General features: G+C 46.5%; 1 long non-coding RNA gene across 1 annotated transcript; it reads right to left on the reverse strand.

Annotated features, from left to right (window-relative positions):
* Positions 1-445: 445 nt before the first annotated feature.
* Positions 446-92,078, reverse strand: LOC138662729 (uncharacterized). Its single transcript, XR_011318064.1, has 3 exons — positions 91,950-92,078; positions 10,584-10,761; positions 446-762 (listed from the first exon to the last, which is right to left on the reverse strand). It is a non-coding gene; the product is annotated as an uncharacterized lncRNA (long non-coding RNA).
* Positions 92,079-144,179: the final 52,101 nt, after the last annotated feature.

Raw genomic sequence — 144,179 nt, forward strand, 5'->3', positions numbered from 1 at the left:
CAATAGAATATAATGCAGCCCCCTCATAGGGTATAATGCAGCCTCCCATAGAATATAATTACAGTCCCTTCATAGGTTATAATTCAGTCCCCCATAGAATATAATGCGGTCCACTCATAGGGTATAATGCAGTTCCCCTCATATCATAGGGTATAACGCAGCCCCCCGCATAGGGTATAATACAGCCCCCCATAGGGTATAATGCAGCCACATCACAGCATAATGCAGCCCCCTCACACACAGCATACTGCAGCTACCCCATAGAATATAATGCAGCCCCTCACACAGTATAAAGCAGCCCCTTCATAGGGTATAATGCAGCCACTCCATAGAGTATAATGCAGCCCGCCAAAGGAATATAATGCAGCACCCTCATAGGTTATAATGCAGCCTGTCACAGGTTCCTTCTCCTGTACCACACAATCAGCAGAGCCAGCAAAGAGTGAACAATCCCAAGACCTTTATTTAGGCAAAAGTACGAAAGGTCCATATACGATCCATCACACAAAGGATAAAATATTCCAGAACACGAATGCAGTTCAGTTACAGAATAAAAGTCCAACAATCCAGCACAGAGGATAACAGTCCATATTCCCTTCTTTTCTCTCTCTGATATGCTCTTCACATCATGGTTCCACACAGGATCTGATCTCTGTCTCACCTCCCTGATATTTTCAAGTCCCTCTCCTCATTCACAGGTTAGGGGGGTGGGTTGCAGGGGCTCATTGTTTCAACAAGCTAGGTCAACATGTCTCACTGACTCTGTGGAGAGGTAACAATACAGAACTGTGGGGAGAATATCAGATTGCAAATAACAACTCATCCTACAAGAGAACACCATGAAAATAAGTAAAATATAAATATACACAAAAATGATACCCACATAGCATATCACTCCATCACACAGCCCCCCATAGAAAATAATGCAGCCACCTCATAGGGTATAATGCAGCCCCATAGAGTATAATGCAGCCCCCACATAGAATATAATGCAACACCCTCATAGGGTATAGTTCAGCCCCCATAGAATAAAATGTAGCCCCCTCATAGGGAATAATTCAACCCACCATAGTGTAACTCTCTCCTCCGTCCCCCAGCACCTCCTCCCTCCCCACTCATCTCAGCTGAAGACTTTGCCTCATTTTTCAAGCAGAAGATTGAGAACATCAGAGACAGTTTAAGTTGACAACCCCCAGAGCCCTTCTTCCCAAATACCCAGCCCTCCACCTCCAAAACCAACTTCTCCACTATTACAGAAGATCGACTCTAGTCTCCACTCTAATCTCAAGATCGCATCTCACCACCTGTACACTTGACCTAATCTCTTCCAACTTCATCCCAAACCTCGCCACAGTCTTCATCCCAACTCTAACCCATCTCTTCAACCTATCACTAACAACTGGTGTTTTCCCCTCAAGCTTTAAACATGCCTCAATCACACCTATCCTCAAAAAGCCTTAAATCTACTAGAACAACACGTCCATCTTGAACTGTCCTCCCATCTATCTTCCTGCTCCCTTTTCGACCGCTTACAATCAGGCTTCCGGTCACACCACTCCACTGAAACTGCCCTAACTAAGGTCACCAATGACCTACTAACCGCCAAGAGCAAGCGACACTACTCTATCCTCCTCCTCCTGGACCTGTCCTCTGCCTTTGAAACAGTGGACCATTCCCTACTACTACAGATCCTCTCATTCCTTGGCATCACAGACTTGGCCCTATCCTGGATCTCGTCATACCTAACTGACCGAACATTCAGCGTCTCCCATTCACACACCACCTCCTCACCTCGCCCCCTATCTGACGGAGTCCCGCAAGGTTCAATTCTAGGGCCCCTGCTCTTCTCCATTTACACTTTTGGCCTGGAACAGCTCATAGAATCTCACGGTTTTCAGTATCATCTCTATGCTGATGACACAGAGATCTATATCTCTGGACCAGATATCACCACCCTACTAACCAGAATCCCTCAATGTCTATCCGCTATTTCATCCTTCTTCTCCGCTAGATTTCTAAAACTTAACATGGACAAAACAGAATTCATTGTCTTTCCCCCATCTCACCCGACCCACCCAATGAACCTATCCATTACAGTAAATGGTTGCTCACTCTCCCCAGTCCCACAAGCTCGCTGTCTCGGGGTAATCCTTGACACTGAACTCTCCTTCAAACCACATATCCAAGCCCTTTCCACTTCCTGCTGCTTTCAACTCAAAAATATTTCACGGATCCGTACATTCTTAAACCAAGAATCTGCAGAAACCCTAGTCCATGCCCTCATCATCTCCTGCCTCGATTACTGTAACCTCCTGCTCTATGGCCTCCCCTCGAACACTCTCGCACCCCTCCAATCTATTCTAAACTCAGCTGCCCGACTAATCCACCTGTCCCCCCGCTATTCCCCGGCCTCTCCCCTCTGTCAATCCCTTCACTGGCTCCCCATTACCCAGAGACTCCAGTACAACAGCCTAACCATGACATACAAAGCCATCCACAACCTGTCTCCTCCATACATCTGTGACCTTGTCTCCCGATTCTTTCCTGGACGCAACCTCTGATCCTCACAAGATCTCCTTCTCTACTCCCCTCATATCTCCTCTTCCCACAATCGCATACAAGAATTCTCTCGCGCATCACCCCTACTCTGGAACTCTCTACCACAACATATCAGACTCTCACCTACCATCGAAACCTTCAAAAAGAACCTGAAGACCTACCTCTTCCGGCAAGCCGACAACCTGCAGTAATCACCGATTGACCAAACCACTGGACGACCAGCTCCATCCTTACCTATTGTATCCTCACCCATCCCTTGTAGATTGTGAGCCCTCGCAGGCAGGGTCCTCTCTCCTCCTGTACTAGTTGTGACTTGTATTGTTCAAGATTATTGTACCTGTTTTTATTATGTATACCCCTCACATGAAAAGTGCCATGGAATAAATGGCGCTATAATAATAAATAATAATAATAATAGTGTATCCCCAATAGAATATAATGCAGCCCCCTTATAGGGTATAATGCAGCCTCCCATAGAATATAATACATTCCCTTCATAGGGTATAATTCAGTCACCCCATAGAATATAGTGCAGTCCCCTCATAGGGTATAATGCAGTTACCCTCATATCATAGGGTATAACGCAGCCCTCTCATAGGGTATAATACAGCCCCCAATAGGGTATAATGCAGCCTCATCATAGTATAATGCAGCCCCCTCACACACAGTATAATGCAGCTACCCCATAGATTATAATGCAGCCTCTCACAGAGTATAAAGCAGCCCCCTCACAGAGTGTAATGCAGCCCCCTCATAGGATATTATGCAGCCCCCTCATAGAGTATAATGCAACCCCCTGATAGTGTATCATGCAGCCCCCCATAGAATATAATGCAGGGCCTCATAGGGTATAATGCAGCCCCCTTACAATATAATGTAGCCCCCACATATAGTAAAATGCAGCCCCCCATAGAATATAATGCAGCCCCCTCATAGGGTATAATACAGCCCCCATAGGGTATAATGCAGCCTCATCATAGTATAAAGCAGCCCCTTCACACACAGTATAATGCAGCTACCCCATAGAATATAATGCAGCCTCTCACAGAGTATAATGCAGCCCCCTCACAGAGTGTAATGCAGCCCCCTCATAGGGTATTATGCAGCACCCTCATAGAGTATAATGCAGCCCCCTGATAGTGTATCGTGCAGCCCCCCATAGAATATAATGCAGGTCCTCATAGGGTGTAATGCAGCCCCCCTTACAATATAATGTAGCCCCTCATATATTAAAATGCAGCCCCCTATAGAATATAATGTAGCCCCCTCAGAGGATAAGGCAGCACCCTCATAGGGTATAGTGCAGCTTCCCATAGAATATAATGCAGTCCCCTCATAGGGTATAATGCAGCCCCATCATAGTATAATGCAGTCCCCTCACACACAGTATAACGCAGCTACTCCATAGAATATAATGCAGCCCTTCACAGAGTATAATGCATCCCCCTCACAGAGTGTAATGCAGCCCCCTAATAGGGTATAATGCAGCCCCCCATAGATTATAATGCTGGGCCTCATAGGGTATAATGCAGCCCCCCATACAATATAATGTAGCATCCTTAGAGTATAATGCAGCCCCTTCAAAGGGTATAATACAGCCCCCCATAGGGTATAATGCAGCCTCATCTTAGTATAAGCAATTATAAAGAACAGAGAGGCGGGCACCGCACAGAAAATATGCTAAGGAGATCAACCACGTGCATATATAAAGTCCACAGAACACAAAAGAAAAAAAGAATATGCACACAGTGGGATCAACTTAATGTAACAAATTTTATTATATATAACACCTCACCATGCACAAAGGCAAAGTAGGGAGAAACAGACATTTAAAAACAATTAAAAGCTAAACAGACCTATCCACATCCCCCCCAGTACAGTCACAAGAATCCATATAGTCATACACAACAAATGTGCAAATCATGAAACAGACATGAAAAAATATAGGCAGAATAACATAACAACAATACATATATTTGATATCCTGTACTGCCAAATAAAGGAGTCTTCATGAAACAATGTATCAATTGGATCCCAGATGTGACCAATATAACCCAGTCGCACAGAGGGCCTATGACAAATGCATAATGTTTGTCCTGAAAGAAGTCAGATACTGAACCAGACAAATAACTGGTGTAACCCGCTTATGACCTGCCCCTGTTCTGGCACCCCATATAATACATTACCAAGCACAGTTGAGCCTGTTATCGAGAAGTCAATCCCTCATAGATGTCAAGAGAGAGAAAATGGGTAAGCGTGCCCTTAAAGCAGGTATGAACGCAGCAGACATACAATTGCTAGTGCTTCTAAATAAGGCTGGAGTGTCCAGAAAATGGAGCTAGGATCAGGAGGATCCGAAAAAAAAAGGGGGGGGGGGGGGAGGAGGATAGGGACCCAACGCGTATCGACGCTGCTAAGGCGTCTTCGTCAGGGGAAGGTCCCTTTCCCTGACGAAGACGCCTTAGCAGCGTCGATACGCGTTGGGTCCCTATCCTCCTCCCCCCCCTTTTTTTTCGGATCCTCCTGACCTTTCCCTGACGAAGACGCCTTAGCAGCGTCGATACACGTTGGGTACCTATCCTCCTCCCCCCCCTTTTTTTCAGGATCCTCCTGATCCTAGCTCCATTTTCTGGACACTCCAGCCTTATTTGGAAGCACTAGCAATTGTATGTCTGCTGCGTTCATACCTGCTTTAAGGGCACGCTTACTCATTTTCTCTCTCTTGACATCTATGAGGGATTGACTTCTTGATAACAGGCTCAGCTGTGCTTGGTAATGTATTATATGGGGTGCCAGAACAGGGGCAGGTCATAAGCGGGTTACACCAGTTATTTGTCTGGTTCAGACTTCTTTCAGGACAAACATTGTGCATTTGTCATAGGCCCGCTGTGCGACTGGGTTATATTGGTCATATCTGGGATCCAATTGATACATTGTTTCATGAAGACTCCTTAATTTGGCAGTACAGGATATCAAATATATGTATTGTTATGTTATTCTGCCTATATTTTTTCATGTCTGTTTCATGATTTGCACATTTGTTGTGTATGACTATATGGATTCTTGTGACTGTACTGGGGGGGATGTGGATAGGTCTGTTTAGCTTTTAATTGTTTTTAAATGTCTGTTTCTCCCTACTTTGCCTTTGTGCATGGTGAGGTGTTATATATAATAAAATTTGTTACATTAAGTTGATCCCACTGTGTGCATATTCTTTTTTTCTTTTGTGTTCTCATCTTAGTATATGGCAGCCCCCTCACACACAGTATAATGCAGCTACCCCATAGAATATAATGCAGCCTCTCACAGAGTATAATGCATCCCACTCATTGGGTATTATGCAGCCCCCTCATAGAATTTAATGCAGCCCACTCAGAGTATAATGCAGCCCCCTGAAAGTGTATCATGCAGCCCCCATATAATATAATGCAGGGCCCTCATAGGGTATAATGCAGCTCCCCATACAATATAATGTAGCCAGCCCCCTCATATAGTAAAATGCAGCCCCCCATACAATATAATGCAGCCCCCATAAAATATAATGCAGCCCCCTCATAGGGTATAATGCAGCCCCTATAGAATATAATGTAGCCTCCTCAGAGTATAATGTAGCCCCCGCATATGGTATAATGCAGCCCCCCATATAATACAATGTAGCCCCATAGCGTATAATGCTGCCTCCCCATAGAATATAATGCAGCCCCCTCAGAGCCGCTCATAGGGTATAATGTAACCCCCCATAGAATATAATGTAGCCTCCTCATAGAGTATAAAGCAGCCCCCCATAGAATATAATATAGCCCCCTAATAGGAGGATAATGCAGTATCTTCATAAGGTATAATGCAGTTTCCCATAGAATATCATGCAGTCCCCTCATAGGGTATAATGCAGCCCCATCATAGTATAATGCAGCCCACTCACACACAGTATAATGCAGCTACCCTGGAGAATATAATGCAGCCCCTCACAGAGTATAATGCAGCCCCCTCACAGAGTGTAATGCAGCCCCCTGATAGTGTATCATGCAGCCCCCCCCATAGAATATAATGCAGGGCCTCATAGGGTATAATGCAGCCCCCATACAATATAATGTAGCCCCCTTAGAGTATAATGCAGCACCCTCATTTGGCATAATGCAGCCTCCCATAGGATATAATGCAGTCCCCTCATAGGGTATAACGCAGCCCCCTCATAGTGCATAATGCAGCCCCCTCCTAGGGTATAATATAGCCCCCCATCGGGTATAATGCAGCCCCATCATATTATCATGCAGCACCATCACACACAGTATAATGCAGCTACCCCATAGAATATAATGCAGCCCCCACACAGAGTATAATGCAGCCCCCACACAGAGTATAATGCAGCCCCATCACAGAGTATAATGTAGCCCCCTCATAGGGTATAATGCAGCCCACTCAGAGTATAATGCAGCCCCCTGAAAGTGTATCATGCAGCACCTCATATAATATAATGCAGGGCCCTCATAGGGTATATTGCAGCCCCCATACAATATAATGTAGCCCCCTCATATAGTAAAATGCAGCCATCCATACAATATAATACAGCTCCCATAAAATATAATGCAGCCCCCGCATATGGTATAATGCAGCCACCCATAGAATACAATGTAGCCCCCATAGGGTATAATGCTGCCTCCCCATAGAATATAATGCAGCCCCTCAGAGCATAATGCAGCCCCCTCATAGGGTATAATGCAACCCCCCATAGAATATAATGTAGCCTCCTCATAGGTTATAATGCAGCCCACTTCTTTAGTGTCATGCAGCCCCTATAGAATATAATATAAATCCTCATAGATTAAAATGCAGCCCTTATATAGTATTTTGCAGCGTCCCTCCATAGAATATACTGTACCACCTCCATAGAATATAATGTAGCCCCCTCATATAGTATAATGCAGCTCCCCCACAGAATATGGTACAGCCCCCTCATAGGCTATAATGCAGCCACCTTAAAGGGTATAATGCAGTCCTCCCATAGAATATAATGTAGCTCCTTCAGAGTATAATACAGCTCCCTCATAGGGTATAATGCAACCACACCGTAGAATACAATATAGCCCCCGAGGGTATAATTCTGCCCACTATAGAATATAATGGGGCCCTGTCAGAGTATAATGCAGCCCCCTCATAGGGTATAATGCAGTATCCAATAGGGTATAATGCAGCCCCCATAGAATATTATGTAGCCCCCATAGGGTATAATGCAGGCCTCCTCATATAGTTTCATGCAGCCCCCTTATATAGTATAATGTAGCCCTGTCATGGAATATAATGCAGACCCTCACAGAGTATAATGCAGCCCCACACAAAATATTATGTAGCCCCCTCATGGGTATAATGCAGCCCCCCATAGAATATAATACATACTCCTCATAGTGTATAATGTAGCTTCCCTCATATTGACTCATGCAGCCCCAGAATATAGTATAATACAGCTCGAGCATAGAATAGAAAGTAGACCATCATAGAGTATAATGCAGCCCCACATAGAATATAATATAGCCCCACAGTATTATGGCCACCAGTACCCACATACTTATATATGTTTTAAAAAATACCTCTCCTCCTCGCTCCTCCGCTGATTCCAGCTTTGCTCTGGTCTCAACAGCTACACTGCCGTCTGCCCAGCACACAACTCCCGCTGTGTTTTCTGATGCCCTCTCCTCCATTATTGCTTTCAACTGTATCGGCATCTATGATGCTGATACAGTTGAATGCGGTGCACAGGGGGGCGGTGCTGGTGCTGGGTGGGCCCCCTGACTCACGGCCCCTATAGTGGCCACATGGTGGGGGCCTCTGAGGGAGCTGGGGCCCTAGTCTGCCTGCCTCTAACACCAGCCCTGATAGCAGGCAGCTGATGCAGAAACTAGCAGCTGTGGCTAACACTGTCCGCTATTAAAGTGAAATGAATATTCACTGCTCTCCACACCCATGGGCTTGGGGAGCAGTGAATATTCATTTCTCTTTAGCAATGGGGATAGGCTTTAGCTGTAGCAGCTAGCTACTGCCTTCTGTCACCTGCTGCTCCATCACTACTGCTCTGCTGGTGCCGGGTGGGTCCCCCGATTCACGGGCCCCATAGAAGCTGTGTATTGTGCCGCTTTTAGCAACACATCAAAGGCTGGGGGCTCCTGGGACAGGGGGGCCCTAGGCAGCTGCCGTCCCTATTTGCCAGAAGATGTCATTGACTGTGCCCACTGGTTCTCCGGTGGGCCAGTCCGACCCTATTTGGTACATGTGCACAGTTGTGGACATCAAAATAATCCAGGTTGTCCAGGACTGTTTTTTATTTATTTTTTATTTTTTTTACTATGGGCCTAAAACCTAACAGGCAAGTAGTTGCTAAAACAGACAACTACCTACCTGTTTACCTTGTGCCAGCACAAACCATTCATCGACTGCTGCTGCCTGAGATTTGGCGGCTCCACATCAAAAGAGCAACTCTTCTTCTTCTGGGATGCTTTGCTGCCAGGGCGTGACTGCTGATGTCATGCTGATTGACAGCTGGCTCCCTGCAGCCCAACTGCAGGGAGCCGGATGTCAATCAGCATGATGTCGGCAGTCACACCCAGTCAATAGAGCAGAGCGAGTGAGAAGACGCCAGATGTCACCAGAAACCACTGTGACCACTCTGTGCCAGCGGAGAGCGCACCAGTCACAATCGGCAGGTAGCTACCGCTGTTAGCAACAACCTACCTGTTAGTTCTTAGGTACATAGGCACAATCACTGAGATAATAGAAATATGTTGAGCATAATGAACACTGACTATTGGGTGGTGTAAGCAATAAAAATGTGTTAAGGAATGATGGGGTGAAAACGTGTGCCAACTGCAAATATTAATGTGAGTAGAGTGACTGCCCGTGAGGCAATGATTATCAGCAATAAGTCATTTTCATGCAAAAATTAATGTGTCAGGTGGTAATAGCGTAATTATGGTAATGATTGCAATATATGAAAAATGGATGGTACCAGGGAGGAAAAATGTAAAGAATGTAGAAAAAGGAGGAGACGAGGAGGACTAAAAATAGAGTGAATAATGAGAGGTGTGCACCGAATACAAACATTGATGTGTGTGTTTATAATGAATATCCATAAGAAAATGGTCAATGGCAATTTGTCACAGAAAAGACAGGAGAGAAGTTGTGGTGTGATGTACAGAATGTGTGTGATTCGAGTTCAGTGAAATGTCAAAGTGCATAAGAGAAGGAAAAAATACAATGTCAGGCCAGAATCCTAGAAATGTCCTCTAATTATGATATCCTCTACATGTTGACCATCTGCTTCTAGATCATCGTTTGATGGATGAAACCTACGTAGAGTGGGAGGATAATGTGATGGACAAATTAAAGAAAAAAGTAAATAAAATTAAACACAGGAAAGCCGGCAGAAGGGAAAGTAGCAAAACTGAGGGTCTCATTCAGGCCTCTTTTGGATTCCCATTGTACCAAATGGTGTGAAGCATGAGCCCCACAGATCCCAATACTGATGCAGCCTATCCCACAAACTTTGACTAATAATGAGTCACATATATGGCATATCTTAAAGGGAATCGGCTACGTCCTTTTGTGATATTAAACTGCTCCTAATATCTTGCTAGTAATGCAATGTGCATCACTAACATGGTCTTCTCAAGCAGAACTTCCCACTATTTATCTAAAAAAAAGACCTTTTTATCCCTGGGTGATTGCATCACATACCGTACCTTCTCTTTCAGCCATAGGGGTGGAGCTGTCTGTCCTTTAAGTCAAGGTCAGTCACGGTCCTCTTCAAATTATTCACTCCCATCGCAACCTGATTGATTGCCTCGACTGCCCCAACGTAGCGACAATCGCCCAGTAAATGCTGAGCTTCCGCACTGACTATCAGGTCCCCGTGCATGCAGCACATATAGACACAAAAAACCTTACCTCTAATTATCAACTAGCCAGAAGAGATTAGGAAAACCAAAGGTGATATATACAGACGGGATGCAAAATAGAAAATGGAACTATCTCACCATAGGTCCCGGTGGGGACTTAATTATTCATCCAGGTCAGATGATCCCTTTTGTAGGATAGAGATAGGTGGTGGGTGGAGCGCCATCACAGGGAAGCCACAAAATTCCCCACAGTATTTCCTCAAGGATCAAAAATATAAGTGCTCCATGGTACTCCCGACATATTTCATCTACGAATCTGCAGGGGAGACAGAGTCTGGATCAGAGATAAAATGTCAGCCGTGATGGCTGAAATGTACTGAACCCACAGCAAAGTGGAACAAAATGGTTGGTATACCAGGTTTATGTGGTGCTCTGCTTACATATTCATAGTTATGGCTTATGACAGGTCAGGTTCTGATCCTTCACTGGCCTTCCACCTATATTACGTATTGTATATCTTATTGTTTGAAAAAAAGAAAAAAATTACATTCATCATGCACCATGCGCCATCTTGGTGGAGACAATCTTTTTTCTCTAACAAAATGGCGCCAGTGGTGACGCCTGGGCAGTTGCATCTGTCACGTTACGAATTATGCTACTGCGCAGGTGCTTCCGGTTTCATTTTGAGGAAGATTTTTATTCTCAAGCAATTTATATCACTAAATAAAATACAAATATGGATATTATAGATCCGAACACTCAGGTTACTGAGCACAATCCTCCTGACAGGTTCACCTTAATGGGTCTGAATTTTGGGTCTGGGTTTTAGGAATGGCTAGAAGAGCTGGGCGAGTCTGGACATTCCAATTCTCCATTCTAGGGGGTGCAGCTGGTATAAAAGGGCAGTTGAACAGCTCCTAAATGGTCTGTGTGTGGAGGTGGAAAGGCTGGTCAGTCTCTGCTGGAGGCTGACTAAAACTGGACATAACTTTGAGGGGGTGCACAGCTCTGCTACACTGTACAGTAGGGTTGAGCGACTTGACTTTTTTAGAGTCGAGACGGGTTTCACGAAACCCGACTATCTCAAAAGTCGAGTCGAGTGGAATCGGCCGATTATCGCTAAAAGTCGGGGATCGACCGAAACACGAAACCCAATGCAAGTCAATGGGGGAGCATAGTCGGCAGTGAGTGGAGGCCAGGAAAACACCTACAGTGCCCATTTTAATGGCAAAAAACATACATTCTTGTTACTGAAGCTTGTCAATCTAAATTTACCTTATATTAATAGTAAGGCATTGGAAATTGGGGGTCATTTGGCTAAAGTTGTGGGGGGTAGGGCTGGTTCAAGTAATTAGTGGGCCCAGGAAATCTGGACCACGTCACGGCAGTGGAGCAGGGAGAGGTAAGTATTTCAACTTTGCAAGTGCTGTGAACCTGAACAAGAAGGGGGGGCCCAATCGTTGGCATTGGCACTGGCACAGGGCCCCTCAAAGTACGGCGGTGTGTTTGCACGGCAGGGGCGCCTCCCACCGGCAGCGACACTTTTGTATACTATGAGGGGCCCTGTGCCAGTGACGTCGCCAACGAGTATTCCTCCCCCCACCTGATGAAGGAACCTGCACCTTCCTCTTTGTCCCCGTGTAATGTGGTATGGTATGCGGGAAGGGGGACCTGACTTTCAGCAGGGTCACAATCTTGCAGTGTAGCGTGCACGGGGAATGTTGCGTTATGGGTCAATGTACCAGCAGACTCATCTATCACTGGCTGGGCAATGGGCAGGATGAGGGGGAAACAGATATGGGCCCAAAGAATAAAGTGGGCTAAATGCAGTTCAAAATTGGTAACAGGACTAACCAGGGGGCATTGCTTTGTTCGGTGGAGGACAACTGGAATGAGAGGCTGACACAGAGAGTAGGCCCAAATAAGTAAGTAGTCTAAATGCAGTTCAAAATTGGCAACAGTAGTAAACAGGCGGCACAGCTTTGTTCACTGGAGGAGAACAGCAAGGAGCGGCAGACACCGATAGAAGGCCCCAACCCAACTAGTAGGCCCACTGCAGTTTTACAATTCCAATAGGCTGAAAACCAGATAATTGTAGGTCATTTTTTGTAAAGAGGACAGCTGTATTGAGTGGCGCAGCCAGACACTACAAGTAGGCCTTACACCACAAAGTTGGCTCGACGCAGGTTTAAAAAAGGTTACATGGGTACACGGTCTGCATTGGTGTGCTCAGTGGAGGACAATTGGAAGGAGGGACCGCAGAAAGACTTAGTAGGCGTAAAATAACAAAATAGGCTCTATGCAGCTTCGATTATGTGGCAACCTGGAGAACACCTTGGAGCGGCAGACACCGTCTCTACGACCCAGACCCAACTTGTAGGCCTAATGTAGTGGTGTTTCAACAACTACTTAAGACGAGCATGAAGATTGAAGCAATGGAGAGGCAACCTGGAGAACACCTTGGAGCAGCAGACACCATCTCTACGACCCAGACCCAACTTGTAGGCCTAATGTAGTGTTGTTTCAACAACTACTTAAGACGAGCATGAAAATTGAAGCAATAGAGAGGCAACCTGTAGAACACCTTGGAGCGGAAGACACCGTCTCTACAACCCAGACCCAACTTGTAGGCCTAATGCAGTGTTGTTTTCAACAACTACTAAACAAGAGCTAGAAGATCGAAGCTATGGAGAGGCAACCTGGAGAACACCTTGGAGCGGAAGACGCCGTCTCTACAACCCAGACCCAACTTGTAGGCCTAATGCAGTGTTGTTTTCAACAACTACTAAACGAGAGCTAGAAAATCGAAGCTATGGAGAGGCAACCTGGAGAACACCTTGGAGCGGCAGACACCGTCTCTACAACCCAGACCCAACTTGTAGGCCTAATGCAGTGTTGTTTTCAACAACTACTAAACGAGAGCTAGAAGATCGAAGCAATGGAGAGGCAACCTGGAGAACACCTTGGAGCGGAAGACACCGTCTCTACAACCCAGACCCAACTTGTAGGCCTAATGCAGTGTTGTGTTCAACAACTACTAAACGAGAGCTAGAAGATCGAAGCTATTGAGAGGCAACCTGGAGAACACCTTGGAGCGGAAGACACCGTCTCTACAACCCAGACCCAACTTGTAGGCCTAATGCAGTGTTTTTTTCAACAACTACTAAACGAGAGCTAGAAGATCGAAGCTATGGAGAGGCAACCTGGAGAACACCTTGGAGCGGAAGACACCGTCTCTACAACCCAGACCCAACTTGTAGGCCTAATGCAGTGTTGTTTTCAACAACTACTAAATGAGAGCTAGAAGATTGAAGCAATGGAGAGGCAACCTGTAGAACACCTTGGAGCGGAAAACACCGTCTCTACAACCCAGACCCAACTTGTAGGCCTAATGCAGTGTTGTGTTCAACAACTAGTAAACGAGAGCTAGAAGATCGAAGCTATGGAGAGGCAACCTGGAGAACACCTTGGAGCGGAAGACACCGTCTCTACAACCCAGACCCAACTTGTAGGCCTAATGCAGTGTTGTTTTCAACAACTACTAAACGAGAGCTAGAAAATCGAAGCAATGGAGAGGCAACCTGTAGAACACCTTGGAGTGGAAGACACCGTCTCTACAACCCAGACCCAACTTGTAGGCCTAATGCAGTGTTGTTTTCAACAACTACTAAACGAGAGCTAGAAGATTGAAGCAATGGAGAGGCAACCTGTAGAACACCTTGGAGCGGAAGACACCGTCTCTACAACCCAGACCCAACTTGGAGGCCTAATGCAGTGTTGTGTTCAACAACTACTAAACGAGAGCTAGAAGATCGAAGCTATGGAGAGGCAACCTGGAGAACACCTTGGAGCGGAAGACACCGTCTCTACAACCTAGACCCAACTTGTAGGCCTAATGCAGTGTTGTTTTCAACAACTACTAAACGAGAGCTAGAAGATTGAAGCAATGGAGAGGCAACCTGTAAAACACTTTGGAGCGGAAGACACCGTCTCTACAACCCAGACCCAACTTGTAGGCCTAATGCAGTGTTGTGTTCAACAACTACTAAATGAGAGCTAGATGATCGAAGCTATGGAGAGGCAACCTGGAGAACACCTTGGAGCGGAAGACACCTGTTATGACCTGGTGGTCAGGACAATAATGGACCTGGTGGTTAAGAGCACACAGAATGACCTGATAGTTACTGATAATAAAGGACGAGCTCTGGGACGTGGGAACTCTGCTGACCGCAATCCCTAATCCTATCACACACACTAGAAATAGCCGTGGATTGCTCCTAACGCTCCCTATGCAACTCGGCACAGCCTAAGGAACTAGCTAGCCCTGAAGATAGAAAAATAAAGCCTACCTTGCCTCAGAGAAATTCCCCAAAGGAAAAGGCAGCCCCCCACATATAATGACTGTGAGTAAAGATGAAAATACAAACACAGAGATGAAATAGATTTAGCAAAGTGAGGCCCGACTTACTGAACAGACTGAGGATAGGAAAGGTTGCTTTGCGGTCAGCACAAAAACCTACAAAAAGACCACGCAGAGGGCGCAAAAAGACCCTCCGCACCGACTCACGGTGCGGAGGCGCTCCCTCTGCGTCCCAGAGCTTCCAGCAAGCAAGACAACAATAAAAATAGCAAGCTGGACAGAAAAATAGCAAACCAAAGAAAATAGAAGCAGGAACTTAGCTTCTGCTGGGAAGACAGGTCACAAGAACGATCCAGGAGTGAACTAGACCAATACTGGAACATTGACAGGTGGCATGGAGCAAAGATCTAAGTGGAGATAAATAAAGCAGCCAGCTAACGAATTAACCTCGTCACCTGTGGAAGGAAACTCAGAAACACCCACCAGAGGACGTCCATGGACAGAACCAGCCAAAGTACCATTCATGACCACAGGAGGGAGCCCGACAACAGAATTCACAACAGTACCCCCCCCTTGAGGAGGGGTCACCGAACCCTCACCAGAGCCCCCAGGCCGACCAGGATGAGCCAAATGAAAGGCACGAACCAGATCGGCAGCATGAACATCAGAGGCAAAAACCCAGGAATTATCTTCCTGACCATAACCCTTCCACTTGACCAGGTACTGGAGTTTCCGTCTCGAAATACGAGAATCCAAAATCTTCTCCACCACATACTCCAACTCTCCCTCAACCAACACCGGGGCAGGATGATCAACGGATGGAACCACAGGCGCCACGTATCACCGCAATAACGACCTATGGAACACATTATGGATGGCAAAAGAAGCAGGAAGGGCCAAACGAAATGACACAGGATTGATAACCTCAGAAATCTTATACGGACCAATGAAACGAGGCTTAAACTTAGGAGAGGAAACCTTCATAGGAACATAACGAGACGACAACCAAACCAAATCCCCAACACGAAGTCGGGGACCCACACAGCGCCGGCGGTTAGCGAAGCCGTGGATTGCTCCTAACGCTCCCTATGCAACTCGGCACAGCCTAAGGAACTAGCTAGCCCTGAAGATAGAAAAATAAAGCCTACCTTGCCTCAGAGAAATTCCCCAAAGGAAAAGGCAGCCCCCCACATATAATGACTGTGAGTAAAGATGAAAATACAAACACAGAGATGAAATAGATTTAGCAAAGTGAGGCCCGACTTACTGAACAGACTGAGGATAGGAAAGGTTGCTTTGCGGTCAGCACAAAAACCTACAAAAAGACCACGCAGAGGGCGCAAAAAGACCCTCCGCACCGACTCACGGTGCGGAGGCGCTCCCTCTGCGTCCCAGAGCTTCCAGCAAGCAAGACAACAATAAAAATAGCAAGCTGGACAGAAAAATAGCTAACCAAAGAAAATAGAAGCAGGAACTTAGCTTCTGCTGGGAAGACAGGTCACAAGAACGATCCAGGAGTGAACTAGACCAATACTGGAACATTGACAGGTGGCTGTCATGATCCCAATGGCAGGGAATCACAAAAAGGACAAGCACAGATACAAACAAGCTCTAGGGCGATGGAACCTGAGCTGACCGCGACCCTGAACCTAACACACAAATAAAAGTAGCCGGGGAACGTGCCTACGATGATCCTAGACGTCTCGCTCCAGCCGAAGATCTAACTTCCCCTATCAGAAGAAACACAGACCTCTCTTGCCTCCAGAGAAATACCCCACAGCAAATAGCAGCCCCCCACATATAATGACGGTGAAATGAGAGGAAAGCACATACGTAGTATGAAAACAGTTTCAGCAAAATGAGGCCCGCTAAAGCTAGATAGCAGAGGATACAAAAGTGAACTGCGCGGTCAGCGAAAAACCCTTCAAAAAACCATCCTGAAATTACTTGAACTCATGTGCCAACTCATGGTACATGAAAAGCAATTTCAGCCCACTAGAGCAACCAGCAGCAGAGAATCACATATCTGCAGGCTGGACTAAAAACCAAATTAAGCAAAACACAAAACAGGAAAATCCAAACTTAGCTTGTCCAGAAGGTTCTAGGAGCAGGGAGCAGAGGTAACAAGACACACTGGATACATTGATAACCGGCGAGGAAATGCCAGCAAAGCCAGGTTAAATAGGAAACTCCCATATGCTGATGGAACAGGTGGAACCCAGAAACCCAGGAAAGACAAGTCACCCAGTACCATCAGTAACCACCAGAGGGAGCCCAAAAACAGAACTCACAACAGTACCCCCCCCTTGAGGAGGGGTCACCGAACCCTCACGAGAACCACCAGGGCGACCAGGATGAGCCCTATGAAAAGCGCGAACCAAATCATCAGCATGAACATCCGAGGCAACCACCCAAGAATTATCCTCCTGACCATAACCCTTCCACTTGACCAAATACTGGAGTTTCCGTCTGGAAACACGAGAATCCAAGATCTTCTCCACAACATACTCCAATTCTCCCTCCACCAGCACTGGAGCAGGAGGCTCAAGAGAAGGAACAACAGGTACCTCATACTTCCGCAACAACGACCGATGAAACACATTATGAATAGCAAACGATGCCGGGAGATCCAAACGAAACGACACAGGGTTAAGAATTTCCAAGATCCTATAGGGACCGATGAACCGAGGCTTGAACTTAGGAGAAGAGACCTTCATAGGAACAAAACGAGAAGACAACCACACCAAGTCACCAACAAGAAGTCGAGGACCCACGCGGCGACGGCGATTAGCAAACTGCTGAGCCTTCTCCTGGGACAACTTCAAATTGTCCACCACATGACTCCAAATCCGATGCAACCTATCCACCACCATGTCCACTCCAGGACAATCAGAAGGTTCCACCTGACCAGAGGAAAAACGAGGATGAAACCCCGAATTACAAAAGAAAGGAGAAACCAAGGTAGCAGAACTAGCCCGATTATTAAGCGCAAACTCGGCCAGCGGCAAAAACGTAACCCAGTCATCCTGATCAGCAGAAACAAAACACCTTAAATAAGTTTCCAAGGTCTGATTAGTTCGTTCAGTCTGGCCATTCGTCTGAGGATGGAATGCAGACGAAAAGGACAAATCAATGCCCATCTTAGCACAGAAAGTCCGCCAAAATCTAGACACAAACTGGGATCCCCTGTCAGAAACGATGTTCTCAGGAATCCCATGCAAACGAACCACATTCTGAAAAAACAGAGGGACCAACTCAGAGGAGGAAGGCAACTTAGGCAAGGGTACCAGATGAACCATTTTAGAAAAGCGATCACACACAACCCAGATGACGGACATTTTTTGAGAGACAGGGAGATCCGAAATAAAGTCCATGGAAATGTGCGTCCAAGGCCTCTTCGGGATAGGCAAAGGTGACAACAATCCACTGGCCCGAGAGCAGCAAGGCTTAGCCCGAGCACAAACCTCACAAGACTGCACAAAAGAACGCACATCCCTCGACAAGGAAGGCCACCAAAAAGACCTGGCCACCAAGTCTCTAGTACCAAATATTCCAGGATGACCTGCCAACGCAGAAGAATGGACCTCGGAGATGACTCTACTGGTCCAATTATCCGGAACAAACAGTCTCTCAGGCGGACAACGATCAGGTTTAGGCTCCTGAAACTCCTGCAAAGCACGTCGCAAGTCTGGGGAGACAGCAGACAAAATCACCCCATGCCTAAGGATACCAGAGGGCTCAGAATTTCCAAGGGAGTCAGGCACAAAACTCCTAGAAAGAGCATCCGCCTTCACATTCTTTGAACCTGGCAGGTATGAAACCACAAAATTGAAACGAGAGAAAAACAGTGACCAACGAGCCTGTCTAGGATTCAGACGCCTGGCAGACTCAAGGTAAATCAAATTTTTGTGATCAGTCAAGACCACCACACGATGTCTAGCACCCTCTAGCCAATGACGCCACTCCTCAAATGCCCACTTCATGGCCAAAAGTTCCCGATTACCAACATCATAATTCCGCTCAGCCGGCGAAAACTTTCTAGAAAAAGACGCGCATGGCTTCATCACTGAGCCATCGGAGCTTCTCTGTGACAAAACCGCCCCCGCTCCAATCTCGGAAGCATCAACCTCAACCTGAAAAGGGAGCGAAACATCTGGCTGACGCAACACAGGAGCAGAAGAAAACCGGCGCTTAAGTTCCTGAAAGGCCTCCACAGCCGCAGGAGACCAATTAGCAACATCAGCACCCTTCTTAGTCAAATCCGTCAAAGGCTTAACAACACTAGAAAAATTAGTTATAAAACGACGATAGAAATTAGCAAAGCCCAAGAACTTCTGTAGACTCTTAAGAGATGTAGGCTGCGTCCAGTCACAAATAGCCTGAACCTTGACGGGATCCATCTCAATAGTAGAAGGGGAAAAAATATACCCCAAGAAAGAAATCTTCTGGACTCCAAAGAGACACTTTGAGCCTTTTACAAACAAGGAATTGGCCCGCAGGACCTGAAACACCTTCCTGACCTGCTGAACATGAGACTCCCAGTCATCAGAAAAAACCAAAATATCATCCAAATACACAATCATAAATTTATCCAGATATTCACGGAAAATATCGTGCATAAAGGACTGGAAGACTGAAGGAGCATTAGAAAGTCCAAAAGGCATTACCAAATACTCAAAATGGCCCTCAGGCGTATTAAATGCGGTTTTCCACTCATCACCTTGCTTTATTCGTATAAGATTATACGCACCCCGAAGATCAATCTTAGTGAACCATTTAGCCCACTTAATGCGAGCAAACAAATCAGTCAACAATGGCAAAGGATACTGATATTTTACGGTAATCTTATTCAAAAGACGATAATCTATACAAGGCCTCAAGGAACCATCTTTCTTGGCCACGAAAAAAAAACCTGCTCCCAAAGGGGACAAAGATGGACGGATATGTCCCTTTTCCAAGGACTCCTTAACATAATCCCGCATAGCAGTATGCTCTGGCACTGACAGATTGAACAAACGACCCTTAGGAAATTTACTGCCCGGAATTAAATTTATAGCACAATCGCAATCCCTGTGAGGAGGAAGCGAACTGAGCTTAGGCTCCTCAAAAACATCCCGATAGTCAGACAAAAACACAGGAATCTCAGAAGGAGTAGATGAAGCGATAGAAATCGGAGGTGCATCATCATGAACCCCCTGACAACCCCAGCTTAACACAGACATTGATTTCCAGTCAAGGACTGGATTATGAGTTTGTAACCATGGCAGACCAAGTACTAGAACATCATGCAAATTATACAGTACCAGGAAGCGAATCACCTCCTGATGAACGGGAGTCATACGCATGGTCACTTGTGTCCAGTACTGAGGTTTATTCATAGCCAAAGGTGTAGAGTCAATTCCCTTCAAAGGAATAGGGACTTCCAGAGGCTCCAGACTAAACCCACAGCGATTGGCAAATGACCAATCCATAAGACTCAGGGCAGCGCCTGAATCCACATAGGCATCGACGGAAATGGATGATAATGAACAAATCAGAGTCACAGACAGAATGAACTTAGACTGTAAAGTACTAATGGCAACAGACTTATCAACCTTTTTTGTGCGTTTAGAGCATGCTGATATAACATGAGCTGAATCACCACAATAAAAGCACAACCCTTTTTTCCTCCTATACTTTTGCCGTTCACTTCTGGACTGAATTCTATCACATTGCATTATCTCAGGTGACGGTTCAGACGACACCGCCAAATGATGCACAGGTTTGCGCTCCCGTAAACGCCGATCAATCTGAACAGCCATAGTCATAGACTCATTCAGACCAGCAGGCGCAGGGAACCCCACCATAACATCTTTAATGGCCTCAGAAAGGCCATCTCTAAACTTTGCAGCCAGAGCGCACTCATTCCACTGAGTAAGTACCGACCACTTCCGAAATTTTTGACAATAAATTTCTGCTTCATCTTGCCCCTGAGAGAGAGCCAACAAAGCTTTTTCAACCTGAATCTCTTGGTTAGGTTCCTCATAGAGCAAACCCAATGCCAGAAAAAACGCATCTGCATTAAGCAACGCAGGGTGCCCTGGTGCCAATGCAAATGCCCAATCCTGAGGGTCACCCCGCAGGAAAGATATAATTATCTTGACTTGCTGAGCAGGGTCTCCAGAGGAGCGAGATTTCAAAGAAAGAAACAACTTGCAATTGTTCCTAAAATTCAGAAAACGAGATCTATCTCCAGAAAAAAACTCTGGGACAGGAATTCTAGGTTCAGACATAGGAGCATGTACAACAAAATCCTGTATATTTTGAACCTTAGTGGCAAGATTATTCAGGCTGGAAGCCAAACTCTTGACGTCCATGATAAACAGCTGAGATCAGAGCCATTCAAAGATTAAGAGGAGGAGGAAGTAGCCAGGCTGCAATAAGGCTAGGCAGCAAACTCTGAGGGATAAAAAAAAAAAACTTCCTCAGACTACTTATCCTCCTACTTCAGCCAATACAATTAACACTTTGTGGCCGGTTATACTGTCATGATCCCAATGGCAGGGAATCACAAAAAGGACAAGCACAGATACAAACAAGCTCTAGGGCGATGGAACCTGAGCTGACCGCGACCCCGGACCTAAAACACAAATAAAAGTAGCCGGGGAACGTGCCTACGATGATCCTAGACGTCTCGCTCCAGCCGAAGATCTAACTTCCCCTATCAGAAGAAACACAGACCTCTCTTGCCTCTAGAGAAATACCCCACAGCAAATAGCAGCCCCCCACATATAATGACGGTGAAATGAGAGGAAAGCACATACGTAGTATGAAAACAGTTTCAGCAAAATGAGGCCCGCTAAAGCTAGATAGCAGAGGATACAAAAGTGAACTGCGCGGTCAGCGAAAAACCCTTCAAAAAACCATCCTGAAATTACTTGAACTCATGTGCCAACTCATGGTACATGAAAAGCAATTTCAGCCCACTAGAGCAACCAGCAGCAGAGAATCACATATCTGCAGGCTGGACTAAAAACCAAATTAAGCAAAACACAAAACAGGAAAATCCAAACTTAGCTTGTCCAGAAGGTTCTAGGAGCAGGGAGCAGAGGTAACAAGACACACTGGATACATTGATAACCGGCGAGGAAATGCCAGCAAAGCCAGGTTAAATAGGAAACTCCCATATGCTGATGGAACAGGTGGAACCCAGAAACCCAGGAAAGACAAGTCACCCAGTACCATCAGTAACCACCAGAGGGAGCCCAAAAACAGAACTCACAACAGGTGGCATGGAGCAAAGATCTAAGTGGAGATAAATAGAGCAGCCAGCTAACGAATTAACCACATCACCTGTGGAAGGAAACTCAGAAACACCCACCAGAGGAAGTCCATGGACAGAACCAGCCGATGTACCATTCATGACCACAGGAGGGAGCCCGACAACAGAATTCACAACAGACACCGTCTCTACAACTCAGACCCAACTTGTAGGCCTAATGCAGTGTTGTTTTCAACAACTACTAAACGAGAGCTAGAAGATCGAAGCTATGGAGAGGCAACCTTGAGAACACCTTGGAGCGGAAGACACCGTCTCTACAACCCAGACCCAACTTGTAGGCCTAATGCAGTGTTGTGTTCAACAACTACTAAACGAGAGTTAGAAGATCTAAGCTATGGAGAGGCAACCTGGAGAATACCTTGCAGCGGAAGACACCGTCTGTCATGATCCCAATGGCAGGGGATCACAAAAGGACAAGCACACAAAAAACAGAACAAGCTCTAGGGTGATGGAAACTGAGCTGACCGCGATCCTGAACCTAATTCACAACACTAGCAGTAGCCGGGGAACGTGCCTACGATGATTCTAGACGTCTCGCGCCAGCCGAAGGACTAGCTTCCCCTATTAGAAGAAACAAAGACCTCTCTTGCCTCCAGAGAAACACCCCACAGAAATAGCAGCCCCCCACATGTAATGACGGTGAAATGAGAGGAAAGCACATACGTAGTAATGAAAACAGATTCAGCGAAATGAGGCCCGCTAAAACTAGATAGCAGAGGATACAAAAGTGAACTGCGCGGTCAGCGAAAAACCCTACAAAAAACCATCCTGAAATTACCTGAACTCATGTGCCAACTCATGGAACATGAGGAGTAATATCAGCCCACTAGAGCAACCAGCAGCAAGGAATCACATAACTGCAAGCTGGACTAAAACAAAAATAAAACAAAGCGTGGAACAGGAAAATCAAAAACTTAGCTTGTCCTGAAGATTACAGAAGCGGGAAGCAGAGGTAACAAGACACACTGATAACATTGATCGCCGGCGAGGAAATGACAAGAAAGCCAGGTTAAATAGGAAACTCCCATATCCTGATAGAACAGGTGGACACCAGAGACCGCAGAGAACACAAGTCACACAGTACCATCTCTAACCACCAGAGGGAGCCCAAAAACAGAATCCACAACAACCTTCTCTACAACCCAGACCCAAATTGTAGGCCTAATGCAGTGTTGTTTTCAACAACTACTAAACGAGAGCTAGAAGATCGAAGCTATGGAGAGGCAACCTGGAGAACACCTTGGAGCGGAAGACACCGTCTCTACAACCCAGACCCAACTTGTAGGCCTAATGCAGTGTTGTTTTCAACAACTACTAAACGAGAGCTAGAAGATCGAAGCTATGGAGAGGCAACCTGGAGAACACCTTGGAGCGGAAGACACCTGTTATGATACGGTGGTCTAGGAGCAACATGGAACGAGCTCTGAAGGACGTGGTAACTGTACTGACCGCAGTCCCTAAGCTCAACAACACACTAGAAGTAGCCGTGGAATGCTCCTAACTCTCCCTAGGCATCTCGTCACAGCCTAAGAGCTAACTACCCCTTAAGAAAGAAGCAGGAAAACTATCTTGCCTCAGAGAAAATCCCCAAAGGATAGATTAGCCCCCCACAAATAATGACTGTGAGTGGAGAGGGAAAAGACATACACAGAATGAAACCAGGATGAGCACAGGAGGCCAGTCTAGCTAAATAGATAGGACAGGATGGAATACTGTGCGGTCAGTATAAAACACTACAACAATCCACGCAGAGTTTACAAAAAAAAACTCCACACCTGACTAAAGGTGTGGAGGGCAAATCTGCCTCCCAGAGCTTCCAGCAAGACAGAATTAATACACACTGATAAGCTGGACAAACATAGAAAGCACAGAATGGACAGAAAAGAGCAAGCAAAAACTTAGCTTAGCTGAACTGGTCAGGATAACAGGGAACTCCAAAGAGATGTGAATCCAACCAGGAACCATTTACAAGTGGCACTGGCTGAAGACAGAGCCAGACCTAAATAGCCGAGCAGAAGAGAAGATAAGTGGAGGCAGCTGATGACAGCTAACTCCAAGGAGCAGCCATACCACTAGAAACCACAAGAGGGAGCCCAAGAGCAGAACTCACAAAAGTGCCACTTACAACCACCGGAGGGAGCCCAAGAGCGGAATTCACAACAGTACCCCCCTTGAGGAGGGGTCACCGAACCCTCACCAGAGCCCCCAGGCCGATCAGGACGAGCCAAGTGAAAAGCACGAACCAAATCGGTGGCATGGACATCGGAGGCAACAACCCAAGAATTACCCTCCTTGCCATAACCCTTCCACTTGACAAGATACTGAAGCCTCCACCTCGAAAAACGAGAATCCAAAATCTTCTCAACCTCATATTCCAACTCTCCCTCAACCAACACCGGGGCAGGAGGGTCAACCGAGGGAACAACGGGCACCACATATCTCCGCAACAAAGATCTATGGAAAACATTATGAATGGCAAAAGAGGCAGGAAGAGCCAAACGAAAAGACACCGGATGAATAATTTCAGAAATTTTATAGGGACCAATAAACCGAGGCTTAAACTTAGGAGAAGAAACCTTCATAGGAACATGACGAGAAGACAACAAAACCAAATCCCCCACACGAAGCCGGGGACCAACACACCGACGGCGGTTAGCAAAACGTTGAGCCCTTTCCAGAGACAACGTCAAATTGTCCACCACATGAGTCCAAATCTGCTGCAGCCTGTCCACCACAGAATTAACACCAGGACAATCAGAAGGCTCAACCTGCCCAGAAGAAAAACGAGGATGAAAACCAAAATTACAAAAGAAATGTGAAACCAAAGTAGCCGAACTAGCCCGATTATTAAGGGCAAACTCGGCCAACGGCAAGAAAGACACCCAATCATCCTGATCAGCAGACACAAAGCATCTCAAATAGGTCTCCAAGGTCTGATTAGTTCGCTCAGTTTGGCCATTAGTCTGAGGATAAAACGCCGAAGAAAAAGACAAATCAATGCCCATCCTAGCACAAAAGACCCGCCAAAATCTAGAGACAAACTGAGAACCTCTGTCAGACACAATATTCTCCGGAATGCCATGCAAACGAACCACATGCTGAAAAAATAATGGAACCAGATCTGAGGAGGAAGGCAACTTAGGCAAAGGTACCAGATGGACCATTTTAGAGAAACGGTCACAAACAACCCAGATAACAGACATCTTCTGGGAAACAGGAAGATCCGAAATAAAATCCATGGAAATATGCGTCCAGGGCCTCTCAGGGACCGGCAAAGGCAAAAGCAACCCACTAGCGCGGGAACAGCAAGGCTTGGCCTGGGCGAAAATCCCACAGGACTGCACAAAAGCACGCACATCGCGCGACAAGGAAGGCCTCCAAAAGGACCTAGCAACCAAATCTCTGGTGCCAAAAATCCCAGGATGACCAGCCAACACTGAACAATGAACCTCAGAAATTACCTTACTTGTCCAGCTATCAGGAACAAACAGCTTCCCCACTGGACAGCGGTCAGGCCTATCAGCCTGAAATTCCTGAAGCACCTGCCGCAAATCAGGGGAGATAGCAGAAAGAATCACCCCCTCCTTAAGAATGCCAACCGGCTCAAGGACTCCAGGAGAATCAGGCGAAAAACTCCTAGAGAGGGTGTCACGATATGGTATGAAATATCATATAAGTAGCTTCTCTTGCTCAAGGCTGTGGGCTAACAAGCCCCCTTCCCTTTCACTCAGCCAAGAGCTGCTTTGCCAATGTAGATGGGGGAAGAAGAGTTTATTACCTCTAGCTCGGAGAGCAGAAGTATTTACGACCGGCATTTCCTGTGTAAGCTCTTGTCCAGCTATAAGTGAACTATAAACTTCGAGGATCCATGAAAGATTCTTTGTTTAGTTTTTGTAAGATATTAGGCAAACGATTTAAGCTAGAAATAGGAAAAATATATATTCCTTAACGTCACTCGGTGGAGCTGTCAACCGCTGTAAACATGAACTTCTAACTCCATCTGGTAAAGAAGTAGGGATTTCTCTGTAAATATGTATCCCAGATAGGACATATTTGATCTCATTAGAATGCCCACGTTAATCCGAGATGAATGATGGGTTTGTTATGACTATGACATGTTTTGTAGCGAAGTTATAGAAATTAGAGAGAATAGTTTTAAGTTTAGTCAGAATGTAGAGTGGAGGGTCTGGATAAACCAGCCTTTCTGTGATGTCACAGCCTTAAGGTTTTAAGTGTCTGGAAGGCTCTGAGGAGTCCCTTCTTCTTCCTGCTTGCTTGCTTCTTCTTTTCCTGGAAGAGCTGAGCACTAGCCTGGGTGCCTGCCATGCTTTGAACATGTGAGTGTTACTTTTTCTCATTTAATCCCTGTTTATTTCATAATTACCCTTGTACATATTTGCAATTGTCTCAGTTGTAACATCTTTATAAAATATTTTGGATAAAGCACTGCCTAATTTTTTATGGGATATACTATTATATGTTAGTTCATTCTCCATGCTCTAACAACCGTACCCTGTCTCTTGAAGAGAATTACGCTACTGTGTTGGGTTAGCTTCGGACCTGTTTAATCGAAGCTGGTGGCAACGATAGTGTGCAGACTGTTGAGTGATGCTGTAGCGACTGCGGCGTTGATAATTATTGTTCCTGCCTGAGTGGGAGTAGTTATCGCGTCGCTGCAGCGTGCCCAATAGCCAGTACATAGCAGGCAGCCTTTCTGGCGACTAATTACCCAGGGTGCAGTACCTAATCTGACCTGAGAGTAAGGGGGGCGCCAGAGAGCTGCAAGTGTTAAGTGGAACTGTAAGCGGGATATACATAAATCCCTGCAGTTTATGGTATATTGAAAGCAGTGGGATACCTAGAATAAGCCCCTGCTGTAAACTAAGAGGTCAATAGCCTTGTGTGTGTTTTTTCATCACATTGTTAGCAGTGGAGGGATAACTAAGATAAGCCCCCCTGCACATGTGATAGCCGTCTGTTGGCCTAAGGTCACCCCAACCCGTGACGTAGGGGTGACGGTCACGGTGTGAATCGTGACAAATTGGTGACAGCGGTCAGGGGAATCCTGACATTTGGTGGCAAGGCGGTGGGATATATTAGAGCATTAGTGATTTGGTTTGAGCAATCATTCCTCTCACTAAAAACTTGCAGAAAGTTCTTGCGAGGACTCTGCGCAAATAAGTTTGGAGAACGAACTCAGTGTTTTATTAGTCTTGAGACAATTGCGTACTGGTAATTATCCCCTCCCTTCCTCTTCGTTTTTCTATCCTATCTTTTATTTGGCAACCATGGCTGCGAAAGGGGAAGCCTGGTACAACCACCAGAAGAAGGACTTTCTTGCTGGGATATGCACGTGCCATGGCCTGAACCCCCAGGGTAAGACCAAGACTCAAATGGTCGCTGAACTGGTGCAATTTGAAGCAGACCAAGCCAGGCCACAGAGCCCAGAGGCCGCAGAAGCCAGCACAAGGGAACATGGTGCTGCAGCAGAGGTCCAACCACTGAATACGGGCCCTACTGTCAACGAGGGGGGTGCAGACCTCCTCCTGCAGCTGGCTCTGCAACAATGCGCCGCAGATGACCTAGAGGGACGTTGGCAGCTGATTCAGCAATACCATGAGCGAGCCGAGCAAGAGGCCGAGCGAGCCAAGCGAGAGGCCCAGCGAGCCGAGCGGCAAGCGGAGCGGGAGTACCAGCTGCAGTTAGCCCAACTGCAAATGCAGGGGTCGTCCCAGTCCAGCCGTGAGCCCAGCAGCGCTCAGATACCTAAGCCCCGGCCCAATCACTTCCCTTTTATGGAGATGGACGGAGACTTGGACACGTTTCTGCGGGCCTTTGAGAAAGCCTGCAGACAGTACCGGCTGCCTACAGATGAATGGGCACGATACCTGACACCAGGGCTGAGAGGCAAAGCTCTGGAGGCGTTTGCTGCCCTCCCTCAAGAACAAGATGGTGACTATGAGGCCATCAAGCAGGCTCTGATAGCCAAGTACCAGCTTACACCCGAGGTGTACCGTAGAAAGTTCCGGACCCTCCAACGTGGCCCACACGACAGTTACAGTGATGTGGTGCATGGACTGGGGACCGATTTTGACCAGTGGACCAAAGGACTGTCAGTGACCACCTTTGCACAGCTGCGAGACCTGATGATCAAAGACCAGTTCTTTCATCTTTGCCCAGCTGAGGTGCGACAGTTCGTGATGGACAGAGAACCCAAAGACGTGACGAAAGCAGCGCAGATTGCCGATGCCTATGAGGCCAACCGTAGATCGGAAGTGCGGAAGCCAGTCACCACCAGCTGGAGAGGGGGTAAGCCTGCACCCAACGCCAGTATCCCTGCCAGGCAACACACCAGAGGTCCTGGCCCCGTGGCCAACAGCACCAGACCTACCACCGAACCTTGCAAGTGTTACACCTGCCATCAGACTGGACATCTCTGTCCCTCCTGCCCAACCAAGCAGAAGAACACCCCAGCCACGGCCCCAGGGCCTAATGCAGCAGTTCTTTTGGTGGGTGGTGTGGTTGGGAGGGTGTGTGACAACGTACAGCACGTCACTATGGGAGGCCATGTTGCTACAGGCCTCAAAGACACCGGGGCTGAACGAACCCTCATCCGACCCGAACTGGCGGCCCCTGAAGAAATCATTCCGGGGAAAACCCTAACTGTCACTGGGATTGGGGGCATCAGCTGTCCCTTACCGATGGCCCGGGTTTTTATTGATTGGGGTGCCGGGAGCGGGGTGAAGGAAGTGGGGCTGTCTGATAATTTGCCCACTGATGTTTTGTTGGGGACTGATTTGGGGAGGTTGGTTGCATACTACGTCCCTGACACCCCTCCCCAATCTACTAATAAGGGTAACGTTAACCCTGATGATGATGATGATGATGATGATGATGATGGGAAATCGCATGTGTTACCTGACCATGCTTTATCTTGTAATGATGCATCTAATAACCATTTTTTTCATAGGATTGATGGTGAAAATGTTGTACCTGTGCCAGCTGAACCTGATAATGATTTTTCTGTGAAGGTTAATGTGTCCATAGGTACAGGCGTGCCCAGCCACGTCGCTCTGCGGAGTGAGACGGCTGAGGAACCCCTAACAGGGGCAAGTGTTGGTGCTACAGGAAGTGGGGAGCAGCATGGGAACCGTGAGAAAGGTGACGCCATGAGAGTGACCAGTGCCAATGAGGAAGGTAACTGGCCCATAAGTAGCACTGCCCCTGGAGTGTTGGGGGTGGATGGGGAGGTAGAGCCCATAGCAGCGCCGGCTGAGGGGTCTGTAGAAACCCCCGGGGAGACAGCCTACGTAGCTGCTGTCACCCACAATCAGAGTGCCCGAAACGCAGATAACTGTCTGCCTTCCGGACCCTCCTCAGTCATCACTGTGACTGAACCAGAGGTGGACCCAGAGCAGGTCCAAGAGGGTTCCCGTGGGGAAGGGACCCTGACATCGCGTCTGGCTTCCCCTAGCCAAGAGTTTCAGGCCGCTCTGCACACAGATGCGAGCCTAGAGAGTTTGAGACAACTCGCCGGGACGCGCTGCTCCGAGACTGATAAGGAGAAGGTGTTCTGGGAACAAGGAAGGTTGTACCGGGAAACAGTACCCGGAGAATCACAAAAGGAGTGGTTGAGGGAAAGACAGCTGGTCGTCCCGCAGCAATTCCGGGGTGAGTTGTTGCGGACTGCCCATGAGATCCCGCTAGCTGGACACTTGGGGATCAGCAAAACTAAGGCCCGGCTGTCTCAACACTTCTATTGGCCTAAGATGGGGACAGATGTGTCAAACTACTGCCGCTCCTGTGTCACCTGTCAAAGGGTGGGGAAAGCGGGGCCTGCTATTAAGGCTCCCCTGATCCCTCTGCCAGTGATAGAGGAGCCTTTCCAGAGGATCGCGGTGGACATTGTAGGCCCGCTGGCCGTCCCCAGCAGCTCTGGAAAGCAATACATCCTTACGGTGGTAGACTACGCTACCCGGTACCCAGAGGCAGTAGCTCTGTCGTCAACTAGGGCAGATAAGGTGGCGGATGCCCTGTTGGCCATCTTTTCACGTGTAGGGTTTCCCAGGGAAATGCTTACTGATCAAGGGACCCAATTTATGTCTCGCCTAATGGAGGCTCTCTGTAAGAGAATGCAGGTGAAGCAACTGGTATCGAGTGCGTATCACCCACAGACCAATGGCTTGTGTGAACGCTTCAATGGTACCCTCAAACAGATGCTACGCATGCTGGTTGAGACTCATGGGCGCGATTGGGAGCGGTACCTCCCACACCTGCTGTTCGCTTACCGAGAGGTTCCGCAGGCCTCGACGGGGTTCTCCCCCTTCGAGCTCCTGTACGGCAGGCGAGTCCGGGGACCCCTTGGGTTGGTAAGAGAATCCTGGGAAGAGGAGCCGAACCCTTCTGAAGTGTCCATAGTGGAGTATGTCATGCGCTTCCGTGACAAGATGCAGACCTTGACGCAGTTGGTGCATGACAACATGACGCAGGCTCAGGCTGATCAAAAGCACTGGTACAACCAGAACGCCCGGGAGCGGACCTGCCACGTGGGTCAAAAGGTGTGGGTGTTGGTCCCCGTACCAACGGATAAGCTTCAGGCAGCCTGGGAGGGCACGTACGTCGTCCACCAACAGCTCAACCCGGTCACGTACGTGGTCACGCTTGACCACGCTCAGGGTAGGCGAAAGGCCTTTCACGTCAACATGATGAAGGCTCATCACGAACGTGAACCTTTCGTCCTACCGGTCTGCAGCTTGCCCGAAGACGGGGAGGAAGACACCCTCCTGGACATGCTGGCCCAAGCCAAGGCCAATGGGTCCATCGAGGACGTGGAGGTAAGCGCCTCGTTAACTGAACCCCAGCGGTTGCAGTTGCAAACCACACTGGAACCCTTCCGGGTCATGTTCTCCAACCGACCTGGGAGGACTGAGTTAGCCGTCCACGAGGTGGACACCGGGAATCACGCCCCAGTACGGCGAACGCCCTATCGAATCTCTTCTGAGCAGGTGCAGCAGATTATGCGCCAAGAGATCGATGAGATGTTACAGCTGGGGGTGATTCGATGGTCAAAGAGCGCGTGGGCATCACCTGTAGTTCTCGTGCCAAAGAAGGACCGGACCACCCGGTTCTGCGTGGACTACAGGGGGCTCAACGCCATCACAGCCTCCGACGCGCACCCAATGCCGTGCATCGAGGAGCTGCTGGATAAGTTAGCTGGCACAGATTACCTAACAATAATGGATCTGAGTCGAGGATACTGGCAGATTCCCCTGAGCCCCGCGGCGCAGGAGAAGTCCGCCTTTATCACACCCTTTGGACTGTACGAGTCCACGGTCATGCCCTTCGGCATGAAGAATGCCCCTGCCACTTTCCAGCGGATGGTCAACCTCCTGCTTCAGGGACTGGAGAAGTACGCCATGGCGTACTTGGATGACATTGCCATCTTCAGTTCCTCCTGGGAGGAACACCTGCAGCATCTCGAGGAGGTGCTCAGGCGAATTCACCAAGCAGGACTGACCATCAAGCCCGGAAAGTGCCAGTTGGGCATGAGGGAGGTTCACTACCTGGGGCACCGGGTAGGCGGAAACACCCTGAAGCCAGAGCCGGAGAAAGTGGGCGCGATCGTGAACTGGCCCACTCCCGTGACCAAGAAACAGGTGATGTCCTTCCTGGGCACTGCAGGGTACTATAGGCGCTTAGTACAGCACTATAGTAGCCTGGCAATACCTTTAACGGACCTCACCAGGGAGAAGCTACCCCACATTGTCAACTGGACAGAGGGCTGTGAGGGGGCCTTCCAGGCGTTGAAAACTGCACTGTGCAACGCCCCTGTGTTGAAAGCAGTCGACAGCAGTCGACCGTTCTTGGTGCAGACCGACACCAGCGAGTTTGGCCTTGGTGCTCTACTCAGCCAGGTTGACTCGGAGGACCAAGAGCACCCCGTGTTATACCTGAGCCGGAAACTTTTGCCGAGGGAAATGGCCTACTCCACCATCGAGAAGGAGTGCCTGGCCATAGTCTGGGCACTGCAGCGCTTGCAGCCCTACTTGTACGGTCGCCCCTTCACTGTGGTGACCGACCACAACCCTCTGCGCTGGCTAAACGCCATGTGTGGTACCAACGGCAGGTTGCTATGCTGGAGCCTTGCCCTTCAGCAGTTTGACTTCACCATTGAACACAAAACGGGCAAAGAGCATGGGAATGCAGATGGACTCTCCCGCCAGGGTGAACCTACTGAGGTGCCCATGGAGGCATACCGTGGGGTACTGCCTCCCTAGCGCACACCAAAAGGGGGAGGTGTCACGATATGGTATGAAATATCATATAAGTAGCTTCTCTTGCTCAAGGCTGTGGGCTAACAAGCCCCCTTCCCTTTCACTCAGCCAAGAGCTGCTTTGCCAATGTAGATGGGGGAAGAAGAGTTTATTACCTCTAGCTCGGAGAGCAGAAGTATTTACGATCAGCATTTCCTGTGTAAGCTCTTGTCCAGCTATAAGTGAACTAGAAACTTCGAGGATCCATGAAAGATTCTTTGTTTAGTTTTTGTAAGATATTAGGCAAACGATTTAAGCTAGAAATAGGAAAAATATATATTCCTTAACGTCACTCGGCGGAGCTGTCAACTGCTGTAAACATGAACTTCTAACTCCATCTGGTAAAGAAGTAGGGATTTCTCTGTAAATATGTATCCCAGATAGGACATATTTGATCTCATTAGAATGTCCACGTTAATCCGAGATGAATGATGGGTTTGTTATGACTATGACATGTTTTGTAGCGAAGTTATAGAAATTAGAGAGAATAGTTTTAAGTTTAGTCAGAATGTAGAGAGAGGAGGGTCTGGATAAACCAGCCTTTCTGTGATGTCACAGCCTTAAGGTTTTAAGTGTCTGGAAGGCTCTGAGGAGTCCCTTCTTCTTCCTGCTTGCTTGCTTGCTTCTTCTTTTCCTGGAAGAGCTGAGCACGTCCCATGAACTGGGACGTATGGAAAACTGCACTAGCCTGGGTGCCTGCCATGCTTTGAACATGTGAGTGTTACTTTTTCTCATTTAATCCCTGTTTATTTCATAATTACCCTTGTACATATTTGCAATTGTCTCATTTGTAACATCTTTATAAAATATTTTTGATAAAGCACTGCCTAACTTTTTATGGGATATACTATTATATGTTAGTTCATTCTCCATGCTCTAACAACCGTACCCTGTCTCTTGAAGAGAATTACGCTACTGTGTTGGGTTAGCTTCGGACCCGTTTAATCGAAGCTGGTGGCAGCGATAGTGTGCAGACTGTTGAGTGATGCTGTAGCGACTGAGGCGTTGATAATTATTGTTCCTGCCTGAGTGGGAGTAGTTATCGCGTCGCTGCAGCGTGCCCAATAGCCAGTACATAGCAGGCAGCCTTTCTGGCGACTAATTACCCAGGGTGCAGTACCTAATCTGACTTGAGAGTAAGGGGGGGGGGCGCCAGAGAGCTGCAAGTGTTAAGTGGAACTGTAAGCGGGATATACATAAATCCCTGCAGTTTGTGGTATATTGAAAGCAGTGGGATACCTAGAATAAGCCCCTGCTGTAAACTAAGAGGTCAATAGCCTTGTGTGTGTTTTCTCATCACATTGTTAGCAGTGGAGGGATAACTAAGATGAGCCCCCCTGCACATGTGATAGCCGTCTATTGGCCTAAGGTCACCCCAACCCGTGACGTAGGGGTGACGGTCACGGTGTGAATAGTGACAAACTGGTGGCAGCGGTCAGGGGAATCCTGACAGAGGGCATCAGCCTTAACATTCTTAGATCCCGGAAGATACGAGACCACAAAATCAAAACGGGAGAAAAACAGGGACCATCGAGCCTGTCTAGGATTCAGCCGCTTGGCCGACTCGAGGTAAATCAGATTCTTATGATCGGTCAGGACCACAACATGGTGTTTAGCTCCCTCAAGCCAATGTCGCCACTCCTCAAACGCCCACTTCATAGCCAACAACTCCCGATTGCCGACATCATAATTGCGTTCCACAGGCGAAAACTTTCTGGGAAAAAAAAGCACACGGTTTCATCAAAGAACGATCAGACTCCCTCTGAGACAAAACGGCCCCTGCCCCAATCTCAGAAGCGTCGACCTCAACCTGAAAAGGAAGAGAAACATCCGGTTGACGCAACACAGGGGCAGAAGTAAATCGGCGTTTAAGCTCCTGAAAGGCCTCAACAGCCTCAGAGGACCAATTAGTCACATCAGCGCCTTTCTTCGTCAAATCAGTAAGGGGCTTAACCACACTGGAAAAATTGGCAATGAAACGGCGATAGAAATTAGCAAAGCCCAAAAATTTTTGAAGACCCTTCACAGAGGTGGGTTGGATCCAGTCATGAATAGCTTGGACCTTAACAGGATCCATTTCTATAGACGAGGGAGAAAAAATAAAACCCAAAAAAGAGACCTTCTGAACTCCGAATAGGCACTTAGATCACTTCACAAATAAAGCATTATCACGAAGGATCTGGAACACCATCCTGACCTGCTTCACATGAGACTCCCAATCATCGGAAAAAATCAAAATATCATCCAAATATACGACCATGAATTTATCAAGATAATTGCGGAAAATATCATGCATGAAAGACTGGAACACAGATGGAGCATTAGAGAGCCCAAATGGCATCACAAGGTATTCAAAATGGCCTTCGGACGTATTAAATGCAGTTTTCCATTCGTCACCCTGTTTAATACGAACAAGATTATATGCCCCTCGGAGGTCAATCTTAGTAAACCAACTAGCCCCCTTAATCTGAGCAAAGAAATCAGTAAGCAAAGGCAAGGGGTATTGGAATTTGACCGTGATCTTATTAAGAAGACGATAATCAATACAAGGTCTCAAGGAGCCATCCTTCTTAGCAACAAAAAAGAAACCCGCTCCCAATGGTGACGAAGAGGGCTGAATATGCCCTTTCTCCAAAGATTCCTTAACATAGCTCCGCATGGCGGCATGCTCTGGCACAGACAGATTGAAAAGTCGGCCCTTAGGGAACTTACAACCAGGAATCAAGTTAATAGCACAATCACAGTCCCTATGTGGAGGAAGGGAACTGGACTTGGGCTCATCAAATACATCCTGGAAATCCGACAAAAACTCAGGGACCTCAGAAGAGGGGGAAGAGGAAATTGACATCAAAGGAACGTCACTATGTACTCCTCGACAACCCCAACTAGTCACCGACATAGTTTTACAATCCAGCAACGGATTATGTTCCTGTAACCATGGAAATCCCAGTACAACAACATCATGCAGGTTATGCAACACCAGAAAACGGCAATCTTCCTGATGTGCAGGAGCCATGTACATAGTCATCTGTGTCCAGTGCTGAGGTTTATCCTTGGCCAAGGGTGTAGCATCAATACCCCTCAAAGGAATAGGGCTCTGCAAAGGCTGCAAGGAAAAACCACAGCCCCTGGCGAATTCTAAGTCCATTAAGTTCAGGGCAGCGCCTGAATCCACAAATGCCATGACAGAAAAGGACGACAATGAGCAAATCAGGGTCACAGATAAGAGAAATTTAGGCTGTATAGTACTAATGGTAACAGACCTAGCGACTCTCTTAGTACGCTTAGGGCAATCAGAGATAACATGAGCCGAATCACCACAGTAAAAACACAGCCTATTCTGACGTCTGAATTCCTGCCGTTCTATTCTAGTCAAAATCTTATCACATTGCATAGGTTCAGGACTTTGCTCAGAGGATACTGCCATATGGTGCACAGCTTTGCGCTCGCGCAGACGCCGATCAATCTGAATGGCTAGAGACATAGATTCGCTCAAACCGGCAGGCGTAGGAAAGCCCACCATAACATCTTTAAGGGTTTCAGAAAGACCTTTTCTGAAAATAGCAGCCAGAGCCTCTTCATTCCATTTAGTGAGCACAGACCATTTTCTAAATTTCTGGCAGTATAACTCTGCCGCTTCCTGACCTTGACACAAGGCCAACAGGTTTTTTTCTGCATGATCCACAGAATCAGGTTCGTCATACAATAATCCGAGCGCTTGAAAAAATGCATCTACATTCAATAATGCCGGATCCCCTGTTTCAAGAGAAAAAGCCCAGTCTTGAGGGTCACCACGCAGCAAGGATATGATGATTTTCACCTGCTGAATGGGATCACCAGAAGAACGGGGTTTCAAAGCAAAAAACAATTTGCAGTTATTTTTAAAGTTCAAAAACTTGGATCTGTCCCCAAAAAACAAATCAGGAGTAGGAATTCTGGGCTCTAAAGCCGGAGTCTGGACAACATAGTCCTGGATACTCTGTACTCTTGCAGCAAGTTGATCCACACGAGAAAACAAACCATGAACATCCATGCCAAAGCATATATCCAGCACCACCCAGATATCAAGAGGAAAATAAAAGACAAACCAAAGCACAGAAAAAAAAATGGTTCAGAACTTTCTTTTCCTTCTTTTGAGATGCATTTAATTCATTTTTGGCCACTTGTACTGTTATGATACGGTGGTCTAGGAGCAACATGGAACGAGCTCTGAAGGACGTGGTAACTGTACTGACCGCAGCCCCTAAGCTTAACAACACACTAGAAGTAGCCGTGGAATGCTCCTAACTCTCCCTAGGCATCTCGTCACAGCCTAAGAGCTAACTACCCCTAAAGAAAGAAGCAGGAAAACAATCTTGCCTCAGAGAAAATCCCCAAAGGATAGATTAGCCCCCCACAAATAATGACTGTGAGTGGAGAGGGAAAAGACATACACAGAATGAAACCAGGATGAGCACAGGAGGCCAGTCTAGCTAAATAGATGGGACAGGATGGAATACTGTGCGGTCAGTATGAAACACTACAAAAATCCACGCAGAGTTTACAAAAAAAAAACTCCACACCTGACTAAAGGTGTGGAGGGCAAATCTGCCTCCCAGAGCTTCCAGCAAGACAGAATTAATACACACTGATAAGCTGGAGAAACATAGAAAGCACAGAATGGATAAGTCCACAATCTATGGACAGAAAAGAGCAAGCAAAAACTTAGCTTAGCTGAACTGGTCAGGATAACAGGGAATTCCAAAGAGATGTGAATCCAACCAGGAACCATTTACAAGTGGCACTGGCTGAAGACATAGCCAGACCTAAATAGCCGAGCAGAAGAGAAGATAAGTGGAGGCAGCTGATGACACAGCTAACTCCAAGGAGCAGCCATACCACTAGAAACCACAAGAGGGAGCCCAAGAGCAGAACTCACAAAAGTGCCACTTACAACCACCGGAGGGAGCCCAAGAGCGGAATTCATAACAGACACCGTCTCTACAACCCAGACCCAACTTGTAGGCCTAATGCAGTGTTGTGTTCAACAACTACTAAATGAGAGGTAGAAGATCGAAGCTATGGAGAGGCAACCTGGAGAACACCTTGGAGCGGAAGACACCGTCTCTACAACCCAGACCCAACTTGTAGGCCTAATGCAGTGTTGTTTTCAACAACTACTAAACGAGAGCTAGAAGATCGAAGCTATGGAGAGGCAACCTGTAGAACACCTTGGAGCGGAAGACACCCTCTTTACAACCCAGACCCAACTTGTAGGCCTAATGCAGTGTTGTTTTCAACAACTACTAAACGAGAGCTAGAAGATCGAAGCTATGGAGAGGCAACCTGGAGAACACCTTGGAGCGGAAGACACCGTCTCTGCAACCCAGACCCAACTTGTAGGCCTAATGCAGTGTTGTTTCAACAACTACTGAACGAGAGCTAGAAGATCGAAGCTATGGAGAGGCAACCAGGAGAACACCTTGGAGTGGCAGACACCTTTAGTAGGCCATACCGAAGTAGTAGCCCCAATGCAGTTTTCAAATTCCTATAGGCTGAAAACCAGACTATTGACGCTCAGCTTTGTTCAGAGGAGAACAGCTGTATTGAGTGGCGCAGACAGACACAGGTAGTAGGCCTTAAACAAACAATTTGGCTCAATGCAGTTTAAAAAAGGTTACAGGGGTTCACAGGCAGCATTGCTCTGGTCAGTGGAGGACAATTTCAATTATGGACCGCAGACAGACTTAGTACGCCAACAATTAAAAAAAGGATGCTCTATGCAATTTAAAATAGGTTCCAGGGGTACACGGGCAGCAGTGGTGTGGTCAGTGGAGGACTATTGGAAGGAGGGACCGCAGACAGGCTTAGTAGGCCTAACATAACAAAAGTTGGCTGTAGGCACTTTAAAATAGGTTCCAGGGGTACACGGGCAGCAGTGGTGTGGTCAGTGGAGGACTATTGGAAGGAGGGACCGCAGACAGGCTTAGTAGGCCTAACATAACAAAAGTTGGCTGTAGGCACTTTAAAATAGGTTCCAGGGGTACACGGGCAGCAGTGGTGTGGTCAGTGGAGGACTAGTGGAAGGAGGGACCGCAGATAGGCTTAGTAGACCTAACATAACAAAAGTAGGCTGTAGGCACTTTCAAAAAGGTTCCAGGGGTACACGGGCAGCAGTGGTGTGGTCAGTGAAGGACAATTTCTATAATGGACAGCAGACAGGCTTAGTAGGCCTAACATAACAAAAGTTGGCTGTAGGCACTTTAAAAAAGGTTCCAGGGGTACACGGGTAGCAGTGGTCTGGTCAGTGGAGGACTAGTGGAAGGAGGGACCGCAGACAGGATTAGTAGGCCTAGCATAACAAAAGTTGGCTGTAGGCACTTTAAAATAGGTTCCAGGGGTACACGGGCAGCAGTGGTCTGGTCAGTGGAGGACAATTTCTATAATGGACCGCAGACAGGCTTTGTAGGCCTAACATAACAAAAGTAGGCTGTAGGCACTTTAAAAAAGGTTCCAGGGGTACACGGGCAGCAGTGGTCTGGTCAGTGGAGTACTAGTGGAAGGAGGGACCGCAGACAGGCTTAGTAGACCTAACATAACAAAAGTAGGCTGTAGGCACTTTAAAAAAGGTTCCAGGGGTACACGGGCAGCAGTGGTGTGGTCAGTGAAGGACAATTTCTATAATGGACCGCAGACAGGCTTAGTAGGCCTAACATAACAAAAGTTGGCTGTAGGCACTTTAAAAAAGGTTCCAGGGGTACACGGGCAGCAGTGGTCTGGTCAGTGGAGGACAATTCCTATAATGGACCGCAGACAGGCTTAGTAGGCCTAACATAACAAAAGTTGGCTGTAGGCACTTTAAAATAGGTTCCAGTGGTACACGGGCAGCAGTGGTCTGGTCAGTGGAGGACTAGTGGAAGGAGGGACCGCAGACAGGCTTAGTAGGCCTAACATAACAAAAGTTGGCTGTAGGCACTTTAAAAAAGGTTCCAGGGGTACACGGGTAGCAGTGGTCTGGTCAGTGGAAGACTAATGGAAGGAGGGACCGCAGACAGGATTAGTAGGCCTAGCATAACAAAAGTTGGCTGTAGGCACTTTAAAAAAGGTTCCAGGGGTACACGGGCAGCAGTGGTCTGGTCAGTGGAGGACAATTTCTATAATGGACCGCAGACAGGCTTTGTAGGCCTAACATAACAAAAGTAGGCTGTAGGCACTTTAAAAAAGGTTCCAGGGGTACACGGGCAGCAGTTGTGTGGTCAGTGAAGGACAATTTCTATAATGGACCGCAGACAGGCTTAGTAGGCCTAACATAACAAAAGTTGGCTGTAGGCACTTTAAAAAAGGTTCCAGGGGTACACGGGCAGCAGTGGTTTGGTCAGTGGAGGACTAGTGGAAGGAGGGACCGCAGACAGGCTTAGTAGGCCTAACATAACAAAAGTTGGCTGTAGGCACTTTAAAAAAGGTTCCAGGGGTACACGGGCAGCAGTGGTCTGGTCAGTGGAGGACTAGTGGAAGGAGGGACCGCAGACAGGCTTAGTAGGCCTAACATAACAAAAGTAGGCTGTAGGCACTTTAAAATAGGTTCCAGGGGTACACGGGCAGCAGTGGTGTGGTCAGTGGAGGACTATTGGAAGGAGGGACCGCAGACAGGCTTAGTAGGCCTAACATAACAAAAGTTGGCTGTAGGCACTTTAAGAAAGGTTCCAGGGGTACACGGGCAGCAGTGGTCTGGTCAGTGGAGGACTAGTGGAAGGAGGGACCACAGACAGGCTTAGTAGACCTAACATAACAAAAGTAGGCTGTAGGCACTTTAAAAAAGGTTCCAGGGGTACACGGGCAGCAGTGGTGTGGTCAGTGAAGGACAATTTCTATAATGGACCGCAGACAGGCTTAGTAGGCCTAACATAACAAAAGTAGGCTGTAGACACTTGGAATTATCTTGCAGGGGTACACAGGCAGCATTGGTGTTGTCAGTGGAGGCCGATTGTAATGAGTGTCTGACAGTTAGTACTCACCAAAAATAAATAGATGTTAATGTCTCGCAATACAACGAAACCAAAAGACAAAAGGGTGGCATACTTTGGTTCAGGGGTGGGCTCCTCTGCTGAGTTTCAGACCTAGTAATTTGGCGCAAAGTATTTACTGGTGTAAATATAGGACACTGCCACTGACTATTTTAAGTAGCATCATACATGTCAACACATTGGTATTGTCAGTGCCAGGCATTGAAGGATGTCAGCGCATAGACTAAACATTGGTGGAGCTGTGAGAGATAATTTTGCAAGTGGTAGAGCACTGTTTGAGCTGGGGGGGGAACTCTCTTGTGGCCGGCGGTACAGGCCCAGGGCCCCTCATGTTACAACGGTGTGTCTGACGTTGGGTGCGCACCACCACCGCCAAAGACACTTTATTGTACTATGAGGGACCCAGTGGCAGTGCCATCGACCAAAAGCGTGCACACCCACCTCTTCAGACAAACGGCATTCTCACGGGTGCTTGTGCCAAATGGCGAGACCACGGCCCCGTGGGGGGAGTTTGGCCATTTTGGGAGGTGTAAACATGTCATATGCTGGACAAACAGCTGCTGCAAATTATGAGATTGGAAAAGTCAGTCAGAGCAGTCCACAAGCAAGACCTTTTCATAGGAAAGCTAGGTGCCAGCCGGGAAAGGTGGGGCAAAAGAATTTGAAATAAAGTTGTGGTTCATTTTAATGAAGGTTAGATCATCAACATTTTGGGTAGCCAGACGAGTCCTTTTTTCGGTTAAAATTGAACCTGCAGCACTGAATACTCTTTCTGATAAGACACTAGCTGCTGGGCAAGCAAGCTCCTGCAATGCATATTCTGCCAATTCTGGCCAGGTGTCTAATTTGGATGCCCAGTAATCAAATGGGAATGATGGTTGAGGGAGAACGTCGATAAGGGATGAAAAATAGTTAGTAACCATACTGGACAAATGTTGTCTCCTGTCATTTTGAATTGATGCTGCAGTACCTGTCCTGTTTGCGGTCATAGCAAAATCACTCCACAACCTGGTCAGAAAACCCCTCTGTCCAACGCCACTTCTGATTTGTGCACCTCTAACACCTCTGGCCTGCTGCCCCCTGCAGCTCGTGTGATAACGCTCACCGTCGCTGTGTGCTGGGAATGCCTGAATCAAACGGTCAACAAGAGTTGATTGTTTGGTTGCTAATATTTGTTCCAGGTTCTCATGTGGCATAATATTTTGCAATTTGCCTTTATAGCGAGGATCAAGGAGGCAGGCCAACCAGTAATCGTCATCAGTCATCATTTTAATAATGCGTGGGTCCCTTTTGAGGATACGTAAGGCATAATCCGCCATGTGGGCCAAAGTTCCAGTTGTCAAATCTGCGGTCGTGCTGGGTTGAGGGGCAGTTTCAGGCAAATCTACGTCACTTGTCTCCGTAAAAAAACCTGAACCCGGCCTTGCAACGCCACCAGTTTCTATTGGCCCCGGAGAAGCTTCCTCATTAAAAAAATACTCGTCCCCATCATCCTCCTAGTCCTCCTCCTCCTCCTCCTGTTCGCCCGCTACCTCATCCTGTACACTGCCCTGACCAGACAATGGCTGACTGTCATCAAGGCTTTCCTCTTCCTCTGCTGCAGACGCCTGCTCCTTTATGTGTGTCAAACTTTGCATCAGCAGACGCATTAGGGGGATGCTCATGCTTATTATGGCGTTGTCTGCACTAACCAGCCGTGTGCATTCCTCAAAACACTGAAGGACTTGACACATGTCTTGTACCTTCGACCACTGCACACCTGACAACTCCATGTCTGCCATCCTACTGCCTGCCCGTGTATATATATCCTCCCACAAAAACATAACAGCACGCCTCTGTTCGCACAGTCTCTGAAGCATGTGCAGTGTTGAGTTCCACCTTGTTGCAACGTCGATGATTAGGCGATGTTGGGGAAGGTTCAAAGAACGCTGATAGGTCTGCATACGGCTGGAGTGTACGGGCGAATGGCGGATATGCGAGCAAAGTCCGCGCACTTTGAGGAGCAGGTCGGATAACCCCGGATAACTTTTCAGGAAGCACTGCACCACCAGGTTTAAGGTGTGAGCCAGGCAAGGAATGTGTTTCAGTTGGGAAAGGGAGATGGCAGCCATGAAATTCCTTCCGTTATCACTCACTACCTTGCCTGCCTCAAGATCTACAGTGCCCAGCCACGACTGCGTTTCTTTCTGCAAGAACTCGGACAGAACTTCCGCGGTGTGTCTGTTGTCGCCCAAACACTTCATAGCCAATACAGCCTGCTGACGCTTGCCAGTAGCTGCCCCATAATGGGACACCTGGTGTGCAACAGTGGCAGCTGCGGATGGAGTGGTTGTGCGACTGCGTTCTGTGGACGAGCTCTCGTTTCTGCAGGAGGACAAGGAGGAGGGGGTGCGAACGGCTACAGCCAACTGTTTCCTAGACCGTGGGCTAGGCACAACTGTCCCAAAATTGCTGTCCCCTGTGGACCCTGCATCAACCACATTCACCCAGTGTGCCGTGATGGACACGTAACGTCCCTGGCTATGCCTACTAGTCCATGCATCTGTTGTCAGGTGCACCTTTGTACTCACAGATTGCCTGAGTGCATGGACGATGTGCTCTTTAACATGCTGTTGGAGGGCTGGGATGGCTTTTCTCGAAAAGAAGTGTCAACTGGGTAGCTCGTAGCGTGGTACAGCGTAGTCCATCAGGGCTTTGAAAGCTTCGCTTTCAACTAACCGGTAGGGCATCATCTCTAACGAGATTAGTCTAGCTATGTGGACGTTCAAACCCTGTGTACGCGGATGCGAGGCTAAGTACTTCCTTTTTCTAATGAGAGTCTCATGTAGGGTGAGCTGGTCAGGAGAGCTGGAGATCGTGGAACTAGCGGGGGTGCCGGTGGACATGGCAGACTGAGAGACGGTTGGAGACGGTATTCTTGCCGATGCCCTAGATGCAGTGTTTCCTACTACTACTACGAAACTGGTGATTCCCTGACCCTGACTGCTTTGGCCTGGCAACGAAACCTACACAGATACTGCAGGTGGTGCGGAAAATGGTGGCCTTGCAGTGACGGAAGGGATGTAGCGTTGCTGACTAGCTTCATTGGCCGAGGGTGCTACAACCTTAAGGGACGTTTGGTAGTTAGTCCAGGCTTGCAAATGCATGGTGGTTAAATGTCTATGCATGCAACTGGTATTTAGAATTTTCAGATTCTGACCTCTGCTTAAGGTAGTTGAACATTTTTGACAGATGACTTTGCGCTGATCAATTGGATGTTGTTTAAAAAAATGCCAGACTGCACTCTTTCTAGCATCGGATACCTTTTCAGGCATTGCAGACTGAGCTTTAACCGGATGGCCACGCTGTCCTCCAACAGGTTTTGGCTTTGCCACGTGTTTTGGGCCAGATACGGGCCCGGCAGATGGAACCTGTTGCGATGTTGATGCCTGCTGCAACCCCTCCTCCTCCGCTTCAGAACTACTGCCGCCTGCACCCTGTTCCCCCAATGGCTGCCAATCGGGGTCAACAACTGGGTCATCTATGACCTCCTCTTCTATCTCGTGTGCAACTTCGTCTGTGTCACCGTGTAAGCCGGTGGTATAGCGTTCGTGACGGGGCACCATAGTCTCATCAGGGTCTGATTCTGGATCAGTACACTGCGAGGGCAATGTTGTGGTCTGAGTCAAAGGAATAGCATAGTAATCTGGCTGTGGCTGTGCATCTGTGCACTCCTTGTCCGATTCAACTTGTAATGGGCATGGCCTGTTAACTGTTTCACTTTCTAACCCAGGAACGGTATGTGTAAAGAGCTCCATGGAGTAACCCGTTGTGTCGCCTGACGCATCCTTCTCTGTTGTTGTTTTTGCTGAACAGGACAATGGAGCGACTTGTCCCTGAGCGTGAACATCCACTAACGACGCGCTGCTTTTACATTTACCAGTTTCAGAAGAGAAGGCAAAAGAGCTAGAGGCTGAGTCAGCAAGGAAAGCCAAAACTTGCTCTTGCTGCTCCGGCTTTAAAAGCGGTTTTCCTACTCCCAGAAAAGGGAGCCTTGTGTAGACAGACGACGAACCTGGCTCCACAGCTCGAGACTTAGGTGCTATATTGTTTTTCCCACGACCACCTGATGCTCCACCAGTGCCACCACCACTACCATCATTACCAGCTGGCAATGAACGCCCACGGCCATGACCTCTTCCACCAGACTTCCTCATTGTTTTAAAAATGTAACCAAAGTAACGGTATTTGTTACTGTTAAACAACTTACAAGGTGAACTCAAAATTCTGTAGGATTTAGATATCCCTTTATAGGTGGGTGAGACTGCAAGGAAAATCAGGCACAATGTTACACACTCGGTTTTCTGTGGCACAAAATGAGAGAGATGCCACACACGCAGGACTGTCACTGAAGCACAAATGCCAATATTAATCTCCCACTATTTCTTTTTTTTTTTTTTCAGCAAAAATTTAAAAACCAAAATAAAAAAAACAGACACTAGGCTTTCTGTGGCCCACAATTTGAGAGAGATGGCACAGACAGGACGGGCACAGAAGCACAAAGGCCAATATTAATCTCCCACTATTTTTTTTTTTTTCAGGGAGAATTTAAAAACCAAAATAAAAAAAACAGACACTAGGCTTTCTGTGGCCCACAATTTGAGAGAGATGGCACAGACAGGACGGGCACAGAAGCACAAAGGCCAATATTAATCTCCCACTAATTATTTTTTTTTCAGGGAGAATTTAAAAACCAAAAAAAAAAAACAGACACTAGGCTTTCTGTGGCCCACAATTTGAGAGAGATGGCACAGACAGGCCGGGCACAGAAGCACAAAGGCCAATATTAATCTCCCACTATTTATTTTTTTTTCAGGGAGAATTTAAATACCAAATAAAGAAACAGACACTAGACTTTCTGTGGCCCACAATTTGAGAGAGATGGCACAGACAGGACAGGCACAGAAGCACAAAGGCCAATATTAATCGCCCACTATTTTTTTTTTTTTTCAGGGAGAATTTAAAAACCAAAATAAAAAAAACAGACACTAGGCTTTCTGTGCCCCAAAATTGGAGAGAGATGGCACACACAGGACTGGCACTCTAGCAGAAATGCCAATCTTAATCTCCCACTACTTTTTTGGTTAGGGAGAATTGCCAAGAAATCAGGGCCAGTATTACACACTAGGCTTTCTGTGCCCCAAAATTGGAGAGAGATGGCACACACAGGACTGGCACTCTAGCAGAAATGCCAATCTTAATCTCCCACTGTTTTTTTTTGTTAGGGAGAATTGCCAAGAAATCAGGGCCAGTATTACACACTAGGCTTTCTGTGCCCCAAAATTGGAGAGAGATGGCACACACAGGACTGGCACCCTAGCAGAAATGCCAATCTTAATCTCCCACTATTTTTTTTATTAGGGAGAATTAAAAAAAATAAAATAAAGGATTATAGACACTAGGCTTTCTGTGCCCCAAAATTGGAGAGAGATGGCACACACAGGACTGGCACTCTAGCAGAAATGCCAATCTTAATCTCCCACTATTTTTTTTATTAGGGAGAATTAAAAAAAAAAATAAAAAAATAAAGGATTATAGACACTAGGCTTTCTGTGCCCCAAAATTGGAGAGAGATAGCACACACAGGACTGGCACTCAAGCACAAATGCCAAGATTAATCTCCCACTATTTTTTTTTTCAGGGAAAAATTAAAAAAAAAAAAAAAACAGGGACTGTCCTACAATTACTATGTCCCTGCAGTAATCTCAGCCAGGTATGGCAGGCAGCAATAACAAGGAGTGGACTGCTGCACAAATTACATCAAGTATGGACAAACAAACAAGATAGCTGTGCAGAAAGGAAGGAACAGCAGGATTTTTGCTTTGAAAAAAAGCAGTTGGTTTGCACAGCGGCGTACACACAGCAATGCAGCTATCAGGGAGCCTTCTAGGGCAGCCCAATGAGCTACAGCGCTGAGGAAAAAAATGTAGCTTCCACTGTCCCTGCAAACAAAAGGTGGTGTTGGACAGTGGAAATCGCTACAGCACAAGCGGTTTGGGGGTTAATGGACCCTGCCTAACGCTATCCCTGCTTCTGACGAAGCGGCAGCAACCTCTCCCTATGCTCAAATCAGCAGCAGTAACATGGCGGTCGGCGGGAACGCCCCTTTATAGCCCCTGTGACGCCGCAGACAGCAAGCCAATCACTGCAATGCCCTTCTCTAAGATGGTGGGGACCAGGACCTATGTCATCACGCTGCCCACACTCTGCGTCTACCTTCATTGGCTGAGAAATGGCGCTTTTCGCGTCATTGAAACGCGACTTTGGCGCGAAAGTCGCGTACCGCATGGCCGACCCCACACAGGGATCGGATCGGGTTTCATGAAACCCGACTGTGCCAAAAGTCGGCGACTTTTGAAAATGAATGATCCGTTTCGCTCAACCCTAGTGATGACATTTAACCCCTTAGCGACCGCCGATACGCCTTTTAACGGCGGCCGCTAAGGGTACTTAAACCACAGCGCCGTTAATTGACGGCGCTGTGGAAAAAGTAAATAGCGCCCCCCAGAGTCGGATTTTCTCCGGGGTCTCGGCTGCCGGTGGTAGCCGAGACCCCAGAGAACATGATTCGGGGTTTTTTTTACCCACCCCGCATTTGCGATCGCCAGTAATTAACCGTTTACCGGCGATCGCAAAAAAAAAAAAAAACTCGATCTCTTTTTAATTTCTCTGTCCTCCGATGTGATCGCACATCGGAGGACAGAGAAAAGGGGTCCCAGGCAGCCCCCCAATACTTACCTGTCTCCCCCGGTGCTCCTCGTGGCTCCCGGTGGGCGCCGCCATCTTCAAAATGGCGGGCGCATGCGCAGTGCGCCCGCCGGCCGGCCCCGCGACAATCTTTGGGGTCTCGGCTGCCGGGGGTAGCCGAGACCCCAAAGAGCATGATCGGGGTCGGTTTTACCGACCCCTGTTTTGCGATCGCCGGTAATTAACTGTTTACCGGCGACCGCAAAAAAAAAAAAAAAAATGTAAAGTGTAATTCTCTGTCCTCTGATGTGATCGCACATCAGAGGACAGAGAAATAGGGGGATTCGGGGACCCTATCATACTCACCTGTGTCCCTGGATCCTCCTGCTGCTCCTCCTGGCCGCCGGCAAAAGAAAATGGTGGGCGCATGCGCAGTGCGCCCGCCATCTGTCTCCATCTGCTGGTCGGCAGGAGAACAGCAGTTGGGGCTAAAATTAGGGTTAGGGCTAGGGCTAGGGTTAGGGTTAGGGCTAGGGTTAGGGTTAGGGCTATGGTTAGGGCTAGGGTTAGGGTTAGGGCTAGGGTTAGGGCTAGGATTAGGGCTAGGGTTAGGGTAAGGGTTAGGGTTAGGGTTAGGGCTAGGGTTAGGGCTAGGGTTAGGGCTAGGGTTAGGGTTAGGGCTAGGGCTAGGGTTAGGGTTAGGGCTAGGGTTAGGGCTAGGGTTAGGGCTAGGGTTAGGGCTAGGGTTAGGGTTAGGGCTAGGGTTGGGGCTAAATTTAGGGTTAGGGATGGGGCTAAATTTAGGGTTAGGGTTGGGGCTAAATTTAGGGTTAGGCTTCTTTCACACTTACGTCGGTACGGGGCCGTCGCAATGCGTCGGCCCGACATACCGACGCACGTTGTGAAAATTGTGCACAACGTGGGCAGCGGCTGTAGTTTTTCAACGCATCCGCTGCCCAATCTATGTCCTGGGGAGGAGGGGGCGGAGTTACAGCCACGCATGCGCGGTCAGAAATGGCGGATGCGACGTACAAAAAAACGTTTCATTGAACTTTTTTTGTGCCGACAGTCCGCCAAAACACAACTGATCCAGTGCACGACGGACGCGACGTGTGGCCATCCCTCACGATCCGTCGGCAATACAAGTCTATGGGCAAAAAACGCATCCTGCGGGCACATTTGCAGGATCCGTTTCTTGTCCAAAATGACGGATTGCGACGGAATGCCAAACGACGCAAGTGTGAAAGTAGCCTTAGGGCTAGGGTTAGGGTTGGGGCTAAAGATAGGGCTAGGGTTGGGGCTAAAGTTAGGGTTAGAGTTGGGATTAGGGTTAGGGTTTGGATTAGGGTTAGGGTTGGCATTAGGGTTACGCTTGGGATTAGGGTTAGGTTTGGGATTAGGGTTAAGGTTAGGGTTGTGATTAGGGGTGTATTGGGATTAGGGTTAGGTTTGAGGTTAGGGTTGAGATTAGGATTAGGGGCAGGGCCGGCTCCAGGTTTTAGAGGGCCCCGGGCGAAAGAGTCTCAGTGGGCCCCCCCTTTAACACATAGCAGAGAAATATAGCATAGCCACATAGCATATAACACAGCCCACGTAGCATATAGCACAGCCACATAGTGTATAACACAGCCCACGCAGTATATAACAGCCCACGTAGCGTATAGCACAGCCATGTAGTATATAACATAGCCACGTAGTATATTGCACAGCCCACATAGCATATAACACAGCCACGTAGTATATAACACAGCCATGTAGTATATTGCACAGCCCACGTAGTATATTGCCCAGCCACGTAGTATATTGCCCAGCCACGTAGTATATTGCCCAGTGACGGAGTATACAGCACAGAGTCATGTAGTATACAGACTTAAAATAAAAAATAAACATATACTCACCCTCCGTTGAAGTTCTGGCCCTGTACCGCATGCGGCAGCTTCCGGTCCCAGGGCTGGTATGAGTGCAGGACCTGTGATGACGTTGCGGTCACATGACCGTGACATCATGGCAGGTCCTTCTCGCATACCATCCTTGGCACCGGAAGCTGCAGCTTGCATGGTGCGGTCACCGGAGCGTCGTGAAGAGCGGGAAAGGCAACAGATGGTGAGTATAGCAGGTTTTTTGTTTTTTATTATTTTTAACATGACATATTTTTACTATTGATGCTGCGTAGGCAGCATCAATAGTAAATAGTTGGGGACACACAGGGTTAATAGCAGCAGTAACGGAGTGCGTTACACCGCGGGCCGCTACCGCTGCCATTAACCCTGTGTGAGCGGTGACTGGAGGGGATTATGGAGCGGGCACAGACTTCGGGGAGTATAGAGCGGGCACCGGGCACTGACTGCAGGGGAGCGACTAATCGGACTGTGCCCGTCGCTGATTGGTCGCGGCAGCCATGACAGGCAGTTTCCGAGACCAATCAGCGACGACAGACAGAGGCCTCGACCAATGAATATCTGTGACAGAAAGAAAGACAGAAGGACAGACAGAAAGACGGAAGTGTGACCTATCTATTATATATATATAATTGTCTAAGGGTTTTTCCGTCTGTCTGTCTGTCTTTCTGTCTGTCCTGGAAATCCCACGTCTCTGATTGGTCAAGGCCGCCAGGCCTCGACCAATCAGCGACGGGATTTCCAGGACAGACAGACAGACAGACAGAAAGACAGACAGACAGAAAGACAGGGTTTTTCCGTCTGTCTGTCTGTCTTTCTGTCTGTCTGTCCTGGAAATCCCACGTCTCTGATTGGTCAAGGCCGCCAGGCCTCGACCAATCAGCGATGGGCACAGTATCGACGTAGAAACCCGCGTCTCTGATTGGTCGAGACCGCCAGGCCTCGACCAATCAGCGACGGGCACAGTATCGACGTAGAAACCCGCGTCTCTGATTGGTCAAGACCGCCAGGCCTCGACCAATCAGCGACGGGCACAGCGACAATGATGTCATAAAGGACGTAGACATCCCGCGTCTGATTGGTCGAAGCCGCCAGGCCTCGACCAATCAGCAACGGGCACAGCAACGATGATGTCATAAAGGACGTAGAAATCCCACGTTTCTGATTCAGCGACGGGCACAGTATCGACGTAGATGTCATAATGGTTGCCATGGCGACGATGATGTCATAAAGGTTGCCTCGACCAATCAGCGACGGGCACAGTCTGCCGCAAATTCTGGAATCATCATTGTCCATATACTACGGGGACATGCATATTCTAGAATACCCGATGCGTTAGAATCGGGCCACAATCTAGTATATATATATATATATATATATATATATATATATATATATATATATATATATACTTCTCACCTGTGTCTTGCCTCACTGTTGTGTTTTCTGTCTCTCTTCTTACATCTTTTCTCTCTCCCGCTCTGATTTTTATATTTCCTTCTGCCTTCTTCTCCCTGCTTGTCTGTGGCTCCACCCCCGACATTTAGCCCCGCCCCTCCATGGCTCTTCACAGTGTGGGAGCTGTGACGCTGCTGCAGGGGAGGGATCCGATGCTTCTGCTGCAGGTGCGGTGAGTAGTGTCACAGCGTGTGTGACTGTGCGCCCCTGCTACACTGCAGCCAGCAACTCTCTGCACGGCCGCGCGCACTGCCAGCGCTCTGCTCCAGTCCTCACTATGCAGAGAGGAAGGAGCAGAGAATGAGTGCACGCAGCCGCGCTGATACCCGGTGTTCCAGCACGCCGGCTGTACCAGGAGACCAGAAGTGAGGGGCCGCTCTCTGCTCACCGGGTGGGCACCATACGCCAGTGCAGCCCTGCAGGGAGGGATGACGTCCGGCTTCGGGGCCCCCCCAGGAGCGCATGATGCGCATTAGTGTCGGCATCAGTGTCTTACCGTTATGGGCCCCCTCCGTCTCTTCAGGGCCCCGGCATTTGCCCGGGTACGCCGGGTGCTGACGCCGGCCCTGATTAGGGGTGTGTTGGATTTAGGGTTTTGATTAGGGTTATGGTTAGGGTTGTCCTTAGGGTTGTTTTGGGGTAAGGGTTGTGATTATGGTTAGGGTTAGTGATTAGGATTATGGATCAGGTTGGGATTAGGCTTAGGGGTGTGTTGGGGTAAGGGTTGGAGCTAGAATTGGGGGGTTTCCACTGTTTAGGTACATCAGGGGGTCTCCAAACACGACAGCCAATTTTGCGCTCAAAAAGTCAAATGGTGCTCCCTCCCTTCTGAGCTCTGCCGTGCGCCCAAACAGTGGGTTACCCCCACATATGGGGCATCAGCGTACTCGGGATAAATTGGACAACAAATTCTGGGGTTCAATTTCTCTTGTTACCCTTGTGAAAATAAAAACTTGGGGGCTACAAAATCTTTTTTGTGGAAAAATATATATATATATTTTTTTATGACTCTGCATTATAAACTTCTGTGAAGCACTTGGGCATTCAAAGTTCTCACCACACATCTATATAAGTTCATTGGGGGGTCTAGTTTCCAAAACAGGGTCACTTGTGGTGGGTTACTACTGTTTAGGTACATCAGGGGCTCTGCAAACGCAACATAACGCCCAGAGACCATTCTATCTAAGTCTGCATTCCAAAACGGCGCTCCTTCCCTTCCGAGCTCTGCCATGCGCCCAAACAGTGGTTTACCCCCACATATGGGGCATCAGCATACTCAGGATAAACTGGACAACAACTTTAGTGGTCCAATTTCTCCTGTTACCCTTGTGAAAATAAAAACTTGGGGGCTACAATATCTTTTTTGTGGAAAAAAAAATATTTTTTATTTTCACGACTCTGCATTCTTCACTTCTGTGAAGCACTTGGGCATTCAAAGTTCTCACCACACATCTAGATAAGTTCCTTGGGGGGTCTAGTCTCCATAATGGGGTCACTTGTGGAGGGTTTCCTCTGGTTAGGTACATCAGGGGCTCTGCAAACGCAACATAATGCCCGCAGACCATTCTATCAAAGTCTGCATTCCAAAACGGCGCTCCTTCCTTCCCAGCTCTGCCGTGCGCCCAAACAGTGGTTTACCCCCACATATGGGGTACCAGCAAACTCAGGACAAATTGGACAACAACTTTTGGGGTCCAATTTCTCTTGTTACCCTTGTGAAAATAAAAACTTGGGTGCTAAAAATCTTTTTTGTTGAAAAAAAAAATATTTTTTATTTTCACGACTCTGCATTATAAACTTCTGTGAAGCACTTGGGCATTCAAAGTTCTCACCACACATCTAGATAAGTTCCATGGGGGGTCTAGTTTCCAAAATGGGGTCACTTGTGGGGGATTTCTACTGTTTAGGCACATTAGGGGCTCTCCAAACACGACATGGCGTCCGATCTCAATTCCAGCCAATTCTACATTGAAAAAGTAAAACGGCACTCTTTCTCTTCCAAGCTCTGCAGTGCGCCCAAACAGTGGTTTACCCCCACATATTGGGTATCGACGTACTCAGGAGAAATTGCACAACAACTTTATTAGTCTAATTTCTCCTGTTATCCTTGTGAAAATAAAAATTTGTGGGCAAAAATATCATTTTTGTAGAAAAAATGCGATTTTTTTTTTTCACGGCTCTACGTTATAAACTTCTGTAAAGCACATGGGGGTTCAAAGTGCTCACCACACATCTAGATAAGTTCCTTAAGGGGTCTAGTTTCCAAAATAGTGTCACTTGTGGGGGGTTTCCACTGTTTAGGCACATCAGGGGCTCTCCAAACGCGACATGGCGTCCAATCTCAATTCCAGCCAATTCTACATTGAAAAAGTAAAACGGCACTCCTTCTCTTCCAAGCTCTGCGGTGCGCCCTAACAGTGGTTTATCCCCACATATTGGGTATCAGCGTACTCAGGAGAAATTGCACAACAATGTTTGTGGTCTAATTTCTCCTGTTACTCTTGTGAAAATAAAAATTTGTGGGCAAAAAGATCATTTTTGTAGAAAAAATGCGATTTTTTTTTTTCACGGCTCTACATTATAAACTTCTGTGAAGCACATGGGGGTTCAAAGTGCTCACCACACATCTAGATAAGTTCCTTAAGGGGTCTAGTTTCCAAAATGGGGTCACTTGTGGGGGTTTTCCACTGTTTAGGCACATCAGGGGCTCTCCAAACGCGACATGGCGTCCAATCTCAATTCCAGCCAATTCTACATTGAAAAAGTAAAACGGCGCTCCTTCACTTCCAAGCTCTGCGGTGCGCCCAAACAGTGGTTTACCCCCACATTTGGGGTATCGACGTATTCAGGAGAAATCGCACAACAACTTTTGTGGTCTAATTTCTCCTGTTACCCTTGTGAAAATAAGAATTTGTGGGCGAAAAGATCATTTTTGTGTAAACAAATGCGATTTTTTATTTTCACGGCTCTACGTTATAAACTTCTGTGAAGCACTTGGGGGTTCAAAGTGCTCACCACACATCTAGATAAGTTCCTTAAGGGGTCTAGTTTCCAAAATGGTGTCACTTGTGGGGAGTTTCCACTGTTTAGGCACATCAGGGGCTCTCTAAACGTGACATGGCGTCCGATCTCAATTCCAGCCAATTCTGCATTGAAAAAGTCAAACGGCGCTCCTTCACTTCTAAGTTCTGCGGTGCGCCCAAAAAGTGGTTTACCCCCACATATGGGGTATTGGCATATTCAGGAGAAATTGCATAACAAAATTTATGGTTACATTTCTGTTTTTACACTTGTGAAAATAAAAAAAATTCTTATGAATTAAGATGTTTGCAAAAAAAAGTTAAATGTTCATTTTTTCCTTCCACATTGTTTCAGTTCCTGTGAAGCACCTAAAGGGTTAATAAACTTCTTGAATGTGGTTTTGAGAACCTTGAGGGGTGTAGTTTTTAGAATGGTGTCACACTTCATTATTTTCTATCATATAGACCCCTCAAAATGACTTCAAATGTGATGTGGTCCCTAAAAAAAAATGGTGTTGTAAAAATGAGAAATTGCTGGTCAACTTTTAACCCTTATAACTCCCTAACAAAAAAAAATTTTGTTTCCAAAATTGTGCTGATGTAAAGTAGACATGTGGGAAATGTTATTTATTAACTATTTTTTGTGACATATCTCTCTGATTTAAGGGCATAAAAATACAAAGTTTGAAAATTGCAAAATTTTAAAAATTTTCGCCATATTTCCATTTTTTTCATAAATAATCGCAAGTAATATCGAAGAAATGTTACCATTAACATGAAGTACAATATGTCATGAAAAAACAATCTCAGAATCAGCAGGATCCGTTGAAGCGTTCCAGAGTTATAACCTCATAAAGTGACAGTGGTCAGAATTGCAAAAATTGGCTCGGTCATTAAGTACCAAATTGGCTCTGTCACTAAGGGGTTAATCTTAATTTTCCTAACATAAATTCAGTAGGCCAGGAGACATACTATGTTATCTTTATGTTGACTTTTGAGTTTATGTGCTTTTATTTGGTTGGCAGAAAGCACAGAATATTGGTCATATGAGCCTGGATGTTGACTTTTGAGATGATGTTTGTTGTAACTAGTGATGGGCGAGCACTAAAATGCTCGGGTGTTCGTTACTCAGGTCAAACAAATTGGAATACTCGGGTACTCGGACAGAACAACGAACCCAATATAAGTCTATGGGAGACCGAGCATTTTTACCATGATTCCCCCCGGGGGTCCTTTTAAGGTCTGAAAAACATCTGAAAATGATGGAAACACTGCTCAAATGACATGGGAACATCATGGCAAATGTCCCTGGAAGCATTCCTGACTCCTAGATCACAGCTGTAAACAATGTTGTCAGAGATTCAAGCCATTTTTACAGGGGCACCAAAAAACATACAAAACCGAAACCAAAATGGATTTTGCCGGAAAACATGTTAAGGTACATCCTTTCCAGGGTAATGACTTGTATGTAAGGCAAAATAATTAAGCCCAGACCAAAATGTTCCTCCACCACTTGGGCTCTGTTCAAACGCAGCGTTTTTGATGCGTTTTTCAACTTTAACATTGCTTTCAACCAATACAAATGCATTCACTGGGAAATGTCATTGTAATATGTAACACCCCTAGCTGGCCATGTGGGGTGTGACACATAAGAAGACCCATCTTGTTTCTTTTATGAAGGAGGGACTCTTAAAGTCACAAAGCCTATTTTTAGAGGGGAATCAGGCGGCATTAATATTCTTTAAGTGCCATTATTAAACAGTGGGTCTCCTATGCTGTTATTCCCTATGCAGTGAATGGCTGGGCTGCCAAGAATTGCGACGCACCCCAATACCCATTTTACGAGAGGTACAGGAGGGCTTCCTGAAAAAATATTGCATTGACTGCAAGGCCTGCCCTGCTACCAAGTCATATGCACCCCAATAAGCCTTTGAACTCAGGCTCTGGATGGCCACAGGAAACCCACTTCACATTATTCAGTTGGTCCTACCATACTGTTTCCTTATGCATTGAATGCAAGGGATGCCTTGATCCAAATTTGCACGCACCCCAATCCCCCCTGGAAGAAACATGGAGGAGGGCTTCATAAAAAAACTGTCCCATTACAAAGGAGCGGGTCTCCAAGACTCGTAATACACATACACTAAGTGTAGGGGCGGACAAACATTTTCTCCTGGGGGGTACACATCAAAATACTGTGTAAATATTTTTATTACGGGCATCATAAACATCCTTGCAAAAAACTAGAGTAGATGTAGCAGCACGGAACACGTTAACCCTGGTGATCTAGTGGCGGTGGATGAGGAGACGTGGAGGAAGGCCTCATTAAAAAATAGCCCAATTTAAAGGCGCTGGTCTCCTAGACTTGGACTGACCATACACTAAGTGTATGGGCTGACAAACATTTCCCCATGGGGGATCAATTTTTTTTTTTAATTGTTTACGGGCATCATAAACACCCTTGCAAAAAAACTACAGTGGCTGTAGCAGCACGGAACACTTTAACCTGGTGATCTAATGGCGGTGGATGATGAGATGTGGAGGAAGGCCTCATTAAAAAATAGGCCAAATTTAAAGGAGCTGGTCTAGACTTGGAATGCCCATACACAAGTGCATGGGCTGAAAAAACATTTGCCCATGGGGGGTACATTTTTAAAAAATTTTTTTATGGGGATCATAGACACCCCTCCCTAAAAATTGACTGGCTATAGCAGCATAGAACACGTTCAACATGGTTCACCCTGGAGTTCTAGTGGTGGTGGATGATGAGGATGAGGACAAGGAGGAGGAGTACACCAAATAGCCAAAATCAGGAAGCGTATACCCATGTGTGGGTGTGAAGAGGTGCATGGGAATACACCTCCCCAAAAGACACTGTATTGGAGGTTATGTTTTGCTGTCATTTGGTGGTGTAGAGAAGTCTGGCCCAATCCAGCCCTTGTTAATTTTTATAAGAGTTAGCCTGTCTGCATTTTCCGTTAACAGTCGAATGAGCTTATTTGTTATATTTCCACCAGCGACACTAAAAACCCGCTCTGACAAAACGATAGCGGCAGGCCAGGCTAGGACCACTAAGGCGTAGAGTTCATGCCACGTGTCCAGCTTGGATACCCAATAATCAAAAGGCACAGGGCAATCATGGAGGACGTTGATTCTCCCTCAGCATCTTAGAAAACATTCCATTCCTTGTGACATTACCCCGTGCCTCAGTGCCAGGGCGATGAGAAAACTGTCCCAGAACTTTGCCAGTGTTTGCATCTGCTGGATTGGAGTTGTGTGTCTCTCTTGCCTGTATTCCTTGGTTGTCCAACGAAATGTTATGTCTGCCACCAGCGTTTTGGGATGGGAGTTTTTCACTAATTCTGCAAAAATGGCCCTCTGGTAATGCAGCATTTTCGTACACCTGTCTGCCTCTAGAAGAAGCGATTGAAAGTCCTCCTTGTAGCGTGGGTCCAAAAGTGTCACTACCCTTTAATGACTTTCATTTCAAAAAACCTGATCTGCACATCCAAACATAGACACAGTGTGAACAGGTGCTGAACCCAGAGTCGCCAACTCGTATATATTTAAGTAAATAGGGCAGCACACTGCAGCGCCAAAACATGCAAACTTGAAAACACAAAATTTGAACTGCATTACTGCACTGAAAATATGAAAAATGAGAGCTTTTAGCGCATAAAAATGGCCAATTTTATGTGTACCTCGTAGCCACGATAAGGCATCTCTCTTATACGAGGCCCTACGCTTGACCTACCTCTCTGAGAATAAACGTCTCCATCTGAATGGGTACATGTGAAACCTCTCCTTGGACTCAAATTCTCTCTCACTGTGGAGGGGTATTGGACCTATTATAATTAAAACACCTGAAGCTAGGAGGCGGGGAGTGCACGATCAGAAGGCTAGAGAATACATTTCAAAAAACCTGATCTGCACATCCAAACATAGACACAGTGTGAACAGGTGCTGAACCCAGAGTCGCCAACTCGTATATATTTAAGTAAATAGGGCAGCACACTGCAGCGCCAAAACATGCAAACTTGAAAACACAAAATTTGAACTGCATTACTGCACTGAAAATATGAAAAATGAGAGCTTTTAGCGCATAAAAATGGCCAATTTTATGTGTACCTCGTAGCCACGATAAGGCATCTCTCTTATACGAGGCCCTACGCTTGACCTACCTCTCTGAGAATAAACGTCTCCATCTGAATGGGTACATGTGAAACCTCTCCTTGGACTCAAATTCTCTCTCACTGTGGAGGGGTATTGGACCTATTATAATTAAAACACCTGAAGCTAGGAGGCGGGGAGTGCACGATCAGAAGGCTAGAGAATACATTTCAAAAAACCTGATCTGCACATCCAAACATAGACACAGTGTGAACAGGTGCTGAACCCAGAGTCGCCAACTCGTATATATTTAAGTAAATAGGGCAGCACACTGCAGCGCCAAAACATGCAAACTTGAAAACACAAAATTTGAACTGCATTACTGCACTGAAAATATGAAAAATGAGAGCTTTTAGCGCATAAAAATGGCCAATTTTATGTGTACCTCGTAGCCACGATAAGGCATCTCTCTTATACGAGGCCCTACGCTTGACCTACCTCTCTGAGAATAAACGTCTCCATCTGAATGGGTACATGTGAAACCTCTCCTTGGACTCAAATTCTCTCTCACTGTGGAGGGGTATTGGACCTATTATAATTAAAACACCTGAAGCTAGGAGGCGGGGAGTGCACGATCAGAAGGCTAGAGAATACATTTCAAAAAACCTGATCTGCACATCCAAACATAGACACAGTGTGAACAGGTGCTGAACCCAGAGTCGCCAACTCGTATATATTTAAGTAAATAGGGCAGCACACTGCAGCGCCAAAACATGCAAACTTGAAAACACAAAATTTGAACTGCATTACTGCACTGAAAATATGAAAAATGAGAGCTTTTAGCGCATAAAAATGGCCAATTTTATGTGTACCTCGTAGCCACGATAAGGCATCTCTCTTATACGAGGCCCTACGCTTGACCTACCTCTCTGAGAATAAACGTCTCCATCTGAATGGGTACATGTGAAACCTCTCCTTGGACTCAAATTCTCTCTCACTGTGGAGGGGTATTGGACCTATTATAATTAAAACACCTGAAGCTAGGAGGCGGGGAGTGCACGATCAGAAGGCTAGAGAATACATTTCAAAAAACCTGATCTGCACATCCAAACATAGACACAGTGTGAACAGGTGCTGAACCCAGAGTCGCCAACTCGTATATATTTAAGTAAATAGGGCAGCACACTGCAGCGCCAAAACATGCAAACTTGAAAACACAAAATTTGAACTGCATTACTGCACTGAAAATATGAAAAATGAGAGCTTTTAGCGCATAAAAATGGCCAATTTTATGTGTACCTCGTAGCCACGATAAGGCATCTCTCTTATACGAGGCCCTACGCTTGACCTACCTCTCTGAGAATAAACGTCTCCATCTGAATGGGTACATGTGAAACCTCTCCTTGGACTCAAATTCTCTCTCACTGTGGAGGGGTATTGGACCTATTATAATTAAAACACCTGAAGCTAGGAGGCGGGGAGTGCACGATCAGAAGGCTAGAGAATACATTTCAAAAAACCTGATCTGCACATCCAAACATAGACACAGTGTGAACAGGTGCTGAACCCAGAGTCGCCAACTCGTATATATTTAAGTAAATAGGGCAGCACACTGCAGCGCCAAAACATGCAAACTTGAAAACACAAAATTTGAACTGCATTACTGCACTGAAAATATGAAAAATGAGAGCTTTTAGCGCATAAAAATGGCCAATTTTATGTGTACCTCGTAGCCACGATAAGGCATCTCTCTTATACGAGGCCCTACGCTTGACCTACCTCTCTGAGAATAAACGTCTCCATCTGAATGGGTACATGTGAAACCTCTCCTTGGACTCAAATTCTCTCTCACTGTGGAGGGGTATTGGACCTATTATAATTAAAACACCTGAAGCTAGCCCTATTTACTTAAATATATACGAGTTGGCGACTCTGGGTTCAGCACCTGTTCACACTGTGTCTATGTTTGGATGTGCAGATCAGGTTTTTTGAAATGTATTCTCTAGCCTTCTGATCGTGCACTCCCCGCCTCCTAGCTTCAGGTGTTTTAATTATAATAGGTCCAATACCCCTCCACAGTGAGAGAGAATTTGAGTCCAAGGAGAGGTTTCACATGTACCCATTCAGATGGAGACGTTTATTCTCAGAGAGGTAGGTCAAGCGTAGGGCCTCGTATAAGAGAGATGCCTTATCGTGGCTACGAGGTACACATAAAATTGGCCATTTTTATGCGCTAAAAGCTCTCATTTTTCATATTTTCAGTGCAGTAATGCAGTTCAAATTTTGTGTTTTCAAGTTTGCATGTTTTGGCGCTGCAGTGTGCTGCCCTATTTACTTAAATATATACGAGTTGGCGACTCTGGGTTCAGCACCTGTTCACACTGTGTCTATGTTTGGATGTGCAGATCAGGTTTTTTGAAATGTATTCTCTAGCCTTCTGATCGTGCACTCCCCGCCTCCTAGCTTCAGGTGTTTTAATTATAATAGGTCCAATACCCCTCCACAGTGAGAGAGAATTTGAGTCCAAGGAGAGGTTTCACATGTACCCATTCAGATGGAGACGTTTATTCTCAGAGAGGTAGGTCAAGCGTAGGGCCTCGTATAAGAGAGATGCCTTATCGTGGCTACGAGGTACACATAAAATTGGCCATTTTTATGCGCTAAAAGCTCTCATTTTTCATATTTTCAGTGCAGTAATGCAGTTCAAATTTTGTGTTTTCAAGTTTGCATGTTTTGGCGCTGCAGTGTGCTGCCCTATTTACTTAAATATATACGAGTTGGCGACTCTGGGTTCAGCACCTGTTCACACTGTGTCTATGTTTGGATGTGCAGATCAGGTTTTTTGAAATGTATTCTCTAGCCTTCTGATCGTGCACTCCCCGCCTCCTAGCTTCAGGTGTTTTAATTATAATAGGTCCAATACCCCTCCACAGTGAGAGAGAATTTGAGTCCAAGGAGAGGTTTCACATGTACCCATTCAGATGGAGACGTTTATTCTCAGAGAGGTAGGTCAAGCGTAGGGCCTCGTATAAGAGAGATGCCTTATCGTGGCTACGAGGTACACATAAAATTGGCCATTTTTATGCGCTAAAAGCTCTCATTTTTCATATTTTCAGTGCAGTAATGCAGTTCAAATTTTGTGTTTTCAAGTTTGCATGTTTTGGCGCTGCAGTGTGCTGCCCTATTTACTTAAATATATACGAGTTGGCGACTCTGGGTTCAGCACCTGTTCACACTGTGTCTATGTTTGGATGTGCAGATCAGGTTTTTTGAAATGTATTCTCTAGCCTTCTGATCGTGCACTCCCCGCCTCCTAGCTTCAGGTGTTTTAATTATAATAGGTCCAATACCCCTCCACAGTGAGAGAGAATTTGAGTCCAAGGAGAGGTTTCTCATGTACCCATTCAGATGGAGACGTTTATTCTCAGAGAGGTAGGTCAAGCGTAGGGCCTCGTATAAGAGAGATGCCTTATCGTGGCTACGAGGTACACATAAAATTGGCCATTTTTATGCGCTAAAAGCTCTCATTTTTCATATTTTCAGTGCAGTAATGCAGTTCAAATTTTGTGTTTTCAAGTTTGCATGTTTTGGCGCTGCAGTGTGCTGCCCTATTTACTTAAATATATACGAGTTGGCGACTCTGGGTTCAGCACCTGTTCACACTGTGTCTATGTTTGGATGTGCAGATCAGGTTTTTTGAAATGTATTCTCTAGCCTTCTGATCGTGCACTCCCCGCCTCCTAGCTTCAGGTGTTTTAATTATAATAGGTCCAATACCCCTCCACAGTGAGAGAGAATTTGAGTCCAAGGAGAGGTTTCACATGTACCCATTCAGATGGAGACGTTTATTCTCAGAGAGGTAGGTCAAGCGTAGGGCCTCGTATAAGAGAGATGCCTTATCGTGGCTACGAGGTACACATAAAATTGGCCATTTTTATGCGCTAAAAGCTCTCATTTTTCATATTTTCAGTGCAGTAATGCAGTTCAAATTTTGTGTTTTCAAGTTTGCATGTTTTGGCGCTGCAGTGTGCTGCCCTATTTACTTAAATATATACGAGTTGGCGACTCTGGGTTCAGCACCTGTTCACACTGTGTCTATGTTTGGATGTGCAGATCAGGTTTTTTGAAATGTATTCTCTAGCCTTCTGATCGTGCACTCCCCGCCTCCTAGCTTCAGGTGTTTTAATTATAATAGGTCCAATACCCCTCCACAGTGAGAGAGAATTTGAGTCCAAGGAGAGGTTTCACATGTACCCATTCAGATGGAGACGTTTATTCTCAGAGAGGTAGGTCAAGCGTAGGGCCTCGTATAAGAGAGATGCCTTATCGTGGCTACGAGGTACACATAAAATTGGCCATTTTTATGCGCTAAAAGCTCTCATTTTTCATATTTTCAGTGCAGTAATGCAGTTCAAATTTTGTGTTTTCAAGTTTGCATGTTTTGGCGCTGCAGTGTGCTGCCCTATTTACTTAAATTCCCTTTAATGACTGTCACACAAAATTTTTACAATACGAGGGTCACGGGAAAGGCAGAGTAACATAAAGTTAGCCATGCGTGCCAGACTGGTAACAGGCAAGCCTTCTGTGTCCTCACCAACAGGACGACTGACCAATGTATCCTCCTACTCCTCCTCCTCTTCCTCCCTGCACTCAGGCCATCCATGCTGAACAGACGGTATGACAGTTGTGCTTGTAGTACCATCTACAGCGCATGAAATTAGCTCCTGTCTTCCTTCTCTTCCTTATTGTCAAATAATCCACGTTGGGATGACATGAGGCTGGACTGTGTGTAATCACCCTGTATGATTCCGTGCTCCATGTAATCCTGCTCCGCCCGCAATGCCTCTTCTTTCATTGTGAGCAGAGAGCTTTTCAGAATGCAGAGAAGTGGGATGGTGACGCTAATTAGGGCATCATTGCCGCTCACCATCTTGGTGCAGTCCTCAAAGTTTTGGAGGATGTTAAATATGTCTGACATCCATGTCCACTCCTGAGGTCTTATGTGTGGAGTTTGACCTGTATTCAACAACTGCCCTCTTCTGCTCACAAATCCTTTCCAACATCTGCAGTGCAGAGTTCCTACTCGTGGGGACATCACACACCAATTAGTGAGCCAGAAGCTGCAATCGCTACTGAAGTAAGGCAAGGGTGGCTGAAGCTGTAGCTGACTATCTAAAATGGGCACACAGGCAGCTTTCACAAGCAGATCTGGTAGCTTTTTAGAAACCGTTGATCAACGAGGTTAAGCACATGGGCCAGGCATGGTACATGTGTCAGTTTGCCTCGCCTCAGTGCCGCTACCAGGTTCCTGCCATTGTCACACACAACTATGGAGGTTCAGCGGTGTCAGCCACAGATCTGCCTGCTCTTTCAAAGCTGTCCACATCTCTTCAGTATTACATATAGAAAAAAACAGCATATGAGGTTTATAACAAAATACTAACTCAATTATAATATGTTAAATATAGGAGGACTAGAGTTTTTAGTATTAAAAATATCATTTATTAAATACAAAAAATATAAAAATACAAAGAACTATAAAATATCACAAACAATAATAAAGCATGGAAATATAACGGCTGGTGTGATCCCAGTTGTGCGAAAACGCAAAGGGGTCGTGATCCTGGACTAAAAAGGGTAGCAATGCACAGTATAACAATGCAATGAATGGCATGGAATTAGTACTGCACAAATCCCGATAGCGGAGATAGTCTCCTTCCTCATACAGTTACAAATGATTCCAGCCATGCATGATTACCCCGTATATCATAAAAGGCAATTGCTGCTCAGAAACAAACAGTGCATAATAAAGGGTTAATTACCCATGGTATTTGTAGTACCGTCCAGGACCTGACCTCTCTCCCCGACGCGCGTTTCGCGAGAATGGATCTCGCTTCCTCAAGGGGGCGCCACGAGTTATGGAACATTCATATCTCCCGTAGCTTCAGGATGCAACCTCATATAGCAATCACAGAACTACCCTTCTTCCGGGCATGAGCTGGGTGTTAAATTGAACCCAAATACGACTTGGTTATGAGCCCCTGTTAAGCAGCAATCCGTTTCTCTTTATCCGCTAGGCGCTGCACCTAGAAAATGCACTGTGGGATGGCCCGGCCGATGCACATACCAAATATATAACTTCCATATCTCTGTCACTAATTGGGGTCAAGTTATGCCTTAAGGTACCGTCACACTCAGCGACGCTGCAGCGATATAGACAACGAGCCGATCACTGGAGCGTCGCTGTTTAGGTCGCTGTAGAGACGTCAAACACAGCAACTCCAGAACGATGCAGGAGCGATCCAGTGACGTAACGGCGACTCACTTCTCGTTCTCGCTGGTTGTTAGCTCCATGTAAAACATTGCTGGCATCGTTGCTTTTGATGTCAAACATGATGATACACGCCGACCTGACGACGAAATAAAGTTCTGGATTTCTAGCTCCGACCAGCGATGGCACAGCGGGATCCAGATCGCTGCTGTATGTCAAACACAACGAGATCGCTAGCCAGGACGCTGCAACTTCACGGATCGTTGTCGTTCTCGTTGAAAAGTTGCTGAGTGTAACGGTACCTTTACTATTAAGGTTGTACATGAGCATGAGAGCGCATGGCTTTCAGACAAAAGATTTCTACACACTCTTGCATTCGAGAGGGAGGGGGGTCCCACATTGGAGTTTCAAGTTACAGCTGTATTCAAGGGGAGGGAGTTGCCTGCAGGCCAAGACCAAGAAGAAAACCTTCCTAGGCAGTGTGTCGGGAACCATGGTATCTTCTGAAAAAATCCCTTAGACCTTGGAATTTTTTAACATTATCGTGACATGATACGTGTGCGGGAAAACCACATTTTAAACTATCTGGACTGTAGTTAAAAATGTTTTTTTGGTTATCAAATTGGTGTCAATAAGTAAGGTAACACAGCAAAAACACTAGGAAATGTAGGCCTAAAATGGCCAAATTTTTTGCACAAATAGATGAGTCCTTTCACAGAGATACCACACTGCCAAATATGTGGCCTGTATTTTTTATTTTTTTTAATGCTGTACATACAGTACAGACCAATAGTTTGGACACACCTTCTCATTTAAAGATTTTTCTGTATTTTCATGACTATGAAAATTGTGCATTCACACTGAAGGCATCAAAACTATGAATTAACACAAGTGGAATTATATACTTAACAAAAAAGTGTGAAACAACTGAAATCATGTCTTATATTCTAGGTTCTATAAAGTAGCCACCTTTTGCTTTGATGACTGCTTTGCACACTCTTGGCATTCTCTTGATGAACTTCAAGAGGTGGACATACCAAAAGTTTGGACACACCTCTCATTTAAAGATTTTTCTGTATTTTCATGACTGAAACTGTGGATATGTTTGGGGAAGCCAATATTGGTACTGACTGGTCACAAAGGAACCCCATGGATACACAAATACAATAGAATGCTGAGAATAAGGAGCTGGCATTCTATCTGTTCTCCAGGCCGACTTTTATTTTCATAAATAGGTTTAGAGCAAGACCAAATGCTACTTATGATAGACACCTCAGGTCGCCACGTAAGGCGAGATATTTCTCTTGACTCATGGTAGAAGCCCCCATGGGTCACTACTACAATTTATTTTATAGGTCCTATGCATTATGCAGCTGTTTGTAGTATTTCTTTATTGATATTGAAAACCTTTCTGCTGACAGCTAGAGAATTAAATTTAGTATTTAGCTTTTAACTGCAAACATCTGCAGGAATTGAAAGAAAACAGTCAAGATTATAAAAAATATAAATATTATGTTAAAAATGATCTATTAGAAGGGTTTGAGAAGAGATTTGCGGATTAGAGGTTTGAATGTTGAAGTATTAAATCCCATTTCGGTGTGTCATTGTCAATTAAACTTTGTTGGAGGGACATTTTTAGTAGTCTCAGCCACAGGCCAGTAAGCTCTTTACTTGAGGATTAAGATATGCCTGCAGAAGCTTTAAGGTACCGTCACACTAAGTGACGCTGCAGCGATACCGACAACGATGTCGATCGCTGCAGCGTCGCTGTTTGGTCGCTGGAGAGCTGTCACACAGACAGCTCTCCAGCGACCAACGATGCCGGTAACCAGGGTAAACATCGGGTTACTAAGCGCAAGGCCGCGCTTAGTAACCCGATGTTTACCCTGGTTACCATCGTAAAAGTAAAAAAAACAAACACTACATACTTACCTTCCGCTGTCTGTCCGCGGCGCTATGCTTTCCTGCACTGGCTGTGAGCGCAGCGGCCGGAAAGCAGAGCGGTGACGTCACCGCTCTGCTTTCCGGCTGGCCGGCGCTCACAGCCAGTGCAGAGAAGCACAGCGGAGGACAGACAGCAGAAGGTAAGTATGAAGCGTTTGTTTCTTTTACTTTTATAATGGTAACCAGGGTAAACATCGGGTTACTAAGCGCGGCCCTGCGCTTAGTAACCCGATGTTTACCCTGGTTACCGGCATCGTTGGTCGCTGGAGAGCTGTCTGTGTGACAGCTCTCCAGCGACCAAACAGCGACGCTGCAGCGATCGACATCGTTGTCGGTATCGCTGCAGCGTCGCTTAGTGTGACGGTACCTTAAAGCTTCTGCAGGCATATCTTAATCCTCAAGTAAAGAGCTTACTGGCCTGTGGCCCTGCGCTTAGTAACCCGATGTTTACCCTGGTTACCAGTGAAGACATCGCTGAATCGGCGTCACACATGCCGATTCAGCGATGTCTGCAGGGAGTCCAGTGACGAAATAAAGTGCTGGACTTTCTGCAGCGACCAACGACATCACAGCAGGATCCTGATCGCTGCTGGGTGTCAAACTGAACGATATCGCTAGCCAGGACGCTGCAACGTCACGGATCGCTAGCGATATCGTTCACTGTGACGGTACCTTTAACCCATTGCTTCCGCAGTCAAATTTTGTTTTTACTTTTGCATTTTTCCTGTCCCATTCTTTTGAGAACCCCAACCTCTGTGTTTTTCCATCAACTTAGCCACATTGAGGCTTTGACAGAATAAGTTGTAATTTTGAATGACATCGTCCATTTTACAATATAATGTACTTAAAAATATGAAAACATTCCAAGATGAATGAAATGGTGAAAAAAAATAAAATTCCGCCATTGTTTTTTTAAATTTTTTATATGGTTTCATGGTATGGTAAAAATGACACAGAAATGTAATTCTGCAGGTTACTACAATTATGGTGATACCAAAATCATGTTTGTAAAAAAATATTGGGTTAGGTTCACCATTTTCCAAGACCCATAACATTTTTATTTCTCCATCAATAGAGTTGTGTGACAGCTTGTATTTGTACGCTGAGGTGAAGGTTTTTTTTACACCAATTTGAAGTGCATATGACATTTTGACTTTATTTTTTTAGGGAATGGAACACTATAACTCTGACATTTTGACTTTTTTTTGTCTGCTTCCAATCTGTGGCCTACTGGAGGGTTGCACATCAGGGCACATCAGGTGGTTTGATGATATCACTGCATTGCATCGCCTGTGCTGGACAGCAGCCTTTCTCATTACAGAGCTCATATGAGGAAGCAGCAGTGTGCATGTTTGCTGGTAAGTGATGTGATGTATTGCAGAATGGGGCTGTATATACATGGGTAAAAAATACTATGCTGCAGGATGGGGCGTATACAGGAGACTCATCTTTGTACAGGGGTCTGAGAAGAGTGATATACTGCAGGATGGTACTGAAATGTGCTGCCGCAAGTGCAGTATAGAGCAACCTCCACCAGGGGGTGCTGGTTAAGGAAAAGAGGTTGTACACAGCGCAGCAACACTGAGCAACAACATAGGTGTCAAAGGTAATGAAAGAGACGTCAGACAAGCCAAGGTCATACACGGAGATAGCAGCGCGGTACAGAAGGGGCGAGCAGAGAATAGTCGGGGACAAGCAAGAAGTCAGAACCTACCGGGAACGTGGTAACCAAAATGTGAGATGTAATACGGAGTCAGGGTACAAGCCAGAGGTCAGAACAAGTCATAAATGGGTGCAGGCATTCAGAGGCAAAAGGAATACTAGTACAAGTATCCAGGTCAGGTGCTCAAACCGTGCAGCATGAACTATAGCTGACACTGGCCCACAGGCTGCAGAGGACTTTCAAAAACAGGCGCGGAAAGGACCTCCTGACATCCAATGTCGGAGCTCCTGGAAATAATAATAATTAAATTAATACGAAATTCCTTCAAATTTGAGTACAATTTGAATAAAAAAAATGTGGGGGGGGGGAGAGAGAACACATTCTTCAAAATTGATTTGTATTGGAAAAAATTGGATAAAAAAAATTTAAAAAATAAACTAACATTCTTCCCCCCTTCCCCCCTTCCCCCCCACAATTTTTTTTTGTTCTTTTCAAACCTGAAAATGAATATAATATTTATTAGGCTGATTAAGAATTTCTGTATGTACTCAATTTGAAAGAATTTCATATTAATTTAATTATTATTGTTTCCAGGAGCTCCGACATTGGATGTCACATGTCAGGAGGTCCTTTTCGCGCCTGTTTTTGAAATTTGAATGTATTTAAACAGTGTAACGTCAATAGTTCTGTATGTCTTTGTGGCATTTTCCTGATGAAGAGGTCAGATAGACCTTGAAACTCGTTGAATAAACCACCAGAGCTTTTCATTACATTTGAATCTGTATTATTGTGGCAGCGCGGACTTAATCCACAAACTATCCTGCACAACGTCTCTGAGAAGGTCGCGTGGGCGACCCGTGGATCGGCAGCAGCCGATACGCACATGCTTTTGCTTTACACCATCAGGTGAGCAGCTCCTATATGACCCTATATGCGCTTTTTGTCTCCCTAATCTACTAGTAAGCTCTATGTAGAAACAAGAGGTCAATTTTCTCTGCACAAGTCATGAGTCACTACAAAAGTCTATGGCAGGGGGAGGGAGCAGCTGGGTCAGGATATCAGAGGGGGATAATAAATGCAGAGACAAGAGACTTCCTGTTTCTACAAAGAGGAGAGAAAAGAGAATTAAATGGGTAGAAGGACAAAATGAGCAATTGTAAGTACACAGTGCTGTAAAATGTGAAGAGGTTAAGAGGATTAAAACTTTGATAGGAGAAGGAGTGCTTTAACCACACAAGAGGTTGGTACACAAAATGAGAATGCTTGGTCTGGGTGAAAATGTGTGTAAATGGGTTAGTAACTGGCTTAGTGATAGAAAGCAGAGGGTGGTTATAATTGGTATAGTCTCTAACTGGGTCGCTGTGACCAGTGGGGTACCGCAGGGGTCAGTATTGGGACCTGTTCTCTTCAACATATTCATTAATGATCTGGTAGAAGGTTTACACAGTAAAATATCGATATTTGCAGATGATATAAAACTATGTAAAGCAGTTAATACAAGAGAAGATAGTATTCTGCTACAGATGGATCTGGATAAGTTGGAAACTTGGGCTGAAAGGTGGCAGATGAGGTTTAACAATGATAAATGTAAGGTTATACACATGGGAAGAAGGAATCAATGTCACCATTACACACTGAATGGGAAACCACTGGGTAAATCTGACAGGGAGAAGGACTTGGGGATCCTAGTTAATGATAAACTTACCTGGAGCAGCCAGTGCCAGGCAGCAGCTGCCAAGGCAAACAGGATCATGGGGTGCATTAAAAGAGGTCTGGATACACATGATGAGAGCATTATACTGCCTCTGTACAAATCCCTAGTTAGACCGCACATGGAGTACTGTGTCCAGTTTTGGGCACCGGTGCTCAGGAAGGATATAATGGAACTAGAGAGAGTACAAAGGAGGGCAACAAAATTAATAAAGGGGATGGGAGAACTACAATACCCAGATAGATTAGCGAAATTAGGATTATTTAGTCTAGAAAAAAGACGACTGAGGGGCGATCTAATAACCATGTATAAGTATATAAGGGGACAATACAAATATCTCGCTGAGGATCTGTTTATACCAAGGAAGGTGACGGGCACAAGGGGGCATTCTTTGCGTCTGGAGGAGAGAAGGTTTTTCCACCAACATAGAAGAGGATTCTTTACTGTTAGGGCAGTGAGAATCTGGAATTGCTTGCCTGAGGAGGTGGTGATGGCGAACTCAGTCGAGGGGTTCAAGAGAGGCCTGGATGTCTTCCTGGAGCAGAACAATATTGTATCATACAATTAGGTTCTGTAGAAGGACGTAGATCTGGGGATTTATTATGATGGAATATAGGCTGAACTGGATGGACAAATGTCTTTTTTCGGCCTTACTAACTATGTTACTATGTTACTATGTAACTGTCATTTTCATTTTTGTCATAATTTTTGTTATAATAATAATAAGGTGACATGAAAATATGCAACTTTGTAATGTGTATTATCTGCTTCTTTATCCTTCTGGATTGATCTGTCACTCTCAATTCATGGGAAAAATCTGTAAAATCTGAATTCAGTGAATTCAGATTTTCCTAGGCTTGGACTGGCAATCACTGCTTCTACCTTGGCTACTTGTAGCCGCAGCACTAGCGCACATAGGGCAGCATTAATTCTGCAGTGAGTAGAGAAGGGTCTCCTGGTCAGACATGGGGTCAGCAGGTGCCTGCGCATCAAAATCTTTGCCAGGCAGGTAGCATAGCTCCTTGCATTATGTCAATTTTGACTCCTCTTCGGAAGCCAGAAAAAGATACTCCATTTTCCTCTTATATCAAAGGATTAAACACACGGCTAAGCAATAGCTTAGTAGTTAACCTTAGGCTTGATGCTTGTCAGTCCACAAGTAATCAATCATATGGCAAATGGAGGACCCCGTTGGTTCAATTTCCAATACCCCGCTGTGGTGGCTGGTAATTGTAAACAACACTGTCGACATAATCATCAATTTTACACTGTCAATTTCATCCCCTTCCTGTGCCAAAGGTAACTCAATGTACCATTCCTTACATACCAACTGTTGCTTCTCCTCCTTCACCTCCTCTACATCTCACTGCATGTAACAGGGCCGGACTGGCCATCTAGCAATTCTGGCAAATGCCAGTATGGCCTGTCTGGTCGTAGGCCGCCTTGTCTTCTTTGTTGTTAAGAGAATCGGTGTTCTCAAGACCCCCATACTGTTAAGATCTGTGATGAAGCACAAAGTTGCTGACTCCGTCACTTACCCCAGCAGGCCACTGGTATCATTGGAAATATTGGTCTTGTAGTAAATCTTCCTTTCCTCCATCCAGGGTAATATTAGTAATATATCCCATCTGGTGCTTGGGGAGGGGGGACAACATGGGCCTGTGTGATTTCAAATGACAGGACTGAATTTCAGTCCCAGTCCGTACCTGGCATGTAACATTGACCTTGAGGGTCACCAACAGCCCCAATGAGGCGCTGGACATGCAGAAGTTGCTGTTCTTCCTCCATCCTTTGTTGCATCCTTGAGTGTTTTTTCCACTACAAACATAAGGAGAAAACAAGGCACAGACTTTGACCCAAAGGGGCTAAAAGAAGGGCCCCCCATGACTGGGATGTATGCCAGGACTTTTTCTATTTAATATTCCGTTTTGGGGCATACGTTTAGTATGGTGTTTTGCAAGAGGCAACAGGCAGGATTACTTGGTAGAAAGAGGAAGGGGGCATATATCAGGGGAGTGGATTTACTCATGTCTATACCTGACTGGTAGCAGGAACTGGGGTATATAGAGCTCCCTGGCGCTGCAGGGGCAGTCTGTTGATTGATCAATGCTCAAGTTCAAGCTTTCCTGCTGCATGATATAATCCTTCACTATTTTGCACTGCCAATAAAGATGCTCCAACATATTTTGTAATGTTGCAACCTTGCAAATCAGGTGGTGCTCAGGCAGACCATTTTGTTTTGCACAGCCTGCAAAGTTGCTTTGCTATGAAATAATGGTTGAACTGCCCAGATGCTCACCTGGCCATATCCACCACCTTCTACAAGTAGGTATATTTCACCAAGAAGTTTTACACAATTAAATTTAGATGCTGTGATATATTTTCCCATTGCTAAGGCCACTTTTTCCGTACTTTTTTTAATTCACTTTTGTTATTGTTTTCAGCACCAATTATTTCCCCCTTCTCAAAAAGGACAGAACATGAAAAGCTGACTACACGTCCAAAAGGCCAGCCGCGGCAATGGGCGGCAATGGGCGGCAATATTGCTCAGGTATGTCCAGTTGGCAAATTTGACTACTAAAACAGGTATGAAAAAAACAGTAGTTTGTGATAAGCACACAAATGTTGAAAGGTAGACGGTCGCAGTTAGATGTCTGGATTTTTTACAATCTTTTTTTTTAAACAGAATTATTTCCCCTGCTATTTCTTACTACTAAAACAAGTGTACAACAAACTGTACTTTATGAAGTAAGCAGTTGCCATTAAGGCTATGTGCACACGTTGAGGATTTGCCGCGGATTTACTGTGGTTTTTGTGCCGTTTTTGTGCGGATTCCTATTATGCAGCAGGTGTAAACCGCTGCGGAATCCGCACAAAGAATTGACATGCTGAGGAAAAAACACCGCTGCATTTCCACGCGTTTTTTTCCACAGCAAGTGCACTGCGGATTTTGTTTTCCATACGTTTACATGGTACTGTACAATGCATGGAAAACTGCTGCAGATTTGCAGCGTAAAATCCGCAACGTGTGCACACAGCCCTAATGTTTGGATTTTTGTTAATTTTTATTTTTGTTTATTAACACACTTATTCCCTCCTTCCGTAAATGACTGAATAACAGGTGCAGAACCTAGGTAGAGTAGCTTGTGGCACACTCACTAAATCTCTGTGTGTTATCAATCACTGGCACTGCTGCAGCCAACCCTCCCCTCCACTGGATTGTATTGCAGTATTTGCACTCCACTACAATATTCTTTTTCACTGCTGCTTTTGTACAACACACAATATCTGTAATCTTTTCCCAATGTTTTTTGTTTTTCCTCCCTATTCTTACAGCAAAGCTGTGAGATGTGACCTCCTTTCACAATCCAGATTTACACTAAAATGACTGCTGCATTCCCTGTCTCGGTTTTTATACAGGCTGACAGTCCTGCCTAATTAGCTGTGCTATACCATGTGATGTGATAGCTACAAGGCATTATGGGGAAGCCTGCCCCACTGTTCTCGAGGTCATATGAGCCTTCTCTTGCTGATGCAATCATCTGCATAGGGTTAAATTGTATTTTTGACAACTCATGCAAATTAAATCGAAAATATTGGGTTCAACAAATTAAAAAAATGACACCTATTTGATTAGCATTGAATTGATTTGCACATCAATAGTAAATGACTTTATTTTTGGGAAATTAGTGGGTCTTTCATATGTGAGTACCACATGTGGCATGAGTTTCTCATGGGCGGTGCATATGTTAGTGGCATCTGTGTAACATTTGACTAATGTCTTAGGGTATGTTTCCATCTCCACATTCAGTTGTATCCTAGTCCTTAGGAGGGGCTCATTACTAAAAATGATTAGGATAACTTTTCACTAGATTTGCGAATGTGAATATGCCGAAAACAGCATTGTGTAAATCCTTGAAAAAGTGCTCAAAGCCATAGAGACTTCAATTTTTTCTCTTTTTTTGGCGCAGTGGTTAGCACAGCAGCCTTGCAGGGCTGGAGTCCTGGGTTCAAACCCCACCAAGGACAACATCAAGGAGTTTGTATGTCTTCCCTGTGTTTGTGTGGGTTTCCTCCGGGTTCTCCGGTTTCCTCCCACATTCCAAAGAAATAGTGATAGGGAATTTAGATTGTGAGCCCCATCGGGGACAGCCGTGATAAAGTATGCAAACTGTAAAGCGCTGCGGAATGTGTTAGGCTACGTTCACATTAGCGTTCCGCTAATGTGCGTCGCTGTTGCGTCGGCGACGCAGCGGCGACGCAGCGGCGACGCGCCCCTATGTTTAACATAGGGGACGCGTGCGTTTTTTTGGGTAGCGTTTTTCGACACGTGCGTCGTTTCCGACGCTAGCGTCGGACGCAAGAAAATGCAACAAGTTGCATTTTTCGTGCGTCCGATTTTCGTCAAAAAACGACGCACACGTCGCAAAACGCAGCATTTTTGCGCGCGTTTTGCGCGCGTTTTTTGTGCGTCGTGCGTTGCGTCGCCGACGCACCGGCGCGCAACGCTAATGTGAACGTAGCCTTAGCGCTATATAAAAATAAAGATTATTATTATTGTTGTAGTTACCGGTCATGATGTATCTATATTCATACATTAATTTTATGGCACTAGGTGTAATATAGCTGTGCGCATTTTATGTAGCTGAATGCTTCATACTGTGTGCGTACACATTGCGCATGGTTATTAATTGTAACTGATTATGTGTGCGGTCATCACTTGCTACATTTATTGAACCTTGGTTATTGTTAGATGAATTGCTGTGAGGAAAGATCCTCGGAACTGATAGTGCTGCCATTTCTCTTTAGGTATTACATTTCGATCAGTCTGAGAATAAGAATACTTTGGTGTAGAGGTATAAATATGTGACTCAAACACTCATGTGAATGGGATTGTTGTAAATCACAATTTTGGGGGAAAAAACAATTTTAGCTGTAGCTGCCTCTTTCTTGGACTTGGTGATTGTAATGGTGTAGGTCGATCACTCATTAATGGCGCAACTTCTTAATAAGTAAAAAAAAAAGTTCATGGTGGGAACACCATAGGCAAGTTAACCATAACCCCATCCAAACGCTCTCTTGCTGCTTTGTGTTCCTCGTACTGTTCATTCTCTTAGTAACGATGGATCCTACACAAAATATCTGACAGATGAAAGAATAGATTACTGACAGTTGTGGAGGCAGTTTTTCTGCGGTTTGGTAGAGCCAGAAGTTGGTTCAGTTTCAATAAAAGGCTCTGTGCGTGAATCATACAGTCAATATTAGGTGCGCAGGGGCCGGACTGTGCAGTGGGTTTTTGGCTCCTGCCCAGTCCCTCTGCCCGCCTCTGGTGTTTCAATGACAGCTCACTGCTTTGTGGGTGACTTGTCTCCAGTTTGATATTTTGGGCTGGTGCTGTACTTGCCTTGCACATAGATTGATTTCTTGGCAGTATACAATGAAATGGTTCTAGTGGCAGCGCATGTGCAGACTGAGATCTTGGCTTTATTACATCTAAAGGACGTCATTTATCCGAGATCTCAATTTGTGCATGCACAGCCACCGACGCCATGCTATTGAACAGTTCTGGGAAATCAATCTGTGCATGCACCGCCCGCAGCAAGGTTGGGGCAGGAGTGAAATTTCGAAGAGGAGGCAGGTCTCGCCCAAATCAGGGACCAGTCATTCAGACACCAGTGGCAGGCGGAGGGGCAGGAGCTGAAACCCCACTGCACAGTGTCACCCCTGTGCACCTAAATCATATTACAAGAAAACGTCAAATGCAGATTAAAGAAGCAGGCAGCAAAAAAAAAAGAAAAAAAAAGAAAAAAAATTAGATTTTAGATTTTAGATTAAAGAAGAACTCTCTGACTGGAGTAAGATTTCTGGAGTAAGAAACACCACTGAACGTCTTGACTCAGATGCAGGAAAGATATACAGTTAGGGCCAGAAATATTTGGACAGTGACACAATTTTCACGAGTTGGGCTCTGCATGCCACCACATTGGATTTGAAATGAAACCTCTACAACAGAATTCAAGTGCAGATTGTAACGTTTAATTTGAAGGGTTGAACAAAAATATCTGATAGAAAATGTAGGAATTGTACACATTTCTTTACAAACACTCCACATTTTAGGAGGTCAAAAGTAATTGGACAAATAAACATAACCCAAACAAAATATTTTTATTTTCAATATTTTGTTGCAAATCCTTTGGAGGCAATCACTGCCTTAGGTCTGGAACCCATGGACATCACCAAACGCTGGGTTTCCTCCTTCTTAATGCTTTGCCAGGCCTTTACAGCCGCAGCCTTCAGGTCTTGCTTGTTTGTGGGTCTTTCCGTCTTAAGTCTGGATTTGAGCAAGTGAAATGCATGCTCAATTGGGTTTAGATCTGGAGATTGACTTGGCCATTGCAGAATGTTCCACTTTTTGGCACTCATGAACTCCTGGGTAGCTTTGGCTGTATGCTTGGGGTCATTGTCCATCTGTACTATGAAGCGCCGTCCAATCAACTTTGCAGCATTTGGCTGAATCTGGGCTAAAAGTATATCCCGGTACACTTCAGAATTCATCCGGCTACTCTTGTCTGCTCTTATGTCATCAATAAACACAAGTGACCCAGTGCCATTGAAAGCCATGCATGCCCATGCCATCACGTTGCCTCCACCATGTTTTACAGAGGATGTGGTGTGCCTTGGATCATGTGCCGTTCCCTTTCTTCTCCAAACTTTTTTCTTCCCATCATTCTGGTACAGGTTGATCTTTGTCTCATCTGTCCATAGAATACTTTTCCAGAACTGAGCTGGCTTCTTGAGGTGTTTTTCTGCAAATTTAACTCTGGCCTGTCTATTTTTGGTATTGATGAATGGTTTGCATCTAGATGTGAACCCTTTATATTTACTGTCATGGAGTCTTCTCTTTACTGTTGACTTAGAGACAGATACACCTACTTCACTGAGAGTGTTCTGGACTTCAGTTGATGTTGTGAACGGGTTCTTCTTCACCAAATTAAGTATGCGGCGATCATCCACCACTGTTGTCATCCGTGGACGCCCAGGCCTTTTTGAGTTCCCAAGCTCACCAGTCAATTCCTTTTTTCTCAGAATGTACCCAACTGTTGATTTTGCTACTCCAAGCATGTCTGCTATCTCTCTGATGGATTTTTTCTTTTTTTTCAGCCTCAGGATGTTCTGCTTCACCTCAATTGAGAGTTCCTTTGACCGCATGTTGTCTGCTCACAGCAACAGCTTCCAAATGCAAAACCACACACCTGGAATCCACCCCTGACCTTTTAACTACTTCATTGATTACAGGTTAACGAGGGAGACGCCTTCAGAGTTAATTGCAGCCCTTAGAGTCCATTGTCCAATTACTTTTGGTCCCTTGAAAAAGAGGACGCTATGCATTACAGAGCTATGATTCCTAAACCCTTTCTCCGATTTGGATGTGGAAACTATCATATTGCAGCTGGGAGTGTGCACTTTCAGCCCATATTATATATATAATTGTATTTCTGAACATGTTTTTGTAAACAGCTAAAATAACAAAACTTGTGTCACTGTCCAAATATTTCTGGCCCTAACTGTATATCTTGGTACCGTGTTAGCCAGTGCATCGAAAATATTTAGAATTGAGAGTCCTCAGTGGTTGATACCTTTTAATGGCTAACTGAAAAGATGGTAACAAATTGCAAGCTTTCGAGATTACTCAGGTTTCTTCATCAGGCTTAGACTAACAGAAATTCTGAAAAATCACATATTTATGCACAACAGAGCACAGAAATAATGCCATAGATAAGACAGGTGACTAGTGATGAGTGAATATACTCATTACTCGAGACTTCTCGAGCATGCTCGGGGGTCCTCGGGGGTTGCTCAGGGGTTGCCTGGTTGCTAGGGAATCCCCACATGTATTTATGCTGGCTAACAGATGTAAATCATTCAGCTGCGGCAAGAAAAACTAAATCTCCGAGCACTAAAAAATACTTGGAGGACCTCCAAGCATGCTCGGAAAATCTCGAGTAACGAGTATATTCCCTCATTACTATAGGTGACGTGAAGCAGAACTACTATTATGTGAGTGATAAACAGTTATGTCCATAAATAATGGAACAGTTCATAGGTAAGGAGTGTGAATGGATCTACCTGTGGCAATACATTTTTGTCTCCCGATCACAGAATTATGGACATGAAATTACTTGTATTAAAAGGTAACTTCAAATCTCAGAGAGACAGGAGAGTCTGGGAATATAAGCTGATGATGACCTTTGACACACTCAGTGCAGGAATGAATGTGTCGCATGGATTTATGTCTTTTTACATCAACTAAGGAATTTTCTCCTCAGACCGTGTGGGGGCATCACAACACAGAACCAGACCCCAATCAGAGGACAATAAAACATTCACTCTCCTTATCTATGAACTGTTCCAATATTTATAGACATAAACATTTTAGCACTCTCACATAATGGTAGTTCTGTTTCACGTCACCTGTATTATCTAATGCTTTATTTCTGTACTGTGTTGTGCATAAATATGTGATTCTTCAGAATTTCTATTAGTCTATGCCTGATAAAGGGACCTGAGTAGTCTCGAAAGCTTGCAATTTGTTACCGTCTTTTCAGTTCGCCATTAAAAGGTATCAACCACTGAGGACTCGCAATTCTAAATATTTGACTCAGATGAGCAGTGGCATCCTGACCTAGTCCTGCCCCAGTTCTGCCCACACCAACATTTTGTTACCTTTTAAAGCAATTTAGGCAAGAATTCTGGCAAAATTCCTTTGATGAATGAGGCCAAATATATACTGTTAATGTGCACTCTTTTGAAGGAGTAGATGACCCAAAACTGGTTGCTTAAATGGTAGAAAACTGGTTGGAGCTGCCTTTTGTATAAGCAGAATCTTGGAATTTGGATGTTGGCATGCTGATAGGGAATTTGGCAGTGAGCACGAGAGATTTAGTTTGCTCAAAATCAGTGAGCTACGAAATTCATTATTCTCAAAAGCCTGGAGAAACAGAGGCCAGAGACTTGTTCTGGCAGGGTTGATATGACTCTTTCTGTTCTGCACTGCTCATCCAATGACTGGAACATGCAATTCTCCATTGTGTTCACCCATTATCATTATTATGATTTCAAAAAATAAAACTTTTTCACTCTGTATACGAGTGGAGCAAATGCTGCATTATCTACAATGAACAGGTTGGTCGGTGATTGTTTACATGAAACGGCAAAACTGTTTTAATCATTTTTCCTCCACTTCTTCCCAGAGCCATAACTTTTTCATTTTTCCGTCCCCATAGTGGTGTGAGGCTTGTTTTCGGGACGAGTTGTACTTTTGAATGACACAATTCATTTTACCATATAGTGAATTGCAAAACGGGAGCACAATATGGTAAAACTAACTGGGCAATATGATTCTCCAGGTCGGTACATGTACACAGATACCAAAAATGTATAGTTTTGTGGTGAAAACAAAAATCAGAAATATTCATGAAAAAATGTTGCTGTTGTCGCCATTTTCTGAAACTCAGGATGTATGTCGCCAACCGAAGCCCTTTGAAGAGGTGACAAAATTTGCCAGTAGGAACACGTGTGTAATTAGCAATCCCACTAATATTTTTCCTAGAAAATACACCAGCATGCAAGAGGGAATGTACGGCCTTAGGGTACAAATCTGCAGTCACTCTGTCATTGCGGGGTCAAGGTTCCCCGGTGTTGGTGCCAGGAGAGGTGATAGCGAGACCACAAGTTTGTGAATTGCATACATGAATACAGTTGAATGCAATAGTGGAACAGAGAGCCATTGTGATGTGTTTGCAGGCTAATCTGTCAATTAATCAGTGGAGAGAAGAAATGAGAGGCCATGGAAGGCAGAGTGCGGCCATGACCGGAGAGCCTATAGTTTAATGAAGCTTGTATATATCATAGCTGGAGTGAGGTTCCTGCCCAACCTTCACTTTTCAGATTTTGGCATAGTCAGCAGCATAAAAGCCTAGCACTATTGAGATGCGGACCTCAAGTATTTCACTCACTGGAATCATCATGGAAGAAGGCCAGGATGGTGCACTGAGCAGGTTGAGAGGTTATCACCCGCAGGTCGACTGTATCATGTTTCTCATGAACTTCGGGCTGATCTGACCCCGAAGTTTACTACAAGAACATAAGAGCTGAATCCTCAGCTTTAAGGTCCTCTAATGTTAGTGTCTAAGCCGTGGAGAGCAATCGCTCAAGTGCAACAACGGCCTCAACATAAAGCACTCACCACCCGCATTATAGCAACAGTCAACTGGTTTAATGTTCAGCACGGTTATGGTTTCATCTACCGCAGTGATAAAAAGGAAGAAGTCTTTGTACATTACACAGCCATTAAAAGAAACAAACCAAGTCCTACGCAGTATGAGTGTTGGAGAGATAATGGAATTTAATGTGGTGAAAGTAGCCAAGAGTGCTGCAGCTACAAAGGTGAGGAGCCCTGGTGGCTTACCAGTGAATGAATGCCAGTATGCATCAGATAAGGGGAGTGTGCATGGACATCACTGTCAAGACAATAAAGTAAGTGAAGAAGGCATGAGAGCCATGAAAACAATCTCACCACAGCAGCTCACTGAAAGAGATTTCCTTTTCCAGTTCCATCAGGATCGCCACGAGTGGTGAATTCCCGGGCCCCTCACTCCTGGCCAGTTCTGATGAATCCCAGGACTGTTTTGTGTATGTGCACCCAATGTCATGGCATATATCATGATGTCGTAATCTTCCGAGCACTTTCTCAGAACCATTTTGGGCCTTATCAGAACCAGAAGTCAAAGTTTAGTGTTACTTTTCTGTTCTGTCTCCGCCATCTAATATTGTTACCCTGATTATCTGTTTGCGTAATTACAGGTTTCTCAGTATGGATGTTCATATCTTTATTTGTTTTTAGTGCTTTGGCTCCCTCTAGCGGTCAGAGTTATGTTGACAGTTCAATCTTCTGTGTTTGTATTATCCATGTCTGATTCTCCTCCTCCTTTGCAATGCATTATGGTAGCTCAGCCTGCATTTCCCTCCATTTTTCCTTTCACTTTCTTCAGTCTGCCTTCAGGAAAGACGCTTCACTTCATCCCCCTTGCGATTGCATTGCCGGTATGTCTTTATGCTTTCCGTAGATATTTCTGCTCCATATTAGCCTAGCCTAGCCAGTTGTACTCCCAGTTTAGTCACTAGCTTTCTAAATGTTATGCATAATGTATATCATGTGTATTATGTATCTGTTCTATGCCATGCACTGATTCTATGTATATCATTGTTCACAGTTTCACCGCATCAATATACCACTACATTTAATAAAGCACAGACTCAACCACAGTCTCCTTATTGGACCCCGGTATAGCGGTTTAGCTGACTGTATAGCTACGTATGAGCCTGCCTCAGCTAGTGAGGACAGAACAGTGAAACGGCAGCCATCCAACTAGTGGGATTCAAGTCACCGGCTACACAGAGACTGAATACAGCTGCAGCAATCTCTGCACAGCCAAGCACTTTCCCAAGACACCATGTCTCACAAATCACATAGGACAAGATCTGTTACTTCCGTCTCCTCAAAGACAACATTCATCAGCAGCGCGGTCGCCATTGCCCGCGCAAATGCTGAAGCCGCCAAAATACGAGCGAGCTTTGCTGACCAAGAGATGCAACTTAAATTAGAAAAAGCACGCCTAGATGACGAAGAGAGAAGGTTGCGCTTAGAGAGAGACGAGCAAGAGAGAAGGTCACGCTTAGAGAGAGACGAGCAAGAGAGAAGAATGCAGTTAGAGAGAGCCGACCAAGAGAGAAGAATGCAGTTAGAGAGAGCCGACCAAGAGAGAAGAACGCAGTTAGAGAAGGCACGTGTGGATGCCGCCTTAGAAAGCCTAGCAGCAAAAAGGGAAGCTGCCGCAGCCCTCGCCGAAGCAGAATCGCTGGAAGCCGCGCAAAATCCCAAGCTGCATAGCCAAAGCAGTATGTCGAGTCTGGAGTTTCCACTGCAAGACTCACCACAACGCACATCTCAGTATGTTAATGAACTTCCTGATCCAAACTATAACCCTGAACCAGTACCAAAACCAGAATACGACGTCTCCAGCGAAGTAACCAACATGAATCACCCTGCTGACACACCGTACGTCAGACCGAAGCAATACAACCCCGGCTGGTGCCACCCTGAGGACACTATCAGGTACGAACACACCTCACATCATTATCAGGGCGACCCATCACCAGTATACTCTGCTGACAACCGGTTCATGACAGAATTTGCCAAGTTCTTCACACGACGTGAACTGGTTGCCAAGGGACTCATGAAATTCACTGACCGAGCTGAAGGTTACAGAGCTTGGAAAGCTTCCAAAATGTCTTTAGAAACTTAGGGCTAAAACACAGGGAAGAGATAGACCTGTTAGTCAAATACCTGGGAGAAGAGTCAGTCAAACACGCAGTAAGGATCAGAGACATTAATATAAACCGCCCTGAGACTGGCCTCAAAGAGATCTGGAAAAGGCTGGATGAGTGTTACGGCTCAGCAGAAGTAATAGAAAGAGCCTTGTTCAAAAGAATCGATGACTTTCCTAAAATATCTAACAAAGGTCTCCAGAAACTTAGAGAGCTAAGCGACTTGCTAAAGGAAGTCCAAGTTGCCAAATACGGGGACGACCTACAGCGACTTGCATTTCTCGACACAGCCAGAGGTGTTAATCCTATAGTCCAGAAGTTGCCCTACAGTCTACAGGAGAGGTGGCTCACACATGGTTCCACATACAAATACAAACACAGCGTTCCATTCTCTCCCTTCTCCGTTTTTGTAGACTTCATACACCAACAAGCAAGAATTCGAAACGATCCCAGCTTTGACTTTGCAATACCATATGCCACACCATCACCACCTGCAAATCCACGCAAAACATCTGTGGCAGTACACAAGACTTATGTTTCTTCTTCAGATTCTAATTACAGGTCTGCTGGCTGCTCCCAATCAGAGACAAAGGTGCAGGACCCTGACAAGCAGTGCCCACTTCATCAGAAGCCTCATCCTCTCCTGAAATGCAGAGCCTTCAGAGGAAAATCTATGCCAGATCGCAGAAGCTTCCTGAAAGAAAACGGTATCTGCTACAAGTGCTGCTCATCCACAACTCATCTCGCCAAGGATTGCAAGGTCAGTGTAAAATGCACAGAATGTGGTACAACAGATCATAACACCGCTCTACACCCTGGCCCAGCTCCATGGAGTGCACAAAACACACCAGCTGACAGTGAGCATGGCGGGGAGGAAAGGAACACTGATACAGCTACGCCGGAGATCACTTCACAATGTACCGAGGTCTGCAAAGGGACAATAGACAGTAGGTCCTGTTCAAAAATATGCCTCGTCAGAGTATACCCGAAGGGCCATAGAGACCAAGCTGTAAGACTGTAAGCTATCTTGGATGATCAAAGTAATCGATCCTTGGCTAGATCAACGTTCTTTGACCTATTCAACATCAAAGGGCCAAGCACTCCCTACTCCTTAAAGACGTGTGCAGGTACTGTGACAACAGCAGGCAGGAAAGCTACTGACTACCAGATTGAGTCTTTAGATGGACAATTCTGCCTACCGCTACCTACGATCATCGAATGTAACCAGATCCCAGACAACAGATCTGAAATTCCTACACCAGATGTAGCAATCCATCACGCTCACTTAAAACGAATAGCACACCTTATACCGTAACTCGACCATCAGGCCCAGATAATTCTGCTGTTGGGGAGAGATATCCTGCAGGTTCATAAAGTGAGAAGTCATATCAATGGACTCCACAATGCTCCCTATGCCCAAAGGCTAGACCTAGGATGGGTCATAATTGGCAACGTATGCTTGGGACGCATGCACGCCCCATCTTCTGTGACAAGCATGCTGACAAATACATTGGAGAAAGGACGTCCATCTCTGTTTCAACCTTGTAACAATGAGTTCCATGTCAGGGAACTGCCACACAGCATCCAACTGCCCAACCATTTAATAGACTTTACTCACGACAGCAGTATAGTGTCGGGAAGCTATGAGGATCAGTTAGGGTGCACAGTCTTCCAGAGAACTAAGCAGGACAACCAAGTGGCAATGTCGGTAGAGGACAAGTTGTTCTTAGAGGTAATGGACAAGGGACTTGTTAAAGATGAGACCAACAGCTGGGTCGCACCTCTTCCCTTCAAAACCAACAGACCACGTCTACCGAACAACAGAAATCAGGCATTACAACGTTTCTCCTCTCTCATTCGTAATCTGCAAAAGAAACCAGAGATGAAAGATCACTTTTTCTCCTTCATGTCAAAGATTTTTGAAAACTGTCACGCAGAACTAGCTCCCACTCTCAAAGACTCTGAAGAATGCTGGTTCCTACCCATGTTCGGAGTATACCACCCTAAGAAACCAGGCCAGATCAGAGTCGTGTTTGATTCCAGTGCTAAATTTAATGATGTCTCCTTGAATGACGTTCTACTGACAGGACCAGACCTCAATAACAAACTATTGGGTGTACTTATGCGCTTCCGTAAGGATTCCATTGCCTTCATCGCTGACATCCAGCAAATGTTTCATTGTTTCCTTGTGAGAGAGAGAGACAGGAACTTCCTAAGATTCTTCTGGTACAGAGACAATGATCCTACTAAAGAAGTCACAGAGTATCGCATGAGAGTGCACATCTTTGGCAACAGTCCTTCACCTGCAGTCGCCATTTACGGACTCAAAAGGTCGGCTCAGGAAGGAGAACCAGAATACAGAGCAGATGTCAGACAATTCATAGAAAAGGACTTTTATGTCGACGACTGTCTAAAAGCCATGCCTTCAAATGAGACTGCCATCAGTCTTCTCAGGAGAGCCCAGGACATGCTTGCCTGCTCAAACCTTAGGCTTCATAAAATAGCCTCAAACAGCCAAGAACTCATGGAAGCGTTCCCTTCTCAGGACCTATGTAATGGTCTCAGAGACCTGGACCTGGGGTCAGACCCCGCACCAATGCAACGCAGCCTTGGGCTTCTCTGGAATCTACAATCAGACACTTTCACCTTTCAGGTCAGCCAGGAAGAAAGGCCTTTCACACGTAGAGGCGTCCTGTCTACCATCAACAGTCTGTACGATCCCTTGGGTTTCCCAGCTCCTGTTACTATACAAGGCAAGGCCCTACTAAGAGACTTAACTAGGGAAACATCTGACTGGGATGCACCTCTGCCACCTGATAAGAGGATCCAGTGGGAAGAGTGGAAGAACTCGTTAGCGGCACTCTCCAACCTGCATGTCTCAAGACCATACACCCCTGTGCCATCTACTGAGATACAGAGCCAAAGACTGTACGTATTTGCAGATGCTTCTGTCAAAGCAATTGCCGCTGTTGCCTACCTCAAAACTGTAGACTGCAAATGTCAGTGACACATTGGTTTCGTCATGGGAAAGGCCAAACTCGCACCACAACCAGAGCACACTATACCCAGGTTAGAGCTTTGTGCCGCAGCCTTAGCCGTTGAGTTAGCGGAGTTCATCTCATCCGAAATGGATATCGACCTGACACAGGCCAAGTTCTACTCAGACAGCAAAGTAGTCCTGGGATATATCCACAACGAAACCAGGCGATTCTACGTTTATGTCAATAACAGAGTGCTACGAATCAGGAAATCAGTTCATCCAAAGCAGTGGCATTACATACCCACAGACCAGAATCCCGCAGATCATGCAACTAGAGCAGTTGACGCAAGTCAACTAGGAAGCACAACGTGGCTCTCAGGACCAAAACTATTGTACATTGAGGAATGTTTTCCAGACACCTTTGAACTAGTAGGAGAGGACTCAGATGCTGAAATCCGCCCTCAGGTGTCTACACTACATACAATGACCTCTGTTATCCAGCTTGGATCTTGCAGGTTCGACAGATTCTCAAGTTGGGAGTCACTTACTCGAGCCATTACCTGCCTGACTCATATAGCTCGCTCATTCAGGACCACCAGAACTTGTGGCACAGAAAAATGTAAAGGTTGGCATCTTTGTAAAAATACCTACGTTACCTCCGACTTAGAGTTCTCTAGAAATCACATCATCCTCACTGTTCAAAGAGAAACCTACTTTGCAGAAATCCAATGTCTTATTAACAAAGCTCCAATACCAGCGAGCAGCGTATTGAGAAAACTCAACCCATTCATCGACAACAGCGGCCTACTGAGAGTAGGAGGCCGACTCAAAGAAGCTGAGATGGAGTTTGTGGAGAAATTCCCTCTTATGCTTCCCGGAAAATGTCACGTTGCCTACCTAATCGTGCAACATTACCACAATCTGGACAAGCGCCAATGGAGACAGGTACAAAGTCTTGCAAATACTTTCTGGGACAGGTGGCGCAAGCAATATTTGTCTACACTGCAGCCACGTACGAAGTGGCAATCTACTAAACCTAATCTGAACATAGGTGACCTTGTTCTTGTGAAAGACTGTCAAATTCATCGGAACCAGTGGCCACTTGGCCTAGTTACCGCAACGTTCCCGAGCAAGAATGGCAACGTCCGCAAAGTTGAGCTAAGGATGACCAAAGGGAATGAACCTAAGACATTTTCCAGACCGGTATCTGAACTGGTCCTATTGTTGCCTTCGGAAGAAAGGAGTAGTGACATCCGTTGATGCCAGACGGGGAGTGTTCTGTCTCCGCCATCTAATATTGTTACCCTGATTATCTGTTTGCGTAATTACAGGTTTCTCAGTATGGATGTTCATATCTTTATTTGTTTTTAGTGCTTTGGCTCCCTCTAGCGGTCAGAGTTATGTTGACAGTTCAATCTTCTGTGTTTGTATTATCCATGTCTGATTCTCCTCCTCCTTTGCAATGCTTTATGGTAGCTCAGCCTCCATTTCCCTCCATTTTTCCTTTCACTTTCTTCAGTCTGCCTTCAGGAAAGACGCTTCACTTCATCCCCCTTGCGATTGCATTGCCGGTATGTCTTTATGCTTTCCGTAGATATTTCTGCTCCATATTAGCCTAGCCTAGCCAGTTGTACTCCCAGTTTAGTCACTAGCTTTCTAAATGTTATGCATAATGTATATCATGTGTATTATGTATCTGTTCTATGCCATGCACTGATTCTATGTATATCATTGTTCACAGTTTCACCACATCAATATACCACTACGTTTAATAAAGCACAGACTCAACCACAGTCTCCTTATTGGACCCCGGTATAGCGGTTCAGCTGACTGTATAGCTACGTATGAGCCTGCCTCAGCTAGTGAGGACAGAACATTTTCACATACAGTGCCTTGCGAAAGTATTTGGCCTCCTGGAACTTTTCAACCTTTTCCCACATATCATGCTGCAAACATAAAGATACCAAATGTAAATTTTTGGTGAACAATCAACAACAATTCAAAATTTGCCTAATCTTCTCATCACTATCCATAGCTGTTGTCAGTATTAAAGATGGCAGCTGCTAAAGGTACCTTCACACTGAACGATATCGTTAGCGATCTGTGACGTTGCAGCATCCTGGCTAGCGTTATCGTTCAGTTTGACACGCAGCAGCGATCTGGATCCTGCTGTGCCATTGTTGGTCGGTGCAGAAAGTCCAGAACTTTGTTTCGTCGCTGGACTCCCTGCAGACATCGCTGAATCGGCGTGTGTGACGCCGATTCAGCGATGTCTTCACTGGTAACCAGGGTAGACATCGGGTTACTAAGCGCAGGGCCGCGCTTAGTAACCCGATGTTTACCCTGGTTACTAGCGTAAACGTAAAAAACAAACACTACATACTTACATTCCAGTGTCTGTCCCCCGGCGCTGTGCTTTCCTGCACTGTCAGCGCCGGCCAGCCGTAAAGCAGAGCACAGCGGTGACGTCACCGCTGTGCTTTCCAGCCGGCGCTCACAGTCTGCAGAGAAGCACAGCGCCTGGGGACAGACACCGGAATGTAAGTATGTAGTGTTTTTTTTTTTTACGTTTACGCTGGTAACCAGGGTAAACATCGGGTTACTAAGCGCGGCACTGCGCTTAGTAACCCGATGTTTACCCTGGTTACCCAGGGACTTCGGCATCGTTGGTCGCTGGAGAGCTGTCTGTGTGACAGCTCTCCAGCGACCACACAGCGACGCTGCAGCGATCGGGATCATTGTCTAGATCGCTGCAGCGTCGCTAAATGTGACGGTACCTTAAGTGAACTGGAAGCCATTGTCCAGCAGCCAGTATCTGGCTATACATCAAGTTTGCAGCAGGTCATAACAGCCAGAAATGTGTTCTACTAAGTACTGTCTAAAGACATTTGTCGTGAAGGTGTTGAATAATCCTGACTCTGCGGTAGTCAGTAAAATTGCATTTTCTGATGTATTTGGTGAAAACACTTCTTATATTAGTTGTGTTGTTCTTGTTTGATTTATTGCAAACTGCAGAAATTTTGTACATTTTGCTAATGTACCTAACTTGCAACAGGGAGGCCTACCAGAGTGACAATGTCAAATTTACAGCAGAGCCTTACGTAATCTCTCTTCTCTTTCATCCACAATCCTATGTTTGAAAAAGGTCTGTGGCGTCACACTGAAACGTCACATATCGTCACGCTTTTGGCATTCATCACCGATATATTAATTACTAGATTTTATAACCCTGTTAATAGTGTGGATTCATGTTTACTGTTTTGGCATTGCGTTGTGACTTTTATACATTTTGTTCAGAGACACCAACTTATATGCAATTTAAGGAATAGCCGTCAAGTAAATTTTTATTTCATATATCAATAGTACACAATGCTGCAATGTTGTCCTCCATATTCATGAGCTCGCTGTTTCATCTGGTTGTTTTTCCCACCTTTTACCAAATTTTTATCCTTTTGTAATCAATAAAGATGTATCGGTTACTTATCATGACCCACAGCTCATACCTCCCATTACTACCCCTCCTCTCACTCCCAACCCCATATATACACCCGAAATCTTGCCCACCTCAAATCCGTGCCTTTGATGCCCACCACCCTGCTCCCTCTCTCTGGATCACTATGGAATGCCCGCTCCATCTGCAATAAACTCCACGTGATTCACGACCTCTTTACCTCTCGTAATCTTTCCTTTCTGGGCATCACTGAAACATGGCTAACACCCTCTGACACCACCTCCCCTGCTGCACTATGTTACGGTGGCCTCCACTTCACGTACACTCCTCGCCCTGGCAACAAACATGGTGGAGGAGTGGGCCTTCTCCTTTCTTCCAACTGTACCTTTAACACAATCCCACTTCTACCCTCCCTTATACTCCCCTCTTTTGAATTCCACTCTGTCCGCATTTACTCCCCCTACAACCTCCAAATAGCTGTCATATACCGACCTCAGGGCCCGACCACTTCCTTTATTGACCAATTCTCCACCTGGCTCCTTCACTTACTGTCTGCTGACATTCCTACCATCATCATGGGTAACTTCAACATCTGACACCCACCAGTCAGCAGCCTCCAAACTACTGTCCCTTACTTCATCCTTTGGACTTACTCAGTGGTCCTCCTCATCCACCCACACAGACGGACATACATTAGCCCTGGTCTTCACCCGTCTCTGCTCCCTATCTAACTTCACCACCTCCCCTCTCCCTCTATCCGACCACCATCTGCTCACTTTCTCATCACTGTCCTCCTCACCGGTCACCCATGTCCAGCAACATGTGCAGCCCCCGCAGAAACCTCGCACACCTAGACAACCACACACTCTCTGACTCTATCCGACCACTAGCATCCATATCCTCACTCCACGACACAGGCACTGCCAGTAGTTTCTACAATGCCACTTTTGCATCAGCTATTGACATGGTCGCCCCTGTCATGCATAGCAGAGTGCGATGAACCAATAGACAACCCTGGCACAATAACATCACTAAAAAGCTTCGGCAAGTATCCAGAATTGCAGAACGGCGTTAGAAGAAAACGCATTCGCAAGATGATTTTACTGCACTCAAACAAGCAACACTGGCATTCAAATTAGCTCTCACGTCTGCTAAACAGGCCTACTTCACAACCCTCGTATCTTCCTTATCCCACAACCACAAACAGTTGTTCAACCCTTTTAACTCCCTCCTCTGCCCACCACTGCGAACTACAAGTTCCCTAATCGCTGCCGAGGACTTTGCCAGGCACTTCAAAAATAACATAGACCAAACAAGGCAAGTCTTTGTTGTAAAACCACCACAACCCCTTTGCATACCAGACCAATGCCCTAACCCCATAACTTCCCTCTCTAAAATCACTGAAGGGGAGCTTACTCATCTTCTCTCCAAATCACACGTCACCACTTGTGCACTTGACCCCATACCATACCACCTCCTCCCCAACCTCCCCACCACACTAGTCCCATCTCTAACCCATCTCTTCAACCTATCACTAACTTCTGGTACCTTCCCCTCAGCTTTCAAACATGCCACAATCACACCTATCCTCAAAAAGCCATCCCTTGACCCAAGTGCTATGTCCAGCTATCACCCCATATCTTTTCTCCCATTTGCTTCTAAACTCCTTGAGCAGCATGTCCATGCTGAACTTTCCTCTCACTTTGCATCTAACTCTCTCTTCGACAACCTACAATATGGCTTCCATCCCCACCATTCCACTGAGACTTCCCTGACCAAAATTACTAACGATTTACTTACAGCGAAAGCTAACAGACAATTCTCTATACTCCTCCTTCTAGACCTGTCCTCTGCCTTTGACACAGTTGACCACTGCCTCCTACTACAGATCCTCTCTTCCTTTGGTGTCAAAGTCCTTGGATCTCCTCATACCTTACCAATCACACTTTTAGCGTTTCCTACTCCCATACTACCTCTTCATCTCACCCCCTATCTGTTGGTGTCCCTCAAGGCTCTTTCCTAGGACCTTTACTCTTCTCAATGTATACACTTAGCCTGGGACAACTCATAAGGTCCTATGGCTTCCAGTACCATCTATATGCCGATGACACTCAGATCTACCTCTCTGGCCCAGATGTCACCTCTCTGCTTTCCAGAATCCCAGAGTGTCTATCAGCCATATTCTCCTTCTTCTCCTCTCGCTTCCTCAAGCTCAATATGGACAAATCTGAACTAATTATCTTTCCTCCATCTCACATATCTTCATTACCTGATCTATCTATCAAAATAAATGAAATCACACTTTCCCATGTCCCCAAAATCCGCTGCCTCGGAGTAACCCCTGACTCTGCCCTGTCCTTCAAACCACACATCCAAGCTCTCGCCACCTCCTGTCGCCTCCAGCTGAAATATATTTCCAGAATCCATCCTTTTCTCAACCAAAATGCTTGTCCATGCCCTAATCATCTCCCGCCTTGACTACTGCAGCATCCTCCTCTTCTGTGGCCTACATTCTAACACTCTTGCACCCCTCCAGTCCATCCTTAACTCTGCTGCCTGACTAACTAATTCATCTCCTCACTACACTCCTGCTTCCTCTCTTTGCAAATACCTTCACTGGCTCCCAATTTCCCAGCATATCCAGTTTAAACTACTAACACTGACCTACAAAGCCATCCATAACCTTACTCCTCCGTATATTTCCAAACTAATATCTCAATATCTTCTCTCACGTGATCTCCGGTCAACCCAAGACCTCCTCCTCTCCTCCACTCTTATTCGCTCCTCACCCAATCGCCTCCAAGACTTCTCCCGAATATCCCCCATCCTCTGGAATTCTGTGCCCCAACACGTCCTGTTATCCTCCACATTTGGATCCTTCAAAAGAAACCTGAAAACCCACCTCTTCAAAGAAGCTTACAGCCTGTAAAGACCACACGGCCACCTCAACACCATCGGAGCTACTGCAACCCTCTACCTACTGTCTCCTTCCCATAATCCTGTAGAATGTAAGCCCGCAAGGACAGGGTCCTCTTCCCTCTCTACCAGTCTGTCATTGTTAGTTTTGTTTACTGTAACTGATATTTGTATTTTAATTTAACCCCTTCTCATGTACAGCACCATGGAATTAATGGCAGTATATAAATAAATAAATAATAATAATAATAATAATAATAATAACTCTTCAATCTCATTTTTTTTTCTTTTTAACACTGATATTTTCACTGTTGGGTCTTTATCTAGTATCCTATGCACACATACTATGATGTCTGTGTATTTTTTCCACCTATAATCTTCCCATTGTTGGTTAATGTTTAATTTCAGCATGTGTCTTTTACTTTTCAGACTTTTGATATATTCATGAGTTCTGTATAACCCTGCCTTGACCACTGATTGGCAGCTTTCTGCCTATGCACAGTGAACACAGCTGCCAATCAGTGGTGTGGGCAGGGCTATACAGAGCTCAGCATTTAGAGATCTTCTAGATCTCCAGCAGATGCAATGGCAATTTTATCAAAACTGAAGCAAGCAGCCCACTAAATTACACATTGCCCCTAGATCATGCTGCTCTCAGATTACATAGCAGAAACTTGCTGATAGATTTCATTTAAAACAAACTATCTGCAGTGCAAAACTTCAATTATAGGGGATCTTATATACAATAATACAAATTGTTGTCTGTCCTTTTTTTTCATAACCAGACAGTAAATCCCGTGTATTGCTCTGTATGAAGTTAGCGCCCTATGAAAGTACAGCTATTTACACCTCGTAGATGGTGGTGGTTTTACGCTTTGCCATGTCTCGATTTATTCTTTGCCTGGCCATCTCACACTTACTGCAATTATTAATTGAAAATAATTTATAGATTTCTCAAAGAAAATAACTTACGAGGAGACCACGTTCCACGAAAGCAGATGTAAATCAATAGGTAAATGTTCTATATCAGCAAGGATGTGTGCAACGTTATTTCCGTCACCTTGGATTGCTATTGATTTAAGTAGATTGCATCAACATCCTGTTCTAATGTCACAATCTTTTTTCCGTTCTGGAATATATGCACCATAAATGTATGGTGGGTAATGATTTACAACGTATCTAGATAACGCCCTACGAGCAGTTTCTGGGCCAATAGAATGTCTTCTAGGAACAACATCTGCAGCAATAGTATTAGCCGGTAACTTGACAAATGTATTATTTGTGTAACTTATGACTGTCACAAATATAAATTATCTTTCTTCCTTGCGATAATAATTCCCCTAGTCAAAGTCATTAATATCCATATCAGTCACTATAGTATACTCCATAGATATGTCAGTAGAGCAAAGTGGCATCAGAAAATAATGAATAGCTCCATGAAACGGTATATTCATTAATTAAAACACTTGCATCTATTTCCATAAGAGATACTTCTACTTTATTTTTTTGCTGTTTTTTTATTAATTGGAAAATGATTTCCTGGCAGCAAAGTCTTGTGTGTTACTAGTATTGAAATCACAACCTATGCAGTCCTGAGCCTATATGTGTGTTTTCAGAATAAGCAACATCTGTGCTCTTCCACTAAGGACAAATTCACACGTCAGTATTTGGTCAGTATTCTTCATTAGCGTTTTATGCCAAAACCAGGAGTGGGATCTAGAAAGATAAACTATTATAACGGTCTGAGCAAGGGAGAGAGAGTGGACCCTCTGGACCGTGGAAAGACCTACCCCTGGGCGAGCGGACCTAGTGAGGAACTGACCCCTATACAGGGACCGTCAGGGGCAGGCCCAGAGGTCACTTACCCACGGTGGAAGTACCGAGCGGGACGGCTCAAAGGAGGAGAGAAGAAGGCACTAAAGGGGAATCCGGGAAGACTGTGAACAGACCGTAGAGCAGGAAAACGGAACGGAGCGAGGCTGTGGAAAAACCAAAAGGTAACGTTAGAAACAAGACAAGGGAAGGAAAGGGAAACCTGAAGGGAATAAACGGAAAACTATGGAGAAGTGAAACCAAGAACAGAACCAGATGGTACTGAGTACGAGGCGTAAGCACAGGAAGAAATGGCCAGAAGCACAGGCAAAGCTATGACAAACAGGCACCTAGCAGCAAGGGAGACCGCCTCTTATAGCAGAGGCAAGAACAGGATTGGCTGCGGGAATTACTGACCTTGGTGACCCCAGGAAGTAGAGATGGGTACAATGCGCCTACTGGAAAATCCAGAGCGCCTGCGCAAACTCAGCATTCCCCCAGAGGAAGAAGACACCGGAAGTGCAGTGGAATTACTGGCGTACCTGGACCCGGAAGTAGAGCGCCGAGAACGCTCCGCTGCTGAGAAGGAGAGAGTAACGCGCTCAGAGCCAGCGATGGAGCGGCGTCAGCGCGCAGCAGCTGGAGCTGACACCACAGCATGGGAGGAGGAGGAGACGCACCGGGACCCAGCGGCAGGACAGAGAGCAGCAGTGGTAGCAGTGGGGGAGGAGACGCGCCGGGACCCAGCGGCCGGACAGTAAGCAGCAGTAACAGTACCCCCCTCCTTACAACTCCCCTTAAGTAGACTGGCAAGAAATTTGTTAAGAATACGAGGAGCATCTATGTTCTCCAAAGGCTCCCAAGATCTCTCCTCCAGACCAAAGCCCTTCCAATCAACCAAGAAAAAATCTTTCCCACGAATCTTTTTAATGGCTAAAATATCCCTCACCTCAAAAATATTGTCAGTGCCTACAGGTTGAGAAGAGGAACTAGAAGAAGGATGGAAATCGTTAAAGATAGCGGGTTTAAGTAGAGAGACATGAAAGGTATTGGGAATACGGAGCGAGTCAGGCAATTTAAGCTTGTAGGCGACATCATTGACTCGACGCAGAATCTCAAAAGGACCAATGTAGCGTGGAACAAGTTTGTAGGATGGAATCTTGAGTCTGATGTATCTCAAAGAAAGCCAGACCTTATCACCAGGCATGAAAGGAGGGGAATCTAAGCGCCTCTTGTCGGCTTGTCTTTTCATTCTTAAAGATACTTTATCAAGCGTCTCTTTAACTTCACCCCAGATCATGGAAAGTTTACAAGCTAAGGAGTCGGCTGCTGGAACTCCAGAGGTTAGCGAGACTGGTAGGGGCAAACCAGGATGTTGTCTGAACACAACAAAAAAAGGAGTTTTCACTGAGGCATCACTGGAGTGGTTATTATAAGCAAACTCTGCCCAAGGGAGAAGATTGACTCAATCGTTATGGTGAGCATTGGGGAAGTGTCACAGATAGGCGGCTAAAGTCTGATTAGTTCGTTCAGCTTGACCGTTTGAGGGTGATAAGCGGAAGACAAATCTAGAGACACCTTTAGGAGTTTGCACAGAGCTCTCCTGAAGTGGGAGGTAAATTGTACTCCTCTGTCCGACACGATGTGCAGAGGAAAGCCATGGAGTTTGAAAAAGTTCTGGATGAAGATTTCTGCCAACTCAGGAGCAGAGGGTAAACCAGGTAGCGAAATAAAGTGAGCCATTTTGGAAAACCGGTCCACTACGACAAAGATGACTGTACATCCGGAAGAGGTAGGTAAGTTGGTAATGAAATCCATGGAAATATGCTGCCAAGGCGCTGACGGAACTGGAAGAGGAAGAAGACTGCCAAAAGGTAGCTGTCTGGGTACCTTATTCCTGGCACAGGAAGGACAAGAAGCGCCGAATTCTTTGACGCCCAAACGTAACGTAGGCCACCAATAATACTAAGAAATGAGAAGGAAAGTCTTCTTTGATCCTACATGTCCAGCCAATTTAGAAGAATGACCCCAGGATAACACCTTCTTTCAGTCGGCGTCCGGGACGAGGGTTTTACCAGGTGGAGGACGAATCACTTGTAGAGGAGCCACGGTTATGACTCTGGAAGGATCAATGATGAATGCTGGTTGCTCCACAGTATCTGGCGGCTGAAATGACCTAGACAGTGCGTCAGCTTTAACGTTCTTATTACCGGGCCGGAAACGTATCTCGAATTCGAAACGAGCAAAAAACAGAGACCATCTAGCCTGTCGAGGGTTCAGTCTTTGCGCAGTTTGCAGATACGAAATATTTTTATGATCAGAGAAAATCACAAATGGATGTACGGATCCTACCAACAAATACCTCCATTCCTCCAAAGCCAACTTGATGGTTAACAACTCACGATCTCCTATAGTATAGTTTCGTTCAGAAGACGAAAAGGCCTTAGAATAGAAACCGCAGGGAACCACCCGGCCTTCAGAAGACTTTTGCGAGAGCACTGCACCGGCTCCCATAGATGAAGCGTCTACTTCCAGAGTAAAAGGTTTATTAACCTTTGGGTGATGCAAGAATGGAGCGGAGGAAAAAGACTTCTTAAGAGATTCAAAAGACTCCTCAGCTTTCGGGGACCATGCCTTTGAGCTGGAACTTTTATGGGTGAGGATGGAAAGAGGCTGGATCACAGACGAAAAGTGTGGAATGAATTGCCTATAGTAATTGGCAAAAGCAATAAACCGTTGGATGGTTTTCACTCCACAGGGTCGCGGCCAATTAACTATGGCACTCACTTTTTCAGGATCCATCTTAAGACCTGAATCTGAAATGATATATCCAAGGAACGGCAAGGAGGTCTTCTCGAACAGACATTTCTCGTACTTGGCATACAGGTGGTTATCCCTCAAAGGTTGTAAGACTTTGTGAACACTTCTTCGATGTGATGGAAGATCTGAAGAAAAAACAAGGATGTCATCCAAATATTCTACTACGCATGAGTAGAGAAGATCTCGGAAAACATCGTTGAAGAACTCCTGGAACACTGCGGGGGCGTTGCAAAGGCCAAAAGGCATAAGTAAATACTCGTAGTGGCAGTCTTGGGTGTTAAAGGCGGTCTACCACTCGTCACCGGAGCGAATACGGACGAGATTGTAAGCACCCCGCAAGTCAAGCTTAGTGAAGATACGAGCACCACGAAGACGGTCGAACAGCTCCGGAATGAGAGGGAGAGGATACCTGTTCTTGATTGTGATGTTGTTCAAACCTCGATAATCAATACAAGGTCGTAAGGAACCATCCTTTTTCTTTACAAAGAAAACCCCGCTCCAGCAGGAGAGGAAGATTTTTGGATGAAACCTCTGGCCAGATTCTCTTGGATGTACTCAGACATAGACTGGGTCTCAGCTGCCGACAAAGGATAGATTCTTCCTCTAGGTGGTGAGCAACCAGGAAGGAGATAAATCGGGCAATCATAGGGACGGTGTGGAGGAAGATTTTCAGCCTCTTGCTTGTTGAAGACGTCCACTTAAGACCAGTAAAAGGAAGGTAATCCTACAGGAACACAAGTGGACTGGGGAGAGGAGACTGGGGAAACAGACTGTAGACATCGCTCATGACACGTAAGACCCCACCGCAGCACATCCTCGGTACGCCAATTAAGGGTAGGCTCATGAACTCGAAGCCACGGAATACCAAGCAGTAAGGCGTGAGAGAGATTCGGCAGAACATAAAGAGCAATCTTTTCATGATGAAGTGCCCCGATTTGTAATTCTACCTCATCCTTAACCAACTAAATTGTTTCTTGTAAGGGTCTCCCATCCACCGATGTAATTAAACAAGGGGAGTCCAAAGAGAAAACTGGATTGCGAAGCCTCCGAGCCGCCTCAAGACTGATAAAATTACCTGCCGCGCCCGAATTCACATACGCAACTTTGGAGGAACGACCATGGTTGGAAATAAGTAACACAGAAAGAGTCAAAGGTTGAGAGGAACCACAGACACTTAGGGAGGCCTCTCTTACCTGTCTTTGGCAGAGAAGTTTTCCGGTCTCTCAGGGCAGCTACGTAGCAAGTGGGCGGCACTTCCACAATAAAAGCAGAGACCCTGAGAACGCCTCTCTTTCCTGTGCTGCTCCGCCATCCTAAATCGATCCACTTGCATGGGTTCAGGTGTAGATGTGGTAGTAGTAGTGGCGGGAACTCGAGGGCTACCGGACTGACGGGAGGAAGGAGTAGAAAAATTAGGTCTCCTCTCTCTAGCGGACTCACGAGATCGCTCTTGAAAGCGGAGGTCTATGCGGGTAGCGAGTGAGATGAGATCCCCCAGAGTACTTGGAGTGTCACGTCCGGCGAGCTCGTCCTTAATCCGGCTAGACAGACCCCGCCAAAAGGCGCCCACAAGAGCCTCATTATTCCATCCCAGTTCCGAAGCTAAAGTACAGAAGTGGATGGCATACTGTCCAACAGATAGGGAACCCTGACGTAAATTAAAGAGAGACTCAGTTGTAGAAGCTAAACGTCCTGGCTCATCAAAGACTTTACGAAAGGTCTCAAGAAAATCCTCTAAATGAAAGACTACGGGATCATCACGCTCCCACAAGGGATTAATCCACGCCAAAGCCTCCCCCTCCAAATGAGACACAATAAACGCTACTCTAGCTCGATCCGTAGGGTACTGCTGGGGTAGAAGCTTGAAATGGAGACAACATTGATTTAGAAACCCTCTGCAGAGTTTGGGATCGCCGCTAAACCTGGGGGGTTTTGCAAGTCGAGGAGGAGGATGGGAGGTGGTTGACGGAGTGGAGTCGAGAGAAGACGCCGTAGCAGAGGCAGCAGGCACCGACTGTAAACTAAACAGGCGATCATCAATAGATGTCATATAAGACAACATGCGGGTCTGGGTATCTCTTTGTTGGGACAGCTCCTGCTGTAGGCTTGCTAGCTGAGCGGCATTAACCGGGTCTGCAGCTTGCAGAGAGATTAAGCGAGACTCCATGGTCTTCATAAAGGCCATTATATGCTGCTGATTATCGCGTAAATGAGCCAACTCCTTCTGAGCCAAAAAGGGTGTACTAGTAGGGTCCATGGCCTGTTTGTACTATAACGGTCTGAGCAAGGGAGAGAGAGTGGACCCTCTGGACCGTGGGAAGACCTACCCCTGGGTGAGCGAACCTAGTGAGGAACCGACCCCTATACAGGGACCGTCAGGGGCAGGCCCAGAGGTCACTTACCCATGGTGGAAGTACCGAGACGGACGGTTCAAAGGAGGAGAGAAGAAGGCACTAACGGGGAACCCAGGAAGACTGTGAACACACCGTAGAGCAGGAAGCCGGAACGGAGCGAGGCTGTGGAAAAACCAAAAGGTAACGTTAGAAGCAAGACAAGGGAAGGAAAGGGAAACCTGAAGGGAATAAACAGAAAACTACGGACAAGCGAAACCAAGAACATAGATGGTACTGAGTACGAGGCGAAAGCACAGGAAGAAAGAGCCAGAAGCACAGGCAAAGCTATGACAAACAGGCACCTAGCAGCAAGGGAGACCACCTCTTATAGCAGAGGCAAGAATGGAATTGGCTGCGGGAATTAGAGGAAGAAGACACCGGAAGTGCAGTGGAATTACTGGCGCGCCTGGACCTGGAAGTAGTAAGCAAAGAGAGGGGGCACCACAATTTTAGAGGGCTCCAACCAGGTCTATATATAATATGCCATTATACAAGAGAAAGAAAAAAAGAAATAGACCATACAAGGGGATCACCTAAGGCATGGATCAAGTGAAAAATGTAAATTTTATTCCATACAAATATTAAACATGGACACAGAAAAACCACAGAAAACATACATTAAAAACATTTAAAATTGGTCATCCATGTGACCTACAGACATTTTACCTAGGCCTATGATAAGGCCAACCCCCTAGATACCAACTCCCCAGTATGAACAATATCAAATATAAACAAATACATGCATATATAATATTAGCAGTATTGAATGTGATGTCTATGTGAACAGCACCCTGCACCCTAAGAGGGTGTAAAATAACTACTGAAAAACCACATATAAAGTTAGCAACACCAGCAAATAGAATACCATGCCAAAAAGGCCGGTTAGACGATATGGTACAAACACATATAAATATTGGGTAGTATATTAGGGCACATACCTTCAAGCCCCCAAAACCAAGGAGAGGCCGAGGCAGATCAAACCAGTCAGCCAAAAAGAAGGCTTAGCTAGGTGTCTATAAACCTAATAAAATAAAATATATTCCCAATATCAGCCTCAAGAATATAAAGGTACAAGATAGTCTTATGCTGAACACTTGCTAATAAATTACCATGGCCGTCAGGCCTCAATAGCCATGTGGAGTTCAGTCATTATGTGATAAGAGCCAGGGCTGCGAAGCACACACAGAGCCACCTGGGGAGTGGGAAACAGGAGGTGTGCTGATCCGACGCGTGTCGCCACACACAGTGGCTTCGTCAGGGGTGTCTCCTTTTGGTAATTATGTCATTTTATATGCAACAATCACATGTAAAGTAGCAGCAGCTGAACTGCTTACCGGAGGAGGCATGGAAGAAGTCGGCGCTGAGTTTCCCATCATGGCGTCTGGTGAGTACTAACCGCGCATGCGCATGAGGGCGTCCCCCCTGTGCTGCGTCCTCACCAGGTTGCCATGGGCGTGTAGCAATGCCCCGCCCACTGGATATCGTCATGGCTAAAGCAGGGTTGTTGTGGACACGCAGACGCTTGTCTTGCCTGTGTAACCACCCTCACACACATACAATGCGTTCTCGGGCACACCGTAGTCTGAGCGCGAGGGTCCACTAGGCACTTCACATGTATAAGTGTCCTTGCAGCGTTATTGAGAGCACACGCAGACACTTTAACCGCTACACAACAGCGCAGTGTTAGGCGGAGTACCAATGGGCACACAGACGTTTACACCACCATAAGTCGTCATGCCCCATATTGTATTAACCCATGTGTTATTAGAGCATACCTGTACACATGTATTAACCCACCACAGGAAGCTCATTACATATCAATGGGATATACCATAAGATCTCATTTTAAAGGAATCAAAATGTCCAAGGTGAATTACCCTGGATGTAAAAAAAATCCCTGCCTGTTATCTATCCGCACTCCCCAGGTGCGGTTTTCACAGGTATAGGGACATCAAGCTCATTTTGTATCCTGACCTCCCAAAGGGTCAACGTCAGCCATTAATGGCATTTGTACACCTATGAGGATTGGAGTATCACAGGCAGAACGGACAAAGTAGTTCATGCAAATTGCCCGGCTATTTAACATTTCCCACAGGATCTCGCCACGGCGCCATTAAGCACAAACATCGATCATGAGGTCAAATTTCCCCGGAGAAAGACATAGCCTCAGCTAACATATCATTGGAGCCTCATTGGCACAGAATTTTTTTGCCCATCGGTGCACCACAAAGATTTTCGTTGTATATACCATAGGGTTACCGCTATATATACCATTAGGGCTAAAACACCTTATGAAGTAGCTGGATCACTCCTATTGCGCATTACCGCACCCCAAAGGGGTTAACCTAGACGCAGGGAGCTCCATCCACCACATATCAAATGACCCCTAGTGGGGTTGAGTGTGTACAGGGGTCTTTGCCCATTTCCAATCCTCAATGGGTGTGCCATCTGTACCATACAGAGGGGCAAAACAACCCTATCAGACGCACCAGTTGAACATCACCTACTACTACATCTATCTATAATGTGATATTATTAACAGACAGACGGCATCCCATGTATTGAACACCCACGATTCACCTAACTGTACAGGCTTTACCCAAACAAGGAGTCGGACTTTAGTATGTCAATAGGTCCCAAGATAACCAGTATACTTACTGGACTAACTCAGGAACTGAGGCGGCACAACACAAGCAGATTCTATTAAGAATAATGAATTTATTACTACAGAGTACCAAATTCTTTGGAAAGTGGATAATTAATCTTTCTTATCACTGGGTGGATGGCCACCATCCAATAGACACACGTCAGGAAGCAATTAGTCCTACACGGGTCTCAGGGTGTAGCAGAGGAGCAGACTGACACTTTTGTGAGAATAAACCCGCTTATTGACCTGTTCTGAGACAATTAGTGGGGCTTGTAATCTTTCAAATTAGGATTTGAACTCCCATAGGAACATTTAAAACAAATTACCAGGCTTATCTTAATGAAGTAAAATAATATAAATTAAATGATGCCCGCAAATTCCTTATTATTATGCTGTTAACATAGACATTACCTACAGACTCCAAAGTCTGTGTGTACTTGTTGTCACCAAAATAGGTGTCAACTGATGCTAGCAAATAATACTATATAGATCCTGGGGCATAACAGAAAAATGAACCCAAGTTTTGGTGAGAGTAAGCCCACTAGTTGGCCCATTCTGATATAGCCGAATACTAAGGCTTGTAATATTTCAAACTTAGATTCCCATAGGACCTACAGGATAGATGCCCAAGGGCGTTCAAAAATTCTAAATTGTTCACATAGACATCACCAATGAGTGCATATATAGTTATTGCCACCAAGGTGAATGTTAGCTAGTGTTGCTCACATAGAGGCCCACATCGTTCCCATATAGCCATTTGTTAGCATCAAAAGTGTGACCTATTATAACATATAAATGGTCATGGAAGGGCTTCAAAAAAGAGTGATCCCAGAAAGGGCCAAATTAGTACTTAAACAGCTTTCAGTCTATCCAAAAATAGTACCATGGCATGTAACTGGTCATACACAGACTAAAGGCACATGGAGTGACCCTAAAAAGAAAAGGTGACAAAAAACCAACTATGGCCAATAGTCAAGATACAGTCAGGATTGCTTATAGAACCCTGTAAATAGAAGGTCTTCATTAAGACCAAGTGGGGCTTGGCAGTTCAAATTGAAGATCCATTTTGATTCGCGTCTTAGCAGTTCCAAAGTTATATCTCCACCTCTGATGTCAGATTGGACCCTCTCCAGGCCCATAATCCGTTTTCCTTTATATTGGGAGTTATGTACAGATAAAAAGTGTGAGGCCACAGAAGACAAGGTTCTGCCCCTTTCCAAGTCTTTTTTTGCTGTAGTAATATTTGAGAAATGTTGCTGTGTTCTCCTTCTCAGCTCCTGTGTCGTCTGACCGACATATATTTTCAGACACGGGCAGATCAGGGCATAGATCAAGTTCCGAGATTTACAGTTAAAATAGGTCCTTGCCGCCATCTGAAACATAGAAGAAATTGTTGAAAAAAGAAAGGAAAAGTGGAGCTGCACAGCCATTTGTATATGTCATACGTGGTGTGCTGGAGGAACCCGTCTTCAGACCGGAGGTGCTCGCATGAAAAAAAGTGGTGAATCCATAACACAAAATAGAAAATGCGGCAGCACTCACCGATCTTGTGTGATCCGAATCCTTTATTAAAGATAGTTAAAACAGCAACATCTTCACGGCTCGAGGGAGCAGAAGCTGAGGGGAGGTGAGCAGGGAATAACGATGACGGCCGTTTCGCTCCTACAACAGCGCTTCAACGGGTCTCAGGTGTCAGGAAGTGACGCTGACAAAAAATAGGTGAGTGAACATTAACCACTCTCACCCCATGCCCCCACAACCAAACACCTGAAAGCATACAACATACATGAATAACGAAAACAAAGCTAAAATCAACAACGATAGCTATAAAAGCCTAAATAGACACCAAACACATTATTTCAGCTCCACGAATCATTAAAAAAACAAAGTCCCACAAAGTTAATATCATAGACCTAGAGAGGGAGGAAAAAGCAAAAGATCCATATGAATTACCACAAACAGGCGGCACATGAATCTTACCAATCGGCGATATCTGCACCAAACGGAAGGGAAATAGAGCAATATTATGCAATATATAATCTGCAATATATAATCAGCCGCGGATCAAAGAAATACGGACATATCGATCCTGTCGTTCAGGCCAGCCGGACCAGTGGCCTGAGTACGTATGATCCACCTGGCTTCCTGTCTCAATAACAACTTGTGCAGATCCCCTCCTCCTGCGGGTAAAACAACCCTTTCTATCCCTGCAAACATCAAAACTTGCGGGTCCCCTCCATGTGTATCTCTCACATGACTAATGAGTCTAGGTACCCCCTTTCCTGTCCGGACAGACCTAATATGCTCCCTGAAGCGTACGTACAAATGACGAATAGTTTTCCCTACATAAAATCTTCTGCAAGGACAAAAAAATCATATAAACAACATAATCCGTTTTGCACAAGATAAATTGTTGGACTGTGTGCTTTACGGGACCTACATTAATAGTCCGTCCTGTGGCATGATGTGTACAGAAATGACACTGACCGCAGTGAAAATTACCTTTCAAAGTTGATTGCTCTAACCAATTCACGTGGGGACCTGGCATACGATTACGGATCAGAACATCTCTGATACGTGTACTCCGCCTGTTTGATATCAACGGCCCTCTGGTCACCCTACCCAACAGATCCCTATCCCTCTCCAGGATATGCCAGTGTCTCCTAATAGAACCCCTAATCAATAGAGCCATGAAGATGTTGCTGTTTTAACTATCTTTAATAAAGGATTTGGATCACACAAGATCGGTGAGTGCTGCCGCATTTTCTATTTTGTGTTATGAAACATAGAAGAGACTGGGGTCAGGGTCACATCGTCAATAATAAAAGGGCAGATGTTGCAGTTGCCACATGGGAATGTCCCAACCAATCTAGTCCCTCTGTTTAGCCGAGTTGTCTGGCGTTTAAAATGGCTATGACTTAGGCAGTCCTTGAGATTCTTAGGCCTTCTGGCTAACAGATTTGGTTGTGCGGAAATATATGGTTTGAGTTTGGGCTCACCACGCTGGATCCCCCAATATTTGGAGAGTATCCCCCGAACCTTCTGCCACTGACAGGATGAATCCAAAGATGCAACAAGAGGCTGTAAAAAGAAGTCAATTTAAGTACACGGGCGCTCCAAGAGGCCCCCAATTCCGGACACAATAGGTCTACCTGGTGGTGTCTGTACAGATTTGTGGATTTTCGGGATTCGATAAAAGGTCGGTACTCTTGGGTGATGATTGGTCATAAAGTCTCTTTCACGTTTGTTTATGATGTTGCCAGTAAATGCCGAGTCTAGTAGGCGATCCAACTTAGCCCTGAATACATCAGAGGGGTCCGAAGGGAGGACCTGGTAACAGTCAGAATTTGACAGTTGACGCCTTACTTCATCCAGATATAATTCTGTAGGCCATACAACCAGGTTGCCCCCTTTGTCAGCCTCCCGGATAATAAAGTCCCTGTTTGTGCCAAGTTTTATAATGGCCTTCTCCTCAGCCTTACTTAGATTCCTCCCTTTATTAGGGTCTAATTTTAAGGAGTGTATCTCATCACATACTGCATTAAAGAAACTCTGGATGGCTGGAAACAGAGATAAGGAGGGTGTAGCCTGTGAGGGCAACCTACCCAGGAATTTTTTCCTTGACTTTCCTTTTTCTCCTTCCTCCAAAAGGTCCAGTAGGTCTCTGAAAACTTGTCGTTCCCCCAAGGGTAGGTCATCCACCATGGATGGTTGGTGATATAAGAGTTTAAACGCCAACTGTTTGCAGAAAAGGTAGACATCCTTAATTACAGTGAATTTGTTCATGATATTTGTAGGGCAAAAGGAAAGACCCCTCTCCAATACCGAGATCTCTACCGCTGTTTAAGTACTAGTTTGGCCCTTTCTGGGATCACTCTTTTTTGAAGCCCATCCATGACCATTTACATGTTATAATAGGTCACACTTTTGATGCTAACAAATGGCCATATGGGAACGATGTGGGCCTTTATGTGAGCAACACTAGCTAACATTCACCTTGGTGGCAATAACTATATATACACTCATTGGTGATGTCTATGTGAACAATTTAGAATTTTTGAATGCCCTTGGGCATCTGTCGTGTAGGTCCTATGGGAATCTAAGTTTGAAATATTACAAGCCTTAGTATTCGGCTATATCAGAATGGGCCAACTAGTGGGCTTACTCTCACCAAAACTTGGGTTCATTTTTCTGTTATGCCCCAGGATCTATATAGTATTATTTGCTAGCATCAGTTGACACCTATTTTGGTGACAAGTACACACAGACTTTGGAGTCTATAGGTGATGTCTATGTTAACAGCATAATAATAAGGAATTTGCGGGCATCATTTAATTTATATTATTTTACTTCATTAAGATAAGCCTGGTAATTTGTTTTGAATGTTCCTATGGGAGTTCAAATCCTAATTTGAAAGATTACAAGCCCCACTAATTGTCTCAGAACAGGTAAATAAGCGGGTTTATTCTCACAAAAGTGTCAGTCTGCTCCTCTGCTACACCCTGAGACCCGTGTAGGACTAATTGCTTCCTGACGTGTGTCTATTGGATGGTGGCCATCCACCCAGTGATAAGAAAGATTAATTATCCACTTTCCAAAGAATTTGGTACTCTGTAGTAATAAATTCATTATTCTTAATAGAATCTGCTTGTGTTGTGCCGCCTCAGTTCCTGAGTTAGTCCAGTAGGTATACTGGTTATCTTGGGACCTATTGACATACTAAAGTCCGGCTCCTTGTTTGGGTAATGCCTGTACAGTTAGGTGAATCGTGGGTGTTCAATACATGGGATGCCGTCTGTCTGTTAATAATCTCACATTATAGATAGATGTAGTACTAGGTGATGTTCAACTGGTGCGTGTGATAGGGTTGTTTTGCCCTTCTGTATGGTACAGATGGCACACCCGTTGAGGATTGGAAATGGGCAAAGACCTCTGTACACACTCAACAACCCCACTAGGGGTCATTTGATATGTGGTGGATGGAGCTCCCTGCGCCTAGGTTAACCCCTTTGGGGTGCGGTAATGTGCAATGGGAGTGATCCAGCTACTTCATAAGGTGTTTTAGCCCTAATGGTATATATAGCGGTAACCCTATGGTATATACAGCGAAAATCTTTGTGGTGCACCAAACTACTTTGTCCGTTCTGCCTGTGATACTCCAATCCTCATATGTGTACAAATACCATTAATGGCTGACGTTGACCCTTTGGGAGGTCAGGATACAAAATGGGCTTGATGTCCCTATACCTGTGACAACCGCACCTGGGGAGTGCGGATAGTTAACAGGCAGGGATTTTCTTTACATCTAGGGTAATTCACCTTGGACATTTTGATTCCTTTAAAATGAGATCTTATGGTATATCCCATTGATACGTAATGAGCTTCCTGTGGTGGGTTAATACATGTGCACAGGTATGCTCTAAAAACACATGGGTTAATACAATATGGGGCATGACGACTTATGGTGGTGTAAACGTCTGTGTGCCCATTGGTACTCCGCCTAACACTGCGCTGTTGTGTAGCGGTTAAAGTGTCTGTGTGTGCTCTCAATAACGCTGCAAGGACACTTATACATGTGAAGTGCCCAGTGGACCCTCGCGCTCAGACTATGGTGTGCCTGAGAACGCATTGTATGTGTGTGAGGGCGGTTACACAGGCAAGACAAGCGTCTGCGTGTCCACAGCAACCCTGCTTTAGCCATGACGATATCCAGTGGGCGGGGCGTTGCTACACGCCCATGGCAACCTGGTGAGGACGCAGCGCAGGAGGGAAGCCCTCATGCGCATGCGCTGTTAGTACTCACCAGATGCCATGATGGGAAACTCAGCGCCGACTTCTTCCATGCCTCCTCCGGTAAGCAGTTCAGCTGCCGCTACCTTACATGTGATTGTTGCATATAAAAGGACATAACTTACCAACAGGAGACACCCCTGACAAAGCCACTGTGTGTGGCGACACGCATCGGGTCAGCACACCTCCTGTTTCCCACTCCCCAGGTGGCTCTGTGTGTGCTTCGCAGCCCTGGCTCTTATCACGTAATGACTGAACTCCACATGGCTATTGAGGCCTGACGGCAATGGTAATTTATTAGCAAGTGTTCAGCATAAGACTATCTTGTACCTTTATATTCTTGAGGCTGATATTGGGAATATATTTTATTTTATTAGGTTAATAGACACCTAGCTAATGGACCCGGAAGTAGAGCGCCGAGAACGCGCCGCTGCTGAGAAGGAGAGAGTGACGCGCTCAGAGCCAGCGATGGAGCGGCGGGAGCGCGCAGGAGCTGGAGCTGACACTGCAGCACGGGAGGAGGAGGAGATGCACCGGGACCCAGCAGCAGGACAGAGAGCAGCAGTGGTAGCAGCGGGGGAGGAGACACGCCGGGACCCAGCGGCCGGACAGTAAGCAGCGGTAACAACTATAATTGAGAGAATGACACCTTTTCTGTGTTTTGGAGACTCTCCTGGTTTTGGCGTACAAATACTGATGAAATACTGCTGAAAAATCCGAATGTGTGAATAAAGCCTAAGAGTAAGACCACATGTCGCTTACAGCTGGAAGATATTGTCTTGTGCTCCTCTGGTTTAGTCCTGGATGTTCAACTCCTTAGTAGTGTGTTTCTTGTTTTTGACCACAGCTTGTTTAATTAACTATCCTTGCATTTTCTGATTTTGTACTTTTCCTGCCCTCTTGGTTCTGATCCGGCTACCTGACCACTCCTGCCAGCCTGCACCACGGGACAGCAGCTTATTCTATGGCCTCAGCGCAAGGACCCGTTTCATTTCAGATGCCAGAAAGGGGGTTAAACGGTGAAGGCAAGGGCCACGCCAAGGATCTGATAGCAGAGTGGCTTGCACTAAGGCTACTTTCACACTAGCGTCGTGCACTGCACGTCGCAATGCGTAGTTTTTGAGAAAAAACGCATCCTGCAAAATTGCTTGCAGGATGCGTTTTTTCTCCATTGACTAACATTAGCGACGCATTGACACACGTCGCAACCGTCGTGCGACGGGTGCGACGTGTTGTGGCGGACCGTCGGCAGCAAAAAAGTTACATGTAACTTTTTTGCTGCGTTGTGTCTGCCATTTCCGACCGCGCATGCCGCGGCCAGAACTCCGCCCCCATCTCCCCGCAACTCACAATGGGGCAGCGGATGCGCTGGAAAAATGCATCCGCTGCCCCCGATGTGCGGCGCTTGCACAGTATGCGTCGGTACGTCGGGCCGAAGCAGCACGACGGCCCCATACCGACGCTAATGTGAAAGTAGCCTAAGCCTGTCTCAGATTTTCTCCACCATTTTTGCATGGATTAAAGTAGTTTTCCCATGAACAACAATTCATTTTATTCACTAGATCTTGGAATGAATTTAACTCCCACAAGGTCCACAATAGGAAGTGATTAAAAAAATCTTCCAGTGCTGAGATAATCTTATAAATGTGCCCCTGCTGTGTACTGTGTAATGGCTTCCTTCATACATTTGGAGCATCTCCCACATGTCTTTGATCAAACTCAAAACGAGCCTTTCAATTTTTGTGTGTAAGTGAAGGCTTTTTCTGCCACTCTTCCATAAATGCCACCTCTATGGAGTGTATGGCTTATTGTGGTCTTATGGACAGATACTCCAGTCTCTGCTTGGGAACTCTGCAGCGCCTTCAGGGTTATGAGCTCTGTGCTGCCTCTCTGACTAATGCCCTCATTGCCAGAGCTGAGAGTTTGGTGGGCGCCCTCTCTTGGCAGGTTTGTTGTGGTACCACGTTCTCTCCATTTGATGATAATGGATTTGATGGTGCTCTGGGGATCATCAGAGATTAGGAGATTTTCTTATAACCCAACCCTGACTTGTACAGTACTTCTCACTACTTTGCCCCTGACTTGTTTGGAGATCTCCTTGGTCTTCATGGTGGAGATTGGAGATCTCCTTGATGTTCAAGGTGTTGTTTGGAGATCTCCTTGTTCTTCATGGTGTTGTTTGGAGAGCTCCTTGGTCTTCATTGTGGTGTTTGGAGATCTCCTTGGTCTCCATGATGGTGTTTGGTTAGTGTGCTTCTTGTTATTGGAGAAAACTTTTGCAAGCCACTCTAAATTCAAGTGGAATTTAATAAAAAAAAAATCTGCATTTGCCAAAATGTAATTTTTAATTTCCTCCTGCTTAGTTTCAGCAAACTGTTGGCCGCTGGCTGAGATTTTTCTGAAACGTAAAGGGACATCAAATGGTTAAAAGAAAGTCTTTATACTCACCTTACCACTTACCGTGACCCTGAGCCGGTACTTCCGGGTCTGATGAAGTCTGGGAAAATCCATGTGAACAGGCAAATTTGAATCTTACCTGAGCAGCTCATTTCTCTTCAGTACCTTGCCTAGGCCTTTTTTACGCTGGTCTGCACCTCACTTTATTGCCATCTCTTACAAAAATCGCTGCTTCTTCTTGTTTTCTCTGGTCAATGAAGGCCTAATTAACACTACTATTTAGACATACAGTATTGCTCCTGTGCTTTCATTTAATTTTTCATTTTGTTAAGCATTTCAACCACTTTTACAAAGAAAAACTATTTGCTATATTTGTGAACCAGCTTCTTTTCCTTTGTAAAAAATGATGTTGCATTGGTTGTTACACAGTTCCTGGAATAAATGTGCCAAATCTTTATTTTGACCCTGATCTTGTGAATTTACAAAAATGGAATAAGCAAAAACCGAAGAAGGCCATTTTAGGAATCTTCATTATAAGAGACATCTCTTACGCATCTCATTAACACGATACCATTGAACCCTTGTGAGCAGGTTGCGGGATGCAGTGACGGCCAGGAGACAGAGCAAGGGTTAATATTTCTAATTAACAAAGGTATACTCCTCGTAGGGAGATTAAAAAGGTCACTGGTGGAAAAGAGGTAGTTGGGAGGAGCAGAATATACTAATTTAAAGGAACAACGAACGTGGAAACAGTATAGTTCAGCAAGATGTAACTTATCCCATAAGGCGGTCCTCAGGCAGTAGGGACCACGCTGCAAACGATGGTGCCAGCAACGACCGGTGCAGGGTGGGTCCAGTGAAGTCCTGCAGATGACCATGGTCCAGGTCCCAGCGGCAGCGGTTAGTCTCTGATATCTTCCGCGGAGTCCTCAGTCCATATCCAATGTGACAGAAGAGGTACAGGTCACAGCATAATCAGAGCCCATCGTGGCTCGGTAAACATACACCGGGGGGTCAGGAAACAGTTCACGGTCACTCACCCGGTCTCTATTAGGCGGCACGAGCACAGCACTAATGGGTCCAGGGCGTTTCACAATTTGTCCTACGGGGGCCAACTGGCACACGTCATGTATATGCTCACAGTCTCTGTGGATTCCAGCATCGACGCTCAGGCGCATGCCTGCCCTGCTATGGCACATGAGGTACGGAGCGTCTCCCTGCTGCGTGCTGTCTATTCCCGCCAAATCTGACCACTTCTGCACGCACTGTGCACCCAGCAGCTTAGCCCCACCCACTACTTCCTGAGGCAAAGGTCGGTCCGGTCCTCTCAGCTTTCCCCAGGACAACAGAGGAAACAGCCCCGACTGTTCCGGACCCTGTGCATGGCAGACACTCATGGTCCAGTCGCTCTTCCTACACCCTCTCAAACAACAATGTAGTCCTCACAAGTACATCTTCTACTCAGAATTTGGTCTTTCCAGTTGGAGTGTTAGTACACTTGAATTACACTTTACGTCTATTTTTATGGCGTTTTCAGCCATTCATCTGAATGAGCAGTATGTATTATGACATTGCTCTGCAGTGGAAGGATAACTTTTTCTAGAAACAACATACTGTATAATTGCTGTATCCACCCATCGTGCAAATGTCAGGAGCATATAAATAAATATATGTATATACTGTACATATATATATATATATATATATATATATATATACACACACACATATATATATATTTTGAGGCACTTAACACATATTTTCATGGATTGATAATCAGGAAGCATGGCGCCGATCAGAAGATGAACTAGCAAAAAACTCATCAGTTTGATAACGCTAACAAAAAAAATCAATGTTCTGAACACGATCCTGCGTAACAAAGTGCAAGCTATATGGGGAAAGAAAGATAGTATTAGTGATTGCTCTGTCTTAACCCCTTCATGTCATATCACGTGTCCATGAGCTTGATGCAGGCTCCAAAGCATCTTTCCCCACACGTGATGGCTGTTCTAAGCAGCCGTCAGGTGCCATTAATAGCCATGGGTGGATCAGATCTCCGCCTGTAGCTGTTAACCAGTTAAATCTCATTGTCAATTACTGACAAGATTTAACACACACTGCCAGGGAGCGCATCATTCATCTCGCTCATTGGCAACTTTGTCATGTGATCGCTGGTTGCCGATGGTTTGTCATGACACCCGGGGGTCTGCTGATGATCTCCATGCCTGTCATTACTATGCTCCTGTGAATGCTGGTCCATGGCTGGCATTCATAGGAGATCGCGAGTACTGCTATACAAGACTTGGCTGGCATATTTCTGTCAGGGGTGAAATCACAAGGTAGTGGCCCTCCAGTTGCAGTGGCTCACCTATGGCCGTTGCGTTAAAGCAGCAGAGATAACAGGCTAGTGCAAAGATATGGGGACTGAACTAAGCTTACTACATTGATAAGGGATCAGATCCAAGCTTACTACAGAGATATGGGAACTGAACCGAGCTTACTACAGAGTTAAGGGAGGAGAATAGAGCTTACTACAGAGACAAGGGAGCAGAATTGAGTTTGCTACAGAGATAAGGGAGCAGAACCGAGCTTACTACAGAGATATGGGAGCAGAACAGAGCTTACTACAGAGACATGGGAGCAGAATCAAGTTTACTACAGAGATATGGGAGCAGAACGGAGCTTACTACAGAGATATGGGAGCAGAACCGAACTTACTACAGAGACATGGGAGCAGAACTGAACTTACTACAGAGACATGGCAGCAGAACCAAGCTTACTACAGAGATATGGGAGCAGAACAAAGCTTACTGCAGAGATATGGGAGCAGAACTAAGCTTACTACAGAGATATAGGAGCAAAACAGAGCTTACTGCAGAGATATGGGAGCAGAACCGAGCTTACTACAGAGGTCTTCGAGCAGAACTGAGCTTACCACAGAGATATGGGAGCAGAACAGAGCTTACTACAGAGATATGGGAGCAGAACTGAGCTTACTATAGAGGTATGGGAGCTGAACTGACCTTACTACAGAGATATGGGAGCAGAACAGAGCTTACTACAGAGATATGGGAGCAGAACTGAGCTTACTACAGAGGTATGGGAGCAGAACTGACCTTACTACAGAGATACGGAAGCAGAACAGAGCTTACTACAGAGATATGGGTGCATAACCATGCTTAGTGAAGAGATATGGGAGCAGAACCAAGCTTACTACAGAGATAAGGGAGCAGAACTGAGCCTACTAGAGATAAAGGAGCAGAACCGAACTTACGGCCAGAGTCATACTCAACGTGTAAAAAAAATCGTCCGAGAATCGCACCAATGCTCTCCTGTTATGACCTGGTGGTCAGGACAATAATGGACCTGGTGGTTAAGAGCACACGGAATGACCTGATAGTTACTGATAATAAAGGACGAGCTCTGGGACGTGGGAACTCTGCTGACCGCAATCCCTAATCCTATCAAACACACTAGAAATAGCCGTGGATTGCGCCTAACGCTCCCTATGCAACTCGGCACAGCCTAAGGAACTAGCTAGCCCTGAAGATAGAAAAATAAAGCCTACCTTGCCTCAGAGAAATTCCCCAAAGGAAAAGGCAGCCCCCCACATATAATGACTGTGAGTAAAGATGAAAATACAAACACAGAGATTAAATAGATTTAGCAAAGTGAGGCCCGACTAACTGAACAGACCGAGGATAGGAAAGGTTACTTTGTGGTCAGCACAAAAACCTACAAAAAGACCACGCAGAGGGCGCAAAAAGACCCTCCGCACCGACTCACGGTGCAGAGGCGCTCCCTCTGCGTCCCAGAGCTTCCAGCAAGCAAGACAACAATAAAATAGCAAGCTGGACAGAAAAATAGTAAACCAAAGAAATACAAGCTGGAACTTAGCTTCTGCTGGGAAGACAGGTCACAAGAACAATCCAGGAGTGAACTAGACCAATACTGGAACATTGACAGGTGGCCTGGAGCAAAGATCTAAGTGGAGTTAAATAGAGCAGCCAGCTAACGAATTAACCTCGTCACCTGAGGAAGGAAACTCAGAAACACCCACCAGAGGAAGTCCATGGACAGAACCAGCCGAAGTACCATTCATGACCACAGGAGGGAGCCCGACAACAGAATTCACAACAGTACCCCCATCTTGAGGAGGGGTCACCGAACCCTCACCAGAGACCCCAGGCCGACCAGGATGAGCCAAATGAAAGGCACGAACCAGATCGGCAGCATGAACATCAGAGGCAAAAACCCAGGAATTATCTTCCTGACCATAACCCTTCCACTTGACCAGGTACTGGAGTTTCCGTCTCAAAACACGAGAATCCAAAATCTTCTCCACCACATACTCCAACTCCCCCTCAACCAACACCGGGGCAGGAGGATCAACGGATGGAACCACAGGCGCCACGTATCTCCGCAATAACGACCTATGGAACACATTATGGATGGCAAAAGAAGCAGGAAGGGCCAAACGAAATGACACAGGATTGATAACCTCAGAAATCTTATACGGACCAATGAAACGAGGCTTAAACTTAGGAGAGGAAACCTTCATAGGAACATAACGAGACGACAATCAAACCAAATCCCCAACACGAAGTCGGGGACCCACACAGCGCCGGCGGTTAGCGAAACGTTGAGCCTTCTCCTGGGACAATGTCAAATTGTCCACCACATGAGTCCAAATCTGCTGCAACCTATCCACCACAGTATCCACACCAGGACAGTCCGAAGACTCAACCTGCCCTGAAGAGAAACGAGGATGTAAACCAGAATTGCAGAAAAATGGCGAAACCAAAGTAGCCGAGCTGGCCCGATTATTAAGGGCGAACTCAGCCAACGGCAAAAAGGACACCCAATCATCCTGATCAGCAGAAACAAAGCATCTCAGATATGTTTCCAAAGTTTGATTAGTTCGTTCGGTTTGGCCATTTGTCTGAGGATGGAAAGCCGAGGTAAAAGACAAATCAATGCCCATCCTAGCACAAAAGGATCGCCAAAACCTCGAAACAAACTGGGAACCTCTGTCAGAAACGATTTTCTCCGGGATACCATGTAAAGGAACCACATGCTGGAAAAATAATGGCACCAAATCAGAGGAGAAAGGCAATTTAGACAAAGGTACCAAATGGACCATCTTAGAAAAGCGATCACAAACCACCCAAATGACCGACATCTTTTGAGAGACGGGGAGATCCGAAATAAAATCCATAGAAATATGAGTCCAGGGCCTCTTCGGGACTGGCAAGGGCAAAAGCAACCCACTGGCACGAGAACAGCAGGGCTTAGCCCGAGCACAAGTCCCACAGGACTGCACAAAAGAACGCACATCCCGTGACAAAGACGGCCACCAGAAGGATCTTGCCACCAAATCTCTGGTACCAAAGATTCCAGGATGCCCAGCCAACTCTGAACAATGAATCTCAGAGATAACTCTACTAGTCCATCTATCAGGGACAAACAGCTTCTCCGCTGGGCAACGGTCAGGTCTATCAGCCTGAAATTTTTGCAGCACCCGCCGCAAATCAGGGGAGATGGCAGACAAAATTACCCCCTCTTTGAGAATACCCGCCGGCTCAGGAACACCCGGAGAGTCAGGCATAAAACTCCTTGACAGGGCATCAGCCTTCACATTCTTAGAGCCCGGAAGGTACGAAACCACAAAATCAAAACGGGAGAAAAACAGCCACTATCGAGCCTGTCTCGGATTCAACCGTTTGGCAGACTCAAGATAAGTCAAATTCTTGTGATCTGTCAAGACCACCACACGATGCTTGGCTCCTTCCAGCCAATGACTCCACTCCTCGAATGCCCACTTCATGGCCAACAACTCACGATTACCAACATCATAGTTACACTCAGCAGGCGAAAACTTTCTAGAAAAGAAAGCACATGGCTTCATCACTGAGCCATCAGAACTTCTTTGCGACAAAACAGCCCCTGCTCCAATCTCAGAAGCATCAACCTCAACCTGAAACGGGAGCGAAAGATCTGGCTGGCACAACACAGGGGCAGAAGAAAAACGACGCTTCAACTCCTGAAAAGCCTCTACAGCTGCAGAAGACCAATTGACCACATCAGCACCCTTCTTGGTCAAATCAGTCAACGGTTTAGCAACAGTAGAAAAATTAGCGATGAAGCGCCGATAAAAATTAGCAAAGCCCAGGAACTTTTGCAGGCTCTTCACAAATGTCGGCTGAGTCCAATCGTAAATGGCCTGGACTTTAACAGGGTCCATCTCGATAGTAGAAAGGGAAAAAATGAACCCCAAAAATGAAACCTTCTGAACTTCAAAGAGACACTTTGACCCCTTCACAAACAAGGAATTCGCACGAAGGACCTGGAACACCATTCTGACCTACTTCACATGAGACTCCCAATCATCCGAAAAGACCAAAATGTCATCCAAATACACAATCAGGAATTTATCCAGGTACTCTCGGAAGATGTCATGCATAAAGGACTGAAACACAGATGGAGCATTAGAAAGCCCGAATGGCATAACCAGGTACTCAAAATGGCCCTCGGGCGTATTAAATGCTGTATTCCATTCATCGCCCTGTTTAATACGCACAAGATTATACGCCCCTCGAAGATCTATCTTGGTGAACCAACTAGCCCCCTTAATACGAGCAAACAAATCAGACAGCAACGGCAAAGGATACTGAAATTTGACCGTAATTTTATTAAGAAGGCGGTAATCAATACAAGGTCTCAAGGAACCATCCTTCTTGGCCACAAAAAAGAACCCCGCTCCTAACGGTGATGACGACGGGCGAATATGGCCTTTCTCCAAGGACTCCTTTATATAACTCCGTATAGCGGCGTGCTCTGGCACAGATAAATTGAACAATCGGCCCTTAGGAAATTTACTACCAGGAATCAAATTAATTGCACAATCGCAATCCCTATGAGGAGGTAGGGCACTGGCTTTGGGCTCATCAAATACATCCCGATAATCCGACAAAAACTGTGGAACTTCAGAAGGAGTGGAAGACGAAATAGACAAAAATGGAACATCACCATGTAACCCCTGGCAACCCCAGCTGGACACAGACATAGATTTCCAGTCCAATACTGGATTATGAACCTGTAGCCATGGCAACCCCAAAACGACCACATCATGCAGATTATGCAACACCAGAAAGCGGATATCCTCCTGATGTGCAGGAGCCATGCACATGGTCAATTGGGTCCAGTACTGAGGCTTATTCTTGGCCAAAGGCGTAGCATCAATTCCTCTCAATGGAATAGGATACTGCAAGGGCTCCAAGAAAAAACCACAGCGCCTAGCATACTCCAAGTCCATCAAATTCAGGGCAGCGCCTGAATCCACAAATGCCATAACAGAATAGGATGACAAAGAGCAAATCAGAGTAACAGACAATAGAAATTTAGACTGTACTGTACCAATGGTGGCAGACCTAGCGAACCGCTTAGTGCACTTAGGACAATCGGAGATAGCATAAGTGGAATCACCACAGTAAAAACATAGCCCATTCCGACGTCTGTGTTCTTGCCGTTCAGCTCTGGTCAAAGTCCTATCACATTGCATAGGCTCAGGCCCATGCTCAGATAGTACCGCCAAATGGTGCACAGCTTTACGCTCACGCAAGCGTCGATCGATCTGAATAGCCAAGGACATAGACTCATTCAGACCAGCAGGCATGGGAAACCCCACCATGACATCCTTAAGGGCTTCAGAGAGACCCTTTCTGAAGATTGCTGCCAGGGCACATTCATTCCACTGAGTGAGCACAGACCACTTTCTAAACTTCTGACAATATATCTCCGCTTCATCCTGACCCTGACACAGAGCCAGCAAGATTTTCTCTGCCTGATCCACTGAATTAGGTTCGTCATAAAGCAATCCAAGCGCCAGGAAAAACGCATCAACATCACGCAATGCCGGATCTCCTGGCGCAAGGGAAAATGCCCAGTCTTGGGGGTCACCACGTAACAAAGAAATAATGATCCTTACTTGTTGAACAGGGTCACCTGAGGAGCGAGGTTTCAAGGCAAGAAACAATTTACAATTATTTTTGAAATTCAAGAACTTAGATCTATCACCAAAAAACAAATCAGGAATTGGAATCCTAGGCTCTGACATCGGATTCTGAACCACAAAATCTTGAATGTTTTGTACCCTTGTAGTGAGATTATCCATCCAAGAGGACAGACCTTGAATGTCCATGTTTACACCAGTGTCCTGAACCACCCAGAGGTAAAGGGGAAAAGAGAAACAAAACACACTGCAAAGAAAAAAAAATGGTCTCAGAACTTCTCTTATCCCTCTATTGAGATGCATTAGTACTTTGGGCCACCTGTACTGTTATGACCTGGTGGTCAGGACAATAATGGACCTGGTGGTTAAGAGCACACGGAATGACCTGATAGTTACTGATAATAAAGGACGAGCTCTGGGACGTGGGAACTCTGCTGACCGCAATCCCTAATCCTATCAAACACACTAGAAATAGCTGTGGATTGCGCCTAACGCTCCCTATGCAACTCGGCACAGCCTAAGGAACTAGCTAGCCCTGAAGATAGAAAAATAAAGCCTACCTTGCCTCAGAGAAATTCCCCAAAGGAAAAGGCAGCCCCCCACATATAATGACTGTGAGTAAAGATGAAAATACAAACACAGAGATTAAATAGATTTAGCAAAGTGAGGCCCGACTAACTGAACAGACCGAGGATAGGAAAGGTTACTTTGCAGTCAGCACAAAAACCTACAAAAAGACCATGCAGAGGGCGCAAAAAGACCCTCCGCACCGACTCACGGTGCGGAGGCGCTCCCTCTGCGTCCCAGAGCTTCCAGCAAGCAAGACAACAATAAAATAGCAAGCTGGACAGAAAAATAGTAAACCAAAGAAATACAAGCTGGAACTTAGCTTCTGCTGGGAAGACAGGTCACAAGAACGATCCAGGAGTGAACTAGACCAATACTGGAACATTGACAGGTGGCCTGGAGCAAAGATCTAAGTGGAGTTAAATAGAGCAGCCAGCTAACGAATTAACCTCGTCACCTGAGGAAGGAAACTCAGAAACACCCACCAGAGGAAGTCCATGGACAGAACCAGCCGAAGTATCATTCATGACCACAGGAGGGAGCCCGACAACAGAATTCACAACACTCTCCGTATGGTGATCCGTGTGCAATCCATTTGCAATGCAATGATGCAATTTCCTGGCATCTAGAATCCGTATGACATCCGTATTGTAATTGGTGAGTTTTGGCCAATATACGTGTGAAATCGCAGCATGCTGCAATTTCACTCGCACGTATAGTACTGCTGAGAAAAAACATTGTGATGTGAGCTGCCCTATAGATTAATACTGGTCCAAGTGCTAAGTGATTTTTTCTCCCATAGCACTCGTCCGTATTCCTTGCTAGTGTGACTCAGACCTATTACAGAGAAAAGGGAGCAGAACCGAGCTTACTTCAAAGATATGGGAGCTGAACTATATAGATGTGGGTATAGAACCTAGCTTACTACATCAATACGGGAACAGAGTTGTGCATACTAAGTCTACTACATAGATAGGTCGCACCCCAGGAGTCCGGTTGCCACAGTGGTATTACCTCTCTCACAGGGGTTGATGTCATGCCTGGAAGCAAGGAGTGGGTCCCTTTATCAAGTAACTCCAGCATCCAACACTTTTCCTTGCTCCAGACCAGAAGGGGGAGCTCTGGCACCCGGTTTCAGGGGAGTTTCCATATAAGTTTTGGCCTGCAGGCGGGGTTAGCTAGTCTTAGTCTGAGGGAGAGAGGCGAGGAGGGAAGTGGAGGAGAACCTGGGGAGTGGAGCTGTAACCAAGTTCATCCCAGAGCTGAGCACTAGAAACCAGACACCAGAGTCCATGGTTGCTCTGGTACTAAAGTCCCGGCAGCTAAATCTGGAGGTCAGGAGACTGCAGGTCTCCTGGCCCAGCTAACACTCAGCGGCACAGCAGCATCCCAGAGCCCGGAGCAGCCACGAAGGAGCAACACCTGTAATAGGCTCAAGCGGCCTGCCATGCGGATACTGTTTTATTTTATCTGCCAGACAGTGAGAGGAACTTGAGCAGAGTTTAAAGCAGCAAGGACCTAATAGGACAGCGCAGTAAGAAGACCTCCAAACCCACCTGGCTATGTGGATCCCCAATTGCTTCCAGGCTGCCCGGATCTCCATTACCATCTGTTACCCATGCCCGGACTGCACTTTCAGTTACCAAGTAAAAGTAAAGAAAACTACCGCCCTTGTGTCCTCCAGTCATTTCTTGCACCCTCAGTCCTGCACTCCAATGTCCACGATTCCTTATAACAGTATAAGTAGCCCTGGGGCGCCCGTCAACCTGTGTGGAGCAGAACCATCCCAGCTGCATCACTAGGGTTGGACATCCATTGCCGAACTCCACAGGTGGCATCACGAACTAATCCCCTATAAACTTTATTCCCCATACAATTAATTTTATTGGACGCCCAGGGCCACTGACCGGGTCACTGCTGCCGTGACAAATCCCCCAAAGAACCGTCGGACCTGGCTCGAGTACCCCATGACCCTAGTGGGCGCTCCATTTTGGCATCACGAACAGGATATCATAGCTCACTACCACCGGGTCCTGTGTGCCATAAACTTTATTGAACTGTGTGGTAACCACCATTATCATGCCGCGCGGCGTGCAAGAAGGAGAAGGGGTGTGTTGTCGTGGGTGCAGCCCAAGAAAGGGCGCCAAGAGAAGCCTGACCGCACACTCGACGTTAGCCGACAGGGAGCAGGAGGCCCTGATTTGGACACCCTCAGGAGCTCAATCCATTCTGCCTGTTGAACAGCCGCTTACTACGGTAACGATACCCAGAGCCTGGCTGAGGTTCACTAGGGAGGAGGAAAATGTCCAACCCGGGTGGAAATCCTGTGGCGGCCACAGCCACAGCCCCCATAGTGCCACTATCAATGCTGTACATCCTGGTATCGGCCTGGTAACCACAGTACTCAGGGGAGTCGCACGCCCTGAGCGATTTCAAGGAGAGACTATGTGGTTTGCTTGAAGTGTACCCCCTGTATGAGAGTCAAAAAGTCAGCATCTTTACCTCCCTCTGAGTTGCATCAGTTAACTGGCCAGTAAAGTCCTGGCTGGACACTGATAAAATAACTGTCAAGCAAATCATGGCAAGGCTGAATGACACCTTTGACACCCGCACTGCAGCAGATATTGTTGGGGGAGGATCTGAAGTGACCCTTCGCTGTTGACTCAGTGATTTCCAAATTGATTCACGGGTCGTTGCCGGCAACTGAGAATGACCAGACGGAGATATGTCTCTGTTTGGGGGGGATCAACGTCAAATCCCTAAAACCCCCGTTTATTGTTTCATCTCTTTTATAATTTTTGCAGATTATACTTCAGCCAATTAACATAAGAACACGCTCACAGTTCTTAACCTATAAGAATGCAGGAAAACTGGAAACTACATATATGGCTGGGTCTACGTGGCATAGGAAAATAACATAACAGCTTGTACGTCAAGGGCTCGTAAAACAATACACCCTCAGTCTCATGTCCTGTACAGGTTGAAACAAGAAAAAAACAAAAAGAACAAATTACTTGGGATCCTAGACACCAACAGGAACCAGAGAAAACAAGGATCCCTAAAATATAATTTTTAATCCATAAAGTTAAAAACAATTATTCCAAATTTGGAGACATTGCCACACATGGGTTTACCATAGGGAAAACAATACATTTAGATGTATACTATTAGGCCCTGCAGGTCCACTAATGCTGACCCCTGCCTGACTGTGGAGGTTGGCACCCTAAGTTTCAGTGGTAGGTGCCCCCACTCAGCGGCGGCTTGCCCTTCTAACCCTAGTCAATCCCTAGGGAAAAAAATCATGTCCCAATATACCCATTGCCCAAAAACGAAAAAAAGTAAAAAAAAAACAAGCAAAATTGGAGAAAAAACTAGAAAAAATTAGAAAAAACAATGAAACAAAAAAACTAAATTTGTTTTTCTGCCCTTGTATATCCCTAATAGGATTCAAATATACAAATACGATCTGGGCAAGAAAATGTGTAAATGTCTCATTTGTCCAAATGTTAAAATACAAAAGGAGAAAACTCCGCTCCAGATGGCTTATAGGTCATTCATACCCATCAAAAAAAGGGTCTATTCATAATGGCAGTGTCCTTTCGTTTGCAACCATCATGGCCCAATGACCCTGTATCCTTATTCAGTACCAATAGGAAAAAAGACACTCACAATCAAAATGGGTAATAATCAAAGCGGAGAGAAAAGAAAAACCCACCGAGGCCACCAATTAGGCTTCCTACGGATAATCATTTAACTGTCAGTGCCCCACCAAATTTATTATCACGAAACATCAAATGTCCATAATAGGACTTCACACCGCCCCATAAATGGTTACAGTACTGTTTAAATCCACATAAGCAGTGCACATAGCACTATACTCATCTGAGCCATAATGCACTGTCTTGCCTGGGACAAACTCTTCTCTATACATTCTTGCACTTTGCGTTATTGCTGCTGCCGCTCTGTATCCCAGTCTGCATCTGGTGAAGTAGTTTCAGGTGTTAGAACTCCCATGTCCAAGTCAATAGCTAACTTGCAAGGTCTCGCTCTCATCAGGTAGGCTTGGGTGCAGTTTGTGGAGTTTACCGGGATATGGTTGTATAGATCTACCAGATCCGGCAACTTCTCTGGCCACAGCTTTTGGTCTTCCAGGGGCAAGGTCTTCAACAGGTCAATTACCACCTGGATCATTTTCTCACACATGCCATTTGTCTGCGGATGGTACGGCGTCGTCCTGATTTTCTTGCAGCCGTACAGGATACAGAACTCCTGGAACACTTCTGCCTTAAAGGCTGGGCCTTGGTCGGTGAGCACTTGTTCAGGGTAACCATGCAGTCTACAAAAATGTTCTTGAAATGCTTTTTCTGCTGTCTTTGCTGTTTGGTCTTTGAGAGGCATGACTACCAGAAACCTTGAGTAATGGTCCACTATGGTCAGAGTTTACGTGTAGCCAGTCCTACAGAGTCAACTACACACGATCCAAAGCTACCAGTTCAAGCGGCTGCTTGGAGATGATCGGCTGTAATGGAGCCCGCTGACTGTTACGGTCTTTCCTGTGCAGGTTGCATGGGCCACATTCTTGGCACCACCTCTCAATGGCTTTCCTCATGCCAATCCAGTAGAATCTCTCACGAAGTAGGACCTCCAGCTTCTTCCACCCGAAGTGTCCTGCTCCATCGTGATATGCCTCTAAGACCATTGGCGCATCCAGCTTTGGGACAACCACTTGACAGACCAGTTCATGAGTGCATGAGTTGATGTTCCTCTGACACAGCTTACCTCATAGATGAAGAGCTTGTCCTTCTCCTTCCACAACTGTTAAGTTTCCTGTGGAGCATCTGGGCCAGGGTGTGAGTTAGCTTGAGTCAGGAATTCCTTTACTAGGCGGACTGCAAGGTCACTATCCTGTGTCTCTGCCCATCCATGGGGGGCAGTGGGTTAAACGTGGCCTCTTGCATGACATTGCGCTTGTTCCTCATGCAATGGGAGCACTGGGCTGCCTCGTGGCGGTGGAAGGATGGTAACTCGATTTCTTCTAGCTCTTCCAGGTCTTCTCCCCGTCTGGTAAATTGGGCATCCTGGACAACGCATAAGCATTAGCATTCTTATGCCCAGCTCGGTAATTGATGGTAAATTCGTAGTTGGACAGCTGGGCCATCCATCACTGTTCCAATTCACCTAGCTTTGCGGTTTCCAAGTGAGTCAGTGGACATTTGTCCATGAAGACGATAAACTTCACTGAGGCCAGGTACTGTTTGAATCGCTCGGTCACTGCCCAGACTATGGCGAGAAACTCCAAATGGAAGGAATTATAGTTGTTGGGGGTCCTTTCAATGGGACGGAGCTTCCTGCTGGAGTAGGCAATCACTCCCTCTCTGCCTTTCTGCACTTGTGACAGCACTGCTCCCAATCCCACGTTGCTGGTGTCAGTGTAAAGTATAAATAGTTGGTCATAGTCAGTTTAGGAATTACTTCATCTCCCATAAGAGCCAATTTCAACCTAATGAAGGATTCCTCTATCCTGTTGTTCCAATCAAATGGAGTACTCTTGTTCTTAGCCTTCTTGGGTTGGCCCACTAGAAGGTCTTGCAGGGGTGTAGCTATCTTGGTGAAGGCCTTGACGAATCTCCGGTAATAGCCTACCAACCCGAGGAACTGCCGTACTTCATGAATGGTGTTGGGTCTATGCCAGTCCCGGAAAACGGTGACTTTGTCAGGGTCTGGTGCCACACCTTCAGCGCTCACCACATGACCTAGGTACTGCACCTTGGGTTTTAATAGGTGGCCCTGACGGCTTCACTTTCAGGCCAAAGTTGGACAGGGCTTCAAACATCTCGGCCAGGTGCTTCAAGTGGTCTTCATAGGTTTTGGAGAAGACGATGACGTCATCAAGGTACAACAGAACGGTTTCGAAGTTTTTGTGTCCTAGGCAGCATTCCTTTAACTGCTGGAACGTTCCCGATGCATTGCAGAGCCCGAATGGCATGCAGTTGAACTCGCAGAGGCCCATTGGTGTCGTAACAGCTGTCTACTCTCTATCCGCCTCTGCCACGGGGATCTGCCAATACCCACTGAGGAGATCTAAGGTGGAGAAATAGTTAGTGGATTTCACTGCAGCTAATGATTGCTCAATTCTGGGTAACGGGTAGGCATCCTTATGTGTAATGCGGTGAATCTGCCTGTAGTCAACACACATTCTCATTGCACCATCTTTCTTTCTACCGAGGACTAAGAGAGCTGCCCACGGGTTACAACTGTCTCTGATCATCCCAGCCTCCTTCATCTCCTGTACATACCCTTGGCACATTGATAGTGAGCTTGAGGTACAGGCCGGTACCTTTGTTTAATGGGCAGATGATCTCTGGTGGGGATAAGGTGTTGGACCCCTTTTTCCTGCCCAAAGTCTAGAGGGTGTTTGCTAAAGACCTGCTCATATTCTTGGACCACCCGGTAAGTCGCATGCTTTTGGTGCAAAGGGGTGGATACAATGCCTATGTGCAGCTTCTGACACCAATCCTCCAGCTGTTCTGCAGAGCCATTGTCCTCTGCCTGGTCGGACGAGACCAAGGGTTCTGTTGCTTGTATTGCATTGTTACTGACAGTGAACAGCTTAGCAAGGGTGGCGTATTGGGGTAAATGGACCTCTTTTTCCCACAATTCAGGATGCGTATCGATACCCTCCCAGCTGTCAGGATGGTGGGTCTACTATCAGAGTACACGGGTTCTACCAGGGCCTGGCAGTCTTGACCCCTCAGGCCTATTGCTGCTTGACACCAGATTAGCATTTTACTCCTAGGGGGTATTGCAATTGGGATTGAATCACTGCCTCTGCATCAGGGCTTTGATCTCTTTTTGCAGGACATGCTGCTGACTGGAACTGATGGTCTCAGGTACCTGTTGCAATAAAACAATAACCTTGCTAAGACAATTTTCTATCACATTGGTACCTAGGGTCATCATTGGGTTACATTCTCGCCGATCAATATCTACAATTATCAGACCTTGGGCTTTCAACTCTACTCGCCCCACCTTAATGATCACCTCTTTATACCCCACTTGTGGCAAAGGCTGACCATTCTTGTATCATACAATTATTAGGTTCTGTAGAAGGACGTAGATCTGGGGATTTATTATGATGGAATATAGGCTGAACTGGATGGACAAATGTCTTTTTTCGGCCTTACTAACTATGTTACTATGTTACTATGTTACTATATTGCTGGCGACTATTGTCAGATCATTATCTGGGCTGCAGGTAATATCAGAGTCAGCCCAGTACTGTTTGTAAAAAATATATGGCATAGTTGTCACCTGGGAGTCGGTGTCCAATAAAGCGATCATCAGGATGCCATAAATCACAATGGGCAGGACCGGCCGATCTCCCACGTACTTGTCTCGCTAGCTTTGTGGGCCTGGTCGTCTTACTCCAGGGTTTGGCCCTATGCCCCAGGGGTTGCTCGTTTAAATTGCAGAATATTGAGCTGTGCCCCACCTTGTTGCAGAGGTGAGAGATGGGCTGTCCGTCCTCGTCGTAGCAATCGCTGTCGCTGTCTCTCCCTCTGATCGGTGGGATCCTCTTCTGCCATCACCACGGGACGTCATCTGGGCTGGAGGCCAGCTGGATCTTCTCCTTTGGGGACACTTGCATTGACAGTGCAGTTTTGGTTAGTGCAGCCACACTTTTGGTCAGCTTCTGGACCTGGAGACGTAGGTCTACAGCGGAGTTATTATCTAGAGTCTGCGCATCAGCCTCAACGAGGGTCTGGGGAAAGGATGCCACCTACTATTGGTATGTAATTGCTGGGTGCCTAGGTGGCACAACGATGCTGGAATTTGGTTCATGCAGCACTTGCATGGCCCTATCCTTAAAGTGCGCAAAGTCCAGGTCAGGGTTTTGTAGGGCCATGATGCGCAGCTGTGTCCTGTGGGTGTTGGACAGGAGCCCCTCAATAAACTGCTCTTTTAGCAATCTATCCTCATCCTGCACACTGTTGGGGTCAACCTGCTTTATGGCCCGCAGCACCTCCTGAAGATTAAGGGCATAGTCCCGTATACTGTCCTGCACCTTTTGTTTACACCCAAATCTCATTTTTATCTCTGCTGCAGTGCGGGTGTCAAAGGTGTCCTTGAGCCTGGCAAAGATTTTCTTGACAGTTCTTTTATCAGTGTCCGGCCAGGACTTTACCTCCCTCTGGGCCACACCATTTAACTGGCCAGTGAGGATGCTGACTTTTTGACTCTCAGACAGGGGCTACACTTCAAACAAACTACATAGTCTCTCCTTGAAATTGCTCAGGGCCTGCGACTCCCCTGAGTAATGTGGTAATCAGGCCGCTCTCGATTTGTCGGCATTGATAGTGGCATAATGGGGCTATGCTTGTGGCCACCGCTGGATCTCCATCTGGGTTGGACATTTTTTTCCCCCCAGTGAACCTCAGCCAGGCTCTGGGTATCGTTACCGTAGTAAATGGCTGTTCCACAGGCGGGATGGATTGAGCTCCTGAGGGTGTCCATGTCAGAGCCTCCTGCTTCCAGGGGCAGGGCTTCTCTTCATGCCCTCTTTTTGGCTCTGCCCATAACAACACACCCCTTCTGCTTTCCACACACTGCGCAGTGTGATAATGGTGGTTACCACACAGTTCAATAAAGTTTATGGCACACAGGACCCGGTGGTACTTGGCTACGATATCCTGTTCACGACGTCAAAGTGTGACGCCCATTAGGGCCGTGGTGTACTCGGTCCAGGTCTGGCAGTTCTTCAGGGGGTTGTTATTGCAGCAGTGACCCGGTTTGTGGCCCTGGGCGTGCAATAAAATAATGAGGGAAAGTTTATAGGGGACTTAAAGGGAACCTGTCCCCCCCTCACCCCAGGCGTTTAAAACTAAAAGAGCCACCTTGTGCAGCAGTAATGCTGAATTCTGACAAGGTGGCTCTTTTAGTTATTGGTGTGAATAAATCAGAAGACACTGCGGGGCTGGGATTCACAGGCAGGGTGGCCGCACAGGCGCAGTCAGCTAGACTGCATATGAGGACAGAGGACGGGCAGCGCTCACTGCGCCTGCCCAAGGCATGACAAAAGGGCGCAGGTGCCGGCTGATTTCAAAACAGCGCTGAGGAGTCGGTGCCCGGCGCCAAGAAGATTTGAGTGACGGCTGTGTGGCGTCTGCAGCAGGGGGGGAAAGGCCTGCCTCCAGGACTGAAGAAAAGGTATTTAGGACAAATTACAAAACGGATTGTTTCTGCAGTTACAGCACCAATAACTAAAAGAGCCACCTTATCAGAATTCAGCATTACTGCTGCACAAGGTGGCTCTTTTAGTTTCAAATGCCTGGGGGGGTGACAGGTTCCCTTTAAGGTGACGCCACCTGTAGTGTTCAGCAATGGATGGCCGACGCTGCTTAAGAGGACACAAGGGGGCATTCTTTGCGTCTGGAGGAGAGAAGGTTTTTCCACCAACATAGAAGAGGATTCTTTACTGTTAGGGCGGTGAGAATCTGGAATTGCTTGCCTGAGGAGGTGGTGATGGCGAACTCAGTCGAGGGGTTCAAGAGAAGCCTGGATGTCTTCCTGGAGCAGAACAATATTGTATCATACAATTATTAGGTTCTGTAGAAGGACGTAAATCTGGGGATTTATTATGATGGAATATAGGCTGAACTGGATGGACAAATGTCTTTTTTCGGCCTTACTAACTATGTTACTATGTTACTATGTATTGGGGCCGATGGTGACACAGCTGGGATGGTTCTGCTCTCCACAGGTGGAGCGGGTCCCCAGGGCTACCGGTAATATTGTAAGGGATCGTGGATGTTGGGTGCAGGACTGAGGGTGCGAGAAATGACTGGAGGACACAAGGGTTGTAGTTCTCTTTACCTTTACTCGATGGCTGAAGGTGCAGCCCGGGGCACAGGTAACAGATGGTAATGGAGATCTTGGCAGCCTGGAGGTAATTTAGGATCCACCTAGCTAGGTGGGTTCGGAGGTTTTCCTACTGCGCAGTCCTTTTAGGTCCGTGCTGCTTTAAGTTCTGCTCAAGTTCCTCTCACTGTCTGGCAGTTAAAATTAAACAGTACCCATATGGCAGGCCGCTTGAGCCTATTACAGGTGTTGCTCCTTCGTGGCAGCTCTGAGCTCTGGGATGCTGCTATGCTGCCGTGCCGCTGAATGTTAGATAGGCCAGGAGACCTGCAGTCTCCTGCCCTCTGGATTTAGCTGTCGGGACTTCAGTACCCACACAACCACGGACTCCGGGGTCTGGTTTCTAGCGCTCAGCTCCACTCCCCAGATTCTCCTCGACTTCTCTCCTCTCACTCCCTCAGACTCACTAACCCTGCCTCCAGGCCAGAACTTATAGGGAAGCTCTCCTGAAACCGGGTGTTAGAGCTCCTCCTTCTGGTCTGGACTAAGGAAAAAGTGTTGGATGCTGATATTACCTGGTAAGGGGACCCCTCCTTGCTTCCAGGCATGACATCACCCCCTGTGAGGGAGGCAATGCCAATGTGGCAACCGGACTCCTGGGGTGCCACAATGTATATGCAATGTATAATGTTCCTATATGTGTCACTATTGCAGAGTTAGGGTCTAAGGGGCAACGTTTCTCCTTATGGAGAGTGACATACCAGCTCTGGCTTGTCAAGGTAAGGAGGCTTATTCACCATGCAATGCTCCTCTGGGATATATAATATGCAAATTGCCTCTTCAGAGAGAAAGAGGACTTAAATTCTATAACGCCAACGCCACCAGTTGGAAGTAGCGATCCTACAAGTCACCATCAACCCTTTAACGAGTCATGCATTATGACTTAGGATAAAAGCCAAATCAGTATCTCAATTCGCAGATATGGTGTTTCGGGCCTTTGGCCCTCATCAGTGCGAAGCATGATAACTAATTTGGCTAGGAGAGAGGCTCTGGACTGGTGTCTAAGGGACAATGTTTTTCCTTATGGAGAGTGACATACCAGCTCTGGCTTGTCAAGGTAAGGATGCTTATTCACTATGCAATGCTCCTCTGGGAAAAATAATATGCAAATTGCCTCTTCAGAGTTAGGGACAGGCAAAAGGTAAATAGGGGCTGTTCGAGCAGCAGCAGGGAGGCTGGACTTGCAGCCACAAGGAGAGAGGAATCTGTTGCTTCCTCAGAACTGCCCAGATACGTTGGCCAGGGCAGATGTGCTCTACAGGTATTGCCAGACCCCCGGATGGGAGAGGTCTGTTGCCCTGGGCGAAGGACTAAGGACTGGACAAAAGGGCTAAGGACTGCAACAAGGACCACAGGACTCTGAAAGGGCCCCGCTTCTGAAGGGGTAATACCGGCACATGGAATTCCTCTAATCTTTTGCTGCTGCAGCTGCTGTGGGTGCAGTTAGAGAGCGTGACAGAGAGAGGGTAGGAAAACCAGTGTTGTACTCGTGCTCTTCTTCTTCTTTCATTATTATTACTTCTTCACCACTGTTCATTCAGAATTAATTTTCCCTGTTGGACAAGAGTTCCCTTGGTGTGCTTTGACATGTCTGGATTGCTGTGACCAGAAGAGAAGGTAATCTGTGGGGAAAAACTGCATCACTCCCATATTACATGTACAAGGGGCCGGGGTGCTCGCTGAATGTTTGCTCAGTGGACTCTGTTGGTGAACTGTGCCTCGGCCACAACTACTCCCCTGGTCGCCCTTGTTACATACAGTATGTTACACAAAATACTTAATGTAACGGGGTCTACCAAGCTGGGGTACCTCTTTCAGTACCTCCCCGTGTTTCAGGAGGTCCACTCTGCTTTGGCTTGAGTCTGAATGAAGGACGCTGGCTGGAATTCCTTGGTTACCTGGAAGCATATAAAATATCACTGCTTCTCCACATATTTCCAGTCTGACAACACTTTATTCACAGGACACAGAATATATCACACAGATACAGAGGGCAGGCCAGACATACATTACAATAGTCGCAGGGGGCCGGAGCCTGCCAATATTTACTGTGGGAAATTCAAAGGTGGGGGGAGGACAGAAGGGGGATATCTTGTCCCCTCTGCTCAGGGGCGCAGCCTGTGGGCTGATGCATCTCACATGGAACCTATTATATATGCATATAACTGCACAACATATTCTGAGTGCTGAGTGGTTCCGTAACACGTAACACGGCTCCCCTTTTCAGCGACGCAATCGGCATACACAGTCTGATCCTTATCGGATCGGTTTGGGGATGACCAAAGTTTATGGGGTTGGTACAAGTTCCGTTTGTCGACTTAGTCCATCGGCATTACCGTTTTGTTTGCCGGGTCTGTAGTGGATGGTGAAGTCCAGAGGTTGTAGGGCTAAACTCAACCGCAGTATTCTGGCGTTGTCTCCGGAGACCTGATTAAGCCAGACTAGGGGATTATGGTCCGTTAGGAGAGAAAACTGTCGTCCATACAAATAAGGTTTCAACTTTTTGAGTGCCCATACTACCGCCAGGCACTCCTTCTCGATGGCCGCATAGCTTACTTCACGGGCCAGTAGTTTCCGATTCAGGTAAGCTACCGGGTGTTCTTGGCCATCCGGCCCAACTTGGCTCAGTACTGTGCCCAATCCAAACATAGAAGCGTCTGTGTGAACCAGGAAACGTTTAGCTGGATCGGGTGTGGCCAATACAGGGGTATTGGTGAGGGTGTCCTTTAGTTGGCGGAAGGTTTCCTCACACTCTGGGGTCCAGGTTACCTGGCGGGGTTGGTTCTTACGGGTCAGTATTCTGGCGTTGTCTCCGGAGACCCGATTAAGCCAGACTAGGGGATTATGGTCCGTTAGGAGAGAAAACTGTCGTCCATACCAATAAGGTTGCAACTTTTTGAGTGCCCATACTACCGCCAGGCACTCCTTCTCAATGGCCGCATAGCTTACTTCACGGGCCAGTAGTTTCCGATTCAGGTAAGCTACCGGGTGTTCTTGGACATCCGGCCCGACTTGGCTCAGTACTGCGCCCAATCCAAACATAGAAGCGTCTGTGTGAACCAGGAAACGTTTAGCTGGATCGGGTTCGGCCAATACAGGGGTATTGGTGAGGGTGTCCTTTAGTTGGCGGAAGGTTTCCTCACACTCTGGGGTCCAGGTTACCTGGCGGGGTTGGTTCTTACGGGTCAGATCAGTGAGGGGCTTGGCTACGCTGCTGTAATTGGGAACGAATTTCCTGTAATACCCCGCTGTCCCTAGAAACGCCATGACCTGGGTTTTAATGCGTCGGGTGGGCCATTTGGCTATGGCCTCAATCTTGGCTGGTTCTGGTCTCTGTTTCCCACTTCCCACTCAATGCCCTAAATACTGAACCTCTGCTTTGCCCACGTGACACTTGTTTGGGTTCAGGGTGATTCCGGCCTTGTGGATCTTGTCCAATACTGTCTCTATGTGACTTAGATGCTCTTCCCATGTCGCGCTGTAGATGGCGATGTCGTCCAGGTAGGCACAAGCATAGTCCTGGAGACCATCCAGAAGCCACTCAGCCAGCCTCTGGAAGGTCGCCGGGGCATTCTTCATCCCGAATGGCATAACTCGAAAATGGAAACAGCCAAACGGGTTGACAAATGCCGACTTGGGAATAGCGTCAGGACTAAGGGGAATCTGCCAGTAGCCTTTGCATAGATCGATGGTGTCAAATACTTTGCCCCACCATCCGGTCTAACAACTCATCCACACGCGGCATGGGATATGCATCCGTCACTGTTTTATCATTGAGCTTACGATAGTCTACACAAAACTGTGTAGTCCCATCCTTCTTGGGCACTAACACTACGGGAGATGCCCAGGGACTATCTGACTCTTCAATTACCCCTAAATGCAACATCTCTTGTATCTCTTGTCGCATCCCTTCTCGTACAGACTCAGGGACGTGGAAGGGGGGTTGTCGCAGGGGGGTCTGATCCAGGGTCTCAACCTTGTGTTTTGCCAGGCGAGTGTACCCTGGTTTCCCCGAAAACATCCTCTGTCGCTGTCTCAACAACTCCTCCGCCTGTTGTCTCTCCCAGGGGCCTAGGTCTTCACCCAAGTGTACCTGGTCCCATGTTTTAGACTGAGTCCTTTCCCTTAAAACATCAGGCAAGGGAAGTCCGGCTAAATCCTCTGCTTCAGGTGCACAGATGGCCACTACCTCTTCAGGGCGCTCCCGGTAGGGCTTCAGCATATTCACGTGGAACATGTGGACAACCCTGGGGTCATCACAATCTGCGACATTATAGGCTGTGTCGGCTATTTTCCCCACTACCTGGTAGGGCCCCTGCCATGCAGCTTGGAACTTGTTCTACCTGGTGGGCTCTAACACCAGGACCTTCTGTCCTATTTCCAAGATGCGCTCTCTAGCCCTCCGTACCATACGCGCTGGTGCCGCTGGGCCACCTGCATGTTCCCACATACAGCCTAGGTCAGCTCCTGTAGGCGGTCCTGGAATTCCAGCACATAGGGTACAATAGGTATCCCTTCTATGATGCCCTCCCCTTCCCAGTGTTCTAGCACTAAGTCTAGGGGTCCCCTTACCCGTCTCCTGTATACCAGTTCGAACGGGGAGAACCCCATGGATTCTTGGGGCACCTCCCGATAGGCAAACAGGAGGTGAGGCAAGAATTTCTCGCAGTCCCTGTAGGTCCTGGGAAAAGTCCCAATGAGTTGTTTTAACATCCCGTTAAAGCGTTCACACAACCCATTGGTTTACGGGTGGTACGGGGCGCTTCTAATGGACTTTACGCCGCGCAGCTTCCACAGTTGGTTGGTCACCTCTGCTGTAAACTGGGTACCCTGGTCCAAGATAATCTCCCGGGGAAATCCAACCTGTGAGAAAACCTGGAGCAGGGCCGCCGCCACCGTCTCTGCCAGTATGTTAGGTAACGCAACCGCCTCTGGATACCGTGTGGCATAATCTACCACAGTCAATATATACCTTTTCCCTGACGGATTGGGTTTGGCTAACGGCCCTATTCGATCGACCGCTACTCGGCTAAATGGTTCCTCCACAATGGGGAGGGGGCGTAATTTGGCCTTGCATCGATATCCCCTCTTGCCAATGCGCTGGCAACTGTCGCAGGTCTGGCAGTACTGACGAACATCATAGGTTACCCCTGGCCAAAAGAAGTTTTGTGTCAGACGATGCCGGGTGCGACTGACGCCGAAGTGCCCAGCCAAGGGTGTTATGATCCGGTGACCTTGGAGCTGCATGAAACTTTCTCAGGAATTGGTGGAAACTATACTGACCGCAAATCCTGAAATTAACACCGCAACTAGAAGTAGCTGTGGGGTGTGCCTAACAAATCCTAGACACATCAACACAGCCGGAGGACTAAATACCCCTATAGATAGAAATAGGAATTCTACCTTGCCTCCGAGCAGAACCCCAAAGGATAGGCAGCCCCCCACAAATATTGACTGTGAGTAGTAGAGGAAAGACACACGCAGGCAGGAAACAGGATTTAGCAAAAGAGGCCACTCTAGCTAGATAGGAAAGGATAGGACAGAATACTAAGCGGTCAGTATTAAAACCCTTCCAAAAATATCCACAGCAGATAATACAAAAAATTCCACCATCTAACTAAAGACATGGAACGTATATCTGCATCTCCTGAGAATCCAACAAGACTGAGAAAACACTGACACAATCTAAGCTGGACAAGAGAAAACAAATGAATAGCGCTGAATAATTATGCACACAGCATGTGTGCCAAAGAAACAAAAAACAGACACTTATCTTTGCTGATTTGGCAGCCAGGCAGGAGGAACCAGACAAAGATCCAAAACCTCCCTGAACAATGTACAACTGGCAAGGACTAATGAATCCTGCACACCTAAATACCCCAGTCAGAACTGCAATCAGCAGAAACACCTGACCAGGACTGCCCCTCAGGGACAACTGCATTACCACCTACAACCACCGGAGGGAACCCAAAAGCAGAATTCACAACAGTACCCCCCCCTTGAGGAGGGGTCACCGAACCCTCACCAGAGCCCCCAGGACGATCAGGACGAGCCAGATGAAAGGCACGGACCAAATCAGCAGCATGGACATCAGAGGCAAAAACCCAAGAATTATCCTCCTGGCCATAACCCTTCCATTTGACAAGGTATTGAAGCCTCCGCCTCGAAATACGAGAATCCAAAATCTTCTCAACCACATACTCCAACTCTCCATCAACCAACACAGGGGCCGGAGGATCAACAGAGGGAACAATGGGCACCACATATTTCCGCAATAAAGATCTATGGAAGACATTATGGATAGCAAAAGAGGCCGGAAGCGCCAGTCGAAAAGACACCGGATTAATAATCTCAGAAATCCTATAAGGACCAATAAACCGAGGCTTAAACTTAGGGGAAGAAACTTTCATAGGAACATGACGGGAAGACAACCAGACCAGATCCCCAACCTGAAGCCGGGAACCAACACACCGACGACGGTTAGCAAAACGTTGAGCCTCCTCCTGAGACAACACCAAATTGTCCACCACATGAACCCAAATCTGCTGCAACCTGTCAACCACAGAATCCACACCAGGACAATCAGAAGGCTCAACCTGCCCAGAAGAAAAATGAGGATGAAAACCAAAATTACAAAAGAAAGGCGAAACCAAAGTAGCCGAACTAGCCCGATTATTAAGGGCAAACTCGGCCAATGGCAAGAAGGCCACCCAATCATCCTCATCAGCAGACACAAAGCATCTCAAATAAGTCTCCAAAGTCTGATTAGTTCGCTCGGTCTGGCCATTTGTCTGAGGATGAAATGCAGAGGAAAAAGACAAATCAATGCCCAGCCTAGCACAAAAGGCCCGCCAAAACCTAGAAACAAACTGGGAACCTCTGTCGGACACAATATTCTCCGGAATACCATGCAAACGAACCACATGCTGAAAAAACAACGGAACCAAATCAGAAGAGGAAGGCAATTTAGGCAAAGGCACCAAATGAACCATCTTAGAGAACCGGTCACAAACAACCCAGATAACAGACATCCTCTGGGAAACCGGAAGATCAGAAATAAAATCCATAGAAATATGCGTCCAGGGCCTCTCAGGGACCGGCAATGGCAAAAGCAACCCACTAGCATGGGAACAACAAGGCTTGGCCCGCGCACAAGTCCCACAGGACTGCACAAAAGAACGCACATTAGGTGACAAAGACGGCCACCAAAAGGACCTACCAACCAAATCTCTAGTACCAAAAATACCAGGATGACCAGCCAACACAGAACAGTGAACCTCAGAAATCACTCTACTAGTCCATCTGTCAGGAACAAACATTTTCCCCACTGGACAGCGGTCAGGTCTGTCAGCCTGAAATTCCTGAAGAACCCTTCGTAAATCAGGGGAAATGGCAGAAAGGACCACCCCTTCTTTCAGAATGCCGACCGGTTCAAGGACCTCAGGAGAATCAGGCAAAAAACTCCTAGAGAGGGCATCAGCCTTAATATTCTTAGAACCCGGAAGATACGAAACCACAAAATCAAAACGGGAAAAAAACAAGGACCATCGAGCCTGTCTAGGATTCAGCCGTTTGGCCGACTCGAGGTAAATCAGATTCTTATGATCGGTCAAGACCACAATACGGTGCTTAGCTCCCTCAAGCCAATGTCGCCACTAGAGTTGAGCGACCTTGACCTTTTTAGAGTCGAGCCGGGTTTCGCGAAACCCGACTATCTCAAAAGTCGGGTCGAGTGAAATCGGCCGATTATGACGTAAAGTCGGGATCGACCGAAACACGAAACCCAATGCAAGTCAATGGGGCAGCATAGTCGGCAGTGAGTGGGGGCCAGGAAAACACCTAGAGTGCCCATTTTAATGTCAAAACCATCCATTCTTCTTAATGAAGCTTGTCAAGCGTAATTTACCTTATAATAATTGGAAGGCATTTGAAATTGGGGGTCATTTGGCTAAAGTTGTGGTGGGTAGGGCTGGTTCAAGTAATTAATGGGCCCAGGAAATCTGGACCACGTCACGGCAGTGGAGCAGGGAGAGGTAAGTATTTCAACTTTGCAAGTGCTGTGATCCTGAGCAAGCAGGGGGGGCCCACTCGTTGGCATTGGCACTGGCACAGGGCCCCTCAAAGTACAGCGGTGTGTTTGCACGGCGGGGGCGCCTCCCACCGGCAGCAACACTTTTGCGTACTATGAGAGGCCCTGTGCCAGTGACGTCGCCAGCTAGTATTCCTCCCCCCACCTGATGAAGGAACCTGCACTTTCATCTGCACCTTCCTCTTTGTCCCCGTGTAAGGTGGTATGGTATGCGGGAAGAGCAACCTGACTTTCAGCAGGGTCACAATGTTGTTGTGTAGCGTGCACGGGGAATGTTGCGTTATGGGTCCATGTACCAGCAGACTCATCTATCACTGGCTGGGCAATGGGCAGGATGAGGAGGAAACACAGATATAGGCCCAAATAATAAAGTGGGCTAAATGCAGTTCAAAATTGGTAACACAGGAATAACCAGGGGGCATTGCAGTGGAGGACAACTGGAATGAGAGGCTGACACAGAGAGTAGGCCCAAATCAGTAAGTAGTCGAAATGCAGTTCAAAATTGGCAACCGTAGTAAACAGGCGGCACAGCTTTGTTCAGTGGAGGAGAACAGCAAGGAGTGGCAGACACCGATAGTAGGCCCCAACCCAACTAGTAGGCCAAATGCAGTCTAACATTAACAACTACTTAACGAGCGCCTGAAAACGGAATTTCAGGACAGGAAACCAGGAGAACAGCAAGGAGCGGCAGACACTGTTAGTAGGCCCCAAACCAACTAGTACGCCAAATGCAGTTGTTCCATTTAACCACAATTTAACGAGAGCCTGAAGATAGAAGCTCAGGAAAGGCAACCTGGAGAACACCTTGGAGTGGAACACACCATCTCTCTCCACCCGATACCCATTTTGTAGGCCTAATGCTGTGTAGTTTTCTACAACTACTAAGCGAGAGTCGGAAGACCGAAGCAATGGCAAGGCAACCTGGGGAACACCTTGGAGTGTAACACACCATCTCTCTCCACCCGATACCCATTTTGTAGGCCTAATGCTGTGTAGTTTTCTACAACTACTAAACGAGAGTCGGAAGATCGAAGCAATGGCAAGGAAACCTGGAGAACACCTTGGAGTGTAACACACCATCTCTCTCCACCCCATACCCATTTTGTAGGCCTAATGCTGTGTAGTTTTCTACAACTACTAAACGAGAGTCGGAAGACCGAAGCAATGGCAAGGCAACCTGGGGAACACCTTAGAGTGTAACACACCATCTCTCTCCACCCAATACCCATTTTGTAGGCCTAATGCAGTGTAGTTTTCTACAACTACTAAACGAGAGTCAGAAGACCGAAGCAATGGCAAGGCAACCTGGGGAACACCTTGGAGTGTAACACACCATCTCTCTCCACCCGATACCCATTTTGTAGGCCTAATGCAGTGTAGTTTTCTACAACTACTAAACGAGAGTCAGAAGACCGAAGCAATGGCAAGGCAACCTGGGGAACACCTTGGAGTGTAACACACCATCTCTCTCCACCCCATACCCATTTTGTAGGCCTAATGCAGCCTACTTTCCGACAACTACTAAACGAGAGCATGAAGATCGAAGCTCAGGAAAGGCAACCTGGAGAACACCTTGGAGTGGAACACACCATCTCTCTCCACCCCATACCCATTTTGTAGGCCTAATGCTGTGTAGTTTTCTACAACTACTAAACGAGAGTCAGAAGACCGAAGCAATGGCAAGGCAACCTGGGGAACACCTTGGAGTGGAACACACCATCTCTCTCCACCCCATACCCATTTTGTAGGCCTAATGCAGTGTAGTTTTCTACAACTACTAAACGAGAGTCGGAAGACCGAAGCAATGGCAAGGCAACCTGGGGAACACCTTGGAGTGTAACACACCATCTCTCTCCACCCCATACCCATTTTGTAGGCCTAATGCAGCCTACTTTCCGACAACTACTAAACGAGAGCATGAAGATCGAAGCTCAGGAAAGGCAACCTGGGGAACACCTTGGAGTGTAACACACCCTCTCTCTACACCACGGAAGGGCTGATTCTTAGGAAGGAAGGCTGTCGGAAAGAAGCAGGGCGCGTCCGAGGGTGATTATATTCTTATTAGGTATATACTCACCCTCGGACGCGCCCTGCTCCTTTATTTGTAATGAATGTTTATTTGCAATGTGGTTTTGACTTACTCTATTTTTTTGGTAAATAATGATTTTATTATTTTCATTGTTTTGCATCTTCTTGGCAATAATATAAAGAAGACGCGACAGGACAACACTCGGTGGATGCCATATCTGTGTTTTAAATTGAAAAAAACTTTCAGTTAACTACTTGCAGGAGAAAGTTATTGTAGCTGGTGGCCATTTTTAGTACTGTACCAGATTTTTGTTGTATGTGTTTGTTTTTAATGTTAAAATGTCTGCATTTGATATCTCTCCAGTATTTTCTTTTTTATAAGCAAAATACTTATTTTTATATTTTCTGATGTTGGTTCAAGGGGTACACGGGCAGCAGTAGACAGGTCAGTGGAGGCCTAGTGGAAGGAGGGACCGCAGACAGGCTTCGAAGCCCTAACATAATAAATTGGCCTGGCTGTAGGCAATTTACAATTGGTTCCAGGGGAACACGGGCGGCAGTAGACAGGTCAGTGGAGGCCTAGTGGAAGGAGGGACCGCAGACAGGCTTCGAAGCCCTAACATAATAAATTGGCCTGGCTGTAGGCAATTTACAATTGGTTCCAGGGGAACACGGGCGGCAGTAGACAGGTCAGTGGAGGCCTAGTGGAAGGAGGGACCGCAGACAGGCTTCGAAGCCCTAACATAATAAATTGGGCTGGCTGTAGGCAATTTAAAATTGGTTCCAGGGGAACCCGGGCAGCAGTAGACAGGTCAGTGGAGGCCTAGTGGAAGGAGGGACCGCAGACAGGCTTCGAAGCCCTAACATAATAAATTGGGCTGGCTGTAGGCAATTTAAAATTGGTTCCAGGGGAACCCGGGCAGCAGTAGACAGGTCAGTGGAGGCCTAGTGGAAGGAGGGACCGCAGACAGGCTTCGAAGCCCTAACATAATAAATTGGGCTGGCTGTAGGCAATTTAAAATTGGTTCCAGGGGAACACGGGCAGCAGTAGACAGGTCAGTGGAGGCCTAGTGGAAGGAGGGACCGCAGACAGGCTTCGAAGCCCTAACAGAATAAATTGGCCTGGCTGTAGGCAATTTACAATTGGTTCCAGGGGAACACGGGCGGCAGTAGACAGGTCAGTGGAGGCCTAGTGGAAGGAGGGACCGCAGACAGGCTTCGAAGCCCTAACATAATAAATTGGGCTGGCTGTAGGCAATTTAAAATTGGTTCCAGGGGAACCCGGGCAGCAGTAGACAGGTCAGTGGAGGCCTAGTGGAAGGAGGGACCGTAGCCATGCTTCGAAGCCCTAACATAATAAATTGGCCTGGCTGTAGGCAATTTACAATTGGTTCCCGGGGAACCCGGGCGGCAGTAGACAGGTCAGTGGAGGCCTAGTGGAAGGAGGGACCGCAGACAGGCTTCGAAGCCCTACCATAATAAATTGGGCTGGCTGTAGGCAATGTAAAATTGGTTCCAGGGGAACCCGGGCAGCAGTAGACAGGTCAGTGGAGGCCTAGTGGAAGGAGGGACCGCAGACAGGCTTCGAAGCCCTAACATAATAAATTGGGCTGGCTGTAGGCAATTTAAAATTGGTTCCAGGGGAACCCGGGCAGCAGTAGACAGGTCAGTGGACGCCTTGTGGAAGGAGGGACCGCAGACAGGCTTCGAAGCCCTAACATAATAAATTGGGCTGGCTGTAGGCAATTTAAAATTGGTTCCAGGGGAACCCGGGCAGCAGTAGACAGGTCAGTGGAGGCCTAGTGGAAGGAGGGACCGCAGACAGGCTTCGAAGCCCTAACATAATAAATTGGCCTGGCTGTAGGCAATTTACAATTGGTTCCAGGGGAACCCGGGCGGCAGTAGACAGGTCAGTGGAGGCCTAGTGGAAGGAGGGACCGCAGACAGGCTTCGAAGCCCTAACATAATAAATTGGCCTGGCTGTAGGCAATTTACAATTGGTTCCAGGGGAACACGGGTGGCAGTAGACAGGTCAGTGGAGGCCTAGTGGAAGGAGGGACTGCAGACAGGCTTCGAAGCCCTAACATAATAAATTGGGCTGGCTGTAGGCAATGTAAAATTGGTTCCAGGGGAACCCGGGCAGCAGTAGACAGGTCAGTGGAGGCCTAGTGGAAGGAGGGACCGCAGACAGGCTTCGAAGCCCTAACATAATAAATTGGGCTGGCTGTAGGCAATTTAAAATTGGTTCCAGGGGAACACGGGCAGCAGTGGACAGGTCAGTGGAGGCCTAGTGGAAGGAGGGACCGCAGACAGGCTTCGAAGCCCTAACATAATAAATTGGCCTGGCTGTAGGCAATTTACAATTGGTTCCAGGGGAACACGGGCTGCAGTAGACAGGTCAGTGGAGGCCTAGTGGAAGGAGGGACCGCAGACAGGCTTCGAAGCCCTAACATAATAAATTGGGCTGGCTGTAGGCAATGTAAAATTGGTTCCAGGGGAACCCGGGTAGCAGTAGACAGGTCAGTGGAGGCCTAGTGGAAGGAGGGACCGCAGACAGGCTTCGAAGCCCTAACATAATAAATTGGGCTGGCTGTAGGCAATTTAAAATTGGTTCCAGGGGAACCCGGGTAGCAGTAGACAGGTCAGTGGAGGCCTAGTGGAAGGAGGGACCGCAGACAGGCTTCGAAGCCCTAACATAATAAATTGGGCTGGCTGTAGGCAATTTAAAATTGGTTCCAGGGGAACCCGGGCAGCAGTAGACAGGTCAGTGGAGGCCTAGTGGAAGGAGTGACCGCAGACAGGCTTCGAAGGCCTAACATAAGAAAAATGTCAATACAATGGTATTGACAGTGCCAGGCATTGAAGGATGTCAGCGCATAGACTAAACATTGGTGGAGCTGTGAGAGAAAATTTTGCAAGTGGTAGAGCACTGTTTGACCTGGGGGGGGGACTGTCTTGTGGCCGGCGGTACAGGCCCAGGGCCCCTCATATTACAACGGTGTGTCTGACGTTGGGTGCGCACCACCACCGCCAGACACTTTATTGTACTATGAGGGACCTAGTGGCAGTGCCGTCGACCAAAAGCGGGCACACCCACCTCTTCAGACAAACAGTACTCTCACGGGTGCTGGCGCCAAGTGGCGATACCACGGCCCCGTGTGGGGACTTTGGCCATTTAGGGAGGTGTTAACATGTCGGATGCTGGACAATCAGGTGCTGCAAATTACGAGATTGGAAAAGTCGTTCAGAATAGTCCACAGGCAAGACCTTTACATAGTAAAGCTAGGTGTCAGCCGGGCAAGGTGGGGCAAAAGATTTCGAAATCCAGTTGTGGTTCATTTTAATGAAGGTTAGATCATCTACATTTTGGGTAGCCAGACGAGTCCTTTTTTCTGTTAGTATTGAACCTGCAGCACTGAATACTCTTTCTGATAGGACACTAGCTGCTGGGCAAGCAAGCTCCTGCAATGCATATTCTGCCAATTCTGGCCAGGTGTCTAATTTTGATGCCCAGTAATCAAATGGGAATGACGGTTGAGGGAGAACGTCGATAAGGGATGAAAAATAGTTAGTAACCATACTGGACAAATGTTGTCTCCTGTCACTTTGAATTGATGCTGCAGTACCTGTCCTGTCTGCGGTCATAGCAAAATCACTCCACAACCTGGTCAGAAAACCCCTCTGGCCAACGACACTTCTGATTTCTGCCCCTCTAACACCTCTGGTCTGCTGGCCCCTGCAGCTCGTGTGAGAACGATCACGGGCGCTGTGTGCAGGGAATGCCAGAAGCAAACGGTCAACAAGAGTTGATTGTTTGGTTGCTAATATTAGTTCCAAGTTCTCATGTGGCATTATATTTTGCAATTTGCCTTTATAGCGAGGATCAAGGAGGCAGGCCAACCAGTAATCGTCATCGTTCATCATTTTTGTTATGCGTGTGTCCCTTTTGAGGATACGTAAGGCATAATCCGCCATGTGGGCCAAAGTTCCAGTTCTCAAATCTGTGGTTGTGCTTGGTTGAGGGGCAGTTTCAGGCAAATCCACGTCACTTGTGTCCCTCCAAAAACCAGAACCCGGCCTTGCCGCGCCAACAATTTTCACTGGCCCCGGAAAAGCTTCCTCATTAAAAATATAATCATCCCCATCATCCTCCTCGTCCTCCTCCTCCTCTTCGCCCGCTACCTCGTCCTGTACACTGCCCTGGCCAGACAATGGCTGACTGTCATCAAGGCTTTCCTCTTCCTCAGCTGCAGACGCCTGATCCTTTATGTGCGTCAAACTTTGCATCAGCAGACGCATTAGGGGGATGCTCATGCTTATTATGGCGTTGTCTGCACTAACCAGCCGTGTGCATTCCTCAAAACACTGAAGGACTTGGCACATGTCTTGAATCTTCAACCACTGCACACCTGACAACTCCATGTCTGCCATCCTACTGCCTGCCCGTGTATGTGTATCCTCCCACAAAAACATAACAGCCCGCCTCTGTTCACATAGTCTCTGAAGCATGTGCAGTGTTGAGTTCCACCTTGTTGCAACGTCTATGATTAGGCGATGCTGGGGAAGGTTCAAAGAACGCTGATAGGTCTGCATACGGCTGGAGTGTACGGGCGAACGGCGGATATGTGAGCAAAGTCCACGCACTTTGAGGAGCAGGTCGGATAACCCCGGATAACTTTTCAGGAAGCACTGCACCACCAGGTTTAAGGTGTGAGCCAGGCAAGGAATGTGTTTCAGTTGGGAAATGGAGATGGCAGCCATGAAATTCCTTCCGTTATCACTCACTACCTTGCCTGCCTCAAGATCTACAGTGCCCAGCCACGACTGCGTTTCTTTCTGCAAGAACTCGGACAGAACTTCAGCGGTGTGTCTGTTGTCGCCCAAACACTTCATAGCCAATACAGCCTGCTGACATTTGCCAGTAGCTGCCCCATAATGGGAGACCTGGTGTGCAACAGTGGCAGCTGTGGATGGAGTGGTTGTGCGACTGCGGTCTGTGGACGAGGTCTCGCTTCTGCAGGAGGACGAGGAGGAGGGGGTGCGAATGGCTACAGCCAACTGTTTCCTAGACCGTGGGCTAGGCAGAACTGTCCCAAACTTGCTGTCCCCTGTGGACCCTGCATCCACCACATTTACCCAGTGTGCCGTGATGGACACGTAACGTCCCTGGCCATGCCTACTGGTCCATGCATCTGTTGTCAGGTGCACCTTTGTGCTCACAGATTGCCTGAGTGCATGGACGATGCGCTCTTTAACATGCTGGTGGAGGGCTGGGATGGCTTTTCTGGAAAAAAAGTGTCGACTGGGTAGCTCGTAGCGTGGTACAGCGTAGTCCATCAGGGCTTTGAAAGCTTCGCTTTCAACTAACCGGTAGGGCATCATCTCTAACGAGATTAGTCTAGCTATGTGGGCGTTCAAACCCTGTGTACGCGGATGCGAGGCTAAGTACTTCCTTTTTCTAACCATAGTCTCATGTAGGGTGAGCTGGACTGGAGAGCTGGAGATCGTGGAACTAGCGGGGGTGCCGGTGGACATGGCAGACTGAGAGACGGTGGGAGATGGTATTGTTGCCGCCGGTGCCCTAGATGCAGTGTTTCCTACTACGAAACTGGTGATTCCCTGACCCTGACTTCTTTGGCCTGGCAAAGAAACCTGCACAGATACTGCAGGTGGTGCAGAAAATGGTGGCCCTACACTGCCGGAAGGGATGTTGCGTTGATGACTAGCTTCATTGGCCGAGGGTGCTACAACCTTAAGGGACGTTTGGTAGTTAGTCCAAGCTTGCAAATGCATGGTGGTTAAATGTCTATGCATGCAACTTGTATTGAGACTTTTCAGATTCTGCCCTCTGCTTAAGGTAGTTGAACATTTTTGACAGATGACTTTGCGCTGATCAATTGGATGTTGTTTAAAAAAATGCCAGACTGCACTCTTTCTAGCATCGGATACCTTTTCAGGCATTGCAGACTGAGCTTTAACCGGATGGCCACGCTGTCCTCCAACAGGTTTTGACTTTGCCACGCGTTTTGGGCAAGATACGGGCCCGGCAGATGGAACCTGTTGCGATGTTGATGCCTGCTGCGGCCCCTCCTCCTCCGCTTCAGAACTGCTGCCGCCTGCACCCTGTTCCCCCAATGGCTGCCAATCGGGGTCAAGAACTGGGTCATCTATTACCTCTTCTTGTAGCTCGTGTGCAACTTCGTCTGTGTCACCTTGTCGGTCGGTGGTATAGCGTTCGTGATGGGGCAACATAGTCTCATCAGGGTCTGATTCTTGATCAGCACCCTGCGAGGGCAATGTTGTGGTCTGAGTCAAAGGACCAGCATAGTAGTCTGGCTGTGGCTGTGCATCAGTGCACTCCATGTCAGATTCAACTTGTAATGGGCATGGACTGTTAACTGCTTCACTTTCTAAGCCAGGGACGGTATGTGTAAAGAGCTCCATGGAGTAACCCGTTGTGTCGCCTGCTGCATTCTTCTCTGTTGTTGTTTTTGCTGAAGAGGACAAGGAAGCGACTTGTCCCTGACCGTGAACATCCACTAACGACGCGCTGCTTTTACTTTTACCAGTTTCACGAGAGGAGGCAAAAGAGCTAGAGGCTGAGTCAGCAAGATAAGCCAAAACTTGCTCTTGCTGCTCCGGCTTTAAAAGCGGTTTTCCTACTCCCAGAAAAGGGAGCGTTCGAGGCCTTGTGTAGCCAGACGACAAACCTGGCTCCACAGCTCCAGAC

This window comes from Ranitomeya imitator, chromosome 2, assembly GCF_032444005.1.
Source record: "Ranitomeya imitator isolate aRanImi1 chromosome 2, aRanImi1.pri, whole genome shotgun sequence".
NCBI classification, from domain to species: Eukaryota; Metazoa; Chordata; class Amphibia; order Anura; family Dendrobatidae; genus Ranitomeya; species Ranitomeya imitator.